The sequence below is a fragment of the Carassius auratus genome, unplaced genomic scaffold, assembly GCF_003368295.1.
Source record: "Carassius auratus strain Wakin unplaced genomic scaffold, ASM336829v1 scaf_tig00214992, whole genome shotgun sequence".
Taxonomy (NCBI): Eukaryota; Metazoa; Chordata; class Actinopteri; order Cypriniformes; family Cyprinidae; genus Carassius; species Carassius auratus.
This window is the reverse complement of record NW_020527899.1, coordinates 77,112-202,397: the sequence shown is the minus strand read 5'-3', so window position 1 is coordinate 202,397 and position 125,286 is coordinate 77,112. Positions and strand designations below refer to the sequence as shown.

The 125,286-nt window shown below is 35.7% G+C and overlaps 1 protein-coding gene across 1 annotated transcript; it reads right to left on the bottom strand.

Annotated features, from left to right (window-relative positions):
* Positions 1 to 4,495: 4,495 nt before the first annotated feature.
* Positions 4,496 to 81,761, bottom strand: LOC113093398 (glutamate receptor ionotropic, delta-1-like). Its single transcript, XM_026259186.1, is given in 16 exon segments — positions 4,496 to 4,576; positions 4,578 to 4,741; positions 4,744 to 4,909; positions 8,096 to 8,336; positions 9,894 to 10,060; positions 13,841 to 14,036; positions 19,602 to 19,740; positions 21,918 to 22,248; positions 22,441 to 22,638; positions 24,454 to 24,555; positions 33,826 to 33,945; positions 34,103 to 34,264; positions 41,129 to 41,302; positions 47,738 to 47,791; positions 72,764 to 72,969; positions 81,450 to 81,761. Coding segments are annotated over 16 exon segments (2,775 nt in total). The 5' UTR covers positions 81,724 to 81,761.
* Positions 81,762 to 125,286: the final 43,525 nt, after the last annotated feature.

Genomic DNA, 125,286 nt, shown 5'->3' with positions numbered 1-125,286 from the left:
ATACATGGCCGTAGCCAGGCTTTGAAAATTAGTGAGGTCCAGGGGGTTTCTGTAATAACCCCTTATTTATAGAAAACTGTGCTATAATAACCCCATAAATACAACTAATTATATACTCTAACACTTGAAAAGAGACAGAATGTAGATGTTTTTGAAGGGATGCTCACTTTTAAATCATACCCTATTTTATTGCATCAAAGTTTGTTAATACTATATTTATGGGTGGATATTTTATCAGTTGTTTATTATTCATGCAAACATACATATTGTCTACCAAACGTTATTTTTGGATAGTCAAGATGGCAAAAAACAACTTTTGATAGTCAACTGCAGTGGTGCAGAAGGTAAAGCATGTATCACACATATTTTGACGTGATCAACCTGGGGTAAATTTTTTTTTATCCCTTTTCAAATTTCAAATCACATCAGAAAAGCATTTTTTTTTCAATGAGAATTAAATAAATAATCAAAAAGTAAAGGGTAGGTGTAGGGAGTGCTTTACTGTCCCAATAAGGTGGCATCCATTAAATTAGACTCAATAAGTTATTATTGCATACTGTTTTATAATGTACTACAATACTGAGGAGCAGATAATTGCCACTATTTGCAGTAAGTTGTATAAATAGCAGAAAATCCTGCTATTTTAACATAGTATAAATAATATCTATAGATAAAGTGTAAATAGCCCTGCCTTTTTTGATTACTGCCAGACTAATGCTGGCGATGCAATGTTGCCAGATGTTGCTATTAAAATAAACAAAACCTATATATAAATAAAATAAACAAAAATTATTTCAAATATTTTGGAAATTAGATAAGATAAAGTTATCGGTGAACTTAAAAGCGCAGCTACCTACATTATTAACTTTCGAAAGTGTCAAAATTTAGTGGAAAAACCAGCCATAAACGCTTATAATAGCTGAATCTGGCAACACAGAGGCTGAGTCTTGCGCTCTAGCTCAAAACACTCTGAAGACTTCATTCACTTCGGAAGCGTCTCACAGTGATCCTTTTTATACCACGGACGCTAGACATTCGGAATTATACATCCTGACATTCATATGAGGAGTTTTAGCAGAAAATTGTCAATCAGAGAACAAATGTTATTTTCAAACATGAAAAATGTACCTCATATATATATATATATGTGTGTGTGTGTGTGTGTCTGTTTAAGAAATAGTAAAAAAAAAATTGTATAAATAGTGTGCTATTGTCATTATCAGATGTCATTATAAATAATAGGCTATTGATATTGGCTGAGAATTGTAGTATCCTTATGTAATTCCAAATGCGTTGTAATTGATTGATTAACAAGCCTTTAAAAAAAAAACTAACATAAAAAACAAACCTTGAATGGTGAAATCTGTTTATAGTCTGTTCATTACAGTTCACATCACTGCAATATTAGAATGCTTTAGCAATGCCAGCCAGATGAGGCCATTTTTATCATTTAATATAAATATGACAGTTTACTTTTTAGACCCTATTAAGAGCCAAACATTATAGAACATGCTGTGAAACGGCATCTTGCCACAAATTATGCAGAACATAAAAATGTAGTCTACACTCATGGGTGCTAGGACTTCCAGTTTAACAATTTTGTTATGGTTTAATAAAAGCCAAAGATGAAAAGGATCACCCAGACATGGACAGATATGTGAGTGAAACCACAGGCTAAATTATACAGTAAATCTTTAAAGGCTACTAAAAAATTATCTTAGTATACACAGTCAACCTCGCTGCAAGGCAGATTTATATTGTTTGGCATGTGTGTTGAGGTGTGTAACTTGACAACATGTTTTAATGTCTTCTGCTCTTGCAGGGTCAGTCATGTCATCCACATTGTGCCCTAGATCTTATTGACACAGCTGGCAGGAGGGACAGGGAGGGCATCGGCAGTCTGTTCACCTGACAAGGGCTTGAGCGCTTGAAATCCGGAGTGTTCATGTTGCCTTAAGGACTCTGGGCACTACTGTGACCTTTTTATTTAGCTTGACATTGGAGATATTTGGCAAGTGTTATCCCTGCAACATGCTGAATGTAAACCCTGGCCTGCAGGGATCTGATAGTTCGCTTTTAGTAACAAAGTGAGGAGCATAAACCAGCTGGCAGAAAACATTACTGCTGATCAGAATTGCAGATGTTTTGTTTGTGGTTATGTTCATTAGTGGAAATAAAATGTGCAAGACTTGGTTTTGACTAAGTGCACACCAAGAGGATTCTGAAAATCAATAGTCATGTCGGGTTTATCTGAAAACAAACTGTATAATTAATGCCTCCATTGATTTGCTCTGCAGGGGAATGTCAGTTGTTGATCATTATTAGTATTTTGGGTAGCTCTGAACATTATTTTGATGATGAAGCCTGGGGTACTGAACAACACTGCATGAAATCACTTCATCTTTTATGACTATCCCTTAATATACTGGATATACTCTTAATGAAACAGGTAAAACATTTTTTGATTGACATTGAAGAACTGCACTCAAAATCACTCTTTATCGATCAATCTGTCTATTAGACATTGAGTACGGTATCATGAATGAATTCTTGGTTAATGCTCATTTCTACATACACTACTGTTCAAAAGCTTGGGCTCAGTAAGGTTGTTTAATGTATTTGAAAGCCTTTTATACTCACCAGGGCAGGAATATTCTAATATAAAATACATTTGTTCAATTTCAGTATATTTTTTATGAAATTTATTCCTGTTATGGCAAAGTTGAATTTTCAACAACCATTCCTCCAGTCTTTGGAGTCATTATATGATAAGTTAATGCCCAAGAGAAACATTTAATATTAATGTTAAAAACAGTTGTGCTATTTTATTTAATAAACTATGATTGTTTTTTAAATATAAAAATAAAATATTTATTACAAAATAACAGCATTCATTTTAAATCGAAATCTTTTCCAACATCATATAATGTCTTTACTGTCACTTCGATCAGTTTAATGCAGTCTTGCTGAATAAGTTGTCTTTAAAACAAGACCCCAAACATTTAAACAGTGCAATACATTTTTAACATTCCAAGTTGTATAAATTAACTTGAAATTGTAACAATTATCAATAATGCATTTATAAATTAAACCATATTAATAGTTAATTGTGAGTTGAACCTTATTTTCGTTTTTAAGAAGATAATCATACCAATAAACACTAAATGGATAAAAGATTTGATGCAAAAGAGTTTATTTTATAAACAAAAGAATCTCAAAACACCACTGTGATTTTCCTCCAACATGTTAAAATCACTACTGGTTTCAGGAACAGGATAAAGAAATATTTTTTTAATATTGTTCAGTTTTCTACTAAAGAGAAGCAACATAGTCAATATTGATTTGTTTATATTTCTTCGTCTGTTTAGAGTACACTATAAAAAGACTCAAATGTAGCCATTACATATGAGTATGCAGAATTTCATGTACATATAATGTACATATGTATCTTTTATAATGTATTTGATATCAAAGGTTAGTGTTTTGTATGCTGTTCTACAGATGAATTTGTACACATGGCTGTCAAAGGCTAAGACAGCTTCAGCCTCCATACACTCTGAGAGTATATGTGAACCTGGACCACAAAACCAGGGGTATATTTGTAGCAAAAAACAAAAATACAATGTATGGGCCAAAATTAGAAATTTTTCTTTTCTTTTCTTTTTCTTTTTTCATTATGATAACATAATATTTGATTAGTAATATGCATTGCTTAGAATTCATTTGGACAACTTCAAAGGCTATTTTCTCCAATTTTATTATTATTATTATTTTTTTGCACCCTCTGATTCCAGATTTTCATATAGCTTTATCCCGGCCAAATATCCTATCCTACAAACCATACATCAATGGAAAGCTTATTTATTCAGATTTCAGGTGGTTTAAAAATCTCAATGTAGAAAACTTTACTGGTGACTGGTTTTGTGGTCCAGGGTTACATATGATGACGAGCTGCTACTGAAACTTTGTTCCCTGGGATCAAACTTACGTTACGGTGCCTCCACAAACCTGCAGTTTCTTTGATTCATTTCTCTTTAAAGCTTTTATGTTTAAACAATAAATTAGGTGATCAAAAGATTCACAGATTGTTTCTCTTTCACTTGTCTCCTCCCCATCTCTTTCTCCTTCAAATGAAATCTTTAAACGTGGCACTTAGAAAACATCCACAAGGAATTCTCATTTTATTTTAGAACAAAATTTACAAAGCCATTCAAACAGTCTGTATTGTAGGTAATTACTTCTTTTAAACTCAACTTCAAAAAAATCATGAATATTCAAAATACACTTTGACTTCACTGCTGTCTCTCACTATATACAAATATGTACAGGCAAGGAAAGTCAGGATCTCACAGTCGTATGTATCTGTACTGAAAAAAAGAGAGATCTCCATATCTGTTTGTATGTATGTAATTGTATAAATGCAACCAGACCTGTTCCAAACCTGGTTTTTGTGATTGGCTGGTTGACAGTCTTTAGAATACTCAGACCGGTCGGCTCAAATAGAGGTCCCATGGCTTGGATCAATGGCTTCTGGAATGGGTCCCCTGGGCACTGCCTGGTAAGAGATGGGCATAGGGTGTCTTTACGGGGCTCTGGCGGAAAAGGCCTCCGTTGGTGCCCGGTGTTTGCAGCGCATGGAGAAGTGGCAGAGTGGAACTGCTGAGAGGGAGGGGGAGGCTCCGTCCGTGCACGCGGCCGACCCCAGGACCCTCCTGGAGGAAGGAAGTCACGGACAGGCCCCAGGGGGGAAATCTCTCCTGGCTTCCTGGGAGCTCTGCTGTGGCCGCATGCTGCCCATGTCCAGGGCAGAGATCTCCAGAGACTGCCCTGGCAGCTGCTTGTGCGCCAGATCGTCCTCCATCAGCCCACTCAAACGCTGGTGAACCTGCTCCAGATTCACCTCTTTGTCCTGGGAATGACAAAGAAAGAGGCAGATTGAGACCAAGCCCAAGGTGAGGGGAAAGATGAAGGGGCGGGAATTGATTTGTGGGGTGGAAAAAGGCAAGAAAGAAAGAAGAAGTGAGAAATTAAAAGTGGGACAGGCACTGGAGCAAGAACAGATGTGAATGAAAAGAACGTGGAAGTGCGTGCAATATTTTCAGAAAAGAGCAGAAGGTGTTTACCAGGGGTTCCAAACAATCACATCAGCTCTGATTAATGATACCAATTACACAACATACTACTGACAGCACGGAATAATCTCATAAAAATCAAATCAAATCCATCTCTTCTCCCACCCGCTCCAGCAAGCAAAAGGTCTAAACTGCTAAAAAAGCTTCATATCCGAAAAGTTGTGAAATGGAAGAAATCAATGATGCAAATGAGAGGGAGTGCTGGGAAACATGGGCCATAAATTGAAAAGCAAACACATGCTTTGGATCTCCAGTGTTTCGGGCTTATTTCGGAGGGGTATTTCTACATTCTTTGATACGCTCTGCCGTGAAATAGCTTCGGTCATGCGCCAGTGATGCCATGGCGTGCTACTTAATGAAAGAATCAAGCCCACATTAACAGGCCGCTAACTGCTTAAATTTTTTTCCCACACAGTCATTTAATTCTCATACCGTGCATCCTCCATAAGGGAGTAAGGAGGGTGAACTCCTTGAAGCATTGAACTCCTTGAAGTGATACTATGAAGCATTCATAAGTAATGCATCCTTTCCATTTTAACGGAATAGTTCACCCCAAAATTTTTATTCTGTCATTTACTCATGCTCATGTCGTTTCAAACCTCTATAATGTGGAACACATGACACGTCACTGAATTTTCAATTTTGGGTGAACTTGTCCCTTAACTAAATTGCAGAGGCCTCAAGTCTCTAGCCTGGTCAATACCAGCGAATCAGTTGTATATTGTACAGTTTTGTATCGTTTATTGGTAATTAGAGGTGTCACATTATGCGACTATGTTTCTGAGTCATAAGATCAATGAAGAGATAATTACTGCAGAGCTCATGCAGCTGTAGAAGAAAGTCTGAATGTGGCTCTAATTAAAAATGCATTTATTCGCCATTAAAATACACCCAATTTGGGGGCACTTACAGCCATGACAAACAACACAATTTTGAGGCCAATCTCCTTTTGGAATCCAGATTGCAATATTTTGGGACACTAGTGTGGCCACTGAATGGGTGATCTGATGGATGACAAACAGAGGATGAATTTGATGAGTATGTGGAGCGAAATGGAGAGGCACACAGTGGGATTCCTGTTAGTGCTTCTTTGGCAAAGAGACTCCATGAATAAAGTCATCACTCTAAACAGAAAGTACTTATTAATCCAGACAATATGGATGAATGAATGTCTCTGACTTTGCCTGGGTCTCTGTCATCAGTTAGTTCTTTTTGCATGAGTGAGTCGTAATTACTGCTCCACCCACATCCACATATATAATCTGATTGATTTGGAGTCCTAACCCACTCCAGGAGGACGCTTGTCCTTCCTCTAAATGACTCTACATTATCAAGCCCTGTTCACCCCACTGACAGGTATCCCTGCTCAGGTCTCGGCTGACCTGTGTAAAAAGCCTGCGTGTCTTCCCAGTCTCTCTCTCTCTCTGGCCAAACGTCCCGTGCGCATCCTGCAGCAGGTGCAATTTCATTATATGCCAATGGCCCAGATGCCATCTCCAGAGTGCAGCCCTTAGTGTCCTGTATGAGACCATAGAGAACCTGTGACTGCCTGGACATTGGCATATAATTGCAATAAGAAGACACAGAGAGGGATATAAAATGTCAAGTTGGTTATCGTGTGGTTCTTATTGCTTGCCAGAGCTTCAGTGACTCCCTTCTTACAGTGTATCATAAACCAAACAAAATCATACTTAAAAGAACCATTCAAATTAAACAGGCATATGACAGACCTTAAAGCAAGAACAAGGCATTGGTTGGTGAAAGCAATATAGTCTGAAAGCTAGTAAAATTTCTTATCTCTTTATGTGCTATTAATTCAAATCCAGTCAAATTTCAAGCAGTTGACAAATGGAAGTCGTAATACAGATGTCTTATCATTATTATTCAACAATGTCTGTAAAATTTTATATTACGTTATCAACAATCAACCTTCCCGAACTATTATATGTGGTTTATGAGATGTTGCTCTCACCAACCTGCTTGCCTCAGCTCAAGATATCACCAAAGGGAAAAGAGAGAAGGAGAGGAGACAAGGACGGAAGAGTAACTGCAGAACACTTGAACATAAGTCAATAAGTCTCTGGCTTTCTCATTGCACACACTTTAGTTTAGGGATCCAGGTACAACCTTTGCCCTAACAACCTAGCAGAAGCAGCAGAGGTATTGTGATTGACAGATATTGCAAATTGGGGATGTTTGTATGCAGAAAGCTACTCTGAAACAACAATTTAATGAATGGAACAACACTTGTAGGTGCCATAACACAGAGCTAATGGGTTTGAATACAAAAGCTATCATCTCCACTTAACGGGATAGTACATCCAAACAAAGAATGTTCTTTCATTATTTTCTGTGGTTCCAAACTCATATGAATTCTTTTACTCTCTGAAACACAAAAGAAGATATTTTGAAGAACGATTAAGCTGTTTGTGGCCATTATAAAACCAATGGGTACCAAAACTTTCAAGTTCCAGAAAGGACACAAAAGTAGCAAGACATTGTTAATAATATGGCAAAATAAAAATTACTGAAAATGTTTTCTGATAGAAAGCATGAACCATTGATATTATTATATTCTTATAATATTCTGTAAATGACAGTAATTCATATGTATTTGGAACAAGGTGAGGGTGAGTAAATGATGACTTTTTAATCTTTGGGTGAACTATCCTTTTTAATAATAAATTTGATCTGTTTTTTTTTCTTAGGTGATCTTGTGCTTTTCTTGAGTGACTCCCTCCCCCCTTTACCCTTCCCTCTTGCCTTCTCTTTGGCAACACTTCAGCAAATGGGAGGCAGTAAGTTCTTAATTGTCACACCTATAGCTGGGTGTACTGGAGCTCGACTAAATCAGGACTTGCGTCAGTGGCGTCTGGATCCATAAAGTAGAGTGTGGCAGTGGCTGTACAGTCCTGGGCGCGGTGGGCAGGGCTTGGCCGTAGTTTGGCCGCCTGTGGGGTCACCTCTTTGGGCTGTGCACGCTGACAGCGTGGCCCGTTCCACCATGACTCCAGAGCGGCCACCAGGCAGGCCAACAGCAGCCCTGCCGCTAGGATGCAGAAGACCCCAGCGAAGCTGTGCAGTCTCAGGGCACGGCCCTCCGGCTGGGGCTCCGCGTGCTTGTCCAGGTCACAGCGACCTTTTCGTGGCCACCACTTCTGCTTTAGTATGTCAAGGTCTCCTTTCTCCTGCAGGTCAAGGATCCTGAAGTGAAAAGGAAAATGGATTGTTAATGGATTATTAAAAAGGGCTGAGCTACTAATCTTTCATTGCTTTCATTTGAATAATAAAAAACGACATTCTGAAATGAATGATTTTGCCTGTTCCACCACTTAGTTGAAAACTTTATTACAAGAGGGAAGTTCAGTACAAAATATGACTCAAAGGTGACAATGAGGCATATATAAGGGTTGGACAAAGTAATATGAAAATCTTGTAAATAAGCAATATTTCTGAAGGTATTAAATTCCTTAATACAGCTTCCAGATGTTTTTATATATATTCATACACTTTTTGAATAGGCTTTAGCTGAATGTTGTCTATGAAAACATCTGCCAGTTGCTTTAAAGATCCTGGAATTGACTTCTCACTCCTCTCTCTAAAACTATCAAAACTATTATCAAAACTACACAGTAGTGTGACAATATTCAAGTCAGGTGATTTGTTTGGCCAGGGTAGATGTTGAAGTTGGTGTTCCGACTGGCCAGGTTTTATGATCGTGACACCATCTTACAAATTTTAGTATCGGTGTCTGTGCTTAAAGTTTTAGCAGTTGCAACTCTTTCATGGATGCTGGGTTTGTGAAGTGGTTCTGTGGTCTTCAAGGTGAATATTGAGGTTTTCTGTTACTTTGCTGTTGGTGGGACACATGATTTTGACCAACCCTTTATTACAATTATTGGCCATGGAGCCATGGAACATGACCAAGAAACAATGATGCTCCTTTATAATGCTGCTAGTTTTCAACTGCAAAAAGTGAGGCAATTATCTCCTCAATTAAAAGGCAGAGATAAAACATTTGTTCTTCTATAGAGCCTTATTAATTTGCGTTCTCTATATTCATGGACAAGTTTCTTAGTACTTATACATTTCAATGCAGCAGATGTTCAGAAAGCGGACACAGTGGAAAAAGGTCAATAACTAATGATGGAAACTAAAATGTCAAAGGTTGAAAAATAAAGTCTGTTCAACTGCATTTGTCCTGAGTATTAATATAAAACAAGTTTGATTCTAATTCCCCATAACAGACTGAAAGGTGATTGTAGAAGATCCTCCATGAAAATGCATTACGAGGCCCCGATGTTCCTGATATGTGAATTATTAATTGCCGGCGAGCTTACCTCCCTTAAGCTAATTAGTATGTGAGCAGAGCGTCGGTACGAGCTGAAAATATGAATGCAAATTATAGTCAAACAAATGAAGGGCTGCAGGGTGAGGTGCTTTAAAGTCAGTGGAGAGAAGAAAGGATGGGTGGGAATGAAAATAAATGCACTGAGAAGCAGACACTGGTGATTCAACACGATTCATGGGTTCTCCGGCAAGACTGCGTCTGCCAAGGAAATAAATGTTATGTAAATAAGAGAAAGGACAGATGATGAAAGAAAAAGGGAAACAATCCATCACAGTCATGTAGTGTGATGTTTGCGAAGCTTTGGAGCTTGATATTGACTTGAAATGATTGAAATGATGGTGTCAAGTTTTTTTTTTTTTACCAACTTGTATCATTCTTTCTGATCATATTGCACATATACACTCGCTCACTTCTGTGAGAAGAGATCTCTGTAGGGGCTGCCGTGCTGCAGAGCCAGGCCGTATCCTTTGGTGCTCATGCTGTTTCCTGTGACCACCAATGAACAATCATCATCTGTCAGAGCGGTGTACTCTAACACCGCCATGTCCCACAGGAATGCGTACGGATCCCGCTTCACCTGAGAGAAATACACACAGACACACACGGCTCAGTGTTTATTTTACCCATGTATGGCTGAACATCACGGCAGGGTTTTGTGTTTTTGATAATAGTAACGTAAACAAATCTGGAGGTTATCTTAAGATGAAGAGCTTCTTCTTTCAGTCACTCAGTTCTTGTCAGACAGGTCACAGACATCATTCAAAATGAAAGATGTTTATATTTCACTGAAAGTCATGAGATGGCTTTGAACTTGTTTCTTCTCTGGAAACTAGCCTCCCCCGCTTCCTTTTTCAAGAGATTTCACTCTCTCTTGGGCAAATGGCTTTCCTCCCTCCCTCCCCCACAACACTAAATAAAGCAGCACAAGCGTCCGCTTTCCTTTCTGTTTCTTTTAAACTCAGGCTCTATCACAACCATACGGTTATAACAAACCTTCATATGACAAGTGCAAAAAAAAAAAAAAAAGGATGTCAAAGAAGAAATGACAGGATATCTACTGTCTCCTTGCTCCTCCATATAAACATCAAATTTCCCCTAACTCTTTATAAAGTACTACAAATATCCATCGCTGACTTAAATTATATTTACAGATTGTCTTTCAAGTGTGTATCCATTAGTAGGATCTAGATACTCTCAAACTATTAAAGCATTGATATCAAATCTAAGAAAGGTATACAAGTGGAATGTATTTACATTTTTTATTTATTCCTGTGATGACAAAGTTGAATTTTCAGCAGCTATCACATGATCCTCCAGAAATGATTCTAATATGCTGATCTGATGCTCAGTTAATATCAGTTATTATTAAGGCTTAGTTATTAGTAATAGTTCTTATTATTATCATCAATGATGCAAACCGAAAATTTTTTTTGCTGCTTAATATTTGTGTGTAAACCACACTCAAAAAAAAAAACCTCTTTGGCTGAACATGATTCAATCATAGACAGTGGTTCCACGTATTTGTACCATGTTATTTGAACATGAATAAATCAAGATATTTCGACATGTCTAATTTTAAGTTGAGTTTACTCATTTTGCTTTAGTTCATCCTATATGAAATATCTGAGTAGAGATTATATGTTTACATCGTGTAGAACCACTGTCCATGCAAGTTCAGTCAAAGTGTTATAACAACATTAACAAATAAGATATAACTTTTTTACACATATGATGTTTAATTGTTGGCAATCCAACGATGGTACTGTGTGTACATCATGCACTAGCACTCTAATTGGAGTCACTTTTTTTTCCTTTTTTTTTTTTAAAGTATTTTAGACTTTTTTTTAAGCAAGTCCTCAACCCAACCACATGCTCCACACTTCACCACACTAACGTAACCTGCACAAGATACACCAATAGAAATAAATATTTTAAAATGCCCACATAAAAGAGCATTAGACATGAAAGAAAATAAATAAATGCATAAAATAATACTTTATTTTAACATTCAATCTCCCCATATCCAGTCCTGTGAAAAGCTTGATGGGAAGTGTAAAACTTATTTTGAGGTACTTGATATGTTCTTTCAAAATGAAAACATCAAGTTAAGCCAAAAAGCATCCATTTCAAGTCAGTTTAACAAGATGCACTCATGTTTGAATGACAAACCTGATACATGGGGTTAAATCAAAATGAATTGAATGTGTGTGTGTGTGTGTGTTTGTGTATACATATATATATATATATATATATATATATATATATATATATATATATATATATATATAATTTAAAACTGGAAATGATGCTATACTGTCCATTGGTTATGGCCCTATATCCGACACATAAAATGTTCATGTCTATTAGGGGGAAAAAAACATAAATAAATGTCTATACACTACTGGAAGTTGTTAGCAAACAAGTTATACTAGTGAGGGTTTGAAATGTTTGCTGTAAGATAATTTATTTTCTAGTCCACAGGGACAAAAGTGGCCACAATTGAAGAAACGCTTGTGTATATATGTGAATCTGTTGGCCAATTACTGGTAGTTAAACAATTCAGCATGGATGGCCTAACAATAGTACTCTTCAACACCATCCAACGTGTGGGGGTGCAACTGTACAGGCCTCAATTTCTCTTGGTCTTATCTCTTTTCATTATTCTGCTTCAGAAATCAATTCTGAGCCTGCTGAATTGCTAGCTTAATAGCCAGTTATGTAACTGGGCTGAAAAACTCTCATAAAGAAATTCATGGTTTGGCGATATCTCCTGGAAAAAGCATGCCAGTGGATATAGCACAATAAGACGAGCTGTGAAATTCAATAGCTGCAATTTTTTGATGTTTATCAAATGTTTTGATGTGTATATTGAGTGTCTTAAAGATTCTCTTAGTACCAGCAACAGTTTGTATACAAAGTGACTTTGAAAGTTTTAGCAAACAAGCACAAATACATAAATGCTTTCAGCAGCATATGAATAATTTTTATGCCTCGCACAATATGGATGGATATTACATTGTCTGAGTAATGAATATTTATCTTGATAGTCTATAGCAGTTTTGTCATGTTTTCTGTCAGACTTGCGTGCTACATTTTCCTTTCTCTCTTTAATGATGCAAGATGCCTGAATTTTCCTGTTTCAAACCTAAACAAACTGCAGTTTACTGCTGGGCTCTTTTTGTGTTCTGTGAAACATGCTTTGGATTACAAAGAGCTACCGATAGCCAGCCAGCCTCATGTACATGGTAGTGGACGGAAAAGCTCTTATCAGCACCACGGACAGCTCTTACGAATTAATATACAGCAGAAATACAGCACCACGGACAGCTCTCCACTCTGAATAACTTGACTAGTGCTGTTTTAAAAGGTTTAATAATAATTACTCCTCTTATCCCCTTTTTCATGTGCTATGTGTGTTTATATATATATATATATATATATATATATAGATATATAGATAAAATGCAAAGCAATACCCTAATACATAAACACATGACTGTACAAACCTTATTTAGTCTCTGTGACTCTGTGAGGGCGAGGTTTTGCATCTGTTCTGTTCAGCGTGTGGTTGAGAGGAAAGTGCTTTTAGTTAAACCATTTATTATGTTACTTCTCTAATTAAAGTGTAGCCGAAATCACAGCACAGCTACAGTATTATCTTTATCCTATGTGTATTTGATTTCATTAGAAAATGGCTCGATTATAAATCTGGATTTTTGTGCAGATTAACATCTTGGAAGGAACAGCAGTCTTAATGGGTTGCGTTTCAGTCAATATTTCATATTCATTTGGTTTTCTGACAACAGAAACATTAAAATATAACAATGAAAACAGATTTATTGAGAATTTGGCTCCATCAAATTATAGTATGTGGGCATAGAGAGGAAAACAAATGTATTAATAAATAATAAATGCACATTTTGCATATTCAGTAGAAGTAAACTGGCCTGCAAATAATGTAAACCGGCTCGTGCAAGTAAATTAATAATATAATGAATAAAGTATTAATTTAAGGTACATTTAGAACAGATAAAATGCAATTAAGTTGAATGAAAATCATTCAATTAATCATGATTATTTATTTTAATTGATTGACAGCCCTTTAATTTTGTGGAAATTTTCAAATATTTTTCAGGATTATTTTGATGAACAGAAAGTTAAAAAGAACAATGCATTTGAAATATTCATTTTTTTTTTCATTATAAATGTATTTATATTGGGCCTGTATATACCAAAAATAAACAGTCACCTTATATTTAGGGGTCCTTGGCATCATAAAGTTTGTATTAGGCTACATATGTGGACTCTTGATCCCCACTCCCACCTCATCTGTAAGTAACAGGACTGTGTCTGATACCTTGCGGATGCCTTCAGCAGGAGAGGTCACAGAGTTGTCCTGTCCCTGATTTTTATTGATAGTTCTCCACAGCTCGGCGAAAGTGCTGTCTTGCTCCAAGGGGTTGGTGCCCTTCACCCTGAAATACTCGAACACAGCAGAGTCTCTCACCGTTCCGTAGCTCAGCTCTGTCTGCTTGGAAAGGTCTTGAAATGTTCTGGATTGAGAATAAAATAACAAAAGATATACAAGTCACATATATTATTTCAAAACGCACATTATTTTGAAAATTAAATAAAAACAGACATGAAAACAGAGTGTGGAAGAAGGCAAAGTTAGCTAATTAACATGCTATATGCTAAGAATTATTGATGCCTGATGTTCAGAATGTGTTTGCGAAATTACTACTGTGTTTACTGTCATGCTCTGGATGATTTGGATTATTATTTTAGTTTTTAAACAATCTGGAGGTCTAGATATGCCTCAAACATCAACAACAAAAAGCTGTGAATCGTACATTTCACAATCTGCATAAACAGTGTGAAAGGAGCATTAAACAATTAAAATCGTACTCTCGCTGGAACCAACCATTTAAGCATATCATATGGTGCTTTTCAGCCAACTGAATAACACGTAACAGTGTACACACACAGATACTATTATTTCACTTTATTTTTAATTGCTCTATTAGAGTGAGCAAAGCTTTTTTACCATGACTGTAAAGATTTAAAAGAACAGAAAATAAATTAAATGAGGAGAAATAAAACACTAAAAAAATTATTCATTATTGTCTATAGTTTTAGGTGGCTTAGAATCTGAAATACATACACAACATGCTCTCTCTTCTTTTAAATAAAATAAAAAAAATATATATTTTCTTTTATTTTATAAAAAATGTAATTAAAACAATCATAACACAGGCAATGTGTCCATCACCTCTCCATGACACTTTTCGTCCTAAATGCGCTCATGAAACACAGATGTGTGAGGTTGAGCTACTGATATGCTGCATTTCGATAGGGTAATATGGGGGTTAATGAAAGTCCCTTATCTAACACTACCATCACTTCTTGACCTGGCTCTCTAAGTACCAATCTAACAGCATGAAAATATTTGGCTGCTCATCTGCTTATGTATGCATGTAGCATGCATTTTTTCTATTATTATGTGTGGGCTGGGTGGCTGCTTTGTTATTAAAAAAAATCACATAAATTATTGTACACACACACACACACACACACACACACACACACACTGAAAATAGACTTTAAAAGGTTCTAGAAAAAAACTAAACAAAAAGTAGAGGCGAGTTGGTGGGTAGACCAACAGGCGCAACGATACTCTCTTCTCAAAAAAAGAGCTCATGCAACAATCAATCCCTAATGAAAAGGCAGACTAGACACAGCAACACTTAAACTGTCACAAATAATGAATGAATGCATAAACATGATGTATTCATTAATTATTTGAATAATTTGGGGGGAAAAAATTTCCCCTGACAAAATAAAGTTCTAAATGATTTTGCAGCTCACAGCTGCTGCCTTCCATCTGCAACTTCCGATGTCATGCAGTCCATGTGATGTTTATAGGGCAGCCGGCTGCTCTTCCCTCTTGTGTAACGACACTGTGTCGCTTCTCCTTCTGGTTTTAGTGGGGAGTGATTTCATGTTGAGATAAGCATCTTCCATCACCGTTGACAAGGCTATTTAACAGGACAGCACAATTATTTGCAGATTCAATGAGTCAGATTGTTAATCTTGAGAAGATAAGAAGAATCAGAACAATTAATCAGTTTAATTATAGTGATACTGCCACAAAAAAAAAAAAAAAAAAAAAAACCTTTTGTAGAGTTTTAACTTTCCTATAGATGCTGTTCTTTTAAACATTCTACTCATCAACATATTGAAAATATATATAATGGTTAAATAATATATAATACTAAAGGAAAGCAAAGCAGCACAATGTTTTCAAATCTGATAATAATAAAATGGTATCTTGTGCTACAGATCAGTGTATTTGAATGAAATCTGAAGGATCCTGTGACACTGAAGACTGAAGTAATGAATGCTGAAAAATCAGCTTTTCTATCACATGAATAAATGACATTTTTAAATATCAAATAAAACGATAAAACATTTCTTTAAAATTTTAAATGAATTTTACAATAGAAGTATTTCATTGCTTTTTGATCAGCCTTGGTAAGCATTGGAGACTAATTTCAAAAACATTTAAAATTAACTGATATATATATATATATATATATATATATATATATATATATATATATATATATATATTTTTTTTTTTTTTTTTTTTTTTTTTTTTTCAGGTTTTAACATAATAGAAACATGCCAGCTATTGAGCCTAATTTGGTCTCTAATTTGACCCATATGGACAGATGCACCATCATTACACTGAGATGACAAGCTATTAATATACATTAATATACATATATTTGGCTTCAGTTTACAAAACATGGACTGATCAACACTCTTTCTAAGTTCCTGTTTTCCACTTGTTCTCGTGCAAACAGAATGAAGTTTATGGTCTGCCTACAGTAGAAACTATAGAGATGTCATATACAGTATGAGGTCACCATCTCCATTGTGATGTTTGTGGCTGGTGGTTAAAAAAACAAAATTATGACCCATGATCCACATGCTACTATAGACAACACTCTTCACTAAACCACACTTATTGAGAGAAGGCTGCAAAGAATGAGTAATGAGCTGTTAACACAAGACGTGTTCTTGCATTCAAAAACAACTAGACAGTGTGCAACTGAATGGAACAGAATGAGCTCAGGGGTCATGGGATGCATTTTTAATCACTGAAGTTTTTTTTACTAGACACACTGAAGTAAAAATGTGCTTATTGTGTGAGATGCTGAAGAAAACCTGAAGAAACAAAAAAATATACTAACATACTAGTATATATACTAATAATATATTTTTATTTTCCTCTAGGGGAAAATTTGTTAGAACAGCACATACAGAATATAACTGCAATAAAACAGCAATATAAATAAATATGATAAATGAACATCTATAAATCACTAAACATTGTAAAAATAAGTCTCAGATAGTGTTAATTAGATTTTTATACGCAGATATTGACACTGTATGTACATTTCAATTTGCAATCAATTTGATCAGTTAATCAGCATATTATGTAAAATGTTTAATTGACTGACAGTACTAAACATGTAATGCACGGCCTCTGCAGGACAAATCAATAGAGGTGCTCTATAAAATGTATTATGAGCTGTAATGGGGAAATGAATTTGGATGTGATCCATTATCTTGTTTTTGTTTTGTATGAAAATGTTCTAGATGCCCTACATCTAACTAAGCATAGAAATATGGTGTTGTATTAAAACACTCAGTTTCACTCTTAATTATGTGTTCCGAAGCCAAAAAAACAAACAAAAAAACATGCAAATTAAAAGGGTCACCAAATGCTCACAAAACTGTTTACAAACAATTTACAAACACAATGCAAAATAGAAGACCTATATTTTATAAACAAAATTACACATCCAACGGTTTTTATATCATACAAATTCGATTGCACTTTAGATGCTTCCATCACTTCCATCAGCCAATCACAGCCCACTGGAATAGTGAAGCCGAGCATTTGGGAACCTCAGGACTGAACACAACATTTGTCAAGCCTGAATCCCATTTTACATTTAAGGCTGGCGAGAGATATGAAAGACTCCCAGTGGGCTCCCAACATGCTAACGATACCGTATCATGCACCAGCAGGGCTGCCTGATTTTAATAACTGTTACAAACAAGGTGATTAGCACAACCATAGCAGCTGTGGATGCTGCCACTGATAGACGGAAGAAATAATCCCCCAGAGCCTCAACACACACACACACACACACACACACACACACACACACACACACACACACACTCACAAGAGCTGAATAAGAAATGTGACGGCACCAAACTCTCCATTAATGTTCTAAAGCTGAACCTTTGGGCATTTCGCTGGTGAACTAACAGGTCCACCAGGAGTATATAGTATGAATTCAGAGAGACAGAATGCAATAAGCTTCTCCAGTTTTGGGTTTTAAGCTGAGCTGAGAGGGCCAAATTCAATGAGCAGGCAGATAACATTTACAGAGGGAGGAGGAAACTATTTGCACATCAGGTAGGGCATTACCAGTTCATATAAAACAACTCTCATAGTCAAATAAGAGGGAGGTTATAAAGCAGAAAGAGCATTTATTTCTGCTGTGACAATGCAATTATTCTTCTATAGTGAGGAAGAAAGAAAATAATCACTGCAGCTCTTTTGTGGCGCATTGTTTGTGCTATCTGACAGTTTTTAGCGATATATATATATATATATATATATATATATAAAACAAAGACCTGAATGTTTATAACAACAAGTGCATGAAATTTCTCTGAAGAGCATCCTGCATTGACAAAACGCCTAGAACACATAGAAGAAAAGGTTCTAAAAAAGAAAGGACTTTAATATGAAGCGACCTTTCTTGGAATTTATGGGGATTGTAAGGAACTGTGAGCTTCCTGCTGGGAAGTGAAGGTCCAACGTGGTATCTAAGAGACAGCCTGCTGTGATTTCAGATTTCATTTGAAGAAATATGAAGCATTTAGTTGACTCACAATGTTTCTTCTTTCAATTTTAGACTTACTTCCTCTATGCCTTTCAGAATTACTGGTTCTGTCGCGTTGGATCAATTATTAGTTTCTTCTTCAAATGACTAAATAGTTGATTTTATACAGTATGGTGACAACAGAACTGTTAATATGCAATGTTAAATATAAAATTAAGCTAGTGTGCTTTGTGTTAAAAAAGCGCATTTTAAGCAAAAAACAATGATACTGTGGACATGAGAAATCCAAAATCCATTAAACATATACACATACAAGCCAAAATTCTCATAAATGACCTCCCAAAAATTGTATTTAAAGCTTGAACAATTTTGCCCAGGTTTTTGCCCTGACTTACAGTCTGAACAAGTTGGTGTTAGTTGCCTAAATTCAGAGCCATATTGCAGATTCTAACTGATATTTTACAGAAAATAGCGCAGTGTTTGATGGGGACAGACTTGTTCTTTTCTTGTGATTTTTTTCCGCTCCTGACTCTGAATCCATCCAGTCGGATAATATAAAACGTGCTTGATATTTTAAGCAAATTATACTGTAGAAAAACATGCTTTTCAGTACAGCATTTGGCTAAATGCTTCATGCAAACCAGCTAACCCTGGACCCCTTATCTACTTTAGATCACTGAACCCCTCTGTGATTTTATCTAATTTTTCCTTCATGTTCCTTACTTACCTTGGCAGTGACACAGGACTGCAGCCGTGTAATAAAGAAGATACACACATTTTCGTGTTCTTTATCCCACATCAATTAGCAGACACTTTCTCACCCCGCATACTCCGTTAACCCAGTGCTGAACTTTGCTGAAACGCCATGGTGCATTGTGAGCCATTTTTTGCAAGGTAAACACTGACCGACAGACTAATCGACTGCTTTTCTGAATGACTAATCAACTAGTAAAAATTAGCAGCCCTGCAGGCTCTAAGCTGATGCTAATGAATGTAATCCAGTGATGTAATATCCTAACCTGGAGATATACGTTTAGAGATGTGGCAGCTCTAACAACACTCTATGACACACACCATGTAACCAACAGTGTGATGAGTAAGGGTTTACAAGCTTGCATATGGACAAGCATCTGCAGATGTGTGGAGTTCTGGCACTGAGACACAGAGCTGGATGGGTTAGCTTACCGAACAGCGTTGTCCATGCGGGATACGGTGAGGTAGGCTGCCAGGTTGGCCGTGTAGGACGAGCAGACAATGAGGGTAAATAGCCACCAGCTTCCCATTGCAATCCTGAGAGCCATTGAACTCATGAAGGATTCACCACCTGCAAACACAAGGAAGAAGAGAAAACATTATACAGATTGCTTGTCATTGTTTACACCAATTCAAAAGATACACTGATTCACAAAAAACCACAAAGAATGGAGAAAAATGCAGTTTTTCGACAGCACGGTCTAACTGGTTCATGCTAACCAGCTAAACCTTGACCCCTTGTCTATATCACTGAGCCCATCTGTGATTTTATCTCATTTCAGCCTTCCATTATTTCTCTTCCCGTAGCTTTTTGCCAGTGACACAGCACTGCAGCTATGTAATAAGATTCATTCTCCCATCACCCGTTTTTTTCTCAGAAAAGCTCAACACCTTATAAGCCTGTGCTGAAATGTCAACACAATATTCCTCTCCAGCGCACACAGTCTTGGAAATGTCATCATCGACACAGAGACGGTGAGAATAGAACGAAAAGGGAAAAGATCTGCTGCTATCATGCTCAAAGGAGCTCGTTAGGAGCTATAAGTTTTCTTTTGGGACTCTGAGCCAAATTATCAGAGATCTGAAATGTCCATTTAGGCCTGAAAGAATATCCACATAGTATGTAATTGGAAAGGTCAAAGGTTAAGTGGGCAACTATGCTCATTATTGGGTTGAGAGTGCACTAGTTTGCAATATAACCTCCCAGAAGAAGAAGAAGAAGAAGAAGAAGAAGAAAAAAATGCTGGTGCTTTTATGTGCCCAGACATCTTTGAATCTTTGAATAAATTTTTGTTCTAAACATGCACCTCCACATCAATATGTAAGTTTAGAAAAGGGATTTTCTTAAATATTTACAAATGATTCCATTAATGACAATTATTAAAAACATAGTAGCATGTATTCTAGGGCAAAGTAAAATATGCCAAATTTTAGATGACTGGAAATGAAATAGCTACTACAGTACCATTCAAAAAACTTTGGGGTTGGAAAGATTATTTAATGCTTTTGAAAGAAGTCTATTATGTTCACCAAGGCTGCATTTATTTGATCATAATAATATAGTAAAATGAAAAACACTGTGAAATATTGTAAATGAAAAAAGCTGAATTTTCAACAGCCATTTCTCCACTCTTCAGTGTTACAAGATCTTTCAGAAATCATACTAATTTTCTGATTTACTGCTCAAGAAAACATGTAATATTATGATACTCTGTGTGCTGATTTTTTTTTTTTTTGTATCATCTGATGAAGAGAAAATTCATAAGGACAGCATTTATTTGAAATATAAATATTTTGTAACATTGCAAATTTCTTTACTCACTGTCACTTTTGATTTAGTGAATAATTTCATAATTTCTGAATAAAATTTCACAGTAATTGCACAGTACAGTATCTCTAGTCACACTGGCCACTTGAGAGTACTGATGATGGACAATAATCATAAAGTTCATAGAAAAACATTCATACAATTTTTTTTTTTTGGGGGGGGGGGGGGGGTATCACTTGAAGGCTCCTAACACTTGTTAAGCAGACCTGTTTTCTCATGATGTGTTACTTTATAATAAGGGCTGCTACTAGGAGCCCTGACACAATTTGAACAGTATAGCGCACCTGTTTATCATATGGTTGTCCTTCATAAGTGACAAGTAAATGTTTATTTAAAAACGGGACCCAAATGCAAAAAACGTATATTCATAATTACTCGTGTGTATTTCATTATTAATGTATGGGTCCAAGGCTTATAATTTCAAATTGGCAAACAGCTGCAGGAAAAAAAAGAAGAAGTAAATGTCATTCAGCAGCTGCTGTAAATTGCTTGCATCTTGGTCTAACTTGCTAGTGTACATCTGAGAGACTTCAGAGTCAGCCTGGTATTGACACTGCCCAGAGTACGCAGAACGGAAAAGTGCAGCCATTTACAATATCTACATCTTTAACAAAACACGCTCCTCTTCTTCATAGGCACCTTTAGACACATTCAGCTGCGAGTTACAGAATTCCCATGGAATAATATATTTAGTCAAACAGTCAAAATGTAAGACTCTATAGACTGTCTCTAGTGCTGTAAAATATTTGGTGAATAATATATTCTGCTTAAAATATATTTTCTTAAAATAAAGGTCTTAAAACGCTGCATTACCAGTGCTCCTGCAGACGAGAATGTCAGCAACTGATTGCACCATCAAAGTGAGGTGATTATTCAGCAATATCTTATCCTTCATGTTCATGTGACGTGACCCAGCTCACCTTGCTGTACAAAGGCTCCGTAGACGATCCAGATGGCACTCTGGAAGGATGTCGTGACAGAAGCAGGCTGGTGGGGCCCAGGAGGATTCTGGGAGCGGACAGACTGGACGCGTCGGAGCAGAAAGACCATGACACCCACCACAGGAATGGCAGCAGCAATGCAGGCCCACACTGCCAGGTCAAACGGTGCCAGCAAGGAGAAGATGTTGAGTCTCTCTTCTGTTTTAGTCATCAGGATTCCCACAGAATAATCCAGATAACGTTTACTGAAGTCCACCACATTCTCACGCTCAGGAGTGATGGTGATGGCTGAAATAGCCACATCTGCTCTCTAAATAGTAATACATCAACATGCAGTCTGAGATAACAATAACACAAGTGAAATCTGGCTGTATAAGTTACAAGAGAGTAAATCTGAATAAGAGCAATGCCTTCATAACCATATGTGCCAATAGCTGTTAACAATTAATTGACTGATATCAATATGCAGTTTCACATAAGTCATTATAAATGTGAATCTCACCTTCCCAATTAGTTCTCCAATCATTCCATTCCAAGACCCATTGGCCTGAGGAGATCCATATTTCCCATCAGCCACTTGATACATTTCATACTTAAAACCCAGAATTTTGGCCAGGGCGTCTAGAACATCTATGGAAAATCCCTTATATCTTTTGGGCTGACCTAGAATGTTTTCTGCCACCATCACAAACGGCTCCTCCTGAAGACAAAAGTGAAATGTAGGGGTTCATTTGATTCACTTGTTAGTTTATTTATTAAATTATACTTTGGAACCCTGATTTGGAACTGAATTAAGCAGTGATAAAAGGATGAATATGCTTGTTCTGCCTCCAAATACACTACCATTTAAAGGTTTGGGGTCACTAAGATTTTTTAATAAAAATAAAAGTTAAAAATATCCAAAATAGAGTTAAAAATCTCAGATTGAAATATTATCATTTAAAATAAGTGTTTTCTATTTTAATATAAATTAAAATGTAATTGATTTCTGTGATTGCGAGATGAATTTTCAGCAGCCATTACTCCAGTCTTCAGTGTCACATGATCCTTTAAAAATCATTCTAATATTCTGGTTTAGTGCTCAAGAAACATTGTTATTATTATCAGTGCTGAAAACAGCTGGTGCACAGAAACTTTATTTATTTGAAATATAAATATTTTGTAACATTACATATTGTATAACATAATGTTTGTCTTTAGTGTCACTTCTGCTTTAACCCCAGATGTTTTCAAACAATGATATTACAGTCTTACATTTCCCACAATTCACATGTATCGCCCACAGCATCTTGACAGTAACAGACAGGCTTAAAGTTGACATAGCTATTATTAGATTGAATCTTATCATTTACTTATTTAAAGGGAAGCAAGGATGAAAGCAGAGCCTCAATAATATGTTTGGACATATTTCTGCAAATAAAAGATTTAATATTGATTGCAAATCTTATTTCTCTGGTGAATCTGTCTGTTCAGGTCATGACTTGTGGTCATATTGGTTTTCTGTCACATTTAAAGCGTTGGCTGACGTGACACTTTTGCCAGTGAAAGCTGGGACCCTTTGGACTGAGGTTAATCAAAATGAAGTGTTTCAGCTGACCTATTACATCATGACCAGGAAAGCGTGCAATGCCTCATCAGACAGAAATTACCTTTTCAAATTCACCTGAGCAATTTGCAGTAAGGCATATCGCCACCAAACAAATCTAACTGTTTGTGAAGAAGGCCCTGCGCACTCAAATACAGACAGATGAAATATCTAAGATTTAAGCTAGTGCACTGTAATTGTATTTAGAGAGACCACAACAAAGATAGACTGGAGAAAAAATAAAGATCAAACCCCAAAGAAATCTCTAGTGACAACCATCAAAAGTCTGCATGACTAAAATACTAATATCTGATGAGAGACCAGACAAAAACCACACAGCGCAACCATGTGGAAACATATACTGTTTATGACAACCAGTGATCAATGATATACTGTATTGCAGCAGCAAGCACTCAACTAGACTAGTATATTACATATTTTCATATATCATTCTAATCATTCAAATGAAGATTAAAATTAACTGAAAAATCAATATTGGTATCCAACCCTAGCCACAATTAGTATGCTGTTAGATGAATAGCAGGAACAGGAGATGCAATGTAAAGTAAAATTCTGTTATTTCTGGAAAAAATTCTTTCTGCCTAAACATTACTTGCAGGACATTTTTAGAACAATCAGCATCTATACATCTAAACATTCCTGGAATAAGTTTCCTGTATGAGTCATAATGGATATTGGCATTAAGGTCACAGTTAGGCTTAGGAATGAGATTAGTGGCTTAAACAATATTTTTCATCAAGAAATGTGTTGTAGGGAGAAGAAAAAATGTTATTCCATGAACATGCCCTATTTAGTGTATGACAATCATGTCATGCTTTTTATACTACAGTGACTGTAAGAGTAACCTGACATCAGTAAAACACTGATTGTACCTACGGGGAGTGGAATCAGATTTACTGAAATACTCACCAGCAAAGTCACCACTTTCAGAGTAATTCCTTGCATGCCATGCTCGGCCCTGTTCTCCCTCAGACTGCCGTTCAGCCCACGATCAGAGTCCCACGTCGCCAGCTGGGAGACGGAGGAAGAGACTGTGATTGAGCTTTTATCAGAAAATGATTGCAAAGAAAAGGAAGAATGAGAAAAAGATTTAAGAAGGAGGAACAGGACAGTTGCTGAAAGCCAGGGATGACCGACCTTACATGACCTGAGTTTTTGTCCCAAAACATGTTTTCATCTATGGCAGACCCTTCATCATTGAACAGAAATCAGTAGTCCTTCAGGTCTCATCTTAGAGGGTCAGCTGTTTGTGCTTTTGTTACACGCCCAGGTGAAAATGTTCATTTAAGTGTGTGTGAGGTGGTCGCCTAAGGAACAGCTGTCAAATTTTCCCCTTCTCTTTAAAAACTAAAATGAAACACACACCCAAGTGTGCACGCACACACTCACACACCTGCCCTTTGTCGATATATGTTCACAGGCTGCTGATTACAGTCAATATCAGCACAGAAAACACAATAAAACAGAAAACAATACAAAAGAACAACTCTATCAAAAGTTTCTTAATTTCTGAAGGCCTTGAAGATGAACTGATGCCACTACACCAACAAAAAAAATCTTAATTTGAAATCTCTGTGTAATCATTCCAAATTATTAAAATAACAGTTTTTATGCTTTTAGTTAAGATTAAGTTGTAACTTTTTGTATGGCGCAAATGTGTAAATGCAAATATTACAATGATGTTGTCAGAGCCATAGCCTTGTGGGTAGCACTTTGACTTCAACCCCACTTTGGAGAACTGGCTCCAGGTTCTGTTCTCCCCTCTCCTCTCCGAGTGTTTCCTACCTCCTTCCTACTGTTCTGTCCATGAAAAGCAGAAAGCTAATTTAAAAATATATATGATGATGTCATTGCAGTCGAATATACTTTATAAGGTGAATATCTTGGCTAAAAACAAGCAAATAATCAAACAAAAAAGCTCAAATACAATTAATATGGGCTGAAAGATAAATTCAATCATAGTGAAACATAAAGTGCTGCTGTGAAAACGTCTCAATTAATATCCTGATATGAAAACTACTTTATTACTGAATATGCATATAGATAACATATAACATGCACATTCATCTTTATTCAATTTCGGTTTGTTTATATTATATTCCATGAACAAAACCACTCTCATCTTTATGAGTATTATGTGAATCACCACATTAGCAGCATATAAGCCAGTTTCTGAGCCAGAGGAGAAATGACAATGCCTATATTCTCCCTCCACAAACAATGACAGCATTTCTGTAAAACAGTGCGACACTTTAAAAAGAAAGCCGGGATGCGTCTATCTTTAAATCCAGACCCATTCATCATAATCCCAATATCCAGCAGGCCACTGCACTAACATCTTGGAAAGAAGTAACTCTGACCCTGAAATCATGTACGGCTCTTGTCTGGCCAGCGTTTGAGCCCACAGTCTCCTGTGAGTGACAGAATGACAGAGGCTTTAGAATCTGCCCCAATGACACAAATCATATATCTTCACTGCAGTGTCCAATACACAGTCCCTGTCAAAATAATAACCCTTACCTCACCTACAATAGCAGATTCAGCTTTTACAAGCAAGCTTAGATTTTAGATTATCAAAACACAAAGAATAGAGAATAATAGAGAAGAAAGAAGCAGAAACAAAGAGATAAGAAAGCACGGATTTGAAAAAAATATATTTTTAGGGATTTCTCTTTGTTTAGTTCTGTAGTAGTGGGGAGTTTTCAGTGCCATTTACAGCAAGTTATGTCCAATAGTGGTGACTCAAAAGAAAGAATTGACTCTGAATCATTGAAACTGACACACTATTTACCTATTTAATCCTTTACATTTGCTTTGCCACAATCTGTATTGTTAAAAGCGCTATATAAATAAAGGTGACTTGAGTTGAAATGAGTTTTTAAAACAAATCCCAAGCTGACGTCAACATGAAACATTAGCATATTGCCCACCCACTTGTTGGTCTTTTAGCATTGGTCTGAATGAAAATGCTAATTCATTCTTTGCCACTGGGTTTTTAGCATTAAAATAGCAGTTTCCCCAGTGACGCTGTAAACAAAGCAGCGCTGCACTCTCAAACGCTGCTTTTCAGCCATCACAGGCAAGATGAAATGAAAATGAGACAAATCGGACAAATCACTGCAGATTAGCATCATGCAAAGTAGGGGTTTGGAAAAATTAATTATTAAGCAAATTGTTTGGGAGTCGTTAAGGAAAAGGTAGAAATAAATGCATATTGTAAGACAATGAAAGTCTTATCTGACGTTGCATGCATGTCAGCTTTTTGTTGGGGACTCCCAAAACCAAAATATGGACATTTCATTACCCATAATAGGGGCACTTAAAAAAAAAAACCTTCATTCATGTACGAATGAAACAAAGGAATGGCTTTATAAAAAAAAATATTGAATCATTGACTCAAGTGTTTTTTTCAAAAACATTGAACTATTCAGGTATAAAATCAGTTATTGGCAATGAAACAAGTGAATGTTTTCAACTGAAAATGCAAACTGAAGTGCACATCTGAAGGACTTTTCTATGCAATCAGGCCATGAAAGAGGATATGTGAATGGCAGTAAAGCATTGCAGCTGATGCAAGTAGTTCACATGACAATGACAACATGACAGAAATAGTATGTCCTGGTTATATTCATACTGCAAACATGCTTAATGGTTATAAAGTACTAATTCAAAAGATGTACCTACTCAAATAATATGCAATTTTGGATGAGCCAGTGTCTCTATGAATGATTTATTGAACCATTCAGATAAGTGATTCATTCAAATTGATCCACGCAGGAATAAAACACTGCTGTCTATTGTTAGAAGATGCACAACAGTGATTCCACTTCGTTAGGATTTTTTTTTCATTGAGTGAGCAAAAACAGACAAACACTGCAGATATTGTGTCTAAAATGTAAGTGCATTAATATTAACTTCTTGTTTAATGAACTGTTGTTTAAAAGCAATATCATACTCGCAATCATACAGCGAGTCTCACTGGCCAATTTGGCTCCACGGCATGAGATTCTCAAAGATTTTTTCTTTTTTTTTAATTGAAGATATTTCAAGAGATTGATTGGTAAATAGTGTGATTTAATCAACTGTGCTATAGTCTTACTTTGGACTGAAGTTGAAACAGAAATGTAGCTGTTCAGCTGCCTTTAGAGAGCTGTAAATTGACAACTGTTCTGCTATACACATTTCAGTAAGCTGAAATAATTCCTCTATCTTTCCATGCCCTGGTTTCCCAGGTGAGACTGACAGGGATTTTTTTTTTCTGTATGCTTTCTCATTTTTTTTTCTTTTAGCTTTTGCCTGTGCTGTTAAATAGTTAATCATGTGGGTGGTTGTTGACAGAGATAAGAGCAATGTGGCTTGTCCACTGGAGATGTTCTGTCAGTGAACACTTGAAAGCCAGATCTATACTACAGCACAAAAGAGATCTCCATCATCTGCAAGAGTTTGTGAGGATGTGTGTGTAGAATTACATTTACAAAATTTCAGTATCATGTGCCTGTTAAAGGTACAGTCCACTCTAATATGAACTTTGTCATCATTTATTTACCCTTCAAATTTTTTGAGAATTCTTGGTAACATTGGAATGACATGAAAGTGAGAATACAAAAAAACTGTTTGGTAAACTACTACTTTGACCAGAGCAGTAAAGATTAATAACATATGCGTATCGTCACATTACCCAGTATTTACTTTGACAGGAAGCCCATTAACTCTTTCCCCACCATTGATCATCACTGTCATTTAGAAGACAACGCTTCCCTGCCAGTTTTTACGGCTTTTCGTGTTTTCACTGTTATACACTTGGGGGGTTCTTTTACAAATGTCCGAACGAGTACAAACCTCCCGAACAAAAACATGTGAACAGGATAGAGAAATGAGCAATCTCTTATGTAAACATATGCATATTTCAAATAATGTGATCATCAGCAATATATAACATATAAATTAAAACCGCATAATGTTACAGAGTAAAATGTTGATCCAGGAAGTGGTATATGTCTGTGCAAGCTTTGGAGGTATGGATGGAAGCGATTTACTGGATAATTGTACTGAATATTATCCAGATGTATTTTTTGATAAAAATTTGATTTTTCTCAACGTTTTGTTTAGAATTACGCACTTTTATGAAACCTACCTATATTCAAGTGTTGATAAACAATAATGCTTTAAGCTAGAATAAATCATATATTTATTTATTAATTTATTTTGTTTTGAAAGTATAGGGTTTTGCATATGTATAAAGTATAAAGGTAAGATTCAGTTGTAACTAAAGTATATCTCTTGTCATTGCTGAGTGTTGTGTTGGCCACTTTGTACAGCCAGACTCTGAGCTGGTTTGTGCCATTTCCTAGACTCTTGTTCTGTCATCTCTTGTTTGTGATATTAGTGCTACAAGCCAACCAGGATCCCGCCTGTGAAAACACTTGAACATTTTGTCAAGTTTACAGCTTTTATTATTTGTGACTTGGAGAGCTGATGTCTCTACTTGAGCGTACATGGGGGAAAGAGGCAGAGGAACAAAGAGCCAGGGAGAGAGGATTACACACAAATGTTAGTGTACAGTAGGAAACAGAGACAGAGTCGTGCAGAGCAAATGCAGAGCAAAGGGGAAAGAGAAAGGCTTTGAGGTGCAGAGATGAAGCTCAATTTCTTCCTGTATTGTTGGGCTGTTGACTTTTTATGATTCTGTAATCTGCTCTTTCTGTGATTGGTAAGAGAGCAAGAAAGAGAGAGAGAGAGAGAGAGAGAGAGAGAAAGAGAGAGAAAGAGAGAGAGAGCGATGTCTTTTAGCCTCTTTATTCAGTCTGTGAGAGAAACTCATTACCATTCATCAAATCAAATGAGACTCTCACTCTCATGAGTGATAAATTCATCTCATTTCTGCATCATCAAAATATACAGAAAAAATATCTGGCACAACTGTGCTGCTTTGTATGCAACTCACTGAGCCAATTTAAACATATTATGATGGATATATTATTGTTTGAAATGTTTCAAAGCAGGCCTAATTATCTGTTAAAGAGAAAAAACTAATTATAATACAATTTTATCTACATTTGTAAATAGTTTATAGGATTTTTGTAGAGTTTGTAAAATTGTTTTTCTTTTTATTAAAAAAAAAATCATAATTTTGTATACTGTACAGTATGTATGTGTGTGCATGCATAACCTCAGTTTGATCATTCATTCGACTCTTTCTGTCTAAAGCTTTACAAGAAATCTAAAATGGAAATTAAATCTCAGGCTTTTGAATATGATATTGTGATGCCATACTTCAGTGACTGAATGTTGAACAGCAGACAGAGTCTGACCAGGAAGAAACATAATAAATATACTGTGTATATGTGTTAAAAAATAAGAGCATTTCAGTTTTTTTCTTGCTTTTTTCTCACACTAAGACACATGTATCCTTTGAGACCTATGATGCCAGCTGTGTGCTTCTTTTCACCGGATGGTCACAGGAGTGTGTTGGGGGGTGGGGGCTTGGTGGGTTGGTGTTAGAGGCTCATTAAGGCTCTTTTCTCCCAGATTCACTAGCAGCCTGCGGTCAACCCATTGCCATGGGAACTACTTAGGTAACTGTGCAGAGGTCACCTACATTGGCTTGGACAGACTCGAACACAATACCTGTGTTCGTCAAAGCACCCACTTTTAGCCTGATGTTGCTGAGATCATCTTTGTAGCTTTGGCCCTATATCTTTTTTTTCAAGCATGAGCAGGACAAGATGACAAGATCTGCTTAGTCTCTCCCTGCTTTCACTTTCTTGTTTATTAAGATGATTAAATTGTCGAATTAACCTAGTGTGCTAAAAATGTCCTGTCAAACTGAATCATGCATCAGGACTGAATAATCCATCACACACTGCTGCCAATATTACATCACAATACAATTACTATTATTTAATAATCAACTGAGAGGCTTGTCAAGTTCATCAACCTTTCAGAGGTTTCTATTCTCTGCACCTGCTTCCCACATGAAGGTGTTGGGCTGAACCACTCTGAGCAAGACTGGGAGCAGATCCATCTGGTGAAGATGCTCGGTTTCACAGTCTGGATTACACCGCATGAGAACAGACAATTTAATGAAAAGAGAAGATTAAAAGAAAGTGAGCGAGGGAGATAGGGAATGACACAGATGGAATTGGTGAGAATGAGAGAAAGAGAGAGAGAAAATAACAGCTCCGTCTTCATTATGACAGTAGATTCATCTCAACGTCTGGCTGAAAAATAACCTTCTCATTCCAAACATCCAGTATACTAGCACATTTTATTGCTCTGTAGAAATCGTTGGGTTGTCAGGCCAACTTCTGGGTGCATCTGAACAGCTCAGTTCATATTGATTGCTCATTTCTGTAAATATATTTGTGTATTTATAGTTTAGGTATCTCCCAACATACCTAAACTTACTGGTTAAATCTTTTGTGCTCTCCAGAAGTTTGCGCTGTGCAAGTGAACGACTCCTTGTGGTGCCATTCCAAAAAAGTTCTAAATCACTCTCGCGGACCTTTTCCTGGACTGTCCCCAGCTGGTGGAATGACCTTCCAATCTCAATTCGTACAGCGGAGTCTTTACTCATTTTCAAGACACATCTAAAGACTCACCTTTTTCGCCAGCACTTAACCAACTAATACTAGTACTTTCCCCTTTCTTGTCCTTCATATTTATAAAAAAAAAAAAAAAAGAGAGAGACTTGTCATGGCACTTCTCTTGTTGACCTGACTGCTTCTATTGTTCTCATTTGTAAGTCGCTTTGGATAAAAGCGTCTGCTAAATGATTAAATGTAAATGTATTTGTGTGCGCTTGTCCATATGAGCCATTAAACCCACATTTATTCTAAATTTATTGGTCAATATACCATGTTACTGTTGCATTTAATACTGCCATAACCATACTACGCATACTCCATGTTAATATAAATGATGTAATAATATATTTACAATATAAAAATACTGTAAACAAAAATAATGAACAATAAAAATGTGTGAGCTACTGTCCTACCAAAAATAATTAAATGTTTTTTCTCACTATTTTAGTCACTCATTTTATTACTATTGTATTGATAATTTATCTTATGAAAAATATTACACTGGCTATTATATTGCTCCCATAAAAAAAGTATAAATTAATAACTAAATAAATAAATACATAATTTTATTCAATGTAGCATATAACATCTTTCACAATTAAACTGCATATTCTGAAAGAAAGAAAGAAAGAAAGAGGAATGAAGGGGAAAGCATGGAAAGATGAACCTACGGGAATAGAGTGTATGTGACATGCAGAGAACCTCTATGTGGGCTTTAGAGAGCCTTAAGGAAGATACATTGTTTTTAGAAGAGATCAGAGTGGAGAAATGCATATTCATGCTGACGGACAGCAGAATGTGTGTGTATGTGTGTTTATTAGCTGTTAGTGTAATGTTGGACAGTAGGGGTGCTATTGTGTGTGTGTGAATGTGAAGTCATTAGCTCTCTGTGTTTCTTGCCAGAAGGAATGGCCATGTTCAGCTTGCACACTCACTAACATTCAGGCTAGAAGATTGAGACTGTCTGGCATGTGATAGACTCATCAGCCCTGCTAAAGACCACAGCCATGCTGCAAAGCACTTCCACTGCACTGCAAGCATGTGAGTATGAGTCAGATGGACAGATAAAAGAGAACACAGAGAGACAGAAGCGATAATTAATTAGCTGTGTGTTGATGTTTGTGTGTTGATATTTGTATTTGTGCTGAGCTATTTGTATGTTTTTGTGTAAAAGTATCCTGGCCATGTTCCATATCAGTGTCTCCAATTCCAAAACACAGCAGGATCCATCATTCAGTTGCTCGCACTATCTGTCCATCTGCCTGTCTCGCTCATCTTGCTTTCAGTCCACTTATCTTCTCCTTTCAAATATTTTTAGTTGTGCATCATGATTTCTGTCTGGTTTTTGGAGAAGCGGATGCTCCCAGACTACAAATATGGCTCTGTTCTTTCCCAGAGTAAGTCTTCGTATTTATTTATTTTTTTGTTGGTTATCACAATGCATAGGTCAGGGTTTTGGTGGGTTTCCTAAGCCCCAATTGATGACATAAATATAAAATGTAAATGTAAACCATTCACAAATAATAAAAAATAGCTTTGTATGTTATGAAAAACAAATCCAAAGACCAAGGCCCAATCCCAATTCTATTTTATACCCCTTCCCCTTCCCCTTCCCCTACCCCTCTGCCTAACAGTTTAAATATTAAATCGCTAAATTACATTTTTTCAGCAATGAGAAGATAAAATTGCTGTTTTTGAAGTAAACTCACTCATTATAAAGAAACTATCCCCCCTTAATGTCTATGGTGGTTATTGCTATGATCACACATGAAAATATGCTGTGGCACTATCGTGCAGTCTGTAATGATATGATAGTTTGTTTAGTTAGCCCATTTTTTTGCAAACATTTCTACGAATATCATGACCATAAATATGAACTCACAATTGAATGTAGTATAAAACACATTATTGCTTTTCAATAAAAATGTTATTAATGCCAATAATGCTAAAAGTTTATATTTTTGTTCACTCAGGCAGCCATGTTACTGCTTTAGCTGGTTTACACTAAGATAGTTCATACCCCAAATCTTTGTTTGAAGGGCTATCTGGCCCTTGCCCAAATTCCTACCCCTCCAACCAGTAGCTCCAGACTGTGAATTTATCACCTCCAAAAGTTGTGGAGGAATTAACGTGAGGAAAGACAATCATATGTCTATTCTCAGAATAATAATAAAACAAACACAATAGAACCATATAAAGGCTATTCATGTGAGAACATTTAAACTAAAGTATCTATACTTTATTAATTTGATCCACTACTCCACATAGAAAAAAACAGACATGCCAACTAGTAACTGACCTGATGCAGACACATAGCTGAAGCGGATTGATATTGTCTTGGTGGAGTGAGGGTTCATGTAAGGTAACGTGAAAATAAGCAGGGCAGTCTCAAATCTACCCCTATGGTTCTCAATTAGAACGCACTGTGGTCCCCCTTTTCACCACAGATTTACGTTGCAAAGTTGTGGTGCGCTGTCGAGTTAGGGAGGTCTCTGCTTAGTATCATGTATATATGCCACCTAAAGCCATGCGCAGAATTTTAATACATTAAAGTTGAGAAAGATCTGGAAAATCATTGCAATACAGTCTGGTTTTCCTGACATAACATGGCACATCAAGCTGTTTAACTAATCTGAATTTATGACATTTGTTAGTTTTTGATGTAATTTCATTCTTCCACATCATTTCCACTCACCCGCTTTACATCTTTTCCAAACGTCTCACTGTAACTGGTCCCTAGGATCTCAAACTGGACATGAGAGTTCGCTCCATTGCTTCGGAAGTCCATTAAACCAGTGAGCCCAGAAATCCGCCCCTGAAAAGAATGACAAATACAACTTCTGTTCAGAGATACATCAATTAAACCAGACCAGTCTTATTGAACGCTACTGAACTTCAGTAGGCTGAATTGAGGAAAATTGAACCAGATCGAATTAAGCATAAGTGAGATGAATTGTAAAGTGACTTTAGACCTTTTGGATCGTGTCTAGCATGGACCAGCCTCCATTCCAGGGTTTGGTTGACTTCCTCATGCAGTTCAGACTGGCCATGCTGTGCCACTTCCTGTCTTCTAACTTCCGGTAGAAGGCATTGGCCAACATCAGCACACTGTCGTACAAGTACAGGCTAGACACCTAGAGACATAAACAACAAACAAATGCTGTGATTTCTTTACATGCACATCCCACACTTAATAACCTGACAATGTATAAAGTCATGTAAACACCTTAAAGGAATAGTTTTGTTTTTATCATTTACTCACCCTCATTTATGACTTTTTAATTACACTGTATTCTATTAGTTGACAAGATCATAAATGGTTTATGCACAATCCAATCAACACTTGTTATAAACATAGGTTTTCTTTATATTACAGCTTATGTTTTGTGTTGATATCCGTTTAGTAATTGACACACACACACACACAATAAAAAAATAAATAAAAAAATATAAAAGAATCATATAAGCATGTTTTTTCAGGTTTTTATAATGATACTTATCAGTGCTGTACATGTCAACACATTCAAACCCTAATAAAGGCATCTATGCTTAGAGTTTGGTGTGAATGATGTGAATGGTGAATTATAATGGGTTTCTGAAAGTGACACTTCATCTTGAAACGAAAAGTACAAGCATCCACTGACTAATGAAAGGTCCTGTTGTACTTTCAGAAATCCATTTCAGATAACTACTTGATTACAAATTAAAATGGCTCTTTGCACAACCTCTAAAAAAACAATCTTGTGCATTGCTCTCTGTCAAATGATCTGTCAGTTTCGCCAAGTGTGTAGGCGGCCTAAGCCTAAAACATTCTAAAAAGTAACTGAATAAGGCTGAACGACCAAGCCATGTACTAAAATTGTTCTCTAAGTTTGTGAACGTGTGTGAATGAATGTGATTGTGTGAATGTGTCTGCTGACTCCGTGTTTGAGACAGAGAGCGAGAGGAAAAGAAAGAGCGCTGCAGGAGATTTTTGCATGGCTCTGCTCCTGCAGAGATCAGCTGTCATGCTGAGAGACACCTGGAGAGAGAAAAGACACCCTGAATGACAGCGCTGTTATCGTCAAGAAAGACAAGAGTCTGGGGCTGCACGGCCAAACTCAATGTCCCCTCAGACATGTGATCCTGACAAAACAACACATTTATGAACAGATCAATGTGGAGAGAGAGAGAGAGAGAGAGAGAGAGAGAGAGAGAGAGAGAGAGAGAGAGAGAATATGAAGGTGTGACAGAGTGAGGAAAGAATATAAGTAGGGGATGCTGATAGGAATAAAAAACATTATTTTACAATGAAGATTACATATTCATCCAGGCTCCTTAATAGCAGTCTACAAGAGAGAAGACAGAGCTTGACTCCTGGTGCAGCCAAGACTGCACCCAAACTCTTTTTTCTAAATCCTTGACCCTTTTCAAACACAAGAAGGAAGGCACACAGGAATGAATTTGTCTGCCTTTATCCAGTTTGCATCCCTGCTAAGGTTGACATCTGGCCATTGTAGTTTAGAATCATTCTATATTTAAAGGAAAACAATTGTATTCAGTTTTACACAAGACATGCAATTTGTCCTTTATTTTAGCATCTTGCATCCATTCAACAAAGAGCACCAATCGAAAAAGAGCACTTGTTGCATTTTCTTTTGCATCTATATATTCAGAAGTGTCAGTGTTAAAAGATAGAAACTGGAATAGAAAGCAAACCAGTAAAGATAGATATGAAATGATGAGTATGCTTTTTGTCAAAGGTACAAAATAAAGCCAATCAATACAGTTGTAATGAATTTCATTGGTTAAAAGTCATCATGAAATCAAAATCACAAATGCAAATATATATATATATATATTAACAAAGTCAAATGCTCTTATTATCTTTAATCAAAAACATGCAGTAATTAAACAATGTTCTGATTCAATAAGTCATTTAACTTGGATATACAAAAATATATCCAAGCTATGACTTGATTTATAAGACATTTCTTCTTCTTCTTCTTCTTCTTCTTTTAAGACTAAATTTTAAAATGTATTTCCTCCTAGAGCTTTCAAGCTAAAACCACCAAACTTGCGTCAGACCTTCACACTGGTCTGACTCGGGTTGCTATATCTTTTCTAACTGATCTGGTTTACGGTTTTTATAAACCAGACTATCAAAACCACCTAAAATCCCATAGACTTTCATTGAAGGGGTTCAAACGTTATACAATAAGACTTATAATGTATTTAAGCTGTCTACTGCCATAGCAAAGTTTAAAACTCCCTAATGAAAATACAGCCTAAGCTGATCAGTTGCTTTGGCTGGTCTCCCAACCTGATGGTTTTTAAGTGGTTTTAGCCACTGTCATGCTGGTCTTAGCTGTTTTTTACTGAATCAACTGGTTTTAGCTGGATTTATACAAACATGCCAACAACATGCTAGTAACTTGCTAATCAGGCAAGAAACATGCTTTAAACATGGTTTAAAGTGATTTTGGCTACTATCATGATGGTCTTAGCTGGTTTTAGCTGTTTTTTTTTACTTAATCAACTGGTTTTAGCTGGATTAGCATAGAAACATGTTAACCACATGCTAGTAACTTGCCAATCAGGCTAGAAACATGCTTTTAACATGGTTTAAAAATGGTTTTGGGGCACTGTCACGCTGGTCTTAGCTGATGTTTAGTTGGTTTTTGCTGAATCAACTGGTTTTATACTACCATCACATTGGTAGACATGCTAGGAACATGCTAGTCACCTGCTAATCGTGTTTTCAACATGCAAGTCACTTGCTAATGATGCTAGCAACATGCTAGTCACTTGCTAATCATGCTAACAACATGCTAGTCACCTGCTAATCAGGCTAACAACATGTTACTAACTTTGCTAAACATGTTAATAACATGCTAGTCACTTGCTAGTCATGCTAGCAACATGCTAGTCACCTGCTAATCATGCTAACAACATGTTAGTAACTTTCTAAATATGTTAATAACATGCTAGTCACTTGTTAATAATGCTAGAGACATGTTAGTCACTTGTTAATCATGCTAATTACATGCTAGTCACTTGCTAATCATGCTAATTACATGCTAGTCACTTGTTAAACATGCTAACAACATGCTAGTCACTTGCTAATCATGCTAATAACATGCTAGTCACGTGCTAATCATGCTAACAACATGCTACAGACATGTTAGTCACTTGCTAATCATGTTAATTACGTTCAAGTCACTTGCTAGTCATGCTGGGAGCATGCTTGTGAAATACTAGCTTCAAGATTTCTGGCTAGGCTTTTTCAAGCCAACTTGAAGTTTGACCACAAACTTTACTATCTAGTTAATAATGAAATTGGTCTCTAAAGAAAAGTGTTGTCCTGATTTTTTTTTTTTTTTTTTGTACTCACACAATAATGTCAGTTACTTAAAAATCTTAGTCTGCATAATGAAGGCATCTAAATACAAAGCAGTTAAAACTTTAATGTGTTCATGTTGAGATATTTATGTACAGTCTGTTATGGTTGTTTTCTATAAAGAGCTAAAAATTTGCCTAGGCAGAAGGTTAACTGACATAAATGTTATGAATTGTGACAATTTAAAAATTGTTTAGTTTTGCAACAGATGCAATTACATTGTAAGCCAAAATCTAAGGAATTGCATCTCAAAAGCATTTTTAGCACTTAATTCAGTCAAGCAGAACTGTATACACAGATATAGCTCCAGGCATACAGCTGTGGCTGTGCTCCCTTTCAGTTTACTATACGGTCAGCTTGTCACCAATGCTTTACTGAAATCTTAAGTGACATACGTAGTATAAAGAAATAGAAAGCATTACTTATTTGCTCTGCTGAAATTGGCAACCCTATCAAGAACCCCTCTCACACTGCGGTCATGGTCGTCTGGGCTTACAGCCGAGGCACGATCTGTTTGCTCATGTAAGAGTTATGTGAATGCAGAAAATGCTAATGTGTCTTTGACATAAGAACACATGGTTTTGACCTCGGAGGCACCTCATTCGTCCCCTAAGTGGTAAAGTGACTTCAGAATGCCCTGCCAGATGTCCGATTAGTCAGACATATCCTTGACATGGATTCAAGGCTTTGAAAGACTTGCAAGACCGTGGATTTATGAGTCAAAGCTTTTTCTGCCCGCAAGTGAGATAAAATATGCTATCGGTTTTAACCAATGTAAAGCAAAATACATACACAGTTACAATAACATGAATTGGTTGCTTCACTTGCCTGTGTGCTTCTGTGTGACTGTGAGCTAGATTAAATGATTCCTAACACAGTGTTGAATGACTTGTTTTAAAATCGGCTTGTTCCTTACTAAGAACTGCTGATACCAGAGTGACCAGGATGTGCTTGTGCAACACTGAAAACGGATTTTCGATTTAGGCCACTAAAAGGTCTGTAAGAAAGCTATCTGTTAAAAAATATATACATGTATTATTTCATTTTATGTAAAATACACTACCATTTCCAATATATATATATTTTTTTTGTGTGTGTGTTTTGAGTCTCTTATGCTCACCAAATTAAAATAGTGATATTCAAAGCTGATATTTCAACCAGGCTGGACTACTGTAACGCTCTATATGCTGGAATAAATCAGTCCTCTCTCTCGCGATTACAACTGGTACAGAATGCTGTGGCTCGTTTTTTAACAGGGACAAAAAAGAGAGAACATATTACACCTGTGTTATCATCACTTCATTGGCTACCTGTTCGATTTGATTTTAAGGTTTTAGTATTTGTATTTAAATCACTTCATGGTCTTGCCCCTTCATATATTTCAGACCTTCTCCACTCGTATTGTCCAGTGAGAACACTCAGATCCTCCACTCAGATGATATTAAATATTCCAAAATCACGACTTAAATCCAAAGGCGACAGAGCTTTCTCAGTTCTTGGTCCAAAGGACCAATTCCCTACATTTGTCTATTAGACTTTCCCCTACACTTTTTACATTTAAATCTTCTCTTAAAACTTATGTTTTAAGAGTTTAAAACTTAAGGCAAATGTGTAATATGATATTAATTATTAAATTAATATTATTATTTTTTAGTCTTAAATATTGTTTTAAATTGCATGATGTTTCCGGTCTTAATTCTATTATTTTTGTTTTGCTTTCTTTTCATATTTTATTATTAGTCTTTAAATTGTATTGTACAATGGGTGTTTTGGTTGGTATGTTGTGCAGCACTTTGGTCAGCATTTATGTTGTTTTAAAGGGCTATATAAAGGGCTATTAAACTTGACTTGACTATATTATAATATGTTATTAGCATTTTGATGATACGTTATTAGCATTTAAAATTATTTTCTTTATTTTAATATATTTTAAAATTTAATTTATCCATGGATTTTTTCACATAATCTGTCAGAAATAATTTTAATACATGGATTTGATGCTCAAGGAATATTCCTTTCATTAAATATGCTGAAAATTGTTTTACTGCTGATAATTTTTATGGAAATTGTGACTAACTTTTCTGGGATTCTTTATTGTCCTTAGGTGAATTAAATGTGCCATATCTGAGGAAAAGTATTAATTTCTTAAAATAATAATAATAATTATAATTATAATTATAATTATAATTATAATTATAATTATAATTATAATTATAATTATAATTATAATTATTATTATTGAAAACAAACTTTGAACAAATTTATATAAGTATTTTATATGTTACTTAAAAAAACTATTTTGTCAAAATTTACAGCTACTGTACATTTGAAAGGTTGTAACATTTTTGGAAAAAAATCCATCCATAACAAAACAACTGCCACTGCATGATCGAAAGCGGCCAATATATGACTAAACTAAACATCTAGCAAACATTTTGAGTATGCAACAGAGTATGCTTTAAATCTGAATGAACAAAACAAAACAATAAAATTAGGACATCAATTAGACATATAAAAGCATGCCACCCACTGAGCTTTTACTCAGCATTGCGTGAACTGTCACCATGGCGCATAAAGACCCGTGGCCCGAGGGCTCGGAATCATAAAGCCGCAACCTCTTGAGTTAATTAAAACAGCCAATCTGCCACAGCACAGATTCAATCTCTTACTCCCTTCAACTTTCTGTGTATCGTTAGCACCAATGGAGGGGCACCAATGAAGAGGCATCCCTGTGGCTCCTAACATCTCGCATATCTCCTCATCCTTTCTGTAATAACTCATTTGTCCTTTTGTGGTGCTGCTTTGGCATTAGCTGGTACGTAACCCTCTTCATTCATTAATATTTGAGACAGTGAGCCCCAGAGAAAAGACACATGGATTTGCCATCTGCTCTAAAAAAAAGGAAAATGGATTTTAAAACCCAAACAAGGTTTTCATAGAGCCAGAAACATATACACTTAATGTTTTAATGTTGTGTAAGGGAGAGGGAACATTTTTACAATTACAGTGTACCATCTGTGACTTAACAAGATAATATTTGTTAACGTGTAAAAAGCATCAGGGCACAGGCGGCTAATCTGGTTCAGTCGTGCATAACCTTGTTTTGAATTAAGATTCTAAAGAAATTAAGCGATACAACAAAGAAAATAAACATGACAGTTACTGCAGTTATTATGCAGCCTTGCAGAAACTTCCAAACCGCAACTGCAAAACTATAATGAAAAGACAATTATAGATAAATTCAGACTTGAACTACTGGAGTAAATCTCAATAACACAGTGCAATTAACTCTTTTGCTGCAAGAAAGCAACTGTCATGTATCTTAAATATGGTATGAATACAAAATAACCTTTAGCAAAAGGCTGTTTGCACCTCATCACCGTCTCACACAGCTAGCACTTCTGGTCTACAGACTGTCTGAAGCAACTGACCAAAGTCTGTTTTGTTTTAATGTGCTCATTGCAGGTATGTCAGAAATATATTATACCGCAAAAATAGACCATCTGATGCTGAAACTGCTCTAAAATGACCTGAGCTGACCTTGACCTGCAGATCTATTTCTGATGAATGAGTGTGAATTCACTGCGCTGTAAAAAAAAAACGTTGCTAAGAAACGTACCTCTAGAGACTGCAGGTACCCTTCCTGTGGGTCGCAAAGCAGTGAGGAGATGCGATGGTTGTTCCTTATGCAGCGGATGTTGGTGTCCCTCCAAAGGGGAAAGATCTGTCGGATCACTGTCATCCGGCCCAGAGCGCTGTGGACAAGCTCCATGATCTCTGTGTCACTAACCTCCTACACACAGAGACAGACACACACACACAAAGGTACAGTGTGAAAACAGTCATATTAAAACCTACTGTCACAAAAAAGCAACAAAACAAATATATTAAACCCCTGGCTGTTCTGGGGACTATCCCTGCTAGGTAACACTTTATAATAACATTAATAATTTATAGATTTTTCTTACCTGTTACAAATGATCTGAAGGTGTATACAATTTTTTTTTTACTCATCATTCGCAGATCATTCACCCCAGTGTGTACACACACACAACCTGTAGCCAGCAGGTTTTTTTTTAAAAACATTTAAAACTAATTATTATTTTACACATTTGTTTAGGGGGTACAGAATGTGTTGTAAATGCCTTCTATACACCTACAGATCATTTGTAACATGTAAGAAAGATCTAGAAATTATGTGTAACAAGTTTACAAGTGATTAATAGTTTACACTTTAGATTAGGGGATGGAGAAAGTCTGTGCTGATGAGAGAAAGGGTTTGACACAACCCACTGGAATCCCCTGACTCTAAATTATTTACACATGTTTATTAACTTAACAGCAAATAATTTATTAATCTTAAAAAAAAATGTTTTAGTATAATTGCATTTTTGGGCTTTTTAACAGACCAGCTTATAACTTTAACGAAACATACATAAATGATATACTGATAATTTACTAATGGTTTAATCATCATTTGTTCATGATTAACAGATGTTTATTAAGTTACTAGTACAATATTGACATCTCAATAATTTAAATGGGTCCCACTTTATATTAAGTGGCCCTAATATCTGTGTACTTACATAATAACTACAGTAGATGTGCACATAGTATGTAACCACAGTGTAAGTACACATTGGTAAATAGTATCTAGAGCTGTAATATTTCTGTAACTACACACATGTAACAACCCTCTGAATGGGTGGGTAAGTACAAAGGTGTAACAGGACATATATAAATATTTTTTAACAACAACATGTATAAGAGTAATTTGAATGATTTGATTTTAATATGTACATGCACAGGTATTAGGACCACTCAATCTAAAGTCAGACCTAAATGACTTGTAAATGAATTGACAAAACACACAAATTGTTAGCATCACTTTATGTTAATTGCTTATGATTTTTTTTTTTTTTTTGTAAATGATTAGTTCATCATTAACTAATCACTTACAATTGACTTACAACTGAATGTTATTATAAAGTGTTACAGATGTGTTGACAGCCCTTATAAACAATTGTAAAATCAGTAACAAGAAAGGTTTTGGAGTGGCAATATTTTATTACACATCAATATTTAGCCATGTTAAGACTGGAATAGACTATGTGAACACACTACATGATTCGAAAACACTAGGTATCATACACTTGCTGGAAGTAAATGACACTAGACAAACACTAAACGACTGTGGATCAGACACTATCAAACCTTCAAACAATTCTGAACACAGAAAAATCATGCAAAAGCATATGATTAATTGCTTGGAGATGCAGAACATGAAAATTAAAATGGGCTGGCAATAAATTTGGTGATTTTGTAATAGCATGATTTGTGCTGTCAAAGAAAAAAATGCAGTATGTGAGTGTAAATGAAAATATTACAATCAAAAGCAACACATAAATCATATATCAGTGTTAATACAGAAACAAAATTCAAGAAAACACAGCCAAGCGGGGGAAACAAATAAGCAAATGCTAAAATGCACGAAAAAGCTAATTTCTTGCATGTCAAAGTAGATGTCAATATCAGCATCAAAAAATATCGATCAAAAGGGCTTCAGTCTTACTAAGAAACAAAACTGAGGAAATGAAGGCCTGTTTGTTTAAGATGTAAAGCATATAGTTTAGTTAATGTATTCTTTGAGTACACACAAAAGGAATAGTTATAAACCTCATGGAGTTAAGAACTAAACCTCTCTCAATTATGTCCGGGAATGTGACTTACTGAACACGTACTGGTGGAAAAATAATGACAGCAGTGATGGATAGGACCCTTCGAGAATATTGTGCATAACAGTCAAAACACTTCTAAATATCGGCAATATTTAATCAGCTGCAAACTGAAAAATTATTTAAGGAACTTATATCAGAGGTACAATGAATGTCTAGTTTAAAAATCTATAAAATAGTGAAATCTCTGGAATGATGTTAAATTTAAACATGTTGCTTCACCTTCATGCACCTTTTTTCAGACAGTTTAAATACTTTTAGGCTCTACACATATTTTAATCTAAGCAAATTATTAATCATAAAAATATTACTTCACAAAAATAAGCTTCACTTCATTCTGGGAAGAGCATTGTGCTATCAAGCGCAAGTTCAACACATGATAGGTACAAATTTTAGCCTGAATACACTGTAAGTCGCTTTGGATAAAAGCGTCTGCTAAATGCATGAATTTAATTTTACTTTTTTTTTTTTTTTTTTAAACTGCAGTTGTTAAGCCCCTAAAGGAAACAGAAATCTTGATAACAGCATATTGAGCAACTATTGACCAATATCAGATCTTCCTTTCATATGCAAGATTACAACTACCTAAACTCAAATGAATTCCTGGACAGTATTGAATCTGGTTTTCGACCACAGCACAGAGACAGTACAAAAAATGAAAAACTAGGTTGGGCATTTGGTACTCAAATGGTGCAGATCATACTAAGAAGGGAGAGGTTATTATGTCAGTATAGGACAGCATAAATCTAAGTGGACATCCATGACATGTGGAGTCCCACAGGGCCCAATTTTTGCACCACTTTTGTTTAAACTGTATATGCTCCCACTAAGTCAAATAACGAGAAAGAACCAAAGATGAAGATCTCAAAGTGAATTCATACCTTCTCTCTATGGGTAAAACAACTAAAAAACAAGTTGTGTGATTCTAGAGACAACTTTAGTTTTAATAGTCATGCTGCTCATCCAGAACGCTGCTGCCAGAATTCTAACTAAAATAGGAAAATCTGAGAATATCATACCAGTCCTCCGGTCTTTACACTGGCTTCCAGTTATATTTAGGATTGATTTTAAAGTACTTTTACTTGTTTATAAATCACTCAATGGCCTAGTACCTAAATACATCACAGATATACTCAATGAACATAAACATAACAGACCACTCAGATCATTAGGATTGAGTCGTTTAGAAACACCAAGGGTTTACACAAAACAAGGGCAGTTCACTTTTAGCTATTACTGCATGCCGCCTGCAGCTGGAACCAGCTTCCAGAAGAGATCAGATGTGCTAAAACATTTAAATCCAGACTCAAAACTCATCTGTTTAGCTGTGCATTTCTGGAATGAGCACTGTGCTACGTCCGAACTGAACTGTACTTTGAATTACCATTGTGTATGAAATGTTTTATATAAATAAACTTTCCTGCTTTGCCTTGCCTTGCCTTAAAAAAATTAAATAGCACTCTCATGTCTTTAGAAACTGGTATGACTCTGTGGCTTGCCTTTTTCAGTACAATGCAAGTGAACAGTGACCAAGACATTCACGCAATGTTATTAAAGCAATATTTCCAGTGAATGACAGCCTGCATTATTTCTCATAACAAGCTATTATATGGGTTTAGAATATTAGATACATAAGAGTAATATGGATAATGCTTGTATGCTGCGTATCTTTTAGTGAGCAAACTTGATAACCCTTGGCCTTCATTTACTTTCATTGTAAAAAAGAGAGCAGACATTTTATTTTTGAGTCACTTTCACTTTAACCATATTATAACATTTTTAGATATAAAACTGGTCACAACAATAATCTTTTTAAAAACTGTAAGTATCTTTACTATCATCTTTGATCAATTTAATATATGTTTGCTGAAAAACAAAAAACTAATTAGAAATGTAATTAATATTTAATAATTACAACAGGCCTAAACAGTTTCTCTATTTTCTAAGAAACAATACGGGACATATAAATTAGCTTTTGACTCACAGACCTTTATAAATGGAGAACATTCAGGTAATTCAATGACTTTGATCATACACAATATCTTTCTATAATCTTGGCAGCAGTCTAACTGCTGGCGTTTGGACAAAATAAAAAAAGGTAGCAGGAGAATTTGCAGAGATCCCTGTGCTGAGATGACTCACAGTGTGGAATGCTGGGAGTTCATAAGCAACCTCCAAACACATTAAATCAAAACAGACTAGCACACCATATAAATAATCTCTTATACATGTCCCTTGTGAAGGTATTAATTATTCATTTATTCATGACCATAAAACATTTTACTGATCAAATGATCAAGGTGATATTAAGCAGAGTCAGGACTTCTGATGTCACTGTCTCTAATTAAATCACCGCAGATGTTTGAATCCCTGAACGTGCTGCATGAAATCTGTCATTTAATTAAACTTCAAGCGCTTTTGAAAGTAAGAGAATATTCTGACATCAATTAATGGTCGGAAACCCTGAAAATAACTGAAGATACATCTGTAAAGGAACTTGCGCTTAATGAAATGACATTACAGGGAAAACAGATTTAATGCCATGACCTTGATGGATGAAAACTGCAGAGGCTTAATTTGTGTTCATAGGTGTTGTAGTGACCTTCATGTTGGCTGTGTGTTGAGACACATGCAAATCGGCTTCAGTTCAGAAGAATAGATAAACAGAAGCATCACAGCAATGTGATTCAGTGAACATTTAAACCTTTCCAGCCTCGAGGTAATGCATACGAGTTTCTCTCTTTTAACATTTCTAGGTTGAATGTGACTGTGCTTTAATTTGATCACACTGAAACCTGACTATGCAAATGAGCAAATATGAAATGAGGAGAACTGAAAACAGGATTAGAATTAGAGACACATTTTTAAAAACAAAACCACTACAGTAAAGAGCCTATATAATTGAAATACATTAGTACATTTACATTTTCACTTCTAGTAACTAAGAGTGCACATGCTGTATATCATCAGAATCAAAAGTATGAGAAGTGCACTCATTTGAAAAGTATATATATATATATATATATATATATATATATATATATATATATATATATATATATATATATATATATATATATATTTAATCTTGAAAAGAGTGTACTGATTGAAGTGGAGCATGACAACATGTTTTGGATACATTTTATGGAATAAGTGGGCAGATCCTATAACTTAATATCTATGCCTGAAGCAAGTTTAGTCAGCATGATACAGGGTCAAATTAGAAGAGAGAAAAGAGAGAGAGAGAGAGAGATGCACTACATGGCCTGATGTGGGCATCCCCTGCGGAATAGCAGGTTTTGATATACCTGTTTCAAACAAGTGCATACAATTAATGCAGTCTTCATAGACATACACACATGCCTGCAGCCATTTTTCAAAAATTAAACATAATTTGGTCACATTAATGCCATTCCAATCCTGTATGACTTTTTTGCTCCAGTGGAACACAAAAGGAGATGCTTAGCAGAATATCTAAGGTTTTTTTTTTTTTTCATACAGTGAAAGTATTTTTTTATACTGTATTTTCCAAGTAATATTCTTACTGAATCACGACTAGACGACTGGTTTTGTACACCAAGCTATCATATGGGTTCAGAAGATAGTCCTTTGGACTACTTTCATTGTGTGTATTTTTGTCCTTTTTAACATTACTAGTCCCCACCACTTTCAGTATATTAAAGAGAGCACCTCTGATACTCATATCTTTTTGCCATTTTTTTGGCATTGGCTTTTTTAAATGTGTCCAAATGGGATCAAAAACCTTTCCAGAAGAGTGAAAGCTCATATATAGGTAAGGTGAGGGATGCCTCTTTTCCATGTGAATGGTTTTGAAATCATATTTGTTTGGCCATGTAGTATAGATGGATAGAGCGATAGAGAGATAGACAAAGTGTTTTTGTAGCTTGGAGTGTGCTGTAAGATTTGAAACTCAAGTATGACTTTGTCATATTGTCAGGTAGTCCCAGAGAAGCAAAGTAAAAGCAAAGTCCTCTCTCTCTCTCTCTCTCTTTGCATAAAAAGACATTGCCTGATGCATTTTTGGTCTCTTGGTGTCAAAACATCAAACAGAATTAGAATTTTTATGCCATTCAGCCCACAGCCATGCTCTCTTTCTTACTGAGTACTGTACTCAGTCTATATTGGGCTAGACTTGCTGTGCTCAGCTCTCATTTGTTCTTGTAGGGCCAGACTCTCATTAGGTCTTGCTTCCTCACCCAGTCCTCAGTCAACAGAGTGAGGGAGAGCGAGGGATAAGGAGAGCAAAACAGTGGCTCAGAGTCATGACAGTGCAATAATCCACTGTCAGCTTTGCTCTTGCATGGTGACAACATATTACATACTGAATGAGAGATGTGCCACATATCAAATACTGTTAATTGAAATTAGATATGAGGACAGCAGACTGAATTTGGGCTGTTTTCAGGATCTTACTGCCAACAGCTTCAAAGTCGATCCCTCCTTTCTGAAATGTATTATGAATGTATGCTTACCTCATTAGCGTACACCCAGTGACTATCTTTGGATGCTAGATTCGTTTCCACTGCCTGCAGAAAACGGAAAGACAAAAAAATGCAGAAAATTACTGTGATGAAAATAAACAATCTTTTCTTGATCTGCATACAAATATTATAAGCTCATTCATGGTGCACCAAGTGCCAAGGACACTCTTTAAAAAAATACTTTTGTGAAACAAAGAAACATTAAAAGTTGATTTTCAACTTTTCAGAAGACAATTAGTGTACTTATGAAATTAGAATTTCTGCTTCCTGTAGCAATGTAAATGATATCTTTGCATCTGTCAGAGTAATACTTGCATCTTTGCTGATACCAAAATAGAGAACAGAGTGCAGCACAAATAGTAAATTATGACAAATGTTTTCTTTTTGGGTGAACTATCCCTTTCGGTTACAGGGACAATACATAGTACAGAATTCCTAAGAAATGCAGTGGTTGTGGGTAGAAATGCAATTAAATCACAACCTGTCAATGAAATGGAATAGCAATTGTTGATATCTGGTTGTGAATCTTGACAGTGGCCACAGTGGAACATCTAAATTATGTGAGATAGGAACACCTGCAGAGGAATAGACCCACTTTCATGTTTAGGGAGTAGATATTGGACTAACCGCAGGCAGTAATGAAGCGATAAGACCACATTGCAGGAGACTGATCAAAAACATTCCTTATCAAACATCCGGTCCAGGTTCAATATAGGTGCATTCTATACAGAAGGAGATAGTGGGAGTGTATTTCTATGTCAGACACAGACAGATGAAACGCACAAAAAAACTAATTTTCCTGCTCAAGTTGCATTTCAAAGTAAACATCGGATGCTGGAAAAGATTAACAAGCAACTGGAGGTTGGAACACCGCTTGCATGCATGCTTCAAAACAATAGAGAGTGTGTTGGTGGTTCTTTACATCACCATGAAAAATATATATATATTGATCCGAGTCCTTCTACTGAATTGCACTCAGATGCGCAGCACAGCACATGCATCACATGTGATTCCGTGCAAGGGAGTGAATCAGTCTTGCATTATAAGTGCATTGAAGCATCTGTAAAAATAAATAAAGTTAAATAAAAAATAAAAACCCCTTGCTTTTCAATCTATGCTTCATGTTGTGCAACCAGTCAAACCCAGACCATAACATCATATCATGAATTTATATATGTTGGTAGTACAGGGTAATCCCCAAAGTAATAACCAAATTCCTTTGCTTTCTGCTGTTTGCTATATTGCAACTCTTTCTCTCTTGCATGCAATAGATCAGAACAACAGGAGTTTCCATGACTGCAATCCTGTTCCACAACGACGAGGAAGAAAAGTGATCCTCACTGACTTATTCAACTGAAACTCCTGATTTCATGAAGAAGACAGCTTTTGATCCCTTCATTCTATATCTCAACCTTCAAAGAATTTGTATGCCTTTTTTATACTGTGACATCTTTTCCACTCTAAAAACTGTGACGTTATTAAGCAGAAACTGGGATCGCTTTCTTCACCCCCATCACTTTATACCAGGAATCAAAGAGAGAATATACAGTAACACATGATTCAACTCCAGTGGTAAATTAATAGAAAATGTGAGACTTTTGAATAATACATCTTTTTTATATAGCTTTATTAGGCAACATGTAGACATAAAAATAGCATTACTGTTTTACAAAATTAGAGACAGCATTACTTAAGGAACAGCAATCAAGACTTAATAACTGCAAGTGTACTAGACTACTCTGCTGTGTTGATAATGAGAACAAATGATTATGTTATTTGACTGTCAATTTATATTTTTTCATTACAGCAAGACTGTTTTGAAGCTGAGCTGGTGAAAACTGCTGTTTCATTTGCTTTTGGTAGATTACCGCAATAAGGAAAGTGTAAATTGCATCCCAATTTAACTTCATTAACAGTTTAAATGTTTTAAATGTCTGAATTTTAGTTTTATTTAATGGACTGACAGTTCACCTTCTAGCTCCAGTCTGCTTTGCCATTTCATGCTGATTCCATTAAAACACTTTACACAGTTCTAGAAATGCATTGAAGTGTATATGATTGCTGAAGATATTTCACATGTACTGTTAATGATACAATTTACAAAAACAATACAGTTGTTCTTTATTTTAAGTCTTTGCATTTAATTTTATAAAAAATTTAGAAACTATCAGCTATTCAAAATCTGGAATTTATCAATAACTCTAGATGCATAAGAATGCAATTACATAAGGGGTCATTAAAATTAATAATATCGATCTGTTCCAAAATTATTACTGAACTATTCTACCTAACAGTCTCTCTTGGTCAATTTGTGGTGTTGTCTTCAAACTAAAATCAACAGGACAGTCTACAGCATTTAATAGCTCATAAATTCTTGCTTTTTGGTAATAGAGACTTCCAGAAATCACGACCATTATCTGGGCATATATAAGTGAAATTGTTGGTTGAAAGCTGTTGCATTTCTTACAGCTTTTGAGCACTGATTGCAATGTCCTGTCTCCAGCTGTGGTGAACCTTGAACAAGACAAGCAGCGGCACTTTCTAAGCAGTGATTTTCTGTAAAAACCCCATTCGTTTTCTTTTTTATCATTTCATCACACATGCATCATTCATGAGTCCTTATAAAATGTTAAGAAATGCTAGCAGATCGATGCTTTGCCTTGATAAAGAAAAACATCTAGCCTTTTCTGTGCCCCATTATAATTTAACAATTCATGGAGCTCAGCTAGCATAGTGTTCCCAAGGCCATGGTTTTGATCCCCAGGACTGATCAAATGCATCTATGAATCTTCCAAATACTTAAATGCAAAAAAAAAAAAAAAATTCTGTTATTCCTCAAATGTATATCTTTCTGTAAACTTTGCACAGTTGTTTTCATTAACATTACATGCACTCCCAGGTCTGCTACGGCCTGCCCTCTGTACCTGTTTGCCTCAATAATGTGTGCCCACTGCAAAGGTGGGAAAAGATGCCAAATCAAAGGCTTATGAGATCTGAGCTGGGATTTGAGCTGTACATAAAAATATGGATGTGTGTGCAGTGCGCAAATAAAGACTTGTGGGGAAGGAAAAAAAAAATTTTCTTGGTGAGTGGAAGCACGTAAATATATATCACTCTCAGATGGCAATAACAAAACATTTCAAAACATCTCCATAATTCAATTCTCACTGGCAAAAGAAGCATAAAGGAATAAATCCATTGGCTGAAGTGGGTGTACACTCTGAAATTAAATCCAGTCTGCTATCTGCAGTGTTTCTTTCCTGATTCGCCTCATCACATAACCTGCCTGTTTCTGAGAAGGAAAAAAAAAAACGGTCTGTTTCAGTTCTGCATTGATTTCACTTTTGTTTTTCTTTGCCTTGAACAACGCTGATAAGGACAAACATGATCCTGAACATGTCAGTTGCACCAGCAACATTTTCCCTCTGCTTTTTCATAATGAATTTGTTGAAGTTCAAAATTAAACCGCTTGCGAAAAAGGCCGTGCCCTTGAAAGATGCAGTGCTAAGATCAGTTCTCACTTTTTCAGTTGTAGATTCAAAAAGGCATCAAGAAAATAAAAAATCCTCGGTTTTCCAGACGGGAAAATCTCACGGTCAATTTGAGGAGGAATAGGTCTTATAAAAGTTTGATGTCTAAACTTACATTCACTCAGGGTCAAAATCCTTACACTGGAGAAAGATGCTTCGCTTGAAATATGCTGCCTCTCAAAATAATTCTTATGGCCTGACAAACATATAATCCAGGGATGCCAAATTATATATAAGATAGTAATAATATGGATGAAGAATTTTTTCAGATAGACAGTCAGTGATTGGTCAACAGGGGGCTATAGTGAGTCTGATGGGCAGAACCAGGAGGATGGAGAGAAATGAACACAGGAACAAACCCGTCTTCTTTTTTTGCTGTGAGTGCAAGGTGAATGGATTAACATAAATTCCCCCATGACTCAGAAACATTTGTCTTCAGAATAATGCCTGACAAAGATCACACAACTGAAATAAAATCAATAAGCGCTACTCACAAAAAGCGTATTTGCCAATTTTCGGCCAGGAGGAATGCTTGCACTGGTCATGTTTGCCTCAAGAGTTGCATGCTAACAAACAAAGCAAAACAGCACGGGTGTCAATATTGGTTAGGTTTGTCAAAAACACCTGAATAAGAGCCACTTCCCGTGTCGCCTGCTCACACATACAACCCCGTGGGTTTGTTTATGTATCCACACACATTTCATGCGCATGACAGCGTTCTGACAATAGCAAAGTTCACTGGCAAACCACCAATAATCCTAGGAGACAAACGCAGAGAAAGGGTAGCTAGGCTTTTCCATTACTGACAGACCCAAGTAAATTGCTTTCCATGCTAACAGCCAAAGTTTCACTTTTAAATTAAGCCAGGCAATAAACAAAACATGAAGATACTCTAAATGTACACAATAGAATTAAAATAAGAACATTGTCTAATTTGCTTCCCTTTTTAATGACTACGGGGTGCTCCATTAAAAACAAACATTTGAATAATGTGTTTTTTATTCCTCGGGGAAGGAAAAGTCAATGAAAGGAGGAACTGCAAGCGGTTACCCTGTGTCATCGCATGAAATATCACTGCCAGAGAAAACAAATAAATGGAAATCTGCAGAGATATGATACCACCACCCTTGCAGCATTGTCAAGAGCTGTTTAAGCAGGTGGAGGAGAGATGGGAGGAGGGATGAGAGAGATGGAAACAGCCCTGTTATCCTTGAAATGTGGGAATGGACGTCATAAAGAAAGACTGTTTAATGGTTTGATCAAGTGAATTGATATGGGCGCAGTTGTAAAGCACTAACTAGGTTATAAACAGTCCGTCTGGGCATCTCACCGTTATACCTTTGGGATCTACCCTCCCCCATTATTCTGTTCTGTACTGTTTTAAGCCTGTCACACAGTCTTAACAGTTTGAATGATCTCCTCTATGCTCTCTCTCTCTTTCTCTCCATCTGTCTATGCCGCTCTCTCTGTCTACCCATCAATACATGCAACAAACAATCAGCTGAAAGCCAATGAGAATTGATTCCCTGACACTGAGATTTGTGGGAGAGCGGGATGTCTTTGATGGTCCAGGATTGAGTTCAGACTCTTGAATCAAACACCTACTGATTGCTGTCAATCCGCAACAGCATAAACAACAGCAAAACAGACAGGGATCTGCTGCAAATGAGTCATGCATAAACTCTTGACCATTATAGAAAAACTACAGGACAACTCATTTTGGAAATCAATTCTCCCTTAGGGATGTGCAAAATCCGCACAATTCACTGGTGGAACACAGTAGAAGATATTTTGAATAACCTTTTTACTGTTTTTGTCCATCAAAAAAAAAAAAAAAAAAAAAAAAAGAAAGAAAGAATAAAAGAAAAAAAGAAGAAAAAAAAGTACCTATCTTATTTCATGTTACACAGAGGAAAGTCATACAGGTTTGGAACAAAATAAGGGTAAATGACAGACTTTTCATTTCTGGGTAAACTATTGCTTTAAGGACTATTGCTTTGAGGATTGCAGAGATATACTATTTTCGTATTTATATTTACGGTACAATCTCTAGAGCCATTTTCTTTCCTTTTTACACTGTACTAAAGCCAAAATAAATTCCAATATTTTGGCTTTTTTCTCATCACAGGTATAAATTACATTTTATATATATAAAACGAGAAAAAAGTTATTTTAAATAGTAATATTTCACAATATTGCTGTTTGTACTGTATTTTTGATTAAAGAAATGCAGCCTTGGTGAGCAAAAGGGAAATCTTACCAAAAGTCCAAACTTTTTCATGGTAATGTTAACTTTTTTTCTACACATTATTAGAATAATCTCATCTGGAAGAAGGACTTTTTGGAGTAAGTTTTAAATGTAAATATCAGAAAATAAGCAAATTATTTTTAAATACTTTCACATTTAACTTTATCACTCTGACTCATTCCTACTCTGCCCTTCTATCTTATGGTACAATTATGTTTCAGCTCTGTCTAATTCTAAGCTGGACCTTGTTAAGTCAGACAGCCTGTTGCTATGGTAACTGATCCAGCCTTTTCTCCCAGAGAGTGTTTAATTTAAGATGGAAGGCTGTAGACAGAGGCTGCTCTGCTCAAGGAAACAACAGGTATTTATGTGACTGAAAATGAGAATTAAATAGGGCTTTCTATTAATCTATCACATGAATAAAGAATGTGAGATCAATGTATTCAATGCTTCACAAAGAAAAACAGACATCCTCAGGGAACAGTGAGGAAATCTTATCCTTTATTTATGAATTACCTTGTCATGTGTTGACATGTTTGGCTACTTTTTTGCCTCTGGATATCAGGATTTGCATGCATGAACATACATATAAGATACTGGGTACTCAAGCTAGGTCAGACTCTAATTACACCCATGAATCTAGCATACATAAAAACAAAGCATTCTTCTCATTCAAAGGTTGATTATAGAAAGGTGATTTTTACATGGTTCAAGACCAAATCCCTTTTCAAGGCTGCAAAGACTTACAGGGAGAAAACAGACACAAAAAGACTGTTGTTTTGCAAGCATGAGTCTGAGCTGCTGACAGATACAGCATAAAAACCTCCGGCTCTCAATTCAACTCTCAAGCCCTATCTCTGTCTGTCAGCCAGAGCTGAGCGAATTGCATATAAACATATGAGTTGGTGTTTTGATCAATTCAGAAAACACAAATCACCAGTGTACATGACCAGGCAATAAAGGCAGAATGATTACTCAGACATCAGTCAGTTCGCAGCTGTTGGATACTCAAGGGAAAGTGTTTCATAAAACAGCCTATATTACAGCAGCACTCGAGCAACAAAAAGGAACACCTGATAATGTACATAAATAAGTGTAAATTAAACCCTCACCCTAACACAGATGGAGGCGTTTCCCCTTAAGAGGTCACCAGCTGTCAAACTTTAAGAAAGGTGAGATAGCACTTAACATTTAGAGGGAGTGTGTGTAGTTTATGTGAAGATAAGTATAATTAAAACAACTGATTCTGTGCCTACCCTCAAATTACCATGCTAGTAGTGTCTACGATACACATACCTATACATGCACAAAACTATCCAGCAGGATCTGATGCAGCATAGTTTTGAATTGCTGAGTTTGGATGTGGGAGAGAAGATATTGATGTTTTTGAGGAGTGGGATAAAGAAGTGAGTGCTGCAAAATGCAAATATCTAAAGATAAAATAGAAGTTACTCAAATGTATTTCATGTTTTTAAGGTACAGAACGTTATTTGTGTTATATATCTATTGAGCAACAAAAAGAAATGTTTTACAGATGCCGGGATGGATATTCTCAATGTTTTTTTCATTTGTGGGAGGCAGCAAGGGAAAGCAGCTTCCTTTGCCCGCTGTGACAAATGCAAGAAGGTGAGGACTGAAGCGCTGTGTGTGGAGGGGATCGGAAAAAAATAGCCTATGGCACCAGAGCGAGACAAAATCTTATGGGAGAGAACTAAAAATATCCTTATAGTCTCAGGGGCAAAAAAAGGAACAAATGCTGTCATTTAGTCTTTGGTCATTTTATTGAGTTATTTTTTTTTATTTTTACATAGGTGCTGGGTAGTTTGTATATATTTTATTTCATTTATAAAGTCTTTAATGTGGTGTAAATTATATTATTTCACTCAACGCAACATACTTGCCTGGCCCCCCCACGGACATTCTTATGTCCTCCCTTCGGACCAAGGGGGAAAGTGGGACTTGAGTTCAGCGAATATTATAGTCTTACTCATACAACTCAGGCAACCTACTGTTGCTTCTGACTGATTTTAAATGGAAACGCTGCCCAAAAACCCTGGTCTAGGATCTGTTTTCTTTGTAATAATAGCATAACAAAATAGATTTGGCAAACAATCCAGTGTACCTGCCCTTCTGCTTTGGAAAGCGTCAAATGATTTTACAATGCATTTTCGCAGAGGTGAGCAGTGTAGCCAATCACAGACATGTTTGTTGATTTCTAAAGCACAATGGCCAATCATAGGTGTTTAGCTTTAGGTGTATTAACGTGTTAGTTAATTATTGTGAAGTAATACCAAATAATGTATTTCGAGCATTCACTTGAAAATCATTAAACCATATTACATTAAACTATAAAAAAATACAGATACTAATACTGGATACACCTTTTAGGGGGAAATAAAGTAGGAGTTGTACCATTTGAAAAGTTGTGGGCTCCAATGAAAGCACCATTTTTCTAAGAGTGTACCTGTGGGCTTTTCTGGGACAAAAACATGAAAACTGTGTGCAGGAGCGGGACTATGTTAAATTTTTTTGTAGAAGCAGGCTAAATTCTTGCAGGAGCGTGACTAAAAAAATGCATCCCACATAGTTCTCCACTATGTATTTTAGACACTGATTAGTCATTAGGTTATCTGAATTAGCAATGGGTATATGCAATTTAAAAACAGTTCTATATAGGCAAATTTATCCATAATGTTCTACCTCATTACGGTAAGGGGCCCTTTAAGATGGCCCCATTGACTGCCTGCTCAAAATGACACATAAACACCCTGTGTAGATTACGGATTTCGGATTATTAAAAAGAAAAGAAAAATATCAGAATAAGCATGGTTGATTATACGTATTCACTCTTTTTTTCTTTTTATCAGAACCATTCCAATCCTTGCTTTAACATGAACAGCACTAAGAAAGTTCAAATAGTGGAACACAGAACTTCTATGTTGCAATAGGTTGCAATAGTTGTATTTATACCTATTGTAAAGCCTAAGAAAATGAATTTTCTTTCGTCTCCTCAGGGAACAAGGACCCTGGCAATTTCTAATGAAATTTTAATTAGAATTTATTTTACTTAAAATCGCTTAAAAATCGCTTAATACTCATAGTGAGCAATATTGGATCAGTCCGAAGTTGTAAAACCATGTTTTCCCAACAGTAAAATAACGCAGAGAAGAGTATTTACTTCACAATTTTTCTAAACTGATCTTTGCTCACCCAGAAACTTTATTATTGGCTGTTAGTTCTGAATAAGACAATAAAATTTACAAAGTAGAGTGTGAACTCTACACCTCTGAGTGCCACTGCAAAATCTCAATAGACAGTGGGTGCGTAAAGCTAATTTGTAGAGGCGAGGATAGTTCTCTGTATAATTTCACTGGCTCTCTCTTATCTCCTTGGTTTGGAGGTAATAACAGACTTCTGAAAAGAGAATAAAAAAAATAAAAACAGTAGTTTTAAAAATTGCTTAAATAGATACTCTTGACTGACCAATTTGTGGTTAGAAAAATTGGATCCAGCTGTCGTGGTGAATAAAGAAAGCTCTTTATTACTGTAATTGCAATACACTCTGACAAAGAGAGCCAAAATTCTCCCAGTGGGTGGGATACATATTCATGCATACATATTAATGCAAATGCATCACATCAGTTAGAAATGCACACTGAATGTCAAGCTTTCAGTTCTGTAAATATCAGATCTCTCATTTAGTCTTTAAAAGACTACTTTGAAACATTTCTGATTTGACTTTCAATGTTATTCAATGTTATTTTGTGGTTTGCCCACATGAAAGTTTCAAGGTATTTTTTTTTTTTTACAAAATTAAAGGACATTTAAGTATTCGTTTATGACTGTGACACATTTATGATTGATATACAATAGCATGCTTAAAGCTAAATTTGAGGAATGAAACACAACACTTGCCCATTAACTCTCTCATGGATATGACTTGATTATATAGGATGACATGTTCTAATGTGTTTGAGAGGTTGATTTTCTTTGAAAGTAGGGGTTTAAAAAGTCTCCACTAACTGCAGTACCATCCAAAACAACTCTCTCTTTTTCACATACTGTACACATAACCGCACCTTTGGCTAAATCAAATCCAATATCAGTTGGGAACAAAACGGGGTACAACGGGTGTTACTATAACAATAAATGCAAGTGTGAACAGTGTGACCTGCACATTCCCTAAGTAGGAAGAATTGATAATAAGCTCCAGTGATTCTGAGTGTATGGCTGCTGTGAAAACTAATTAAATCACCTGTTTCTCAATCAATAAATACCCTATAAAACCACAGCCTGAGCCTACATTATGTTTCAGAATAGTAATTTGAGCTTTTAAGATGCCTTTTAAATAAAACTGACTCATTTTAGCCTTCTTAAAAAGAACACTTAAAGGACTTGGTCTTTATTGGTCTATATACTCCACACAGACAACATATTTTCTTAAGAGAAAAGATACACTTGAAATATATGCTGTACTGTATGTTGTGCAGCTTAACGAATATAATATAATATATATATATATATATATATATATATATATATATATATATATATATTTGGAAATTTCTTCAAAAATATTTGTAAAATATCAGATTTTTTTGCAATTTGTATTGTTTTTCAATCTCACAGCACTCCTAACAGCTACTTTAACCGGTTCAGTATTAAGAAGTACCCTGAGACTAGAGACCTACTGAGACTGCTTTCCCTAAGAGATTACCACTTAGTCCCTTCAATTACTGTAAATCATTTCAGATGGAAGGTGTCATCTAAATGGGAAGTTACTAAACAACCTTAAAGGCTCAGCCGTTAGCATTGTACATTGTAAATGACACCCATCAATGCTGGATGAAGTTGATTATCTGTGTTTACATACATGCATGCTGGAGAGTGATGGGAAAAAGAAGACAACACCATGATCAAAGCCTGTATTTTCCAATCACTCCTGCCTCCATTAGTATGATGAATGAGGTGAATCCACCTCCCAGACAGGGCCAAAGTCCTGAAAAATGATGCAATTACATGTCTTTGAATAGAGGGAGAGAGAAGGAGAAAGAATAAGAGAGAGAGGATCTGTCATTGTGGATATTTCACAAAGAATGAGAATGGAACATTCACTCGTTTTCTTTCTCTATTAAACGCCCTTGTGTTGGAATCTGTCATATGATTCTACAGGGAGAACTGACCTGTACAGAGCTGTTACACTATAATACAACAACAAATTATTCTCACTCCCAGGCAGTGTTGGGTGTAATGCGTTTCTGTGATCAAATTATTTATCCATTGAAAAAGTAAAGTAAGGTATTTCTGCTCATTTTTAAGTAATTTAATTACAGTTACTTATAAAGCACATGCGTTACATGCAGCATCTTTAAGGGACTTTACACAGCTCACCCATCTTCACACGGATGTGCGAAATCCCTTCATGCTTCAAACGCTCCACCATCATCCCCATCCCGAAGAAACCCAGAATTACAGGACTAAATGACTACAGGCCTGTGGCTTTAACATCCGTAGTCATGAAGTCATTTGAAAAACTGGTGCTGGCCCAGTATATATAACCCCTATAGGGATTTTAAGATGTAGCTAAATTCGCGATTTGAATAATTAAAGTGTTAGTTCACCCAAAAATGAAGATTATGTCATTAATGACTCACCCTCATGTCGTTCCAAACCCGTGAGACCTTCATTCATCTTCGGAACACAGTTTAAAATATTTTAGATTTAGTCTGAGAGCTTTCTGTCCCTCCATTGAAAATTTATGTTCGGTATACTGTCCATGTGACATCAGAGGGTCAGTTGAATTTGTTGAAGCATTGAAAGTACATTTTGGTCCAAAAATAACAAAAATTACGATTTTATTCAGCATTGTCTTCTCTTCCGGGTCTGTTGTGAGTGCGACTGCTGTGACTGTTGACGTATGACGCAGCTGACGTGTTTTCTGGTGCGCCCAATAACAAAGATTACAACGTCAGCAGCGGCATACGTCATCAGCGTCAATGCAGCGTCGTGAACATGCTCACAACAAACCCGGAAGAGAAGATACAATATACAATATACATATACAAACATGATCCGGAAGCACAGGCATTTTCTCTGGGCCAAGGCTCATTTACAGTTTTTTTTCGATTGCTAAACGACAGTGACTACATCTGGAGCAAAACTCTAACTACAGTCTGCACTACCAACAGTCACCTGAGCTAAACAGTTCAAATGACCTGCAAAACTCATTCCAAGCAACACGACTCTTAACACATGGCACAAAACAGGCTCAGTGCAGCCAAACACTACACACAAACCTCACTGAGATAACACACACTGTAACTCAGAACACAATGAGAGGAAAAACACTAGCATCAAACACCAATAACAGAAAATACAAGCTTTTCATCTTTACAGTTTGAACAATTTCAGTGACTTCATACAATGTAATATTTCTTCAAAGAAAAGAGTGACATTCTTTCACATGATTTCTTTACATTTTTAGAACATAATTCTTTAAGGTAAATGAAAATTAGCAGTTTGCTTCAATAGTCTGTAATACAGTAATTTACGGAATTACAGTAATGAGAAAAAAAAAAAAAGGTAGAAACTAAAAGTACATAGCTACTGTAATTCGAACAAATAATTTTCAGGGCTAATCCTGAAATTGCAATCAGCAGTGTTTGAAATCTCTTCTGTTTTGAATGTGTGCTTCACAGTTTTGACAGCAGTGTGTTAGCATTTGAACAAAGTGCTGTAAATCCACAGTGTTGTGCAGGTTGTGGTTAAAGTCATGGGATAAGTGTGTAGAGTTTTGAAAACTGTGTTCAAGCAATGAAAAACTAACTAGAGTTTGGTCCACATGAACTGCTGCTGTGCAGACTGTAGTTAGAGTTTTACACATGTGACTCCAGTTGTGCTCACTGTCATTTAGCAATCGAAAAAAAAAAAAAACTGTCAAATGGACTGTGGCAAAGTGGAAAACTGTTCTGTGGTCAGACAAATCAAAATTTGAAGTTCTTTTTGAAAACTGGTACGACGTGTCATCCGGACTAAAGAGGACAAGGACAACCCAAGTTATCATCAGCGCTCAGTTCAGAAGCCTGCATCTCTGATGGTATGGGGTTGCATGAGTGTGTGTGACACGGCCAGCTTACACATCTGGAAAGGCACCATCAGTGATGAAAGGTACATCCAAGTTCTAGAACAACACATGCTCTCATCCAGATGTCGTCTCTTTCAGGGAAGACATTGCATTTTCCAACATGACAATGCCAGACCACATACTGCATCAGTTACAACATCATGGCTGCGTAGATGAAGGATCCGGGTACTGAAATGGCCAGCCTGCAGTCCAGATCTTTCACCCATAGAAAACATTTTGTGCATTATAAAGAGGAAGATGTGACAAAGAATACCTAAGACATGTGAGCAACTAGAAGCCTGTATTAGACAAGAATGGGACAACATTCCTATTCCTAAACTTGAGCAACTTGTCTCCTCAGTCCTCAGAAGAGGAGATGCTACACAGTTGTAAACATGGTTTGTCCTAACTTTTCTGACGTGTTGATGCCATGAAATTTAAAAACAACTTATTTTCCCTTAAAATGATCCATTTTCTTAGTTTAAAGATTTAATATGTCATTTATGTTGTATTCTGAATAAAATATTGAAATTTGAAACTTCCACATCATTGCAATCTGTTTTTATTCACAATTTGTACAGTGTCACAACTTTTGTTTTGGAATCGGGTTTATATTTAACCTAGTCAATATAGCACAAGTACCTAGTAGTGTAGACGAAACCAAAATATTCTTTTATCCAAACCCATTTCAAACAAGGTTATCTTATTATATTATTGTTAATTTAATTTACATTTGTACCTTATAGACTCAAGAATACATCCATTCCAGACACGGAAGATGCTCAGATTTGAATTTACAATATTTATTTTACCAACTAAATATGTTAGAAGTACACACACACATTTTGCTTCCAAAGACGAACCCTGGCTGGTCGGCCATTGGTCCCTTTCTGTGTCAAGGCTGATTTATACTCAACGCATCCACAAGTTTGCTTGGGTGAGTGCAGAAAATATGATGTCATCGCGGCGTTGCTGGAAGTTTGCTTTGAGTGCATTCAAACACATTTTGCACAACCAAACACAACCGCCCTTCTCCAATATATTGTGACCCAAAGGTTGACAGGTATGTTGTTTCAAATAAAATATCTCAATGTATCCGGTTCTACAGTGACTTGAAAATCATTTTGTGGTTGTGCTCCCCACTTCTTCCAGAACTAATTGTTTGGAATTCAGATGCTTTGTTTCTGCATGTACTATGCATTAATTGAAGAACTGAGGCTAGAGGCCATCCCCATTATATAGTCGACAGTAGACTGAGCCTTCTGTGTGGCAGCTCTCTCATTGTTTGGCAGGCTTGCGGTGGAATAGTGGAGACAATGACCCACGGCCTGCCATCATGCAAGACCTGCCCTCGGGATCTCATAAACCTTATTGTGCCTCCATTAGTCTGCAGATACAGGTATCTCTCTCAGCACTACCCTTAGTGTGAGCCAATATGATCTTTCACTAATGATGCTTTTTGTTCCACCTCGTTTCTGCTCCAGAGCACCCTCAGGTTCACTGCCGATTAATTAGTCCTGTCAATCCACTCCGTTCCCAACATCAGCATTACCTTTATCACTTCATGCATTCCATCCTAGCTACGTTCACATTCATGCCTGCTTTCACTCACACTTGCGTTCTTTCTGAGTTGGGCTTTGATTGTAAACTGTTTTTCTGAGCAAATTATATTCTTGTCACAAGTATACTAATAAAAAGTGAACTGGAATGAAATTGATTTAATTAAGCAACCAGAAGCCAACATTCAGAATATATAACACTGCATCATCAAAGCAAGCACACAGTAATATTAGCTTACAAATCACAGCAATTTGCCTTAGAATTGATTAATGTACATATTGAACTAACAGCTGCCTTTGTCTGAAATCCTCGAGAAAATATTTATTCTAATTCTTTTCCAGGATTGCATTTGAAGGAAAATGCGACATTTGCATATAGCCAAAGCACTTCAGATCTTCTTAGCTCTCCGACTCCAGAGCAGCTGATCTTGGAGTTTTGTATCTCATCTCATTTGGAAACACATCGAGATCTTAATGGCTGAATCTCAGTGCTGCAATGATAATGACTTAATGATAATGATAGCTACAGTTTCAGGGAAACTAATTAATATAGCTCTTTTTCATATAAATCTACATTGCTTTAAATAAAGGAATTGGCATATTAATCTGCTTATTTGTTTATTTTACATCTTTATAAGGTGAAATGTTCATAATATAGTTTAGAATATATAGACTGTAGTCAAGTGGCTCCACATCATTCAAATGAAAATCAAATCCTGCTTCACACAAAATATAGTCTATTTGCTCTGAGAAGCAGATTGAAAGAGAAACTGAATTTTTGTTGAATCCCCTCCCCCCCTGTTTTCCTGTTGTGCACATGGTCAAGTTTAGAGGTCAGTGTAAAATAGTTTTCTGATTGTTACTATTATGTCTGTCAGTGTGTTCCATCAGCCATTGTCATATAAAAGAGAGAAATAGACATACAGAAGAATGAAAGAGGAAAATAACTATAGAGCTATAGGAGAGTCTGGGAAATCATACACATCCCTCATGTCCAATCAATTCATGTCAGAACGCAGGTCTGGAGGTCTCAAACCATTCTATAGCAGAGACACAAATGAGATTTACCAGAAATCCACCAACAATGTGCTGTCAGCTCTCATTGAGTGTATTAAAAGACACCCCCCCCCCCTCCTCTTTCTTTCTTGAGCACAATTACAGTAAAGAGAAGCGACAGTTTTTATGGATCAGCTGTTCACTGGGGTTGTTGATCTTAAGAGTTGACTGAAAACTGTCCTAAACTCCAACTTGTTTTTGTTTTTTTACTCTTATTCCAAATGATAGAGCATGTACATGCAATAATTAACTTAAAGCACATTCAGATCATCTCTGCATTTCAGAACCACCTCACTGTACAGCCATTTGTCGATCTATCTTTATTTTGAGATATGCAAATGTATTTTCAGTTCAGTTCTATAAATTAACATTAGTATTATTACAAAACACAAATTAATATTGAAAAGTTATCTAAATAAACATTTCAGTTCAAGACATTTAATGTTCCAGGTGTCTGTGATTTTTGCACACTGTACAAAAATCAATGTTGTTTTGAGCTTTAATATATTTAATCCTAAATTAATGCAATGTCAGTTTAACAAAACATAATTTATGGATTAAAATCTCACAGATTTTAAAAACATTCCTATAAAGTTACCTTTATTTTTTATTTTTTTTTATTTTTAATAAACACAGTATAGGTACAGTAAATGAGACTCAATTAGGTTTGAGGAAAAACAAAACATAAACATAAACATAATTTGGAAAACACATATACCAAATGCTAAAATCTAAAGTTAACACACAATCAATTTGCTGTATATATATTAATAAATACTGCTTGATTTTGCATGTCTGAAATACTCAGTAATAAATCCCTAATGGGCAACATATAATGTTAAATCAGGATATAAATAAACACGGTTAGCCTCAAAGTAAATCATCTGCCCTTATATATAATACTCATCATTTATAAACATTCATAACATTTAATTTAGAGTTACTTTAATTAGACCTTTTTTTTTTTTTGCTCTCACACTTTCAGAAAAATTACAGGATTCCACCGAGTTTCATTATAATTTACTGAACTGAATTCTTGGGAAACAATTTATTTCTGAAGGGCTCTTAAATGTCCCTCGACGTTAAGCACTAACATAAGTAATAATCATCCATCACGCCGACGAGCTGCCAGATGTAACCTTTGCTGATTTTAATCTAACATCCTGCCACTTTCCATAACAATTTTCCCCTTAGAGTAAGGTGTAAAACATTTCAAACTCTGGCTGTAAGTTAGTTAGTTGTTACAGTGCTTGTTGATTGACAGTTTGAATGAAAACACTGTCATGAGAGACAGCTTTGTAATGAAGAGTGTGAACCCTGCACTCTGCCATTTGATTAATTGGGTACGTGATTGCCTTCAAAGGTGCATTCTAAGACACATCTTGTATGAGCTTCCTGAGAGGTTGAGAGCCTCTTAAAGTCTTTTATCATGTTCATGATTAAACTCGACCCTACTGTGACTCAGGACCTTAAGATTTGCTGATTCATCCATGCGCTACATTGAAGACATTCCTTTTAGATTCTTTTAAGAGGTTCTGACACAACAGAGTGGAAACCTGTATCATACGATCGTTTCCTTTCTTAATCATTCAGGCGTTCGGTGAGTGCACACCATGTAAAAAACTGTGTATACAATGTGAGCATTCAGTGAAGTATTCAGCAGACCCCTATCCATACAGGTTAACAGTAATACTAAGCACACCAGAGTGCAGTCGGTGCTTTAGAGGTGATGCTGAGAGCAGCAGAGTTTTCAAAGTGATTCTGAAAGCTTTTCGAGTGTGTGAGGCAGCCCAAGGGTCATTTTTTACTGTCACACTTTAGAACTATAACCTAACCACAGGAATAGACAGAGAATAGACAAGGAACACTGTCTTTGATGTTCGTATTGTTCTTATTGGGGTTAGAGAGATATTGGGCGGCAAGGTGAAGGGCTGATTAAAAAATGCAAGGAAAAAAGACAGAAAGAGGAAGAGAGAATAATAACTGAAGAGAAAACTGTGAAGAAAGGCAGAAGCAGTCAAGAAGAAAGAAAGAGAGAGGAGTACATTTTAAAGATGAATGAGAACAAGGACAGTGATAGATAATGCGCTGACAGGCTTAATTTGTCACGCAGTGGGGGGTCAGGGGCTCTAGAATGCAGATTCTGTGTTTGTGTGCTTTGTCCTAACTACTCTGTGGAAGGCAACCGAGAACCAGATGTATGATCTCTGATCAGAGCTAGTTCAATGTTTATAAAATGCTCAAGCCAAATGATTTATGAGATTCAGTTCTGTTGAATGGTTCTTGTATGCCTGCATTCTTCCTCGCTGACTCTGTACTGTATATTAAAAAATAATAAGTGGTAATAATATAAAAGTACATGAAAAATTAATTCCTTTTGTTATAATTTTGTGAACAAATGACTGTGTCTGCCTTTTTAGTTGTAGTAGAAGACTGAACAGTGAATGAATGAATGAATACTGCATAATGAATTATATCTGTGTGTGTGTGTGTGTGTGTGTGTGGACTTTAAATAAAGTAATAATAAAATTATTATAGTGATAGAATTATTTTTTAATCATTTGAATTACTTATTTACACTAGTTAATTGTTCATATAACAATGTGTATACAGTATGCAACAAAACATATTGTTCTCTCTCTCTCTCTCTCTCTCTTGGTGGTTATTTTAGTTTATTCTTAATCATGAATATATATATTTGTTAACTAAGACCAAACCAGAACTGTTAAGTGGAATCTGAATCAGAAATTCCTTATGATTCCTATCCCTAGTCCTAGCATCTGTGAAAAGGTCACAGTAAAGACCAGATATTTACAGTGTTGACTATAAAATCCCAAAGCATTAAGCTAAATATACAAGGCATCTGTCAGGTTCTAGACAAATGAAATCATCAGTCTGTAAGTGATGGCTTTTATTTCAGAACCATGACAAGGACAGTTCAGGGTATAATGGCAGCTATAATCACAACTAGCAACATCACACCACACAGAGCTGCAAAATACTAAGATACAATCACTTTCCATTTGAAACGTATCACCTGCTTGATTTGAAACAATACAGAAAATGTCGCTGCATACAAACAAACTGCCAAGCTATGTTATGCAAAACCTTGTCTATGAAATTGGAATGATGCATTCTTGTATTTGAATAGTGCTGCAGTAGAATGCGGAATTAAATCACCACAGATGTCATCTCGTAGCGAAGGGGAAAAAAAGTCAACAACAAAAAATATCATTAGGTTTCCTGAATACCCAACTGAATCTAGTCATGGTCCAGTAAACTGTGAGCTCAAATTTCATTTCATCGGTGGTTTGTGTATGTTTTCATTAATAACACACATATACACACTGGGAGAGAAATTAGGAAAATATGAATTTAGAGGAATATTACTTTCATTTAAGCGGTTTTATTTCCGGCCTCATTATGGCATCAACAAAGTATGAAATTTATTTTGCGAATATTATTTCTGCTGAGACTTCCTTACCACTTTATGCTGAAGAATTTGCATGTTTAGATAAACAAAATAATAAAATGAAAAGCTCCTGTCCCAGGAGTCTCCTAATACTCCTGACACAAACAATGACTTGCAAGCTGAACCACTTGATGAGCCTGAGACTCATTGGCATTCTGTGAGCATTTAATTGGTCTTACCCCACCCTCCCTTTTTTAATCAGCTCGTCCAGAGTGCTCATTGGTATTTTATGTGTTCTTTAACATACAACTGGATGTGGGTAATTATCAACAGTGTCTCATTAGGGCTTTTGATGGATATGAAGAGGGTAGATGCGTATTGGTATGTGTTTATGCGTTTGTGCAGACAGGAAGGGAAAAGCACTCAAATCATAATAAGTACAATGTGATATACTAGGTGTCTAATTGTGTTGTCCACAATTATCTATGTCTGTTATTAAGGTTAATAATCTCATAAGGAACACGCATCCTAACACAATTTAAAATCCAAATCTTTATGTCGGTTATTAAAGTTAATAATCTCATAAGGAACACACATCCTAACACAATTTAAAATCCAAATAAGTTTTAATTATGTCCTTACAACATTTCTGGGATTTGAATGTGGTAGTTGCGTTGCTGCCTATGCAAGGTATTACGGGCTTGGAATGACAGTAATTAATGAAAAAAAATATATTTTTGTAAATCATTTAAAATAGTGGCTAAGTTTATGCATCTTGTCCCTAGGATATTGCTAGATGGTTGTTTATATGCCAAAATCAAAAGAGGCCACCTTCCAGGTCTCATATCCTAGTCATTACATATGCATCATGTATGAGCATAGAAATGGACAAAGGCACAGAAGTTTCAATTGGGCTTCCACTGATTATGAAAAAATGACAGTCAAGCTAAAATATAACACATTACGTTACTTTCCTCCACAGTAATGTGCCTTCTCTCCTCGTTAAAAGCCCGAACTAATGTTGTTTTATAATAAAAAGAGTTATTAAAAGCACATTAATCTGTGATAGAGAACTCCGGTGCTCCTGATATGGCTTGTTGTGCATGCTCTCTGAGACTGAGCTGAATCTACAGGCAAGCAAAGTACACTTTGTGCTTTGGTGTGCACCTAAACCAGGGATGTCAAACTCAAGTAGGTAGGCGTGTTAGACCAGTTTGGTGCTAAACTCTGCAGGATCTGAGTGACACCCCTGGCCTAAATAGTCAAACACACAGAGAAATGTCAGGCTTGGTTAGTATCAACAGTTAGGTCTATGTGAACGTAAAAAGTTAGGAGAAAGTTGATAGAGTGTCCAAATACAGAATTTGTGCATTAGGTCTTAAAGTGACAGCAGCCTAATAAACCTACTGTCATTTGTCTTTAATGTTAAACAAACAACAAAAGAAAATCACTGACTGTTCTTGACTAAATTACTTTTGTAACTTTAATAAGAATCAAAGTAAGTTTAATTCCTACGTCAAAGACTATGTTGTGTTTTACTTGACATTGTAAACCCAACATTACTCTGCAGCTCTCATCTGGTTGCCCACCAAAGCAAAGCATGATTGAGCCTGGTCAGTACTTGGATGGGAGACATCAAAGTAGGACGCTGCTGAAAGTGGTGCAAGTGAGGCCAGCAGAGGGTGCTCCTCCTGTGAGCTGTTTGGGTCCCAGTATAGAGTTGGGATAAGGTCCTGACTCTCTGTGGTCTTAAAAAAAAAATCCCAGGATGTCCTTTGAAAAGAGCAGGGGTACAGCCTGGCTGAATTTGTCCACTGACCTCTGTCCATCATCATTGCCACTTTCAACCTTATATCTACTGACTGGTTTCATCACTGTGTCTCCTCTCCATCAATAACATGGTGTAGTGGGCATTCTGTATTTGTATACAATTTTTTGGATTTGTTGATGCTGAATTGTGTTTTGTCATAAATGATCAGCCTTAATCATTCATGTACATGGCACAAATGTCTCAGGTGTGAGAATGAAACGCTTGGAGTAAGAGGTCTGTCAAAATCGGAGTGATTTTGAAAACAAGCGAAGTAATGCTTGGAAAAAAAAAAAAAAAAAAAAACTGCACTTTTTGAAAGCTCACCTTGGCAAAAACTATCATATGATGCAGGTATGTAATGCAGTTCAGCAGGAGACCCTGCTCAGCAGCACAAAAGAAATAAGAGAGACGTGTGAAGAATCGCCCTCAGGGCCAGCGGCTGCCTTTGTTTTGGATGAAACTGTCACATCTACATATTTTTTTGCATTTTCATCTCTATCTTGTTGCCAGCTCATTACAGTGATAACTTCCACCAAGCTTTACTGGTACCCCCAAACAACAAGGCAAAAATCCACATAATTTCCTCTTTCCTCATAACAGCGTATTCAAACACTTGTAGAAAAGCAAATGACAAAACAATTTAAATACTAAAGTCAACCTTACTGTTACAATGTGTTTGTTTTATTTAAAAATCTGAAAAATAAAAATAACAATGTCTATTCAGACGCTTATACTGTGTACCACAATAAGGAGACTCCATACAGAGTCATTTGGCTAATGGGCTTGTGGCTCTTGCGAATGAATGGATTTTAGGACATCAGATGCATCTCTTCTGACATTTTTTATCCAGTCATTCCCAGATAGTTTGTGCTTGGGCTCAGTGCCATGTATCCACATCGACAAGTGGATGGCTATTTAATGACAGACTATATGTACTTGATGGATGTACCTTGTATCCTTGCTATTTTCCACCTGTCTCTGCTTGTCCTGATAGGCTGACACATTCGGCCTAATGCACAGCGGTGGTAATGGCTGTGTGAATTGCATAGAGAGCCATGAAAGAATCAGAGCATGGAGAACCTCCCTAAAAACACAGATATCAGCTCTCTGAACCCTGCTGTTTATCTGTCCATGTCTCAGAGCAGCAAATCACTGAGGAAATATACACATACACAAGACTTCCCCAAACAGACAAGGTTATTCAGATAACAGCGAATTACTGCCCACAGGGCTTACAGCAAGAGAAAGATGGCATGGTAAACTCATCTCCTCGTCTGCTCAGAGTTCAATTTAGACTTTTTAGGCTATAGCAGAGATCTCCCAGGACGTTTTGCAGCACTAAAGAACTCTATCTTTCAGCTGTCACACTGCTCATCAGCAGAGCAGCCTGGAAAACGCTGTCCAAACTGGCCCCAGAATCTCAATCTCATTATTCTTTCATTATTTTAGTGAGGACGTCTCATAGACACAACTGATTTTATAGGGGGGTGATGATATTTTCTAACCGCAAGCCTCACACAAACCAGTTGATATCAGTAGATTTAAAGCAAAATATTATTCATTCATTCATTCATTTAAACAAAACTTTCACAGTGTGAGGACCACAAGGCAAAGACTGCTATTGTTTTTACATAAAGCTACTTGTACATGACCATTCAAACGTTTGGGGTCAGTATGAGTTTGATATGGTTTTGATACAGAGTCTCTTACACTCAACATCAAAAATACAGGAAAAACTGTGTTATTGTGAAATTTGATAAAAATTGTACCTGTTTATATTACTGTTAAAATCTATCTATCTATCTATCTATCTATCTATCTATCTATCTATCTATCTATCTATCTATCTATCTATCTATATATATATATATATATATATATAAATGATATACAGTATCATATCATACAGTATTAAAAATGATATACAGTATATGTATATTCACCAATATACAGAAAAGATACACTATCAGCAGTTTGCTGAGCTGCTTGGGAGGCAAGGATTTGTGAGTGGTGTAAAAGTAGTCATCACTGCAACTTACAATTCACGTATAGATCAAAGTATAAATTATAAATACTATTTATTTGGAATGCATACTGCTTCTAGTGGATTGTGCAATAAATTCAGTAAAAAAAAAAAAACATATATATATATATATCCCACACAATAATAAAAAGCAAATGTAAGATTTTAAAGTGTTCCCAGATCAAACAGGCAAATTCCCTGGAGACCACAAGGTCCAGACACAGATGATGGAGTGCACAAGTAATGTATACAAACTAGGGCTGGGATAAACGATTATTTTTTAAAGGATTAATCTAGCGATTATTTTTTCGATGCATCGATTAATCTAACGATTAATTTTTTCAGACCGATTTATACATGTTGATTTACATATCTGAATGAAGAAAAACATGAATTCCTTAACATTGCAGTATATGTTTATTGCTCTTAAAATTACAAAATAAAAGACAGACTAAGAATGCATTACTTTGCACTTGTATAGAGATAGCATTCAATAAAACCTTGAAGCCTTGAAAACACAGCTTACTGAAACAAGCTTACTGAACACATAGGGCCTAGCTTACTGAAAAAAAGTGGATGAAAATAACAACAACTTGATGTCTAGCATTCAATAAAAAGGTCACCCAAAATACTTGTTTAGAGCAATTGAAAGAATACAGTAACCAATGTAAACTTGAGGGCTTTAAGCTAATACAGAGAGTGCATTTCAAAATAAATAAATAAATAAAAATTAACAGTGGGAGCCAGCAGCCTGTCATGGAGAAAAAAAAAATCTCAGAATGCTCCACGTGAAACTTTGGCATTCCGCCCTTTTTCTATCGTGTCTAATGATTTTGGTTAATATGCACAAGGGAGAGAGAGAGAGATAGAGAGCAAGCAAGACCGCGCTCGCGTTGCTTGAAGACTGTGAGTGCGCGCGCAGCCGGGGCTCTCTCTCGTACGCGCCCTGTCAGGCACAGCGATCAAATAAGGCTTTGACAGCCGCCAAAAAAAAAAAAAAAAAGATCAATGCAGAAAAACCCCTGGATTGGTTATATAACGTTGGACAGAATGTTGATCCGGCCATCGCGTATATTCCGGGCACATAAGGTAATCGTTTTGCAAACGTTTTTTAGAGAAATAAAAACAGGTCGACGAATCGATGCGCATATTTTGCGTCGCCGTATTTTTTGCCGTAGTTTTCAGTTTCCTCTTTTCACTTTTACATTAACACATTTAAATAAAATAAGCCTATAGGTTGGCAACATTGTCCTGTAAAGGCTCCAGAAGTTTGGGACTGCAATAGCTGGAAGAGTAACTTTGTTACATCACTTGCTTGAGGGCCCCATGGAAGTGATTACAGCGGTGTGAGGGATTTAGATATTAACAACCTCTTGACACTCAATTATAATCCCTCACATCCCTATAAGGATTCAAACCAACAACCTTCCAAATGTGAGCACAGTTGCAAATTTCTCACACTAATTTAAACACGATTCACTCCTCCTTAAATCGTAAACTGTTCAGATAATTTTGTTGAGATTACAGCTAAACAGAATGCAATTCACAAGATGAGCCACTTTAGTTATTTTCCAGCCCATTTGGCACAACAGCTATGTGCCTCTCTAGTGAAAGTGTCATTCAAAAATGACTTTTTATTACTGAACAACAAACAACACTATTCCACAGATTCCACAACAAATCTTACTATCTAAAAAAATTTGGATTTTCTGTAGACTTCTACTGTTCCCTTTAAGTCGGTCAAAGTTTTGATGTTTTGATGTGACCGACAAATTAGGAACCTTGTTAGAGACCAATCTACTTTGAATGTAAACTAGACAAGCCAGTACACATTGGCATGGGATGATTCCATCCTGCTGTATAGTATAAATAGGCAGCAGATGCATATTCACATATTCAACTTTTCGCATTGGAACCCAGAATGTTATCATTCTCCTCCTACCAGGCCTTCGTATATCGGATGAGTCTGCATGCTCAAAAGAGTTCCTCTTTATGGGTGGTACAGCACCACAGCGGATTGGTCGGGAAGGGACACTCTTAGATGAGTCATGTTCTCTTTGCGGGAAGGTGACCATCTCTGAGTTAAGGACCAGGCTCCATTACGTCAAAAGGGGCCCTCAATCTAGTTCTCTTGTGTAGTTATTTATTAAATATTATAGTTTTTAAGGATATATTTAGGAATTAATAATGTCATTAGGAATTTAATACCTAACTACACATGTATCACTTCCAAACTGCTGTTACAATAACACGTACCTGGTGTATGAAGACCTGTGCAGTCCGGGGACTGAGCAGCAGGATGGCCCGTCTGAGCGTGTCCCGGTAACGGTTCAGCTCCTCCATCCTCATTGTGCTGAACAGAGTGGAAAAGACCTTTGTCACATTCCGGTCAACCTGCTGTAGAGACACGTCCAAACCCATTCGAGACGCCTGGTCCAGAAACCCACGCAGTCCCCGCACATCTGAAAGAGACCAAAAGATGATGGTTACAAACCAAGACTCATGTGCAGAGAGCTATAAACAGTATTTAAGAAGAAGCTCAAGATGAAAATAGATCAAATATAGACTAAATGTTTGATTTGAGATAAGAGTTTTCCAGAGAGAATAACAACCAACCTAACTGTAAATTCCATTCAGGGAAATTATGTTGAAAGGGATAGTAAGATCTGTGAAAATATCTAATTTTGTTTCACAAGAAGAAAGAAGGTCATATGGGTTTGGAACCGCATGAAAGTGAGCAAATGATGACAGATTTTTTATTTAATTTTTTTTATCGACTATCCATTTTACTTTTGAAAATTCTGTTCCATGCTCTCGAGATTTGAGGAGTCTAGGAGAAAGAATCCTGTTTTCTTGCTCCTTTGCACATCACGGCTGTCAAGTCACGTCGTGCTCAGTCTACTGAAGTGGCTTTTTGATGGCATAATCGTCTGGCATTGAGTTTTCTAACCATCTACTTGCCAAAAGGACACAAGAACAGTCCCCTAAAAGGGTCAAGACGTGAGAATGAGGCTTCAAGGTCTAATTTGCTATATAGACCAATTACAAAAAAGCATGCATACTTCAACGTGACTGTGTTCAGTTATGGTCTTCACTTTGACCTGTAATTAAATTTGCATAGCATGACATTGAGGCAGTCAAAAAATGTTGTGAAGAGCTATAACTTGTCTGCATCTTTTTTATTTTCCTTTGTCTTTGTCACTTAAAAAAAACAAAACAAAAAAAAAACAAAGTAGAAGAAACAGAATACTTTTAAGAACCTATCAAAGTAACAGAGCAGAATAGTCTGATAAAAAGCATTACAAAGAGCAGAAAATGTTTAGCCCATCAACAGATAGCAGGGTGTTAACAGCAGCTTTATCTCCTCTGTAAACAAATCTAAATCAGTTTTTCAGTAGCCGCTGGTAGTTCTCAACTAGCTACAAAACTCACACTGCATCCAAATATACTTCTATACTATATAATATAAAATAGTATTTCTAAATTCATAGTAGACATCATTACAGAGAACCACTGCATCATCCAAAGATCAAAGTGATGTTTTATCATGTCTAAGACACATGGTTAAATACAAAGATTGCCTTTTATTTTATTTTTTATATATATATATTATTTTTGTCTCTTTTTTTGCTTCAGGCATATTTATTCAGACAAGCACACAGTCCAGTTTTCAGGGTTACACTGCAACACGGGAAAGCTAATCAGGCATCAAGAATGATCAAACACCGTATTATTTTGTGCGTACGTGTATACTTGATATACTTTATTATAATTCACCCTCTGAGCTACAAACTGTTTCCATGACAACTGACCATCAAAACGGTTTACTTGCCCCACACCGGGCTTCTCAGCTGTAGTTAAAAAACTGAAAAAAAAAAAAAAGTACTCTCTTGAGGAGGCCATAGACACATATAAACAAACATTGTAGAAATTTGTGGAAAGAAAGAGCTGAGATAAGTCTTTTGAGAAACAAATTGGATTTGCTTAAAGAGTGTAATTATATATCTAAAGGCATATACAAGCTGCCGTCTCACTGGGCAAAAAATACACAAGTGAAGGAGGTTTGAAAGGAATCAATGAACTTCTAACAATGCACAGTGTGACGTTCTTCTGTTCCTTTCTTTGTAATGAAAATAATGGGCCGAAAATAAAATACAAGGCTTGCTGTTGTATTGGGAGCTTTGTCTTGATAAAAGCAGCAAAAACAAATAGACGGCCATATCATGATGTAATCAGCGAGCTCTTGAGCAAGCTCTTGAGTACCGTTTGATAAAAGCAGAATGTTGCTCATGATATAGTCAGTAGAATATTACTGAGGAATAAGTTCATAAAGTTAAACATCAGAGGATTAAAAATGTAAACAACAAAGACTGTGTAGCGGACCAAAATGATTACTTATTAACCATACATTAGTTCAGTGTTTTATTAATGCATATTCACAACATGATGCACATTGTGATTAATGGACCTCAGGATGCTTGTTCTTTGCATTAAAGGTCATCATAAACAACCTTTCAAAACATGTTTTTAATTGGTTCTTCATAAGGTTAGCAGTCATGAAACATCCCACTACAAAGATATCTAGACAGTTGCTAGGAGATGGTAAAATCATTTCATCTATGGTTTCTTTTTATTATTCTGTTTGTGTCTCAATCCACCGGCCTGCTGTACAGAGCTCGGGGGGCTAGAGTGTGAGTATTACTCATGAAGGCCATCGGGAGCGCTCTTCCTGGAAAGACTTGGAATGCTTATGTCCTTTTATATGACAGGGGGTTTGGTTGACATGCTGTTGATTGGATCCACGTGACAGCATTGCAGAATCTTCACAGTGCTGAAAACTGCTGCTCATTTAACTGTCTGTGATATGAACTGCCCAGAGACATACGCTGAATGTAAAACAAAGCCTCTGTGTTTCTTTCCTCCTCTCTGTCTCACTTACAGATGAGTTCTGCTTGTCTTGAAGAGGGAGCCAATTAAGAAAGATTCATCATCCTCTTTTGCAAAAGCAGCCAATTATGACACAAACTCTATTATTACATACCCCCATATTCTGACATAAGAGAGAGACTTCAGCATAAATCACAGCAGTTCAACATAGATGACCAGGGGACCACAAGAGCACATATTCGGAACATTACAAATATAGACACATACAAACCATACGCCTTTTATAAAACTTACTTTGGTGAATAACAACCAGGGCATGTTAAAAACTGTAAAAACATAAAGGCAGAAGTCATCATTAAACGTACGACAGATTGCCTGTGGGCATGTGAGAGTGCAAATGAAATCACTTCTCAGAACAGGTGGTGTAGTAGGTGAAAGATGCTGTCAGCTCTACATTAAAGCAAAAGGACACATTACTCAGCGGCATGCTAAAAAAGGGACACTCGTAAACATTTGGGACTGCTCAGCTAAAACCAAAACATCAATTAAACTGAGAACGCGCTTACAAACTTTCACAGGCCTGTGAGCCAGCTTACTGTTGTTTATAAATTGCATAACACGACAAGTTCTCAACATTAAGATGCTTTATAGACTTGCTTTATGGAGGTTGAACCCACACAAAAATGCTGTAAAAGAGGGGTTCAGGCAGCTCACGGGAGAATCAGTTGCCAAGAAACTGACACTCCCACACCAAAGAAGTAATATTCTAACATTCCACAGAAGTTGACTGATGCCAACAACAAAATAGATACAGTTTTTTAAACCAAACAAAAACAAATTCCTCTTTCATTAGCATAGGCGCAAAGAGTACATCTAGATGCTCGAGTGGCACTAGTCCTTCACATACAAATGGAAAAACAAGAACGAGAAATTTGAGCAAAAAGCAATTGTGTTCGTCACAATAGCCCCGTGGTCACAACAGCAACTTATACGTCTATAAAGACTCAAGTCCCAATGAAGCTGAAGTGCTCAGAAAAGGTAAACCAGTATCCTTTAAAATGATGTCTTCAATATATCGATATATAAAATAGTTTTACATCAAATTAAAAAGTCAGTGGGTATCCTGGTTTCGACTCACATGTGAATACCTTTGATACTAAGTAAAACAGCCACAAAGATACTTAAGTACAGTAACTAAATACATTTACACAAATACTCAACTATTCATTAGATCATGGAAACTATTCATTTAGTTGAAAACCAGATTTATTAGCTAAATCAATTAGTCTGAAACATTACTACAGAAGTGTCCTTCATTTTTCTGTTCACTCCAGTGAAGAGATAAATAATGTTAACTTCACACAACATGAAAGCTTTTCAGACAGCAATCCTTCAAGTCCTTCTCACAATAATAGCCTGAAATGCAGTTGGCTAGAATAACTAAAAAAATAATGCAAATAATAAGATGAGTTTGTGCGAGACATAATTAGTGTTAACATTTTTTAAATTAGCAATAAAAGAGTCCACAGCCTTAATTAAGTTTACCATGAGAAAAATCATGCTATAAGAAACTATGCCACCACAACCTGATTCCCACCTAAAGCCATTTCGAAATGTATCAATATGGATAGCGTTGACAACATTTGTGATCGCTTCCCAGGGCCCAGAGCTTTTCTTTTTAGTAACACTCGTAAAAAAAAAAAAAAAAAAAAATTAGGAGCACAGTTAAAATATTAAGGAGAATCTTCTGCTCAATAATCAAAAATTCTGATTAAAACCATTACCATTACGAGGTGATATCTGACTCCTTAAAGTGATTTACAGTAATGCCATTTTTGTAACTTTATTACTTGTAACTTTATTACAAGTACCCTAGGCTATATCAGCTTTTATATTTAATTCAAATATTTATAAGCTTTTTAAAATGTATAATTAAAACAACAGAATAAGAACAAGTAAGAATAAGTTAGCAATCATATTAAAACAGTATTAATGTTGATTTGTAGGCTACTAGGTGGCACAGAAGAAGACAAAAGTGGATTGTAGGTGTATTTTCAGAGTGCAATTTACACCCGGTCATGCATTAAAAAAATAAAAAACCATCATATACCGTGAAACTGGTATAATTTTGAAAAATACAGCGATATTAATTGTTGGTGATACCACCCACAACTAATTGGCAGTATAAAATAAACAAAGTTCAGTTCAGTTTGATTGGTTCTTATTTCACCATTTATTCAGGCTATATAAATATATACATAATATGTTGATAAATCAACTCCTGGTTTATACTGCGTCATTTAAGTAGAGGTGCAAAAGCAGGCACCAGTAATGTTTCTATCAGTGATGGAGGAGAAGGATGTTTACAAAGTGCTCAAGGGTGAGAAATGAGAGGAAGATAGTGAGAAAAACCTATTTATTTAACTCAGATCAAGGTTTATGCATTGGCAGTTAGTTATAAAGTCTACTCACTTGATTCACATAGAAGCAATCAGGTTTTATGACAAAGCGGGAATATGTTATTAATTATATACAGATCCAGATATGACACTTTTATGAAACCAAGGTGCATGCAGACACAATCTGTCTCAGATCTAACACATTTGGGGACATATCTAAAAAAACAGCTGAACAACTTTTCTGGTATTTCAAGCATCTGTATGGAGTAACAGCTCACTCAGATCAGTTTTTCTGTGATCAGATTCTGGGTATGTTTAACACACCAGCAGCCTGCGGTTTTCAATTTGTACCGCCAGTGTCCCTGCACCAGTGGAACAGATGTGACGAGAGCAGAACTGAGACTATCTTGAGTAAATGATCTTCTTTCTTTTTCCACCCCTCAAATGTCACTGCTTTTTACATGGTCTAAAACCCCTCTCATTGCATTTATTTTTAATATAGAATGTGCTGTGCACAGTGGCATATTTTATGAAATAATGGTTTTATTGATAAGTTAAAAGCAAAGGTGTAGATTTGGATACGGGCACTAGGAACCATATGTAGCAGATCAATGCCTATTTTTTCAATCCATCACAGTTGTGACTGATTGTAATACAAGCATTGAGAGTCATGTTTTCATTTGTAAAATGCCTACTCATTGCTGTGCATTAAATTGCTTTACAGTAAGTAGTAATTTTCAACCCAGTTAACAGCCGGTTGAACCACTTGTCTGAAATCACTTGTTGAACCACAATGCAGAGAACCTTTGCATTTAATTATTACATTCTACTGTATATTTTTTATTTGACTTTGTATAATTCATTGTAAAAACAAACAACTGGCAAATATAGACAGATGGACAGATAGAACGATACATAAAATCATATAGATAGATAGATAGATAGATAGATAGATAGATAGATAGATAGATAGATAGATAGATAGATAGATAGATAGATAGATAGATAGAATAAAAAAAACAAATGACCAACAAAATGTCCCTTCCAATGTAAATAATAAAACCTACGGCTTTGCCAAAAAGCCTCTTATTGGTGTGTCTATTTCAGGCCATGAGACAGATCCAGAGTGATTGTCCTTCTGTAGGAGGGTGCCATGCTCAGTGCTGAGAGCTCTGCACCACCATCAATCATGTTTTATGTCTTGATTAGGGCTTTTCCTCTGACCTCTGCAATACGGTTTGAAGGATGTTACCTGCTCCAGGGTGTTTGGTTGTCTGACTCATCTCAGCCCATTGTCAGAATCTGCCTGAAGCTAAATTCAGTAGCACATAGCCTTAGCATAAACACTGAGCTATTCTGAGCACAGTGTAGCTGCATACTTTGAAATAGAAATAGATCTCAGCTATGTGGACCACAAGGGAGCTCTGCTTTGAATAGGGGGATTAAAATGCCCCATCGTGGAGTCGAGTTGCTTTTTATACAGACCTTTGACTCTCTAATGGCAGCCTGTTAACACAGCAAACAACCCAAGGAGAGAGCTATGGGCTAAAGAGTCTTGCTTGGTATAAAGGGTTAAGATAAGATGGGAACAAAAGAAAATTTGTCATGCATGCCTGACAGAGTTCACTCAAAAATAAAAATTCTGTCATCATTTATTTTTCCATGCAGCAACAATAAAAAATTAAAGGATGTCAACCTTCAAAAATAATTTAAAAAGTAGTCCATCTCACTCATCTTCTATTTGGAACCATAAAACATCTTTGTGTGAGGAACAAGGCATTTTCCACTGATAATCTTTCCTTTAAGCAAGCTATTAAACCTTGAAGAAATCATTTGGAATTAATCATCCATTTAATTGAAAAGACTCAAAGGACAAATTTCTTTCAAAAATCTGACACTGATTTTTTTTTTTTTTTTTTTTTTTTTTGCTTTAGGTTGTATTTTTTGTGACTTCAATTTTAGTTTGTTCCTATAAAAATTCATTGCAATTGCATGACAAAAAGAGCAACCGCATTGCTTATCTTTTGTGTGTGTGTGTGTGTGTGTGTGTTGTGCAAAGTCACACAGATTTGGAAACAACAAGTGAGGACATTTCATTTTTGGGTGAACTATCCCTTATAAGGCAAGCTAAATAAACCCCAAATTTTTCTGTTACAATTAATTGTTACAGAGCCTGTGACACTGCAGAGGAGACTCTTACAGTTTAAGTGTGAATTGGTGTCATTTGTAAGTACAAAGAATATCGAGGGAGCTTTATGCTTGACCTTCTCCAACAAGACCTTAAAATATACTGTATTGTTTTCAGTCTCAACAACCAACTTACTGTTAAAGCTGTAGAGCTAAAGACCTTATTAATGTAAACAGCAAATACTGTAACACTTGTCAGCAACACACAGACCCATAAATACATTTTACTGTCACATAGGACTAACAGAAAAGAATAATTATAAACTAATGTGCTTCAAGCCTGGTATTATTTTATAGGGGAAGATTTGGATTTAGATAAAACCAAGATTGAGACTTGGGAAGGCTTGTAACAAGGTGAGTTGCATCATGCTCAATTTACACAAGCAGAAATGAGCTAGAGGGGTGAAATTACTTAAGGATTAAGGTTTGCAATGTTTATCTGCTGGTTTGAATTAAAATGATTCCTACTTCATGTTTTTCATTTACACTACCATTCTAAAATTTGGAGTCGCTGGTGGAATTTTTATTGATGTCAAATACAGTAAAAACAATAATACTGAAACAACCATTGTCTTTTTTAAATAAACATTCTTCCTGCTATGACAGCGCTGAACTGTCAGACAATCTTCAGTGTCACAGGATCCTTCAGAAATCAATATAATCAAACATTTCTTATTATGATCAATGCTGAAAAAAAAGATATTCATATTTTTTGTGAAAACTGTGATAATATTATAATATATTTTCAGGATTCGTTTACATTTCATTTATTTTTTTGTTTTAGTTTTTTGTTGTCACATATATATATATATATATATATATATATATATATATATATATATATATATATATAACAAAAACTTACTGACCCCAAAATTTTGAACAGGATAAGACTGAAAGGGGTTCATTTAAGGTTTGGATGCACTAATGGGGTGAAGGTAAAAGGTAAAAAGAAATCATTCTTGGTTACATTTCGAGAGAGGTCAGGTTACAGCGGAGGTCTGACATACTGTAAATACAATTATGGATTGACAGCCAATCTCAATTCCCATTGAGCTGAATATCACTGGCTCAATAAAGGAATCCAAAGTTTATCCAAGTCCACATTTTATATATCTTGAAAGTTTTATGGCTTTCAAAACACTACAATGCTGGAGCTATAGTTAACAACTGACAGCCTGCCTTTTAGTCTGCCCGAGTCCAGCTGCTTACATCAAATTTTAACTTCAGAGCTGATGTCTTTGTACTATGAAGGATTTTTTGAAGCATTGCTGATGGACTGCATCATTCTTTTTTCTTTTTTTTTTTTTTTTTTTTGTAAAATGATGTGCCAAAAATCATGATGACTTGTAAATTCCAGCTTATGTCACTTGTCTCACTTTACATCAATTTCACTCCTGCCCTCCTATCCTGACCTCCAACCAGCCTCCCAACTTGAGATGGGACACTCACCCGCTCGTGTCACTCACCGTACTCGCTGTCATAGAAAACGATGAACTTGTGCCAGCGGAGTTCAGAGACGAGTGTGATCATGACATCATTCAGGCGCACAGGAGGGCGGGCAGCCAGCGTGTAGCGCTCTCCGTCAGGGCTGGGATTGAGCTGGCACTCTGCCCGGGGTGTGCCGTCTCCGTTCCTTTGAATGAACAGGTGAGGAATGTGCATTGCATCCGTGAGAGACTGTAGCGCATTGGCTGCGGCACATCCTGTTGACGACACCAAAGCCAGTATCCCCTGATTCATGAGCTCACAGGCTGGAGAACGAGAGGGAAGGAAAAAAAAGAAACACAGTTAGGCTCGAAAATTAGATTGTCCAGGTGTCATAGGCACTACTTTACAACAGTTAAGTACATTGACCATTATAGAACGTATGGTCCATTTTCATCAACCAGCGGCAATTAATGCAGCAAATGTCAGGGTCATCCCGCAGAGAACAGGTGGGATAATGTGTCCAGATTTCACAGGGCAAATGTAATTCTCTTCAGTGAATTGCCATATGCTGCTAATTTATTTCCTCTGTTAAACACCAGTGTAACAATTTCTCAAGGAAATCTAGTTAAAGTGGACATAAATAATTTATGAGATATGACATTTTATAGATGTTGAGCCGCAGGTTAGGAAACATACATTTATACATATAGTTACCCTTGTTTCTTACAATGATAAAAAGTGGATTTCAAATCCAAGGCTGTTTTAGCTTGAGTATCTGACAATGTGCCTATTTAAAAAGGATATTGTGGCAAAGAAAAATAGTAGTAATATTCTCAGCTTTGTACGCTGGAGGATTGTTCCCCCGTAGTATATGACTACAGCACAAAATCATTACATTTACGTACAAATACATCTTGGAAAAGAGATATAAGTCGAAAATCATCTGACTTCTTTCAGTCTTAATTTAAACACAGTTATTTCCAATTCTTTTCTCATATTTATATAAGTCAAAATAGTTAGGGTACTTTGTTGTATTTATTTGCACTGTAATGAATAATTTATTTTACTTAAATTAATTTCATCAGTGACAGCACAAAAAGTTTTACAACTGCAGAAGCTGGAAAATCAATAATTAATAAAACCAAAACAGCATTCAAAATGCACTAAGCCCACTGTGTGAAGAGTGGCTCATAGAGGAGAAATTATTTCTAAGTTAAAAAACCAAACCTAGTCATTTCTGTAACTTTCATACAATAACTGTTTGTCCTCATGTCCCCAGAGAGACTGTGTGTTAGGTTCATTTCAGCAAAGCCTGGATTCAGATTTTTTAAGATGTTTTAAGCAAAGAAACTAATGACTTTTTTCTAAGAAGCTGAGCAAATAATTTTGCAGAAAATACTCAGCAAAACATCTGAACAAACGCACTTTAAATGTTACCCCGCTTAATGGATCAGTCTTAATTGAATACAACATATCCTAAAAAACTAACAGTCCCCTAATAGGCTTTACATATTGGCTGCTGAACAGATTCCAAAATCCTGTTTTTCAATATTAAGTTTCACCCAAACATCCTTTATGTTAAAAAATAAGCCTTTAGAGACAAACAACTGAAAAGCTCCAACAAACAGCAGCTATTTGTGGTTTACAACAGCATAAACAAGATACAAGTTATGAAAATCAATTGAATTTATGTTCTGTTACAAACAATATGATAACTGTAAATCACCAACAAATATCTTAGACTGTACAGAGTTCCATCCATTTCCAATGGTAGTTAAATGTTTTAAATGTTCTTTATTTATTTTAAATGGATAGTTCAACTGATTTTTTTTTTAATTTACCTAGCCAGAGTTAGAAGTGAGAAGTTACTTACTCAACTTCAAGTTGTTCCAAACCTGTATGAGTTTCTTTCTTCTGTCGTCACAAAACAAGATATTTTGAAGATTGCGGGTAACCAAACGGTTGACAGTAGCCAGTGATGTCCATAGTAGGGAAAAAATACTAAAAAAAATCACTGGCTCTAGCAATTGCTTGGTTGCTCACATTATATTCTTTTATGTTCATCAGATAAAAAATGAAAGAAAATTATACAGGTTTGGAATGACATAAGAGTGAGTAAATGATGAAAGAAAACCTTTTTGGAAGTGAACTATCCCTTTAAGACTATATATATATATATATATATATATATATATATATATATATATATATATATATATATATATATATATATATATATATATATATATATATACATCCACATATCCTTGGCTTCTGTTCATTACAGTTGTGAGTGCAATTACAAAGGGGGAAAAAATCTGTTTCAGTTACTCAACATTCATCAAATCTGACATAAAAACACATAATAGTGCTTAGAAAAGTAATATCTTACTCAGATCTTACAGATAAATGTGTCTGTTCATGACTTGGCAAGGTTTCTGATGAGCTTCTTATCGCTCCACAACTATGCAAATAGTGAAATTTTTTATCTTTAAAATGTCTGTGTGTATAATAGCGCTATTGAGGAATATAGGTGTTAAAAAGTCTGACAGATAAACGCACCAGCTGATTCACATCACAGGACTAGATAAATTTATCTAAGGAATTTTTCCTTAGATAAATTCCCCCCAAAAATAGATAAGACTGATAGGGGTAGAAAGAATAAGAAAGAAATAAGATTCTTCAGCCTTCTATGTAATGTTGTCAAGATACAGCTGATAGACAACTGCGAAAATGTCACAACTCTATCAATCGACCAGACAACATCATCAAATTCAGAGCAAGAGAAATGTCCACAAGCTGCAGGGCACAGCAAAACACGCCACAGGAAACCTATGAGTCATATGAGAATGGCCATTAAACCATCTGATGTAGAAATTCACACTGGCAGGCGCTCTTCAGTGGTCCATGAATGCTACATCTATACATTCTTACGCATCTTGGGGAAGACAACCACAAAAGAATAAAAGGAATAGTTCACCTAGAAATGACATGTCTGTCATGATTTACTCATACTAATCTTGTTCCAAACCTGTATGACTTTCTTTCTGGTGAGGGACATCAAAACAAAAGGTGAAGAAAGAAGAATATTTTTATTCATACAGTGAAAGTCATTTGTATCCCACAGAAAAAAGAGAAAACCTACAGGTTTGATTCAACATGAGGCTGAGTAAATGAAAACAGAAGACTAATTTTTGGGTGAACTATCTCTTTAATGCAGGTTTTCTATCAACATTCAACAGATGCTTCTCAGCCAATCAGAGAAGCGAGATGGAACAACACAAACACGCATCACTACAGTGTGAGTAGAATTAGATTAGATTTAGTGTAATAATAACTCAGCCACAGCCTCCCTTGCTCTCTTTCTCTCTCTCTCTCTCTCTCTCTAAATCCACACATAGCTTTGTACGCAGATTATGGCATATTATGGACTAATACTCAATTATGGAGGCACAGTTTAAGTACAGGGTGATTGGCACTATTCTTTGTAATCCCTGATTTGGGGATTTGAATAATGTGTGTCTCTGCAACGTTGATATAATGCATTTAAAAATGTATTTTTCATGCAGATTAGAGACCTTTATCACCAAACAGGATTTTCAAAATTATCTCGAGGAGAGCTCAAATGAGAATGCAGGGATGATTCACAATCAGGCATTAGCACACAAAATTAATTAATCCACATCTCACAGCGCACCTCCAGAGCCTCTGTGTCATTGATTTGAAAAGCCCCCAATGTCGTAACATTAACGATACGGCAATAGAGACGGTTGACAGGTCATTCTGTTACCAGAAATTTAATAAATCATGCCGCCAGGTTGATTTCACATTAATGGACAGATGTTTTCATTGGTCTTTGTGAGCAGAGAAAGAGATGCTCAAGGTGTTGTGGACAGGCTTCCACCTAACAGGGTGCTGTTCGTGGTTTGATAAGGAAACTGTGGACTTTATGCCCAGTCCATTAGTCTGTGATTGCAGCCATGGCTTCAAGACTGAATTCAGAATAAAGAATAACAGTGTGTATATTCAGAATGTGAGGGTGTATGAACTGTATGTGTGTAAGATGGTATGTCCACTGAATCAGCTTAAAAGATTACCAGACCACAAACATCAACCCCTACAAAATCCCATAATCCTGTTGGAATTGGCATCATCAAAGGCATCCCGTGCCTTGTACTATCAGAAGAAAAACGATAGTCCATCTGTGCATGATGAAGAACCCTATAATTAGCAGTTGTTGTTGTTGTTGCTGTTGATTTTTGTCTTGAAATATACACATATAGCCACAAATGTGCAGATTTCGCATAGGGCCAGTTTTTTGTTTTTCTGCTGTGTCTGATATCAGGTACTTTCCAAAGGATGTAGTGTTTTAAACATGGCAGATGTACATAAAAACATCCCAAAACATACCATCTGCGGTAAGCGTGATTTCACCAAGTACAACATGTTCCTTGATCAACATCCTTGTTGATCCTGGAACAACTTTCCAATCAACCAATCAGAATTGAGATATAACTTTTAAGGAAATATCTGTTTTAGGCTTAAAATCAGGGTTAGGTGCTTCTACTCCCTTGTTAATCAGCTATCATTTCCATTTCCATGTTTCTATATGTTCCTTTACTGACGCAATAACAATAATTATAAAAAAGATTACCGGGTGGTATACAAGTGCAATTTTACCTACTTTACTGTAAAACAATTCCTTGGAAAGATTCGCTCAATTCAATATTTATTTTTTTCTGTACCTAGAACTTATTGGTTCCATTTTCTGGATGATGAAAGTGTATGCCTTAACTTTCTTATTTTATTTCATACCTGTTGAATTTACAGTTTACAATTAATATTTGCCTGATAAACACTCTTAATAAAATTAACCATGGTTTTACTATAGTAAAAGTGGAATAAACAGTTTTTTTTTTTTTTATTACCATTTATAGCCACAATTTTACTAAAATATAGCAAGTTTTATACCATGGTTAGTGTAGCAAAACCAGAGCCACTGCTGCACAGATTATTTGTTTCCATCCTGAATTATTACTTTTTTGAACAAATCCGTTTTGATGATCAGTGATGTTCATCAAGTGTCATTTATCATTTGTTCCTGAATAAATCAATGTTTTGAACAAATTTGCTGAATAAATGATTCAGTCACTCCCTTATAAACAAGCATTTGTTTGTTCCTGAAGGACACCAAGTTTTGAACGACTTACTTCTCAGGGTTTTTAAAAGGGTTGACTGGTTCAGTTACTGAATGGTTAAAGCAGTCACTCACTGTCATCTACTTACACTAACAGTGTAACGTTCAGAGCCAGTTTTTCCACATTTTTAACAGTTGTCAGGAGCATGCAAATACAGATAAATGGAGCAATACAAGGAGTGAAAATTCCCAGTGCTCATGGAACACTCTGCTAATCAGATTTGAGAACTATATGTAATCCTGGACCACAAAACCTGTCACAAGCATTGGTATTTTTGTAATAGACAACAATACATTGTATAAGTCAAAATTATTGATTTTTCTTTTATGCAATAAATCATTAGGATATTAAGTAAAAATCATGTTCAGTGATCATTGATCTTTTGTTTTTATACATTTCCTACTGTAAATATATCAAAGTTAATTTTTGATAAGTAATATGCATTGCTAAGAACTTAATTTGGACAACTTAAATATATTTTCTCAAAATTTGACCCTTATGTCTGGTTTTGTGATCCAGGGTCACATATAGCATGGAAGCATGCATATTCCAACATGAATAAGTGGCATTCAAACCACTAATAATTAATTTAAACATGTTCCTTTGAGAAATGTAATCTCTTTCCCTGCATCATATGTAAAAACAAACATGAAGTAATCACAACAAAACAAACAAAACTTCTGGCTTCTTGCACACATCTAGTTGTTTGCAAGAGATATGCCTACTGTCCAGAAGATATACTACTGATGTAAAGCATTACTTTATATGAGTCATGGATGGTGTCATTTGGAATGAAAAAAAAAAAGACTTAAGGTCAGGAATAGGAAGTGCTGGGGGAACTGACACTATTTTGTTGTAATCATAAAAAGCGTCAAACATAGCTCATCATGATTTTTTTTAAAAGTCCCATTTAGTTCCATGGAACAATGAAATCAAAACTTTTTTTTTCTAAAGGTAAGGATGAAAAGAAGGTGCATGTGAGGAGGATAGAGAGAGAAAGGAGGAGCTAATTCACTGCATTATTCTCCATCGTCCACACCCCACACATTTTTCCACCACTCTTCTTCTCCTTCATCCCCTCTTCATAATAAAACACACTGGCAACAGGGCGATACAGGATGAAAAGAGAGCCTCTGTCAAGCAGACGGCTCAGCATTAATTCTCTCCTGACTTTGTCAGAGTGAGTTATTCATACAGTCCCTCCCTGTCCTGTGTCCTTCATTAATACGTAATGTGCAGCACCTGCAATTATGCGCAGAAAAGCTATTTCAGGTTTGGTGTTCTGAATTACAACACCGTAGGAATCAGCCTTGAAAACATGAGGCTTTTGTCTCAGAAATTTTACATTAAAAATGAGTTATTGACATTTTACCTTGCCGGTCTCTTTTCTTTTCCAGTAAACAGAAATGCAGTACAGCCAAAATTGAGCTTCTGACAATGAAAAATGTTCTCTTTCAAACTAATTATAGTTTAAAAGTTTATTTTTTACATTTTATTTTTTTAATACTTTTTATTTTTAGTAAGAGGTAGACTTTTTAAAGAGAAAATCCTAAAAAAAATGCTTCAGTACTTCAGATCTCAAAGTACTGTTGTGGGAAGAACCTGAAATATTGGAGGAGACACTTAAGTGAGATTCTTAATCCACAAGAACTCCCATGAAATGTCACAATACACCTTACAGTGGAAATAACAGAACAGCAGCCTAATCTCTTCCACTTGAGTTCTGCTATCTAGAAATCAATGATGGTAGAAAAGCTAGTGTGTTCCAGAAGAGGTAAGTACAACAGCGTTTCATAGGTGGCTAAACAACATTGGCTGTCCTTGTGAAAACTGCAGAATGTTCTGACTGCAATTACAAGAAAAACCACTCCACAGCCATTATGGTTTTATGGAAATTCAGAATGTAATGCATCAGATATTTTTTAGGTTCTAATTCTTATGGCAGTTTGGCCAAATAAATATTGCTACTTAAACTAGCTGCACGATTTCTTCTTAATAAGGGCATTATGTGAAATGACCTTAAGTAGATGAGAATCAACCAACCAACATTGTGTGGTACCCAACCGATCCAATCCTAGGACATTCAACATACAACTTTGATGATGTTTCTCCATCAAGTCAGATGATCTACTCTTAAAGTCAACATAACATTCACAACCTGTTCCACCTCCATATGTGATGTATTCCTCAGTGAAGCAAGATGTATAAAAAAAAAATAATAAAAAATAAAAAATTCCTATCTCAAAAAATTAGCATATCATGAAAAGATTCTCTAAACGAGCTATTAACCTAATCATCTGAATCAACTAATTAACTCTAAACATTTGTGCCATGGTGTCATGTCAGCTGCTGGTGTTGGTCCACTGTTTTTTATCAAGGGCAGGGTCAATGCAGCTAGCTATCAGGAGATTTTGGAGCACTTCATGCTTCCATCTGCTGAAAAGCATTATGGAGATGAAGATTTATTTTTTCAGCACGACCTGGCACCTGCTCACAGTGCCAAAACCACTGGTAAATGGTTTACTGACCATGGTACTGTATTACTGTGCTCAATTGGCCTGTCAACTCTCCTGACCTGAACCCCATAGAGAATCTGTGGGATATTGTGAGGAGAAAGTTGAGAGACGCAAGACCCAACACTCTGGATGAGCTTAAGGTCGCTATCGAAGCATCCTGTGTCATGATTCTGCCCTCGTGTCCTTGATTTTTCCTAGTCTTGAGGCAGGATCATGACAGACCCATGTTTTGTGTACAAGCGCATGGCCTTGTCTTTGGGCCATGTGCTTGTGTTGTCTCGTTCCCTTGCCCCGCCCCCCTTGTTAACCTAGTCGTGTCTTGATTGTCCTATCTGTAACACCTGTCGTGTCTTGATTGTCCTATCTGTAACACCTGTCGTGTCTTGATTAGTACCCCTATTTAGATCTCCTAGAGTGCTCTGTCTTGCGTCGGTTCATTGTGATACTTATGTGCTTCTCAGATGTGTTCCACACTGGTGACTGTGATTGTATCCTGTATACCGTGAGTGTTTGTTTATAGTTAGTGTTTAGTGTCTTTATAGTTAGTGTTTAGTGTCTTTATAGTTAGTGTTTAGTGTCTTTATCTGGTCAGCCCTGTCTTGTTTGGTTATTTAGTCCTTACCCTAGCCCTTGTTTTCCCCCTCGTGGGTTTTTGTTTTCCCTTTTTGTATTTAATAAACCCTTTTGTGTTGAATCCTGTCTGCACTTGAGTTCCTCCCTTGCAAACCCTGACATCCTGGGCCTCCATAACACCTCAGCAGTGCCGCAGGCTGATTGCCTCCATGCCACGCCGCATTGAAGCAGTCATTTCTGCAGGAGGATTCCCGACCAAGTATTGAGTGCATAACTGAACATAATTATTTGAAGGTTGACTTTTTTTGTATTAAAAACACTTTTTTTTTTATTGGTCGGATGAAATAAATATGCAAATTGTTTGAGATTTTGGGTTTTCATGAGCTGTATGCCAAAATCATCATTAAAACAATAAAAGACCTGAAATATTTCAGTTGGTGTGCAATGAAACTAAAACATATGAAAGTTACATTTTTATCATTACATCATGGAAAATAATGAACTTTTTCACAATATGCTAATTTTTTGAGAAGGACCTGTGTATATATATATATAGCAACAGTGAATGGTGAAGCCTGGGGCGTGTTCAAGATCAAAATGGTGCACAACGTTTTGCTACGGTTTCCGTGTTGAACGTCATGTTTCCTGGAAACGGCGTGCACCAGTGTGCAACGGGGTTTGAGATGCGTTTTCTCTTGTTTGGTGGGGGTGTCAGAACTGCAGTCCAATCAGCAGCAACATGTATATAAAGCACGCGGTATTAAAGTGAACTCGCACAATGGCTTCAAGGAAAATAATGTACAAATGTGTTTGTTGCAGCTCGGTATACGCAACAACTGAGGATATTAGAAGACATGTTTGTCGTAAGTTTTATTGTAAAAATATAGGATATCAACATAATGTAGTTGTTTTATTTTTAGCTTCATTGCAAGTGTATGACATTTGGTATAGAAATAAACAATGGTAATTAAGTGCTTTTCCTAAAAATGAGAAAGAAAATACAGGGTATTAAAACCATATGAACTACAAATAAAGTCAGAATGTGAGGCTAAATAGATGGCTCTGAAAATTCTTCACAAAGAACACAAAGAATGGCCTTCTCAGCTGCCATAGTTGCAACTCTTGCGTCATCAGAACAGTGTGTTCAACGCATCACCGTTTCTGTTTAAAAAACGTTAAAAAAACGTGCAACGTTTTGTCGGGGCTGAACGCAGCCCTGGTCTGCTGAGGTTGTCTATTTTTATAAATAAATCCCACACTGTGGCCAATTATTGTGCTAATTAGCATAGTTAGTCTAGCACAGCTGGGTTGTTAATTGCTCCTCTGGTTGCAGCAGCCGTGACAGACCAATCCTATAAATGGTAGGGGTTTGGAGGAGACCCCAGCATCAGTTAAAGCTGTAATAGGGAATCAATCCACACCTAAATAAAAAAATAAATAAAAAATGGGCAGATTCCAAAATCCTTTAATTACTACTTTAATCACGTGATTCGTCATCCAGGTATTTAAAAATTCTATCTGCAGTTACAGTCTGCAATCAGTGGGCTTGTGTGATAAACCCACTCTGTTGACTTTTAATCTATTTTTAAGATGAGGGTATGTACCCTCTCTCGAATCATAAATCACTGTCTTTCTTTCCATATTTTAAAAGAACATTCACTATTTTCTGTATTATTTTTGACAACTACAATGATTACATAGCCTAGAAGTGTTTTGAAAGCTGCAGCTTTTTTTTTAAATTAAATGCACAGAAATAAGGATGTTATACAGTAACAGAGTTGTGAATGGCAATTGTTGAGAAGAGAAAAGCAACCTGCCTACTCAAAAAATTTCACAAATGATGACAGCTCTGAGTACTTTCATAGTGTGAAATGAATTTAATGAAGATTTTTTCAAGAATGTCTCTTCTATGCAGGTGTGTAGTCTAAATCATAGTCATGCAGTCTGTATCTATCTATCTATCTATCTATCTATCTATCTATCTATCTATCTATATATATATATATATATATATATATATATATATATATATACAGCTTACATAAGTTATAATTACATATTACATGTATAAGCTTCAGGTTGTATGTACAGTACATATTCTATAATAGCAGGTTGCATATATATATATATATATATATATATATAAGACATACAGTTTATATATATATATATATATATAAATTAATATATAAATTTTAACCTGAAAACCATATGGACATAAATATTATGATATAAATATTTTTTATGCATATTTTAAATATAATTTTTGTTTGTCCATTTGCCACTTGCTGTTTCTGACATTTTCGACAAGTGTTGCTAAAAACAAGTATAATTTAAGCACACTTGACAACTTCTTTTGTCTAAAAAGCCATTACACTTGAAAAAAGTTGCTGTTATTGGAGCACCTTGTAAGTTTCTGTAAACGTGACTACTGTTGTTAATTTTAGGATCTTCTTCAAGCTGAAGATTTTCAAAGCTCAGCTGATCAGAGACTTCCCACGGTTGGCTTCTGTTCTCTCAGTGGTAACTGTGGTGAAGGAGCTAGCACACACTTTCTGCTTTAGAGTGTGGGTGACTGGTCATTTGGCGTCCTACACACACCCCTAGAGAGTAACGTTCTTGAAAAGACGTTTGGGGACAAAACCTGACTGGATTTATTGCACTGCCAATGACATTTTTTTTTTTTTTTTTTTTTATCATACCATGTTGTAGATGATAAAAATAAGAATAGAAAGATTCATAGGTGTATTTCTGCTTAAAACACTGATATTTCATCATCACAATGCTGATTCTATGAGACTTTCTTAAGAAAGTCAAAAGGCAATAAGAGAAAAGAGAAAGTGAGAAGAAAAAAACAAACAGACCTCAAAGAAGAAATAATGAACACAGAAATAATGCAGAATCAAACAGAAAAGATGCCTGTGGATGAAAGGTATAGAAAAAAGTTTTGAATGATCAATAAATATGTCTCTGTCAGACTGTAGAGGGATTGAAGAAAAGAATGAAAAGAAATTCAGTTGTGTTTGATTTAAAGTCACTAAAGGCTTTAGTAAACAGTAGCACTGGAGAACAGATAAGCACTGTCATCTTTGTAATCAATGTCTGAAGACTGTGACATTACAAGAACCATCAATAAATGGCATCTCGGGGGACTTCAGTTTGGACACACACAAACACTGCTCACTTACACACAGACGGCATGGATTACAGAAAAGGTGCTGTCATTGAAATTGTGTTTGCTAAGCTGTCGCCTCTGGCTTGTTTAGTTGGGGACACTTAATTACCAGCATTTTCGTTGACTTGATTGCACACATACTATTTAAACTGAACTGAGCTGGATGATGACATAATTGAATTAAATGATGAACTGCCTTTTTGCCTTACACTATTTTCCTATTTAATGCTGTCCGGTTGCTTTGTTACAATCTATATGGTTAAAAATGCTATATAAATAAAGGTGACTGGTCTTGACTTAAAAAAATCATCATATGGAAAGTAGAAATCTGAATTTTAAATAAAGCATCAGATATAAAATTTGGTGATATAAAACATGACCATGGAGGAGAGAAAGAGAGAGGGTTAAAAATGACACAGCAGATGGTTACCAAAATTTCAAGCTGTAGTGTCTTCAGAGCCAAATGTTCAACAAAGTGCCCTGAATATGACTCCAGTAGGAATTCATGTGCCATCTTTGTCTGAAGAGATGACGTTCACTCTCGATATCTTGAGATGATTCTTACTCTCTTTTAAATGCATGGAATATTGAAAACAGAGCACAGGTGTCACTCTTTCTTTCTTCTGCTCCTCTTCTCATCAGGTGTATCTTCTCTCTCTCATCTTTAGTCTGACATTAACTTTCAAAGGATCCAGTCTATAGTCGAATGAGTTTTATGAAATGTCACTGAGAGTGTTTGATGGACAATTTGCCTCCCTTTAAATCATTGCTGCACCTGTTTTAAAGTGACAGGACACTGAAACCAGTCCTACAGAATTCTGAAATAGTTTACTCACCCTCATATATCACTCCAATCCAATATGCTGTTATTTTTCCTTAAAACAAAAGTAGAGAAAGTTTTCCATAAAAGTAGATGTGCACTATATTACACATTTATTTTTAAAACTATTTTAAATTCTCACTGAAAATTACATTTGTAACATGAAACAGAAACAAGAAATGAATTTCATGATGTAATTTAAGACCAGTCTGACATAATGCATCAAAAGCTACAATAGAGGCATGTTTCTCATCAAGTCACCAGCGAGACCCTTTTGCAAGACAGAAGGCTGTTTTAAAAAGGCACCACAGATGATATGAAATGGTGGATGTTTCAGAGATTTCTCTGAGGTTTGTTTACTACAAAAATAGCATCTGCAGTTAGCAGCAAATAATCTTCCATAATCACTGATTCATTCCTGCTAGATCATTTACTTGGACTTGCGTAATTTAACCCACTATAATGAACATCTGCCAAGCTCTACAGCCAACTCCCAAGATAAATCAGGAGGCCTGCCAGTGCTTTAAAAGGATAAATAAACAATGTCACATTGTAATCTATCTACTTTCACCTCACATCATGACACCAGAGCGCAAACAGACAGCTTAGCGCTGATAGAGTGTGGGATATCAAGTGAGTCATGTAATGGAGTTCAACGCATACCAATATACAGCATCACATCATCTGCAGAAGTCACAGAAACCACCCTGAGGGGACAAAAAGTCCCATTTCTGATGTTAGAAATTCCTATATTTGGTGCTGACAGTGACAGTCACTTTTACGAGAAAGAGTCCTGGAAAGATATACTGAAATGATGCACCTAATGTACTGTTTGGCTTACCACAGACTAAATAAGATGGCGATGGTACGGGTGCAACAAATATCAATAAGTCAGTAAATATTGGATATCCCAATTGAACCTAAGTCTACACAATGAATCCCAACCATCTACAAATGAAACCAGACTACCTGCGGGTGATGGATTTATATATTGGAAACCACCCACATAAACATTTCTGGTTTTGCCCCTGGTGTAATGTTTGATAGGAACATAAATTAAGAACACATTTTAGGGTCTTCAGGTAAAGATTTGTTAAAAGACAGAATAAGTCACAAATATGTACACACACACACACACACACACACACACACACACACACACACACACACACATATATATATATATATATATATATATATATATATGATAGATGCGTCTAAATTTCTGGATATACAGCTCTTTTATACAGCTAAAAAACATCAACTTAATTTGCAGAACAATCAGACAGAAGCATCTGGCTCTTTTGCCTCATAACCACCATTTTTGGAAAAAAAAAATATTTAAAAAAAGTGATATCCTGTATATTACCTCAGTGGCATAGCCCTCACTAAACTAATTAAGGCTTATGCAGGAAAGATTTTTAAAAAAATCTGCCAATGGAGTGAAATAAATTAATTTCAATCTAGATGAAAACATGCCTTAATTAATTTCTCATGCATTTCTTTTTTTCAGTGATATTCTTACCAGAAAGCAAACAAAATCACAGATTTTGAGTTTGGGTTTTGGTTGTTTAGGGTTAAGGAAATAAGTTCAGGACACACAAGTTCCCCACCTTTTCAGGATCTCAAATATAAGTATTGCATAAGACTGATTCCAGTTGACGTTATGGGCTTCAAATCCCCCCCAAAACAACCTCACTCTGCTGGACAAACACACCATCTGACATTTAGGCCTGGAGCTAGCAGGAGGCTGAGCTTGAAATTATTCATTTTGAGTTTTCAGTCAGAGCCCAAAACTAAGGAACATAATGTGCTATTTCTGTTCTGTGCGTAAGCAAGACTCTGTATATTTTTTTTCTTTCTTTTCTTTTGTCTCTCTGTTTTTAATCTTGTTAGGCAAATTTAAAAAAACAAAAAGATTTTCACTTAATCTTGTTTCATAATTGTATTGTCTTTGATCAATATATTATCACCGTGTATCATCGCGCTGCCATTTGAAAGACTTTTAAATGTTGTTTTCAGTTCCTGTCAAAAAGTTCTCTTGGCAGACAAGCCTTATCCTGCAGATTTGGGAAAAACATGATCGTGTCTGCTTGATTGGCTGATTATTAGGCAGAGTTCAAGAAACGGCTCCCTGCTGAGGTATGTCTCTCTGCACATCAGACCAACAGTTTTCCCCTCATAAAATGCAAGGCATTTTGACACCTTCATTTGCATCCAATAGAGCTTCTAAAAATGGAAGAAAAATCCTAAATAAATTGTAAATATATTAAAGATAAACGACACAATATATTAAAAAGAAAAAGCTTGAAATCATGTACACTCACATGAAAAGAAGACTCAACGTTGCCTCAACGGACACTTTACTCATTTTTACTGGATGTCACTAATTAAAAAATAAATAAATAAATAATAATAATAATAATAATAATAATAATAATAATTATATATATATATATATATATATATATATATATATATATATATATATATATATATATATATAGTTTGATTTACTTATTAAATCATGTTATATATATATATATATAGTTTGATTTACTTATTAAATCATGTTTTTAATTTGCAAACACATTCAATCAAACACATAAATAGCATATGTACAAAGCAAAGGCTGTAGGCTTCAAGCTGAATAACTAAACATGACAGAAGGTTGGATCTACGCTAGACATTAAATTAATGCTGTGACTAATATCCATTGTTCTTGCCAAAAAGGGATTATTTTCTATCATCAGAGCATACTGAAACATGTTCTCCTAAAAACCTGGCAGACCATGAACGATTTATTTTGTTGTACTGACATATGCTAAGCAATAGCAGCAAATCATACTCCTTTTTCTTCTTCTTCTTCTTTTAGTTAAAGCTAAATAATTAAAATTTCAAATGAGTAGTGTGAGACCCCAGGCTGGATGATTCATGCAATCCAGGTCTAAACATGGTCTTTTCATTTCCTAAAAAGAGACTCTAGAACCATAATTACTCCATAATCCACAGCTGATATGAAGAGTTTATTTTCATTTCCTGTAGATAGAACTCTCTGTCTATAGTGTACCCCTCAGTGTAACTTATAAAACATTTATAAGTTGTGATGAGTTTATTTATTTCCACCCACCAAGGCCTTAATGGACTTTGTAATAGTGGTGGCTGGGCTTATGCCCATTAGTACCAGGGCTTAATGTTTGCTCACAGAAGCATGTGGGCCACATTTAAAGTCTGGCAGAATGTGAGCATTGGCTTGACTTTGCTTGGCTAACGGCAGGTACCCACATTTGAGTCTAATGAATCTTTCTCCCTGCGTTTTAGCATGTCTGTTCTCCTTAGAGGGCAATGAGGCTTAAAGCTACAGAACATAGCATCTGGGTAATATGCTTTTTAGTGTAAGACTGTTTGCGCACTCATTTGCAAAATGATTATGATACATTTTTTACATTAGCAGTACCTACTAATGCATCTGTTTTTCAGGTTGCAGTTACGATATGGACAACTTTACTAAAAATCCAACAATACTGGGCACATTTTCAGCCATAATGACCCTTGTATTTAAGTACAAAAACTAGAATTACACAGCATTTATCAGATTATTACTTTGATAACAGTGGTACAATGAGCTGTTGTCATATAGTCATCCTGAAAAATATATGCAGTGTAAGGAGACAACCTAAGACATTTCATAAATTACAAAAAACAATTTTAAGCAAGGGTAATTGAGATATTTATTAAGGTATAAGTATATATATATATATGTATAAGTATATGTATATATATATATATATATATATATATATATATATATATATATATATATATATATATATATATATATATATATACACACACACACACACACACACACATATATATATATATATATATATATATATATATATATATATATATATATATATATATATATATATATATATATATTTGTTTTGTTTTTTTGAAGGTCTGGAAGGACCCTCTGGCTATTATTAATGTACTGTAATGACACTAACAAAAATAATCAAATTCATTAGATCTGCAACCTAATATGATCAGAATTCCTCATTTTTGATCCGAATTATGAATATTCAAGCATGTGTATGTTGATGATTCTTATTTGCATTAATGAGAATATTTTAAAAGGCCCATGTGTCATATAGCACCTAGGGGAGTTTAATTTTAGAAAACCTCCCACAGATCTGCGTCAGGCACTTTTATTATTGCAAAAAAAAAAAAAAAGAGAGAGAGATATTTGACCATTTACGTGGTGGTAAGCAGCACTTAGGCACTGCTTATTAAATAGTGGAGACCTGATGATCATAATTAGCTCATCTGTTTCCCTCGACAGATGCGCTGGGGACATTAATGCATTACTAAAATATCTCTTGGATGCATGCTCATCACTCATTATGACGATATTGTCAAAAACAAAAACAGGCTGCATTTAAATTTACATTAAAAAGAACAGTGCCAATCATCCTGTAACAGGAGCATTCTAAGACCAAAAGTCAAATTAACATGATATTTTATTCATTATAACAAAACATTACATTAAAAATAAATACAAGGGTATAAGGAAATGAGATAATGAGAGAAAACACTACAACTAGAATGCCCAGAGTCTAGATTTACAGCTACTTGTCTCAAATTTCACAACTATTCAAACTATTTAGTAATGAGTATGAAAAAGAAAATTCCCTAATTAGTGTATCTTGTTTATTTATTTATTTCTAGTAATCTTCCTCTAAAATTTAATTTAACGTGATGCTTATTGTGTATGTGATTTTTTTTCTTCTTTGTCTTTATGAATATATGAGAGACAAATAAAAGAAAGAGAGAGAGAACCTGCTTCAGGCCTCCTGACAGGTGTCTCTTTACTCTGCTGTTGCACTTACCAGTGTTCCTAAAGTGGTACCTTTGACTCGGTGGCCAGCATCTAAAATTAGAAGCAGAGCTGATGCTGATTCAGGCCACGCTCAGAGCCCAGTCTGTTTCATTAAAGAGATGGGTATGCCCTATAGGTCACAGACTCAGACAGGATCCGTCATGAAAAACCCCCGAGTCAATGCCTCTGTCTCTTCGCCCACACGCTGCTCCAGAGAGGCATTTCAGAAAAAAAGAAAGATAGTTAATGATTGTAATAATCAGTGGAGATGATACTGGTGAGCTTGCATCAGTTTAGAGTCCTTATGACCAGCATTTAGCTTAAACATAAACATTTCTGAACCCTTTTCTTAGTGTTCTTGTAGCTGATATTGCAGCGCATGAAGCTGGCAACACCTCAGTTACAGAATCATTCTCTTTTTGGTTTTCTGTGAATGCACTCACTTGGAAAAATATGTCTGCCAAATGCATAAATGTAACATAATTTTATAAAAAAGAAGAAGAAGAAGATTCATTTCCATAAAATATTTGGATCATTCACTGGAATTGTAAGGCTGCTTAAAAGGAAAACACCAACGTTTTTCCATATTCCACTATGTTCTTCTTTCAACTTATACAAGTTGATATGTACCAAGCCCGCCTCAGACCGTGCACTAAGACGGGAGAGGTACATATCAACTCGTCTAATTTGAGGAAAGAACATAGTGGAATATGGAAAAACTATGGCATTTTCATTTAAAACAACATGTTCAGGTGAATCAAACTAAACTGCAACAGAACCGAACCAAACTAGTCTGAACTGAATTTAACTTATTTGAAACTCAACTGAAATGAATCAACACTAGAATTGCACTTGACCATACTGAACTCAACTGAAAAAAAAAAAAAATCTAACTGGTTGAATCAACCAAGTTGAATTGTGTACATTTTAATCAATCTATTGTTTTCTTTGAGTGAGTAAGCAAGATGTTTTTCACATAATGTTGAAGCAAACATTCTAGGCTACAAGGTCCATGTTTGACAGTCTTGTGAACAAATATGTTTTATGACCTTATTTCAGTGACTTCAAATTTGTAGTTTTTCAGTAACCATGCATAAACATGGTTTTCTCAGAAACAAAATCATGTACATACATGCTATTTACATATTATTGTAGCCTAGTTTGTACTGAAAACAGTGTTTTCAGACTTTGACCATGTATATGTTTATGAGCAACTGAAAAAAGCACAAAAGTCAGGGCATGTCAAAACATCTCCAGGCCCCCAAATCCCCCTTAGACCATAGAGGGTTAATGCTTGGATGTGACAGAGCAAAGCCAGGTCTGGGTTTGCATCTTCCAGGGGCAGTGCTTGCAGGTTCACCACTTGGTCTCTGAAGTGTGTAGTGTGAACCTTGGGCACGTAGCTGGACTGGGGCCTCAGGATTACCTAGGAGTTTCCAAAGGTCTGGACATGCCCCTTTGCTGAATCACTAGATCCTTCATAAGTGGAATTAGCCAAGGAGGGGCTGTTGCGAGGATCACTAGCTCAGGGAACCAGGTCCAAGTGAGCTAATACGGTGCCACTAGTAAGACTTGCTCCTCATCCTCCCGGACTATGCACAGTGCCTTTGCGAGAAGGCTCACTGGGGGAAACGCATATTTGAGTAGGCCCTGCGACCAGCTTTGTGCTATTGCGTCTGTGCTGAAACAACAAAACTTAACAAATATTGGTGGACTGACCCTAACCCTTACCCTAACTAATGATTAAAGATATGAGCCGCTTGTTTGAATATAGTTGAGATGATTCATCCTTTCTGCTCTGTCACCTCAGACACCCTTCAGCAAGACACATAACATGACTTGGCTCCTGTTTCTGTAATTACATCTGTGTCTTACACATCACAAGGGATAAAAGCATCTGCTAAATGACTAGTAACTAGGCAGGCATCAGACAATGACACACTAATGGCGAAGCATGTCTGCCTCATCACTGGAGGGTCTTTAGCTGAAACCAGCATCTCCTTGAAGACGATAGACAAGATTACAAGAAAGAAATGCTCTGTACAAGGTCGATGCCTACAGTCAGTTCACTGCTTTCAAAACAAGCAAAACCTTTGAATAGGATTTGAATATTAGCCAAAAGCTTTTCTTTCTTTGTGAAAACAACAATCTGCCCTAGTCAGCACATCTAAAATAATCCATCTGCATGAAAGAGTAAAACTACACAGCCACAGGCAGTCCAAACGATTCTCTCCAAATCATGCTTCCGTTTAAACTCATCCTGTGGTCACACAGTAAGCTCTCTGTACAAAACAGCTCAACTCAGCAAGATACCATCGTTCCTAAACACAGCGGATGAAGACAAATGTTTGTAGACACCATAAGGTGTCTGCTCTTCCCATCTTTTTTTCTTTCTTTCTTTTTGGTCAAGCTTAATGCATCTCAGTGTGATAAATTATCAAGAGCCAAGAAACAGAATCAAACTGGAGCTTCCAAGTACGCTTGTTCATGGCACTTCAGAAAACAGTTGGCAATTTACGCCACTGAATGGATGCGGTCAGCCTTTGCATAAAAGACTAGTGGGGGAGATCACATGCAGGAAGGGAGGAAGGGAAGAATGAAATGAAATTACACCAAATAACATGTAACTGAGGGGAATACATAAGCAGCCCCTGCGATCCCCAATGGCAAAGCACGAGTCGCTGAAACCAAAAGCTGAACTGCAATTACTCCCAGAGAATAACACTGTCCAAATCAATCACTGGCTAAACCCAGACAGGTGTCAGGGAGAATGAGGCGCAGTCTGAACGGACACATGCTCTGACGCTCCAGTCACCTGAGAGTTTTGTCATAACAACAATCCCCCCCTAACCCGCACCCCAGTCTTAATTGAGGAATGATTAACGAGCTCGTGGGAAACGTGTCCTTGAGCATGCCAGAGAAAGCAGATGACCACATCAGTCTTCCAAAAACTCAAGTATTCCAAAAGCTCAAGTTAGATGAATACCAGGGTCTGAAGATTTTTTGTCTATAATGTTCATCAAATAAGCCTGAATGGGGAAAAACTGTGGAAATGGATGAACCAGTTACAAAGTAAACAAATCAACCACATTTGCTAACACATTAAAATCTAAATCATTTCAAAATAGGTGAGCCGGTTTTAGCTACCACTCAACAACCTTCAATTCAGTGTCATTCATTACACTTACTAAAAATGTCATGATTACGGGACACGTCCTGGCCATGATTTTTATGTTGCCTAAAAGATCCAAAGTAGTTTGACCAATTGCATGCAGGTATTGTACATAATCGACCAATCGTGGCTCGATCATGCGTGAAAAGGTGAGATCGATCAAAGCGATGCAAATACACGCACGTGTTTGTTTGTTTGTTCTACTTGAAGCTGAGCACCTATCTTTGACACCAAAGTACAGTGAGAGTGATATGATAACATAAGGGGCCATCTGCTCTGCTCTCTGTAGCTCTTGTGAAATAATTTTTCCACTACGTTTCGTACTACATACATACCATACGAAAGCAAAAAAAATAAAAAATAAAATAATTTAGAAAAAAGTGTCAATTAAAATTAGAAAATGTAAGATTTAACAGAAAAGATGAAGAAGAAGAAAAAAAAGAAAAAGAAGAAGAGGAAGAAGAAGAAGAAGAAGAAGAAAAAAATAATATATTACTGGTGAGTATTTGGCATAGATAAAATGCTAGCTATGAAATTAGCCTTCACAAGGAAAAGGATACATTTGTTCCAAACATTAAATTTCCAAATATATAAATAATTTATACAATATATGTTTTGAAAATGGCACTGTTATGGGTGTATTGTTATTTCACAAATTAAATAAACTAGGGAGAGTGTGAAAAGAATGTATTTTTTTTTTCTTGTTCTAAAGTGCCCATAGTTAAAGAAAATCCTATAAATGTGAATTAGAAACACTGAATTTGTGAGAAAAAAAAATCTCAGTACAACATGTTATTAACAGAGTGACTATCTACAGAATTGTTTTATTATTTGTTTTTCAATTTTGAGAGAGAAAAAACTATGTTCTATGCTTGTGGTTCTCACTCAAGGACGGTTTTTAGAATCACATTATTAATTCAATGTTTACTGACTTTACAAATATTCTAAGTGAGGCTTAATGAAAGATAATTTGCATCAGAAACATAGAAATGAGCTGTAAGACTGGGTGCATAAAATCATTTCCTGAACATGTGCTCATTTATGATCAGTAATGAAGAGCCTTTATACTCTCAGCATGGCAGATCAGGGCAGAAGTGACAGCATGCGTAGAGGATGGAAAGGTCATGGTTATGACCATTATTTGTGTCCTTCATCTACTCAGTCTTAACTGGATGTCTCGACTTCATGCCCCATAACTCCAGTTTATGAACCAGTAAGTTCAGTTCTGGTATAAAGATTAAATGAAGACGTCCTCACATTCCGGTCCAATCTTATTAAGTGGTTCTAATGGACATCAATATTATGGCTTTAAAATTAGATAGTAAAACACAAAAAAATGGCATAGTAAAGCATAAAATAAGGAAAATCAAGGCTTTATATGCCATCTTTGCATAATTGTTCGGCTATTTTTGGAGGCTTTCAGACAAGCAGATGCATTGGAAATTCATATCCTTGCATGCACAAAGAGACTGCACACCAATAGATATTTTAAATTATGGGCAGATTTTAGTATGGCAAGCTGCAATCAGTGTTGGATGTAATGCGTTACTGGAATTAAATTACTTATCGACTGAAAAAGTAAAGGTATTACGGCCCTTTTTTAGGTAATTTAATTACAGTTACTTATAAAGTACTTGCGTTACATAGAGTAAATCATTTCTAGAGTTCTAAATTCAATACTGAATTAGAAATTTAAATTTACTGTCTAAAGATAAAATTGAATGCAGCATCTTTAACCCTCTGTGCACCAGCGTGTTCACTTTCATTTTTTTCTGATTCACAGAGAAACCTTAAATACTCAGATACAGATAAAATCAATTGAATCTAAAAAGGCCTAATTTTATTTGTGTACACTGACAATAACAACAAAACTTTTGAAAAAAACAAAAAACAAAAAAAAAAACAGTGTGCACTTTCTGCCGTCTAGGTCTCCGTGAGCAACTTTCTACATGTCACAAACTCAGCAAATATTTGACACAGAGACATGAGAAATACAGTATGTCTATAGAAATCCTGTGTCTACTTTTTAAGGAATTCAAATCGAAAATTAATATTCTCTGATTATGTGATCTGTATGAAGCTAAAGCAAGATCATAGACGGAGGGTGAACCAACTCCAGGGTAAGGCTAAAGCAGCCAAAGGTATTAAAAACATCATAAAACCATCTTTTTAGGCAACAGCCTGATATAGGTGTCATGTAGGCTAATAAAATATGTTTAATGGAACTGAATTATTGAATATTAACTGAATATTAATGATGTAATTAGTAATAGTAATTAATTACTTTTTGAAAGTAACACTGGCTGCAATTTCAAAGAAGTTCAAGTTCAAGCTACAAATTTGTAAAAATAAATCCTTCTGAAATCATCCAAGTATGCTGATATGCAGCTCACAAAACATTTCTTACTACTACCAATATTGAAAACAGTTCTGCTGATTAATAATTTTGTGGAAACTGCCATTCTTTTTTTTCTTCTTTTTTTCAGAATTCTTTGATGAATAGAAAGTTCATAAGAACAGCAGTTATTTAAAATAGAGCTCTTTAGAAACATTATAAATATCTTTACTGTCACTTTTGATAAATGTAATGCACTTTTGGTGAAAAAAAGTATACATTTATTAATTGATTAAATAAATGTACTGAACCCAAGCTTTTAAACAACAGTGTACATAATATCAAAAATATTTCAAGTGGGAGAGTTTTTAATGAATTAACGATCATGACTAATGTGAAAGTGTAAGAAAATGTAAATATATAGGGACAGAAATAAATAAAACATTACACGTACTTTTAACAGAATCAAAAATGCTTTGGTGACCTACATGATTAAACTGTTTGTCTACATGAGCTATCTGAATGAATAGATTCATTAGAATAATTCAACCTTTTAAAAATATAAAAATGAAGGCAAGCAATAGTATTGCAAGACACGTTTGATATTGCTTTAGCCTGCTCAGCTATCAGCTCTGTGCACAACAATGCAACATTAAAAACTAAGATATAGTGTACATAGTGGCATGCTACACCAATGGAAGAAGGAGCTTGTTCCTGAAAAACCTAATGTCATTACTTCTACTCAGTTACTTTCCAATAGCAGTAACTCCAGTAACCCAGAAAGCATCAGTTCAAGGGTACTACAGTGTTAGAACACCTGCTTTAGACACAATGGCAGCATGTAAAACAGGATGGCGCCGTTCCACCTGAGAATCTTTTGGATCATGACTATCCTTTGACAGCCATAATCCATAAATAGCATATTTAATGCACCACGGGCCTGTAACGGCACTGATATGGAACTTTCAGGAACAAAAATCAGAGATTCACAGTTCACTGCCTCAAACTCACTCAAACACTCATGTCATCAGGTTTATTAGTCTAGAAGATCTGGACCTCAGATTAGCAAAGGACCATATTTTTAACTTGCTGAGGAATGTGCCAAGCGTGAATGTGATTATAAGAGCATATGGACAAGTGGAAATATGAAGATATTTACCAGAAAAGGGTTCTGGCCTTACATGGCCCAAACACTCATAGCAGCTCCTTAGATCAAATCAGCTGTCCTCCAAGATGCCTCTTCAGTTTAAATACCCATGATGGGACTACCATCTATTGCCATCTTGACTCTCTCTTTAGCAGGATCTCCAGAGATCTTCTATGCCTCAGATAGCTTTTTATGAAGCATAAACTTTAAGAATTAATAAAGATGTCAACAACCACATTTTACATACATAAATTGTATTTGGTAAGTAACTTCTACAGTCTGCACCTAATTGTGACATAATTGAAATAAAACTTAATGTGGTTAATACAGTAAATGAAAAGCTAGTATTTAAGCAGAGCATAAAATGACAAAACCACATGGGAGTGAACCCACAACCTTTATATTAGCATCAATGTTTCTTAAAAGTTAAACTACCACGTTAAAATGCTGCAGTATGTTGCTCTTTGGCCTACTGAATTGTACTTATTATTTTTTTTTTACCGTCTGTGTAGTAGAAAAAAATGTTTAAAATGAGTTCCCCATGGAGAATCTTAAATCCTGCCGAGCTAATACATAATCTAGACCCAGTGAACAAACTGAGTTATATTAACAAAGCATACAAAACTGGCTATAGCGTAAGAAAAAAATGTCATATGAGTGATATTATTGGTGGGACCTATAAACATGTTTTACTGATGAGTCAGTTTGTTGTGTCTGCATGAGACATTTCATTTGTGAAAAAACTGGGACATCTTGTCCATGAATAAACTGAACAAACAAGTCATAAGTATCTGCTCATCAGAAATAACAGAACTAAAGAGGCCATGACATAATGTAAGGAAATCTTGTTCAATAAGAGAAAATGGGGTGCTAGATGACCACACGCAATGTATGGATGTTATTTTTAAACTCATGTTTGTTGTTGACAAAAGGAAAACTTAATAGATTTCTTCTTGTCATTTGTGGAGACTATAGCGCTTAAACTACTTTTGGAGTTTTTTATAAAAATACATACATACACATTTTAATTATAAATCACTTCTGAATGTCATCGTTTTAATGGATCTTTAAATGTAATGATTAGTTGACTTTGTTTTAATGGGATAGACACAAAATTATGTCATAATGTACTCAACCTTACTTTAATCCAATCTTTCTGTGGAACACAAAAGAATATATTATATTCATATAACAGTTTTTGCCTTTATAATTAAAGTCAGTGGGGTCCAAAATCACACGGAACCTCATTTACTTTCACTGTATGGACAGTTCCTTTATTAGCTAAAAAAAAAAAAGTCACTGGGAAGAATAAAAAAAAAAATCACCATAGGCCCACCAAATGTTAAAATGCATAAACAAGTTTGCTTGGTGTCTTGGTGACCTCCCGTACCTATATCAATTTGTGGTGCAACCATAATGCACTTCAAAACAGTGAAAAACACAGACCCATTAGCATGTACGACCATCACTCTCATCACAGCCAGAAGCAAAAGACCCACATTCTCGCCCACTGTTCGGAAAAAAATAACACACCAGAGGTTTTAAACAGCTCTAACCTAAAGATGTCAAAGATAGAAGTGGAACGGTATACAGATGTCACGGTTCGGTACATACCTCGATTTGGGGGTAACGTTTCGATAACATTTTTCTACAACAGGGAAAAATAAATCTATTATGCTCTTTTTCTTTTAATTTATTTTTTAACAAAACACTAAGTATATTACATTATGTTAAATATATATAATCTGCAGTGTATATATATATATATATATATATATATATATATATATATATATATATATATATATATATATATATATGCGTAAAAAGAATAAATTCTTGAAACATATTTGATTTAGTTTACAGATAAACAAGGGAAAAAACAGTGTGACGTAATATAGCCTATATATGCTGAGTTTCATCTCTTTTTTTAACAGGCTTAACTTGTTCATAGACAGGAAACTCAAATGGCAGAAAGCAACATCCTATTTGTTTTGTTTATTTTACAAAAGCACAATGTTTCATTTGCATTGTGAGTGTACACAAATAAAAGCAGACATTTATACAGTGATGCATTATTAATAAGACAATAAGCATTTAAAGTTGATTCAGCTGGTATAGGGAAACAGTTTAAGTGATCGTGCCGGCACACACACAAAACACATCAGTTTAAACATTGCTAACTTGAGAGCACAGTTGGTGCTTTATCAAAATAAAATACAGTGAACCAAACATCAGTGCACCCGCCTCTGTGTCACCAATAGAACTTAAGAACAAAGCCTATACTTTACTTAATAAATAATAGTTTAGCATTCAGATAAGTTACATCGCAAATATGGAAATATTGTGGAATATTTGGATTTGTGCAGAAAGAGAGAGGTGGGATACATGAGCACAAAGCTCCATTTCACAAACAGTTCACCACACAAGCCTTTAAGACTCCTTTGCCAGTCTGTGAGAGACGCATTCAGAGTCAGCACATGGACACTGTCTAGTGGGCTTTTTTATTAGTCCACAACTCACAGCATTCACTGGTGGCCAATTATCAAACAGCACTGCATTGCTGTGGGCGCCCCCTTCTGGACTGGGGGTGAATTGCCTGTATTCATTTTAAGGCCGCATGCACTGCACTGAGATGTCCGTGCCATGATGCTTTGGTACGTATACGTATATGTATCGGTCCACCCTAGTTCCTAGAACTGCTGATTCAACAATGAGAAAAAGAAGGGAAAAAAAAGAAAAAATGTTGAGGGCAAAAATAAGTCATTATATCCGTTCATTGTAAGTCATAGGGTCAGAATGAAAAATAGCACATTTCCCAGTGCACAAACATACTGCTGAGAAAAACATCTTTATATCTGCAACATGGTTCCACCTGAAGGAGTCGATATTCTGACATGTTTTCTGTGTGATGAATTAGTTGCTATTGTTGATTTTTACAGCAGTGGTCACTTTGACAGAGATGAGTCTGTTAGAGAGAGACTGACAGGTATTCAATGTTAACACCAAACATTTAGCATTTTTGTTTCATAAACAGTAAATCAACAAGAGTGCTAACTTTCTCACAGATAGATTGATGGGGTAGTTGGAGTAGGTGTTTTGGAGTTTAAACCGAGAGAAACCAAAGAGTGCTGTTCAACTTGAGTCAGCTATAAATAGAATGGCCCATCCAGCCCTGTAAAAATCATTTCACTGACTTGGCTAAATCCTTTGTGAATCGTCTCTCTCACTCTCCCAACTTTTTTGTTTCTGCTTTTGATTTTTTTCTGCTGAAATTGGTGATATAGTCAGTAGTCAAATAGACATGATGCAGAAGATGCGAAGCACAGATACTTCACTGAACATGCATCCACCTGTTCCTACCACTGCCAAATACTTTCAAACTAGTTGCTTTCAATAAGTTAGTGAAATTATGGCAACTCTTCTAACTCTAACTAGCAAAATTTTCAGTGCCAATAGTAGTTTGTATTCATTCAGCTTTTCCAGTTACAAAAGACTGTTAACAACAAGTAAAACTAGCTGTCCAATGAATCAGTTAATTTGGTTTAAAAAACGATCCTACTAATTCTTACGTACTGTAGAGATTTGAAGTCTATTTCGTATTAATCCTATTAGTTTAGACATTTTTGTCAAACGTTTTCATAATAGGCCTACATGATTCCATGATTCACATCATGCCTTCCCATCACTCCCTGTGCTACTTGTACACATTTACATCTGTTAGTAATGAAATATTTTGTGAAATTCTGCTGTTCTTCACTGTTTTCATATCAGTTAAATAAATTAGGAGCTGTAATTAGTGTACATCTACCTATTAAAGTTTGATTATTTTCGCTTATATATTTGCTCTGATTTATTCTGTAATTCTCATGAGAATCAATTAAAAACATGGTTAACCTAAATATTTAATATTTCTATTGACTTATAGCTAGCTTAAATTATTTATTTTTACATATTTACAAAGAAAATGTATCTACTGTTGGCTGTTCCCCATAGTGTAAATAATTTCTCTCTATAGGTGTAATAGTTATATTGTACAAACTGTATTTTCTATTACCCTACACCAACCCTAAACCTACCCCTAAAAATTTAAACATTTTAAAATTTGTTACAATTTGTACATCTGTCCTGTCAAAAATCATATTGTCATATAATCATATTATTATCTACAAAAAATAAAAAATACATTTTAAAAAAAATCATACTGACCCAACACTTTTTGACAGTATCCATCCATCCATCCACACTAAAGTTTTAAATTTAATATAACACTCATCTAATCATTGCACCAACAGCATGCCGACAAAGCGTGGAATAAAACAAATTAACAAAGCTGCCAGTCAGCGAGAGAGTGGAACATGCAAATACTACAAAAGCTCATGAATAGTCATGGTGGGAGGAAAACAGGTGTTTGTAAGGTGAGATTAAATGATATGGGCTTTGAACCTGTCCAGAACATAATACGAACCTCTAAAGGCCAAACAAACAAATCACCATTCGGCTCTGAGTGACTGACACTTCATCTTTGTAATAACCTTGGGCCGAGACAACAGCACAATGGAAAAGTGCCAGCATTTATTGGATTTTCTGAACTGCAAAGCCCTGCAGTGAGTACAGGCCCAATTGTGCAGGAACTACTTGTTTTCTTTTATTCCCCTCCGTCTTCCGACATTTTTCACTCATCTGGCTAAAAGTCAAATTCTCTCTATTCTTCCTCCTCCTTCTCTCTGTATAATACACTCTCGAACTCACTGGAAATGCAAGGTAGTTTACCATGAGGCCTCCATTGTCCTGAAACATTTGTTGATGTGCTGTATCTTCCAGGAGGGGAGGGGAAACATGACTTCTTCTTTGTTCGAAGTCTCGTCTGATGCACTCAACCAAGCATACCAACCACGACCTCACCCCTCCCTACCCCGCAACCATTCAAATTTCCGTAGGCATGATCTATTTTATTGATATTCTAATGGCCTGCTTTGTGACATCATAAAACCCAGAAAAAAACACTGTAGTCCAAACGAGCCATTCGATGTCGTTCTTGAAAAGAGATTTAAAAAAAAAAGAAATATCTTTTGAAATAGCTTTATTCAAAGAGCTATTGAATGAGCTTTATATCTAATAGAAATAGCTTTTGGACTGGACATTGAGATTTGTAACTTTGTAGATCTATTTTGGGTCCAAACATACAGACTACACACTGACTAAAATTCAAAAAGTAAAAAAAGTATAATAGGTCCCCTTTAACAAGGAATAGAGAGCTCATTTTAAATGCTATTACAGAGAAAAACACCAGTCAAATTTTCACAGAATGCTGTTGTAAATCACTGTTGTGTCACTCTTGAACTTTTCGGGTAAAATGTATTACAGCCTAGAGCAGCCATCAAACATTTACCAAAAGTAGTACTAGCACAATGATTTATTATAGAGAGCACGACAAGCACTTCAACCAATCTCTGGTCATTTCATTTGTCAATGTTCAACAGATCCATTCAGCATGCACTAAAAGCTTTAAATTTCTTTGTTCTGCAGAGGACAGCAGATTCCCATTTGATGTGTCTGCTGTGATTGGGTCTCAAAGTATCAGTGCTCATATGACTCATCTTTAGAGACTCCATTTCATTCTGTCTGATGCTATTCTCAGCACTCCAATAATCACAAAGACTGGCCAATTAAAACCTGGTTAGCATGTTCTAGTTAGCCCCTAGTAGATGTCCCAGCTACACTATCTGGACCTAAAAAACATGTTTCCCCATTGACAGAAGCAGCATTTTTTGCCAGTAATAATTGATTGATTGATTGATTTTTCCATAAGAATTCAGAATTTTTTGCCAAGTAATGAATTAATAAGATATTATACAATCTATAAAATGACATATAGATTTATTTTGAGAGACGGTAACCAGGCAACTGCCACTGATACGAATGGGATGTTAACAGACAGCTTTTCTCCTTGGTTATAACCAATCAATACTGATTCAAAGCAACATGCCTGACATTCACTTCAGCGTCTCTGAGATCACCAGGTATCACCTGTGACTTTTAACAATACCTTAAATCTCAAAGAGCTCAGTAATTCACAGAACAGAGGTTTAATAATTTCTGAAACAGAGTGCAGAGGGAATGTTTTCTTTTTTTCCTGGGATCTGTAAAAGTCGGACTGCAGTAAGAGAATTTTTCATTCGAGTCAGTTTTTGCAACAACATGGTCATTTTCAGCCAAACTTAAAGGTCAGGTCAGGCAATGAACCAATGGTTCAGTTGAAAGGCCATTAATATAAACGAATCATAAATACTCACTTTTCTATACATATTACAGCCGTCGAATCTCTGCCCTGAAGAAAGCCGTGTTTATTTCAACAACCTTGACTATTTTCAGAAGATATAATACTCACAGGAAAGAACTCACACATAAAAGTAGAAATTTAAAAGTGAACTTTGGTTATTTTATTCTTTCTTTCACATATTGCCTTTCTTCCCCAAGAACAACCGTGAGTCGCTGTCTACGCAGACATGAAAGTTATTTCTCTTGAGACAAAACCACACGTGTCCAAGAGCATTTCGAATTTAAATTCAAAGGCAGGAAACAAACCTTCTGAGGACGTCAATGTTAGCAGTGCCTTGTTAATTGGATGGATGGATGGTTAATAGATAGACAGATAGGAAGACAGACAGATAGAATGGTTTTCATACCACCTTCCACTGCATTAGGAACAAATTGTTATCAGTGATCTCCTGGATGGATGAATGAGGACAAACTGCACATAAAAGGAAGTCTAAAACATTACAAATTACCATGACTTTTGTTCACATTGCTCTATTGTGGCCAGTTGTATCTGCAACCCTGCTGGATTCTTTGTATTTGACCCCAGGACTTCAGTGATGGATGTCAGCTGTCTCAGACCTCCTTCTTCACTCCAGAGGTCCACATTACTCTTCCTTTCAGATACAGGGTGGCAGTGAGAGCTTATGTCACAATGAATGCTGGGAAATATGTTTTCCTGGGCCCAAACGGATTATGTGTCTGCAAACTCATAGGTCCTTATTCATCTCAAGGTTAGAGCCCAGACTTCTAGCACTTAGTCTTCAGCAAAAGAGGTATGAGGGAATAAGAGAGAAAGAGAGAGAGTGGGAACCAAAGGGGCGAGTGAAGAAAAGTGTTGTTTTTAAGAGCATCTCTGTCAGAAAATGCACATTATGTGCTGTCACATCCATCAGTGTGTGCGGCCCAGGCAGATGGAGCTAGATGAACACAAATGAGTGGATGCTGGAACATAAACCAGATAGCATATCAAACATCATTCATGGTAGTATCAGATTCTGAAACAAATGTAAAAAAAAATCTGAAACAAATCTACTTTATATTTGACCCATTTGTACAAGCCATTGTGTAAAATATCCATACAGGCTTTAGAGTGCTAAGAGTGTGTACAGATGTATGGATGTGTTAGGCTGTGGAGATGAATCAATATTTCAAGCCATTGGCAAGAAAAGAAAAATCCAAACCTGGACTTACAGAAGCATGCCCAAATCACAATTCACCACAAAATCACAAGAAAAAAGAGACATCATATTTTTCATCATATAAATGAAAATATTGGATTTTTTTTTTTTTACCACAGTTAAGCACATATCCTTCCCAATTGGTCATTCTCACTCCTGTAATACAATTATTTTTAATGTGTATAATAATGCCAGCAAAATTAATTTAACCCGTATCCCAAATGAACATTTATCAAGTACCAAATGCAAGTAAAATTTGACTTGGGGGATGTGCCATTGGCTTTTAAAATAATTCAGTAGACAGCTGAATGACAGTTTGAATTGTTCTGACAGAGGTAATTGTGAGTACAATATATTGAGAAAAAATTATAATAAGTCATGAACCTTTTAAAAATACAGGTAAAATTGTTAAAATGGCAGGGCATGCAGTGACACGTTCTTCACATTATGCCGCTGATATGGAAATATAATACGCAAAATCACAAAAATGATTGTGTGTGTGTGTGATTTGCTACCGATATTTAAGGAATGGAAATTGTGCAAAATACATTTTAATAGCCAGTTACAAATATCATCATCTGAACTAATTTGGGAAAATGTAGCATATTACTTGTTCACAAACGGATCCAGCACAGTGAATGGGTGCTGTCAGAGGAGGATTCAAATTGCTACATATTAGATGGCCGGAGAGTGTTTTTTTTTTTTCTTTGTTAAAAATAAAATAATTATGTATACACTCTTAAAAATAAAGTTGCTTAAAAGGTTCTTTAAATTAAAAGCAAAACAGTTAATTTTTTATTTTAGGGTGAAAGGAGACCCAGTCATATTCTTCACATGATGCATGAGATTCACCACTTAAACATCCACAGTATGCATGCAAAGCATCAGACCAGTGCTGTCACAGAATCACAGCTCTTCAGGGACACATGGTCAGATTCTCTGTCCCTGTGCACGTGTGAGTGGATACGTGTGTGATTTTTATTACTACTCCTAAACACAGAACAGATGTATTCCTAATGGCAAAGACTGTGAGGCTGTGCATGTATGTGTGGAGGGTGAACAAAGCTCAGGTCTATCAATTTACCATCAGTTTATTAGAAGCATCCATCAGTAATGGCACACACACAATCACATGGACTCACTTTAGACTCGTCAGTCATTCTTTTCCTTTCTCTTTCACAAACATGCACACACTCACAGAAGGCTGAAGTCCAGGGAGAAGGTCACAGACACAGAAAGAGTTGAAAAAGAAATTCAGTCTCTTTATGAGTCTTTTCAGCAGTGACATTGAAGTTTGTCTTTTTGCTCCCTTTAAATAGCCTTTTTAAAAATCTGCTGTTCTTAAGAATGAAATGTAAAAAAAAAAAAAAAAAAGCCAGACATGTCTCCTTGAACTGTAACTTTAAAAAAAAAAAAAAATCAGTCGAGTCATGATTGAGGTCCAGCAGTGTAATAGCGCTGGACTATTGCTCTCTGATTTATTTAAGTTCACAGGTAGAGGTTGCCTTGTCTAAACGGGAATATGTTTTCTTGCTCATAAGAGTGCATAGTAATAGAATGGCCCGTATCATTCATCTTTTCAGCAACAAAGCAAATTAAACCTTTTCAAACATTTATTTAGTATATCTAAGTTTTAACTGAATAATGCCTAATCAAATCTTAAGTGCGGCTACATTAAACCCACGGATACAATTAAAAGTCTTTAAATTATGTAATCATAAAATCTCTTTACCAGATGCGGGGCTTTAACTCTGACCCCAAGTCGTGATTCCTCCAGCGTGCCATTACGAAAACTCTATAATTATTAAATTTACCAATTAGTGAAGTGCAAGTCTTGCAGGGAAAATGCTAACAATTCATTCAATTTGAAATTAACACGACCCATGGCAACTAGATGTTAATTTTGCACGTTTATGAAGGCCATGGAAGCAATAATCTGATTAAACTATTCTTTTGAGCATTAATTAAAGGGGAAATTATAACTGACTTCTCAGACTGTGTCTACAGGAACTGTGTAAGAAAGCAGGAGACTAAATAATGCCGTTCACACCGGCTACATTTTCTTAATCAGTGTTCTCTCTTCTATACATATGAATACATTGTGCTAATGTGTAATAATGTAGTATATGATATGATCAGTATTATATATATATATATATATATATATATATATATATATATATATATATAACATTTTTAAATATTACTTTTGTTTGTTTAATATTATTATATACACATATTTAAAATATTGTAATTAAATTAACAATCCAAATATAAGCAAAATTGATGGAAAAAAAGTAATAACTGTGTTTTAGAATGTTTAGATATGAAAGTGAAAAACATGACAAAATACTTTCTTCAGAGTAGAAAGGAATCTAAGGATGATGGGACTACCTTAGCAACAGAAGCGACAGCCTCACAGCAGCCAGGCGCCCACAGGGGTTTTAGGGAGGACAGTGTTTGCCCCGAGTGAAATGTGAACCAGCAAACATCTCATTCATGATTCAGGGTTCCTGCTCTCTGAACCACAGCTTTGGAGATGTCAGAAAGCTCAGATTATGTCCCCAGGATCCTCTAGCTGTCGCTGAGATGGCAGGTGATTGACAGAGCTTTTGCCAAACACACACACACACACACACACACACACACACGCTATGCTAGTGCCATAAGCCATGGAAAGTTCCAAACCATAAGATAAATTGGCTCGTCCGGAAGCATATAATATGTTTTTGCAAAGCAGAAATAAGAACATCAAATAGCCAGATCAATCAGAGGATCTCGGAGAGGAAAAGGTTTCTCCCTCAGGCCAGCTGTTTGATGGAGGGAACAGATCAAGGAGAAAGAGGCAGAGCGGCAGCACTGATGAAGGTAAGGAACGTTTATCTGCTGGACAGATGATGGAGGTTTTGTGCCATCAAAGAGTACACAAACTTATTTAAATTTTTTAACTTGGAATTCATTTGGATCTAATAAGATTTCAGCAAAATCCACAGGACTACACGCTTCAACTGCTCTTATGGTGCAAATTCACCAAATATGTGATCCTGGACCCTCTCTTAAGTCACTGGTGAATATTTGTAGCAATAGCCAAAAACACACTGAATAGTTAAAAAAAATTGTTTTTTCTTTTATGCCAAAAATCATTAGGATATTAAGTAAAGATCATGCTCCATGAAAATATTTAGTACATTTCCTGTGGTAAATATATCAAAAACCAAATTTTTGTTTAGTAATATGCATTGCTAAAGACTTCATTTGGACAACTTTAAAAGCAATTTTCTCTTTTTTTTTGCACCCTTACATTCCAGATTTTCAAATAGTTGTATCTCTGGCAAATATTATCCTACAACAATTACAAACTATACACCAATGGAAATCTCATTAATTCAGCTTTCAGATGATCTCAGTTAAATCTCAGTTTAGAAGAATTTACCCTTATGAAAGTTCACATATTGGGTTGTGTTTGAGTGTATCAATATAACAAAAAAAGAAGTCATTGTTTATTATTATTAAGATTGTGGTGGGAATAGTTATGTAATTGTGACTAAACTGTTAACTATCAGTCTTGCTGCCTTCTTACTTTAAATAATAACATTAACTTTGATGGTGACAATAAACTTTGATTATAGTTAATGTGCCTTTTTCCAAGAATTGTGCTCAGGGTCCCAAATTAACACTCACCAAATGCCTGGAAAATAAACTGGCAAATGTATATCTTCTTACAGAATAAATAGGCAAATACATAAACAGTTACTGGCCATTTGGCTGCTAATGCTATTAATAATTGCACAATAAAACATGGTTTTAAATTGCAAGGAACATTGCTGTTTTTTTTTTTTACTTTCCATAAGTAAGATTAATTTAGAAACTCATTCAAGTAGATAAATGTTTTTTTTAAAGGGTAGTATCTAACAAAGATAATGATGCCAAGTAAAAAAAAAAAAAAAAAAAAAAGAAAGAAAGAAAAAGAAAAAAGGAAGCTCATATTCAGTTTGAAATATTCATAGCAGACATATTTCAGTTTCTTCACTTCATCTACTATTGCCAATTTAAAAAAAAAAAAAAAAAAATATATATATATATATATATATATATATATAGATAGATAGATAGATAGATAGATAGATAGATAGATAGATAGATAGATAAACATTTATAAATGTTGAAAATTATATTCTGTTTTTGAAAACCTTCACTGGTGGTCATAAAGGTCTCATATAAAATCTTCAATATTTCTCCTCAGCCTTTTTGTTGGTGTTAACTGTAAGACAAATTCTCAAAATTTTGTGGTTAGTCACAAATTAAAACCCAAAATCAAGCATTTCAAAAAAGGTTTTCTCAGGTTTAAGCAGCTCAAATTAGTCCCAAGCAATTAAGAGTAGAAAAAGCAAATGTCCTAGTGATGACATCCAGTTGAGTTTAATTCAACAGCAATGTGAAACAGCAGTGAAATCATTAAAATGACTTTCGCAGCAGGTCAGTGGTTAAAGCTGACTTAAAGAGATCCAAATTCCTACACTCTCAGAAAAAAAAGGTACAAAAGCTGTCACTGGGGCGGTGACTTTTCAAAAGGCACACCTTTGTACCTGAAGAGTCCATACTGGTACCTTAAAGGTACATATTAGTATGTGTACATATTAATACCTAAAAAGTACAAAAGTATACTTTTGAAAAGGTACTGCCCCAATGACAGCTTTTGTACCCTTGTTTTTTTTTTTTTGAGAGAGAGAGAGTCTAAATTTGACTGTCTCATTAAAGTGGATAAATACGTGATATATATGTCCTCCAGTAAGCGTATTGTACTTATGAAATCACAATATACAATAGTACATTTTGTATCTTAAACCAGTTACACAGTGAGACAATCCACATAATCCTCTTCATGACCTGCAGTCTGCCATTCTAATTAACATTACTTTCTAATAAATTGTTCTAAATATTCTCAGTATGTCGCTAATGAGGTTGGCTTTTATATGAAATCCTATAAGAACATAATGTTCACAAAATAGGGCACAAATGTATGCTGTTTGTGCCATTCATCTGATCTGCTACAAGAATCTACAAGGTATACGTCATTGGTCTATAGCAGATACATGTGCCAATGATTTTAATAAGATGCTCTAAAAACACCTTTTTGGGTCCTGCCTAGACATCGTGCTCATTTCATGGATTTTTGGTCTCTCTATAAAATATAGTAATTTGGGGGGGGGGGGGGGGTGACTACCCATTGACTGCCAAGAAGTGGGATTTTTTAAAATATTATTTTTATTTTCACATTTTACTGTAAAATAGCAGAGTAAAACTGCTGCTACAGTAAGCTAATCTGATGTCTTTTATTTCCTAAGAGTCACATTTAAAATCTTATAAATTCCACAGGACTCCAAACAGAACAATTTTTCATTTTCAGTTCCTTATTCCATTGTATTCTCTGCTGGGATGCTTTGTGTAAAGGGGTCCCCAAAGAGTGATTGACATTCCTGGATTGATATAAACTAGCTGTGGTGTGGCATCAGCTCACACACACACACACACACACACACACACAGTGAAGAGTTGGTGCGTTTGATACCCAAGCTGATATCAAGCTACACTGAGCAAATCATTTGCTCCACAAAATTACATTCTTTCACTGCTAAGAATATTACTTTTTTTATCATTAGTCATTCTAATTAAAAATCAGCAAAATCCACAGGACTACACGCTTCAACTGCTCTTATGGTGCAAATTCACCAAATATGTGATCCTGGACCCTCTCTTAAGTCACTGGTGAATATTTGTAGCAATATCCAAAAACACACTGAATGGTTAAAAAAAAAATTTTTTCTTTTATGCCAAAAATCATTAGGATATTAAGTAAAGATCATGCTCCATGAAAATATTTAGTACATTTCCTGTGGTAAATATATCAAAAACCAAATTTTTGTTTAGTAATATGCATTGCTAAAGACTTCATTTGGACAACTTTAAAAGCAATTTTCTCTTTTTTTTTGCACCCTTACATTCCAGATTTTCAAATAGTTGTATCTCTGGCAAATATTATCCTACAACAATTACAAACTATACACCAATGGAAATCTCATTAATTCAGCTTTCAGATGATCTCAGTTAAATCTCAGTTTAGAAGAATTTACCCTTATGAAAGTTCACATATTGGGTTGTGTTTGAGTGTATCAATATAACAAAAAAAGAAGTCATTGTTTATTATTATTAAGATTGTGGTGGGAATAGTTATGTAATTGTGACTAAACTGTTAACTATCAGTCTTGCTGCCTTCTTACTTTAAATAATAACATTAACTTTGATGGTGACAATAAACTTTGATTATAGTTAATGTGCCTGTTTCCAAGAATTGTGCTCAGGGTCCCAAATTAACACTCACCAAATGCCTGGAAAATAAACTGGCAAATGTATATCTTCTTACAGAATAAATAGGCAAATACATAAACAGTTACTGGCCATTTGGCTGCTAATGCTATTAATAATTGCACAATAAAACATGGTTTTAAATTGCAAGGAACATTGCTGTTTTTTTTTTTTTACTTTCCATAAGTAAGATTAATTTAGAAACTCATTCAAGTAGATAAATGTTTTTTTTAAAGGGTAGTATCTAACAAAGATAATGATGCCAAGTAAAAAAAAAAAAAAAAAAAAGAAAGAAAGAAAGAAAGAAAAAGAAAAAAGGAAGCTCATATTCAGTTTGAAATATTCATAGCTGACATATTTCAGTTTCTTCACTTCATCTACTATTGCCAATTTAAAAAAATATATATATATATATATATATATATATATATATATATATATATATATATATATATATATATATAGATAGATAGATAGATAGATAGATAGATAGATAGATAGATAGATAGATAGATAGATAGATAGATAGATAGATAGATAGATAGATAAACATTTATAAATGTTGAAAATTATATTCTGTTTTTGAAAACCTTCACTGGTGGTCATAAAGGTCTCATATAAAATCTTCAATATTTCTCCTCAGCCTTTTTGTTGGTGTTAACTGTAAGACAAATTCTCAAAATTTTGTGGTTAGTCACAAATTAAAACCCAAAATCAAGCATTTCAAAAAAGGTTTTCTCAGGTTTAAGCAGCTCAAATTAGTCCCAAGCAATTAAGAGTAGAAAAAGCAAATGTCCTAGTGATGACATCCAGTTGAGTTTAATTCAACAGCAATGTGAAACAGCAGTGAAATCATTAAAATGACTTTCGCAGCAGGTCAGTGGTTAAAGCTGACTTAAAGAGATCCAAATTCCTACACTCTCAGAAAAAAAAGGTACAAAAGCTGTCACTGGGGCGGTGACTTTTCAAAAGGCACACCTTTGTACCTGAAGAGTCCATACTGGTACCTTAAAGGTACATATTAGTATGTGTACATATTAATACCTAAAAAGTACAAAAGTATACTTTTGAAAAGGTACTGCCCCAATGACAGCTTTTGTACCCTTGTTTTTTTTTTTTTGAGAGAGAGAGAGTCTAAATTTGACTGTCTCATTAAAGTGGATAAATACGTGATATATATGTCCTCCAGTAAGCGTATTGTACTTATGAAATCACAATATACAATAGTACATTTTGTATCTTAAACCAGTTACACAGTGAGACAATCCACATAATCCTCTTCATGACCTGCAGTCTGCCATTCTAATTAACATTACTTTCTAATAAATTGTTCTAAATATTCTCAGTATGTCGCTAATGAGGTTGGCTTTTATATGAAATCCTATAAGAACATAATGTTCACAAAATAGGACACAAATGTATGCTGTTTGTGCAATTCATCTGATCTGCTACAAGAATCTACAAGGTGTATGTCATTGGGAGTCTATAGCAGATACATGTGCCAATGATTTTAATAAGATACTCTAAAAACACCATTTTGGGTCCTGCCTAGACATCGTGCTTATTTCATGGATTTTTGGTCTCTCTATAAAATATAGTAATTTGGGGGGGGGGGGGGGGGGTGACTACCCATTGACTGCCAAGAAGTGGGATTTTTTTTAAATATTATTTTTATTTTCACATTTTACTGTAAAATAGCAGACTCTGTCTGTGCTGCTACAGTAAGCTAATCTGATGTCTTTTATTTCCTAAGAGTCACATTTAAAATCTTATAAATTTTACAGGACTCCAAACAGAACAATTTTTCATTTTCAGTTCCTTATTCCGTTGTATTCTCTGCTGGGATGCTTTGTGTAAAGGGGTCCCCAAAGAGTGACTGACATTCCTGGATTAATATAAACTAGCTGTGGTGTGGCATCAGCTCACACACACACACACACACACACCCACGCACACACACACACACACACACACACACACACACACACACACACACACACACACACACACACACACACCCACATTGAAGAGTTGGTGCTTTTGATACCCAAGCTGATATCATGCTACTCTGAGCAAATCATTTGCTCCACAAAATTACATTCTTTCTAAGAATATTACTTTTTTTATCACTAGTCATTCTAATTAATTGATACTATTATGATGTCTGAGTATGATTAAATCTAAGTCTATGTTCTTGAACTTTTCACCAGACAGATGAGGTGACAGCAGTCCTGGCAGGTTTATTTCCAGGTCAGCTGATCGGTGGGTCTGAATGAATAACAGAAGGAAGGTTACTGAGGTCTCTGTCCTGTTTTGTCACAGTGGAACCCTCGAGCAAGTCGTTTCATCTCTCATCATATCAAGAGGTTTGCGGTTTGTCTACAGCAAACTCCTTTGGAGCAAATTGAAATTTCAATTTTAGATATGTTCAAAGAGTTGAAGGCTGATAAAGTTTACAATTTATAAACATTTTCAAAGCTACTGACCGAGCATCTGACTTTCTTTTTGATAGACTCAAACTCTTTAAAAATTCAGGGACATATTCAGTATTCAGTATGAATTTGAATATATAACCTGCAGGATTGCCACGTTTATTTCAAAAAGCTATACAGAATACATTTACATTCTTGATGGCTCTCTTACCAAAGTGACCTGCAAGAAAGTGGATAAATTGTGTATTACAAGAACATATGGAAAATTGCCATTTACTGACATTCTAAAGGGCAGTGGCCTAAAACAAATAATGCCTATGATCAGGTTAAATTACTAACTAGCTAACAAGACAGACTAATATTTGATTACTGTCTTAAAACACTACCCTTTTTCCAAGAAAATACATGCTACATGCATAATGGATCAAACCATACTGTCCCTGAAAAAATTAGACGTAAACAAAGGAATTACTATCCATATTACAGCGTTATTGCTTCTTTGGACTAAAAGTGCATTATGAGATGTCATTCAATGGACCCTTACTTTTCTTACTTGACTAGATGATAGTTATGATAGTCAGTCCATCTCTTGTGTAGTCTGTGCATGAAAACCAGTGATCAACTTTGAGTGTGATTTATTGTTTCCTGTGATTGTGATTTACTGTCTAAGAACAGTTATACCACCTCTGTGCATTAAAACATTCCTTAAAACACACTATTTTGTCATATGGCCCTTAAAGGCCCCTTAGTAAAAAAAAAAAAAAAAAAAAGTTTTCATGGAATCTGAGGACCCTCAGGGCAAAGTGGCAGCTGCCCAAAGCCCATGTGCACACCCATGATAAATTATAGCTGAAGTACTACAATAAAACTTCCCAATACATTTATGTAAAAAAAAAGTGTCTGTACCACCAAGACAAGGTACTGTGGTTCAAGTAATGTAAAAACCGAAAGATTCGTGGTTGGTTCTGCTTCTGATTAATTGTACTGAGAGTGGTTAGTTCACTCTCAAATTTTGTGGCTCTTTTTCATAAGTAACTATAAGCTGATAGAAGTGAAAGTATGACCTGACTATATGTCAGCTCTTCCAAAATAAATGACAGCTTCATCATGTGAAATACAGACTGTCAGCAAGTGATTCACTATCAGCACTCTAACAGAATGATAAAGAATGATAAAACAGGACACAAGTTCTCTATTCTCTCTCCAAAAATGTATAAGTACATTAATAATGAAACGTTTTAATTTTAGACTTTGTATCTGTATCGGTGTATTTAAAGCCTGTTAATGTATCTCTGTGTTAGACTTTTAGTATGACAAATATTGCACATGTGTGTCTGTAATGAGCATTTAGGGAAATAGGTTTCGCCGTGTATGTGTGTGTGAAGCTCGCAGTGGTTTCCTGTAAAGGGCAGCTCAGGATTAAAGGTGGATTAATTTCATTTAGTAGCTCTAATCTGCTTCAAACCCTTCTGTGTTTGTCCACAGAGCTTCAAGACACCAAATTCATGACCACATGATTTGTAAGTCTGTTTGATTTGAAAACAGCAAGAGTCAAAATTTGATACTGAATACTGAGTTGCACCAAAGACAGTTTTTGCCATGTTGCACAAGCCTGATAACTTTAAAATGTCGGTACAACACTGTGGAACAATGAATACAAAATCAACAAAGTGCAGCCAAACCACAGCTGAGACAGCCAAACCACAAAGAACATTTTATTTCTATAGTTCAAGGCAGCTCACAGCCTCTAGAGGAACTTCATCAAGGGATTTTGAAGGATTTTCATATTGTGTACAGTGAACTAATGAACCAGAAGGCCATTGGATAGAAAGTCAGTTCTGCTTCTACATTTACATTTAGTCATTTAGCAGATACTTTTATCCCAAACGACTTACAAATGAGGAACTTCATAAGCAATTTATCATAAAAGAAACACCAGACTTGCAATGCTGCAATTGCAAGTACAAAGAGTAAGTTAGAGTACAAATGACAGTAAAATGCACAAGAGTAAAAGAAAGAAAGAAAGAAAGAAAAAAAACCTTTTCAGGAGGTGCTGTTGCCTATGGTTAGGGAACAGGATGAAGGATCAGACCTAGTTTGGCTTCTGCATCCTTATTGAAGCCATGGTTTGCTTTTGATAAAATAAAGAATTCAAATGTAACCCAAGTAAGGCTTTTGTCTTCCTCTTGGTCTTCTCAGTGGATAATCCTGATGGGGGTAAGGGGTTTCAGATAGTGTTACTAAAGGGGCTTTTGCTTCAGATCCAGCCTGCATAATTAAACAGAGCCAGTCTGAGGAGAACCGTGTGCAAATCTACAGCATATCGCACCACAAAGTGCAGAAAGGAAACGCCATTGGGATTTCTTATTGTCTCGAAGAGAGAAGGGAGAAATTAGCGCTTACATGCAACTTTTATTTCCCTCCGTCAATTTTCCCTTCATCTCCGCTTCTTGTCTTTCCTTCACCGAGCCCTAATTTCATCAGCACAGAGATCCAGTGCACAAAGGCTCAATTCACAGTGCACACCTCATAAAAATGCCCAGCAGGTTGATTGCTGTCAGCCAATCCTCAAACAACAGACAATTAATCTTTCTCCTCCCTTTACTCTTGCTCGTTTTTAAATTGCCATTTTTTTTGTTTATTTATTGCTTCTAACATTTCAATGCCATCATTCCTCAACTCCTGTTGTTATTGTCTGTTCCCCTTTCATCCTGCTCTTTCTGGAAAGTATATGATGGTGTGCCGTTGTTCATGTCTCCAATTAAAGTGGATGGATATGAGTAAAGTCTGCCAAAAGAACTGAAGCTGAGACTTACAAAGAAAATATCTGGCTAAGACATAATACATAATATGACCCCAAAATAAAATAAATAAATAAATCTATTAAATTAATAATAATAATAATAATAATAATAATAATAATAATAATAATAATCACCATCATCATCATAATCATAACAATTAATACAATATTAACTATTGTGTAATAATAATAATAAAACAAATAATAATAATAATAATATGCAGTAAATTATAACCTTTATTATGTTATTTAATACAAAATAATAATAATCATCATCACTATCATGTTTGTTTTTTCTTATTTTTGTTGATTTTATCGTTGTCCGCTTCTACCAAAAGGATAACCAAATACCAAAATGCACAACCAAATGCACAACAATAATTTAAGTGTATGCATGACCTTTGACATCAATAACAAAAGAACTGCATCAAAATAAACCTGCATCCCATCATTGGGTCATGACCGACTTACATTAAGCCATACTAAAGCCAAAAATATATGATTGCCAATGCATTACGTAAATATCAAGTGGAACTTATTTTAAAAAGACAGCAGAAGTCGCATTTGAAATTATATAACAATAGATATACTGTTGAAATTTAGAAAAAAGTATTTGGACCTACTGAGTTCTTATAGGACAGTCTGGTTCTAGGAAAGTGTTCAAGCATCTTGGCTTGGTTAGATTATATCTAATACACTAAAATAAAATTCTAATGGAAAGCAGGGTTTTCATTTACAAACACAACTAATTCTGCACCACAGAGTGACGGTGTTCACACTCTCCTAGTAAGTCAACACACAACCACTCGGCTTATTGGCTTACTTACTGTATAGCTGTCTCTGCATATTAAACTTCTCTTTAAAGGAACAGGTCATGGCACATTTTACTCTGACTGCTTAATCTCCACAGTGCCACACTCATTTTCAGCAATGAGTTCAGCACACCTAATGCTGATT